This window comes from Artibeus jamaicensis, unplaced genomic scaffold (genome assembly GCF_021234435.1).
Source record: "Artibeus jamaicensis isolate MK-2021 breed Jamaican fruit bat unplaced genomic scaffold, CSHL_Jam_final contig_786, whole genome shotgun sequence".
Lineage (NCBI taxonomy): Eukaryota > Metazoa > Chordata > Mammalia > Chiroptera > Phyllostomidae > Artibeus > Artibeus jamaicensis.
In genome coordinates, this window is record NW_026521971.1 from 4,915,028 (window position 1) to 5,047,453 (window position 132,426).

The 132,426-nt window shown below is 45.9% G+C and overlaps 2 protein-coding genes and 1 non-coding gene across 4 annotated transcripts; 1 reads left to right on the plus strand and 2 right to left on the minus strand.

The window, feature by feature from the left end:
- Positions 1–52,075: 52,075 nt before the first annotated feature.
- Positions 52,076–108,050, plus strand: SMAD5 (SMAD family member 5). Of its 2 annotated transcripts, XM_037138392.2 has the most exons (8): positions 52,076–52,182; positions 77,176–77,343; positions 78,104–78,676; positions 84,949–85,200; positions 86,922–87,041; positions 99,935–100,156; positions 101,468–101,724; positions 103,074–108,050. In XM_037138392.2, the coding sequence occupies exons 3-8, from the start codon at positions 78,274–78,276 to the stop codon at positions 103,215–103,217; spliced, it is 1,398 nt and encodes a 465-aa protein (XP_036994287.1). In that variant the 5' UTR covers positions 52,076–52,182; positions 77,176–77,343; positions 78,104–78,273; the 3' UTR covers positions 103,218–108,050. The 2 variants fall into 2 exon arrangements, with proteins under 2 accessions (XP_036994287.1, XP_053528728.1); XM_053672753.1 differs by lacking the exon at positions 77,176–77,343.
- On the minus strand, positions 64,687–64,793 carry LOC119044175 (U6 spliceosomal RNA). Its single transcript, XR_005081556.2, has one exon. It is a non-coding gene; the product is annotated as a U6 spliceosomal RNA (small nuclear RNA).
- Positions 108,051–117,821: 9,771 nt separating the features above from the next.
- SMIM32 (small integral membrane protein 32) lies at positions 117,822–118,888 on the minus strand. The gene has a single exon (XM_037138391.2). The coding sequence runs from the start codon at positions 118,875–118,877 to the stop codon at positions 118,566–118,568; it is 312 nt and encodes a 103-aa protein (XP_036994286.1). The 5' UTR covers positions 118,878–118,888; the 3' UTR covers positions 117,822–118,565.
- Between the last annotated feature and the right edge of the window lie 13,538 nt (positions 118,889–132,426).

Sequence of the window (132,426 nt, forward strand, 5' to 3'; positions counted from 1 at the left end):
GCCGACACCCGCAGGATGACGAGGCTGGGAAGAGGGTTTGGCTGAAAGAACAGCGTGCAGAGTCTCCGAGGCAAGTGCTACAGAGATTTGTGTGGCTAGAGTGGTGAAAGGAGAGAAAATGCCGTCTGGAAGCTAGACAATGCCAGGCCTCGTAGGCTGTAGTAGGAATTTTAGGCATTTTTCTTCAGACAAGGAGACGCCATTGGAGGGTTTTAGATGGGGAAGGTGTGCTATGATCAGATTCTTGTTATTGTAGTAAAACATAAATGGTATGGATGGTACCATTTTAAGGCCAGAAAGATTGGCAAGAAGTATTCAAAGTGATGAAAAGCAGGGACCTACAGCCAAGATTGCTCTACCCAGCAGCAAACTAAAGGAGTTTGTCATCACCAAACCAGTATTAAATGAAATGTTAAAGGGTCTTCTTTAAGAAGAAAAGAGATAAAAAATGTGAACAATAAAATGGCAATAAGTGCATATCTACCAACCATCGATCGAACCTAAAAGACAAAACAAACAAGCAGAACAGAAACAGACTCATAGATACAGAGGACGTTTTGCTCGTTGCCCAGCAGAACGGGGTTGGGGGGACGGGAAAGGGGGACGGACTAAGAGGCACGGGTTGGTAGTTACGGAGCAGTCATGGGGTGTGAAGCCCAGCGCAGCGAACAGAGTCGATAACCTTCTAGTACCCACGTGTCTACCAGACAAAGAAGCGTGCCGGGGACAGAGGCCTGGCAGAGGGAGAGAAAGCTGCGGGGCGCCTGGGAACCAGTGTGCAAACTCCCAAGAGCCAGGTTAGGAGAGCCTTTCAGCCAGGAAAAAGTGTCACTGTGCAAATTATTGGTGTGCCCATTGGATGTGACCACGTGAATGTCATCAGCAACCCTGACAGGGTCACTCTGGGAGGCAAGAAGACTGCCTCTCGAGAGTGGGGAAAGAAGCATGAGAGGGACAGATTTTGTGGTTTGAGTGCTTAGGGGTGCCATTTTCAGGGACCGAGAACCCTGTCGGGGAACAAAGAACTGGAAATAATCTAGTCGCTCAGTTTTACCCCTCAAGCCTGGATCAGAAGCCCTCGCCCCTGCCCTGTGCGCCCACCACCGCAGCCCAAATAACGCGTGTACAGCGATTTCCCACTTCCGGTGGGGCTCCCTCAGCCAGGGGGTGGGCTGCTTTGAGGTGGGGTCCTGTCCCTCTCCTGGGTGTCTGCACCTAGCACAGGGCCTGGCACGCAGCAAAGATTCAAAAATTGTCTGCCCTGTTACCCCAGGGCCCGGTTTCCAGAGCACAAATGGCCCCTTCATTTAAGAGGGTGGGCCCAGCCCTGGCAGGTGTGTCTCAGCTGGCTGAAGCATCGTTCTGCTGACCAGAGTTTCACGGGTTTGATTCCTGGTCAGGGCACCCACCCAGGTTGCACTCCCCTCGGGTTGCTTGCAGGAAAGCCGATGGTGGCCTGGTGGCATCCCCGTCCCCGGACAGCCCACCAGCTTTGCCTCTGACCGCTTCGTCTGAGAAGAGTCCCCAGCTGAGAGAGGGTGCTGGTGGCCAGCCCACCCAGGGCGAGGAGAACATCTGGGGCCAGAGAACAGACACCTGGCTGTTAATCACACTGCAGGGGGGGTCACCTCATCTGGACCAGGTGACCCGACTCTCCAGCCCCTTTGGAGAGAAGTTTCATGCTTAGAGAGTGCCCCCCAACTCCAAGATCCTCTGCCTCCGGTTCATTAGAAGGAGGAAGTTCTGAGATTGGGGAACAGCAGAGACAGAGGGGAACACCATCTGATTAAATACCCTCATTTGGGCGGAAATGAGTTTCCGAGTGAACAGATGGGAAAGCACTCTCATTCCCACCAGTGAGTCCCCGTGACGTCTCGGCAATAGCTCCTAAATAATTTGTTCAAGGAAGCCGCCTGCCTGCAGGGACCTTCCCCTGCTGATGGCTCTCAGCCAGGCTCCCAGAAGTGCGGTGAGGGGCACAGCCCTGGTGACGGTGGAGAGGCTTAGTCACGCCGCGGGGGCGGCCAGGCTGGAACGCCGGGCACTGGGGGAGCCCCCTTGTCCTCCGTTCTTTAGTCGTGCGGGGGCAGCTCCTCAGAACACCGCCGACGACGGGAAAGGGCAGTCTCCGAAGTGCCGGGACGCAGCCCAGGAGTCGGCCCCCCTTCATTCAGACCCTGCCGACTTCCGGCCTGGAGCGGGGGTTCCTAACAGAACCAGGCGCCCCCGCCTAGGGTCCAGCCCGCCCCCACAGGTGTCTGCAACGCACGCTTTTGGTGACTGGCCACTGCCCCTGGGGCCCTGCTCTCAACACATTTCACGCGGACCTGAAATCTGCAGAGCGGCGGACCTCTTGAGTGCAGCAAGCAAGTCGTCTGCCCCATAGCATCTAGCTTAGACACACAGTAGGTCATCAATAAATAGAGAATGAGTAGGCCATCAAACCGCAGCACAGTTTCTGGGTCTGCAGCAGGGCCTAGAGGCTGCCCCTCAATGGCAGGGCAATAGAGGAGAGAGAAAAACCACAGCCAGGTGTGATGTGGGGAAAGGCCTCTCCCCCTGCCCCCCCCCCGCCCCCAGCCCGCCTCAGCACATGCGCCGTGAGAGGCTCATGGCAGAGCCCATTCGGTGGGAACCCCTGGGCAACCGGGCAACGTGAAAACACCTTTATTTGGGGCTGAAGTACTTGGGAGAACTCAGCCAGGAGAAATACCCTCCAAATGAAGGAAACCTTTGAAGGTATTTCATCAATAGCCTATACCTTTTTTTTTTGAAAATCATAAAATTTATACCAGTGAACAATTTAAAGTTGTTTTGTTGTCTTTCCAATAATGTTTTCAGCTTTAGAAAACTCACATTTGTGAATTTAGTTTTATTTCCTAACCTGTTTATTGTTTTCTTGTTACCCTTCAAATCCAGTTTGAATGTGGTTAACTCTAAAGATGGGTAAATTATTTGTACTGACTAATTTCACCCCCCGATTTTCCTCCCACCACCTGGAGTCCCGCAATCGTTGCGGTCCCCACTGCGCACTCTGCCCTCCTGGGGACAGGTCTCGGCCTCGGACACATCGGCCCCAGTCCTGGGGCCACGTTTTCTCTCCCTTTGATCTGCACAGCTGTGCTGGCACCGGAACCACTCTACTTAAATTGGTGTTAATTTAGTATCTTTCAACGTCAGGTAGAGTTGACTCCTTTGCTCCTTTTCACAAAATCAACACTTTCTCCAGGCAAAAGCTTTACAGAAAATAGAGGAGCAGAAAGTGTTAAGATTTCCTCTACAAGTGAAGACTAAATCTAACAACCGGTGACAACCATCATCAGATTATTGAAGCTGGCCCTTCCAGATGTTTCCGAGGAAAGTGTGAGTGTACATAACATATTGTAGTCTCTCATTGTGCCAAAACAAACTGTTAATAAGTTTCAAAATAAAAACAAGGCAGGCGTCGTCGTGGTGGGTCGAATTCTAACCCAACCCCCGTGACCTTTGCCCCCTAATTTATTCCCCGGATGGAAAACGGGAGATTATCCAGGTGGGTCCAATCTAACCACACAGCCCCTTGAAAGCAGATTGTTTTTCCCCAGCTGGTGGCCGAGGAGGAAATCAAAGAGCTCTGAACACAGAGAAGAGCTGGGTGCAGAGTTGCTGGTTTGAACTTGGAGGGGGCTCCCAGCAGCAGAGAGCAGCCGCTGGCAGCCAGGCAGGAAGCGGGGACCTCAGAGCCACACCTGCAGGGAACGGAATTCTATGACCACCTATGCGAGCTGGGAAAGGCTCCCTTGTCCGGAGCCTGCAGGTAGGAGCCCGCTGACGCCACGATTTTAGCTGGGAGACCCTGAGCCGTCCACTAGCATTCTCATGAAGAAGAGGGTGACATGATTGACGGGTATTGTTTTAAGCCACTAAGTTTGTGGTGACTTGTTACGCAGCAATAGCAAACTAATATAGGCATTTCAACCCGTGAACAGGTTTTAAAGCCCTTTTATTACCTTTCTAATGGTGTTTTCAACACTAGAAAAGTTGTATTTGGGAATAATCCTGTGAACGTAGTTTATTGTCTTCACTCAGCCTCTGCAGAGGCCTCACTCCATGGAAAGCTTTAGTCCTAGTCCGGGGCTGGGATTAGGGGCCAGGGCCTGAGAAGCCCCAGTGTGTTCTGGGAAACGGGGTGATTCCCACCCCTGAAACCGCCGCAGGCCACCACAGACCTGCTGAGGGCTGGGAGTGTGGCAGCATCCCCCCGCCCCGGGCATTCTCCTGGAGGGCCAGCTGTTGACCAGAAGGGCTGCGTGTGACTGAGGGAGAGCGACCCCCACATTCTCATTTATTATCTTATCCTCGTTCCAGTTTGCAGAGGGGGAAACTGAGGCCCAGAGAGACTGTGGAACTTACCCGAGGAGAGTGCACTGAATGGGTGGTGGAGCCGGGATTCAGACCCAGCTTTGACATGTCTCCTGGCCATCGCTTTCACAGCCAAGGGGAAGTGGGTGTTCAGCCCCAGTCCTGCACACAAGGCATCCTGTGGGGCTTTTTAATTCCTGAAGCCTGGACCTCAGTGCCAGAGATTCTGATTGTTTTTTCTTCTTCTCCTCACCCAAGGACATTTTTTCATTGCTTTTACAGAGAGAGAGAGAGAGAGAGAGAGAGAGAGAGAGAGAGAGAGAAAACATCAATGTAAGACAGAAGCATCGATCAATTGCTTCCCCTGTGCTCCAGGACTGGGGATCAAACCCACAACCCAGGCATGTGTCCTGACCAGAAATTGAACCCACAGCCCTTTGCTTATGGAAAAACATTACAACCAACTGAGCTGCACTGGCCAGAGATTCTGCTTTTAACTGTCCTTAAGGGAGTCAGACCTCAGTAGTTTCAAAACCTCCCCAGGTGATGTTAATGTTCTGTAACTCTGACCTGTAAGAACCCGCTAGGGAACTGTGCTGCCTGTGCAGATGCCTACCTGTGAAATTCTGCTTCCGGTTGGGCCGTGGGGGGTGGGGGTGGGGGGAGGGTCATCCCAGGAATTTGCATATTTCCCCCCTCCCTCTGTGCTTTTCAAACTTGTTAAAATGAAGAGTATGATGCAACAGGTCAGATGGAGCCTCAGATTCTGAATTTCAAACAAGTTTCCAGGTAACACCAGTGCTACTTCTGATCTTGGGGACACACTTTGCATGGTAAGTGTCCCAGCAGACTGGGAAGAACTGCCCTAGATCCCTGTTTCCCACAGTATAATCCGGGGACCAGCAGCATTACCTGTAAACTTGTTGGAAACAAAAATTGGGGCACCCAGCCTGAGACCTACTGGATTAGTGACTTGAGGGGAGTGGAGCCAGCAGTTTTAATAAGCCTCCCAGGTGACTCCAGGCAGGGGACAGAATAAGAATGGTTATTAGAGGAAAGGGCCACATCTGCTGGGCCAGAGCCAGCAGAGAAGGGGTGTCTGGCTCCCAGGCTCTGCTCTGGGCTCCACACCCAGGAGGCCAAGGCGGGCTGAGCAGGAAGCAGAGGGCCCTGCCAGCCACATCTGGACCCCAGCAGGCATGCTCCAGTTCCCCACAGAGTCGGGGGCTGCCACATTGGTATCATTATGCAGATATGCAAAAGGCAACATTCTTGGAGGAAAGCCATTGACTTTGGGGTTTTAATGAGATCTGGCTCAGCCTTCCCTCCAGATGTCCATTTATTGGTTCACCAACAGCTGCCAGGGAGATGCAATACAGAGTTTGTTGGGCTGGGTTTTTGTTTTTTCTCAGTTTACTGCATCCGTTTCTGGAGGCTATACACTCATTTTTAGAAAGTGGTGGGATTTCCCTGGTCTGGGGAAATAGGGAAAGCTGGCACCTCCCTCAGTGGAGGGGAGTACGAGTATCATTTTGAACATTTCAGTGTTTCAATAAATATGTGTTGAATGCCTGTGTGTGCCAAACACTGAGCCACAAGCTGGGAAGAGAAATGGTAATACCATTCATTGTATCAGTGAATGGTATGTTAGCTAACATGTATGCGTTAAAAGTTTTAACTTCCACGGCTGCAAGTCTAATGAAAAGAAAGGGTGTATGCCCTGGCTGGTCAGTGGATTGAGTGCAGGCCCCAGAACAGAAAGGTCAGCGGATCAGTTCCCACTCAGGTCACATGTCTGGGTTGCAGGCCAGGTCCCCAGTTGGGGGCATGGAAAAGGCAACTGATCGATGTTTCTCTCACACATCAGTGTTTCTCTTTCTCCCTGCCTTGCTGTCTCTTCAAGGGAGGTAGAGTTCCCCTTTCTCCCTTTCTGTAGAACAGGCCTAGCCCTCCAGTGCCCCACCCCAGGGTGGGGGGAGGTCACAGGAGGCTGGTGGTCAAAGCCCAGCTCCTGTGCTTGGCCCTGCATGGAACGTTTTAAAAACCAGGACATCAGCAAGACCAGCCAAGGCTGCAGCAGGCTGCAGCCCCACCCAACCCAGAGGTCTCTTAACAGCTAAGGGATCTGCTACTCCCAGAAATGAAGAGAACTGATTGCTGTGTTTCAAGTCTGAAACAAAGGCGGGGCCAAAAGACACCACCAATAGCAGGATGGGCAGAGCCGAGGAGCGCCAGTCTCCACTTCATCCTCTGCCGCACAGATGCCTTTCCACTGTGGGTAGTTTCCCGCCCGAGGACTGGGTGTGTCGCCAGCCATGCTCCCCAGATTCAGATGTAGAATCCAAGCGATCTCAGATCACCTTGGGACCAGCTAGCTCCTGTATCCTGATTTGACCCCAGTAGCGTTGAGTGTTTCCTTGCTTTTTTTAATAACAGAAAATTGGAAAGGAAGGTCATTGTGCTGAACAAAGAACAAACTGGAGGGTAGAAGAGAGAGCAGGAAGCCCAGCTGGATGCTGTCAAGGGGTCTAGGTGAAAGGCACAGTGGCCTTGATAAGTGACTGAATTAAGGATGCACTTTAGAAGTAACACCAAAAGAATTTAGTGGATTGAATTTGGAGGAGTGAGGAGAGGAAAATCAAAGCCCGCCAGAGTCGGCTGTCCTGGCACCTTCTGCACTAGAAATGTTAAGGAAGCAGGTGAAGCGCTTAGGGCCCCTGCGCTGGCCGCGGTGCTGGGAAGGCAAAGAAATTCTGTGCTTCTGTGAACTCATGTAAATTACAAGGCAGGGCCACCCACTGGGGAGGAGGTCTGAGGGGAGGAGAACGAAACAGCCTCCCTCAAGTTCTTTACAAATGCAGATTATAGCCACCACCCAAGATCCCCACTTGGCCGGAGGCAAAGCCTGGGAGTCTGAGGTTTTAACCAGATCCCCCAGAGATACCTGTGAGGGGAGGGGTTGTCCTCCAAACTACAGCCAGAAGGGTTTATTGTTTGTCTTGTTTTACATTAAATAATCTGTGTTCTTTATAGAAAAATTGGAACATAAGAGTTGGTCAAAATGTCAAATTTAATCCCCTCCCTCATCTATACTAATATCTGGGCTTCAGAGCTGGGTCTAGCTCAAGTTTCCCCTCTTGTTTAGTTCTGTTTCTCTCTCTTGAAAGGTTCAAGGTCTCTTGGCTGTGGGGTAGGGGGGTCCTCTTTGTGCGCCAGTACTGGTTTCCGCCTAATGGAGGCGCTTGTTCACCGGCGGTTCGCTGCCGCCAGCCCCCTTCTCTAGGTCCTACAGCCGCTCGCCTGGGAGCAGAGGGGTTTGAGAGCCTTGCATGGCCCTCTCTGCTCCCGCTCGCTGGAGTTGCAGCAGGGTGCCCCGGAGGCCCCGTAGCTCCAGCGTCCGAGGGGCGCATGTCCCCAGGGACTCTCTCTGGCTGCCGCATGGGCTCAGGGATTGTGGGGCCCGCAGACTTGAACCCTAGCTGTCAGGCTCAGCAGTGTGTGGTGAGGGGGGTGGGGAGTGGTGGGGAGGAAGCGCTGTTGCCCAGACTCAGAAGCGTGAGAAAACATGGCATGGTCGAAGGTGTGTGTGGCATCTCGAGAGCTAGATGGAGTGGATCGCAAGGCCAGACAGCTGGTCCGAGGTCCTCAAGAGCGTCCCCAGGAAGCCTTCCCACCTTCAGTGACATCCCTTTGTCCCTGGGATGCAGGGTGTCCAACCCTGAGAACCGAGGCCCACATCTGCCCCACTTTTCAGAGAGGAACTTGAGCAGTGTGGAGTGCTGGCCCCAGGGGGGCTCACCAACTGGAGTTCCCCGTGGGGGGCAGGGGGGACCTAGACATGCTAGACAGCCGGGGGGGGGGTCCCTGCCCTCCTGCGGTTTCGATCCTACAGAGGAGCACCTCCCCCCCCCCCAGTAAACAAAATCATATAAAATGTCTGTAAATGTGCCAAAACGTGAAGGAAACAAGAGATGGAGGGAGGTTAGGAGAGATCGCCTTTTGATTGGGAGGGAGGCTTGCTGGGGAACGTTCCACATGAGTAAGCGGCACACCCCCCCCGCCCCACCCCCACCCCTGCTTAGCGCAGGTGAGCCAGGGGTGCTCAAGGACCTGAAAGAAAAATCTGGGGTGGCTGGAGAGTAAGGAGGGGACGGTATCACTAGTTATGTTCGATTGAGTAGGTTCTGTGGACACTGTTGCACGCAAAGTAAATAGTCTCTAAAGATGAAATAGTAAATGACAGTGATTGTTAAGTTCTGGAGTCTGTCTCCTTGTACTAGTTACCTTGGCCTGAGCTCCTGGGTCTCTGACCTTAAATGAGGCTTCTGCTGCATGACTTGTTTTCTTTTCTTTCTTTCTTTCTTCCCCCCCCCCTCTCTTCTCTTTCTTCTTCTTTTTTTTTTTTTTTTGGCCATCTTACATCTAACCTTGACCCAAGAATGCCCAACCAATTAATTAATTGGCCAAAAGTTAGAGCAATGGAGCACATATTTAAAATCCTTGAATCTGGGAACTTTACAGAATCCAGAGCAGAGAGTTTGGAACAAAAGGGTCAGAAAGCACCCATGGGTCTCGAACCCCAGGGCAGGCACTAGTGTCTGACATGACAAAGTAACCGCTTGAGCTTAAGCCAACCCAGGAGGAGAGGTGTGATCTTAGCCTCTAAACTATAGTGGAATGACGTGGAGGGGCTGGGCTGCTTCTGCTCCACGCCTCTGAGCTCTTTGTGTCACTGGTCCCGCCTGTTCCCTGCTTGGTGTCCAGAGAGAGCCTGTCTGAGGAGTGGGGGGAAGCCTCTACGTTCTCTTGCATGCGCAGCAGGGAAAGCTGAGGGTGCAGGTGAGCACCTCACAGGCCGTGGTTTCTGGGCAGGCAACCAGGTGGCACAGGCCTCTCCCAGAAACTTTTCAGGGTGTCCCTGAGCAGATGGGGGTAGCCCAAGGCCTTTCACATTCTGGCCCAGGAATGGCCAGTGAGCTTTTCAAGGGCTGAGGCCAGCTCTTATCATCTCTGGGTCAGGTCCTGAGCTGGGCCCCGGGGACAGGGTTTTGGATCAGCAAATGATTTCAGGGTGGGGAGGTGAGTGAATTAGTGAATGATTATCAGCACCATGGCCCAGGATGGAGCCTGTGGGCTGACGACTTTAAAGCCTCATAGCTCAGGAGAAACTGCTTGTCCAGGATGAGGTGGGGGAATCCTCTCCCTGCCCCACTCCACCCCTTCCCTATGCTCCTCCCTTTGGGAGGATTCAGGAGCCGCATGGAGCTCCTGGTGCAGGGTGCAAGTGACCTACCCATACAATTGCTAACAGGGGGGCTGGCTCCTCAAGGACCATAATGTCCCCGACATTGGGCACACATCACAACACCAAGCTCTGGATTGAGCATTTACCCACTGAATGGCCACAACAACTCAGTTTGGTAATGTTGCCCTATCTTGCAGATGAATAAACTGAGTGAGACTCAGTGTAAACAATGGGAATGTGAGGAATTACCAAGTGACACAATTACTCAGGGACAGAGCCAAAGTCTGAACTCTCAGGAAAAGAGAAGCGTTACCCACAGGGCCTGTCTACCGGCTTTGAAATGTGTCAGTCAGTGAGTAAACTGCATGAGACGGAGTCCTTCCATTTTATTCTTTGCTGTTTGCTGGTACCCAGCCCAGCACCTGGTCCACAGTGGACATTCAAAAAAGCATTTGTTAAGTGAGCGAGTCACTGCCTGGGGACAGTAGGACAGCACTGTACCGGCAACTGTGCTTTCTCATCCCCAGCCTGGGTCGAAGCCCAGCTCTTTCACTTCCTAGCTGTGTGCTTTCAACTTGGAGCTTGTTATAAACAGATTTTTTTATATTCACTTCATGAAGTGGAAACCACTTGAAAAGCTAAAAACCATACAGGTAATGAAAGCCACTCTAATCCCAGCTACATACCCAGACCCCTCCCCAGAGGAAACAGTTATTTTTAAAAGGTTTGCTTTGCCTCCACCCAGTTCTCTTTCTATCAATTTGCATACAAAGGTGAATAAAGCTGTGTAGCTTGTTTGTGGCTGGGTTTTGTTTGCTGTTGTCGTGGGACTGCAGTGCACCAGCTTAGTGGGAAACGGCAGTGTGTCTGGGAGACGTTGCCACGGCGACGTCTGGGCTGCCTCATTATTTACAATAGCTCCCCAAGAGTGCATGAACCCCGATTTGTTTAGCTGTTCCCCTGGTAGGACTGGACGTGGAAGTTATGTTCTTTCGTCTAGTTTACAAATAGTACTCCATGAACATCCACGCGCAAGCCTCTTCATGAATATGAGTAAGTAGAACAAGCATTTCCCAAGGATGAATTCCCAGAAGTGGAATAGCTGGACTCAGCGGCATACACACTAAAAACGGCAATTGCCAAGCCACGATCCAAAAACGGGCCTACTAACAGTGTGTCCCTGACAAAGACCTGGACATTTCGCTGTAATAATGCACCTCATTCAGGCCAGGCACATAGTAGGCTCAGTAAGCAATTGCCGAAGTACCATCATCATTGTCCCTTCCTCTCCATGCCTAGCCCTTGATCTGATCAAGCCCTGGCTTTGGGCCTCAGCCTGGGTGTAGGGAGGAGAACCCGCACCAGCAAGGCAAAGACACAGCGGATGCGTCCCAGGCACTCCCCCTGGTGGGCGAGTGCCCCTGGACAGTAAGGAAACCCTGAAGCAGAGCACCTCTGTTCCCACTCCGGGTGCTGGAAGACCTCGCACTCCCAGACTCTAACCCAGACTCCGCTCTCTGGGTGCTCTGGTGCCCGCCCCCCTTTCTGATGGTGCCCGGTGCTCCTCTCTTCTTCCCTTGTTCTGCTGCAACGACGTTGCCATCTCTGGTTCTCCAAGCGTGCCCTCCGATGATTCTTTAACACACAACTCATATGCTGCCTCTGAGGGGGCCTTTCTCTGAAGACTGTCTAAGGGGCCCCCTCTCTCCTTTCCACATCCCCCTCCTCCTTCTCCGTCACATCAGCCTGTGTTTTTCACTTATTAGCAAGTGTGCACTCAAGTAAACCCAGACATTCCTTTTTCTCCCCTTCACACAGGAAGGGGAAGGAAGGGAGACAAGCATCAGTGTGAGAGAGAAACAGATGGCTGCCTCTTATGTGCCCCCAATGAGGGACCCGGCCTGTAACCCAGGCATGTCCCTGACTGGGAATCAAGCCAGCAGCCTGTGCTTTGTGGCAAGATACCCACCTAACTGGCCACACCAGCCAGGGCTTAACCCAGGCATTTTTCCAGGGGTGGCAGAGTATGGTGTCGTGAGGGCAGGGAGATTGTGTCTGTCTTACAGGGAGACCCTGGTCTCCCGGGACCTGCCGCAGCACCGGGCAAGTCGCAGGCACTCAACGTCTGTTTGTGAATGGATGGATGAATAAATAAAGGACACTGACAAGCAGGAGTAGAATGGACATTGACAGCTAGACTTGAGAGGCAGGACATACCTTCCAGGGTTTTGGTTCTTTTCCCCTCCATGATCACTATGAAAATTTTTTGCTGGGGTAACCTGTAGCCAGAGTTATTATCCTGGGGTGGAGGGAAGGAGACAGAAGGCAGGGGAAGTTTCTACACCTGTGCTTTGGTATTCCTCTCCACGATCCGTGTGGCAGACCCTATTATTTGCTGGATGAGGAAACTGAGGGTCAGAGAGCCAGAGTAGGGTGCCAGGGTGCACAGCTAGCATCAGGCCCCATGAATGGGACTGCCTGCTGATGGGACAGTTAGCCAGCAGTCCCATCCTCTAGTCCAAAGGACACATAGCCCAAAGGAAGTATAACCCCACATTTACGTCTCAGTGGCCCTTCTCAATGGAGAAATCTACACTGGCTGGCATTAGGTGGCGGGCTCACCATTCAACACACTGTTGAAAATCATCTATCATGTGCCAGGCCCTTCAAAGAGGATTGTGGGCTGAATTCAGCCTTCAAAGGCTATACAGCCAAGAGATGTAATCGACCACTGCTCTATAGAATGTCAGGTGGCATGCTTGGAGCATGTCCAAAAAGAAAAGCCCCGTGACCAGGTTGTGCATCACTCCAACCTGGGCATCTCTCATCGGAACAATCTCGATGTGAGTGGTGCACTCTGTGGTCATGCCAGGCACAGCCTGAGCAAGTGCGTGTGGCTGCTGGTGGGGGTGGGGTAAGTCATCTGGAATCAGGTGATCAGTCTGAAGAGTGAGAGGAGAGACCAGGTCTCCCGTGAGCACCAGCACGTAGGTGTCTGGGGAGAAGTAAAGCCAGAGAAGCAGGAGGAAGACTGGGTGTCAGAGGAATCAACGGAAGAAGAAGCAGGATGGAGGAGCAGGCAGCAGCGCCAAAGGCTGGGAATCATCAGAGAAGGGCTCCCAGGGGATGCAGTGCTTGTGGGTGATTTTGGCAGGCGTGGTGAGGATGAGAGGTATGGACAAGACCTCTCCTGTTTGTCGTGGGGTGAGTGAGATGCGGAAACGAAATGAGGGTGCTCAGCCCTGTCTGGAAGTTGGGCTGTGGAAGGACAGGGAAGGCAAGGGTGATGAGGGTCTTAGGACTAGGGAGCGGTTTGCTTTGCTGTTGGTTGTTAAGAGAAGAGCCTTGAGCATGTCTGAATGCTGTTGGGCAGGAGGCAGTCACAGAGAGAAGCCGAAAGCCCACTAGAGAAGGTTTTTACCAGGGTGAGTGGCACAGGGAACCTTCTAGGAGGGAGAGAGGTTGGGCATAGTGGGCAAAGATTCCAGAGGATGGCTAGTCAGGGTTCTAGAAGGCTTTATGGAGGCAGTGTGCCTCAATCCTGGGCAAAACCGGCCCCTGCCCTATGCCCTGGGCCCTGTGCCCTGTGCCCTGGGCTTAAAGCCCCCTGCCTGCTCTGCTCCCCACAGTGCAATGAGGAATTGTCCAGGAGCCAAGGGAAAACACATACTCAGGACTCTGCCAGGTTGTATTCCAGGTGGGTGGAACACTTAAGTCACCTGGCAGAACAGCCCTGAGTGTCTTCCAGGGTCCGAATGCACCTTTTCCTCAGGGATCCCTCCCAAGAACAGACCACACCCAGGGGGAAGCCAGCCACACCCAGGAGGTTCCATTACCCTCACACCACACCAGAAAAACTCATTACCAAAAACAACAGACCATTATCCTCCATGAACACAGATGCCAAAATTCTAAACAAAATTTTAGCTAATAGAATCCAACAATCCATTAAAAACATATCATGACCAAGTGGGTTTTATCCTAGGAAGGCTGATTTAACATTTGAAAATTATTCACTATATTAAACCTTTAAAAAAATCCACTAAACAAACAAAAAAAATAGCATTACAGCAGTAGATGCAGAAAAGGCATTTAGAAATCCAGGATCCATTCCTGATTTTTTTTAAAAACTGTCAGCAACTTAGAGATAGTAGGAAACTTCTTCAACTTGCTAATGGGCACCTACAGAAGGTCTGTATCTGCCATTACACCGAAGTGTGAGGGACCAACTGGCTTTCCCCCTAAAACCAAGAACTGAGCAGAATGTCAGTTCTTCCACTTTTATTTAACATTATACTGAAGGTTCTAGTCAGTACAATAAGTCGGAAAGGAAGAAGGAAGGGAGGGAGGAAGAGAGGGAGGGAGGGAGGGAGGGAGGGAGGGAGGGAGGAAAGGAGGAAGGAAGGAAGGAAGGAAGGAAGGAAGGAAGGAAGGAAGGAAGGAAGGAAGGAAGGAAGGAAGGAAGGAAGGAGAGAAGAAAAAGGAGCCCAGAGCCCTAGCTGGTGCGGCTCAGTGGGTTGAGCCTCACCGGTGGTGCACGGGAGGCAACCACACAGTAATGTTTCTCTCCCTCACTTTCTCCCTCCCTTCCCAAATCTTTTTCCCCCAAATCTCTCTTTTCCTACTAAGATTTTTTTTAAAGATTTTATTTATTTATTTTTAGGGAGAGGGGAAGAGAGGGAGAGAGCATCAACGTGTGAGACATCAGTTGCCTCTTGTACACCGCCAGCTGGAGATCTGGCCCACAGCCCAGGCGTGTGCCCTGACTGGGAATCAAATTGGTGACCTTTCACTTTGCTTTGTGGGATGACACTCAACCCACGGAGCCACCCCAGTCAGGGCCTTTCCCAAATCTTTTAAAGTTGAACTGATTCTAAAATTCATATAAAAATTAAAGGACCTAAATTAGCCAAAACAACTTTAAAAAAAAAAAGAAGAAAATTGGAGGGCTAACACTCTCTGATGTTAAAGCTATAATAATCAAGACAGTGTGACAATGGCATAAAGATGGACAAATAGATCAAAGGACCAGAACGAAGACCCCAGAAATAGAGCCATGTAAGCAGGTAACTGATTCTTGACAAAGTTGCAAAAGCAATTCGGTGGGGAAAGTGTGGTCTTTTCAACAAGTGGAATGAAAACAATTGGTTGTCCTCACACAAAAGAAGTCTGAGCTATAACTTTCACCATATACAACATGGAATTATTTTTTTAAACTATCGACAGATCATAGATCTAAATGTAAAACCCTAAAATCCACAAAACTTTTAGAAGAAATCTTTTCACCTTGATTTAGGCAAAGATTTCTTAGCTAGGCAATAAAAAAATTCATAAAAAATAAAAATGATCAATTGAATTTCCTCAAGATTTAAAACCCTGCTCTTTGAAAGATACTGTTAATGGACTAAAAGAAACACTGAACTGAGAGAAAAATGTTTGCCATTGTATACCTGGTAAAGAGCTTCTATACGGAATATAAAAGAACCCTCCAAACTCAATAGTAAGAAAACAAACAGATCATTTTTTAAAAACAGGCCAAAGTTTTGAACAGACATTTCACCAAACAAGATACATGGACAACAAATAAGCCCACGATTGAAAAATTCTCAGCACCTATAGTCTTTAAGGAAATGCGGATTAGAACCACGGTGATAACCACCACACATTTATCACAGCAGCTAGAAGGCAAAAGACAAACCATCCCAAGTGTTGGCAAAAGTGTGAAAGAACTAGAACGCTCACATGCTGCTGGTGGGAATGTAAACTGGCTGACCACTGTGGGAGAAAAAAAGCACAGTTTCTGAAAAAGCCAAACATAGACATATCATATGATCCAGGCATTCCACCACCAGGTAGTTACCCAAGAGAAAAGAAAGCATAGATGGAAATAAAATCTCGTACATGAGTATTCCTGGGACCCTCATTGACAATAGCCCCGAACAGGAAACAACTTAAATATTCATGAGTAGGTCAGTGGATAAATAATCTGTGTTGTGTCCGTACAATGGAATACTACTCAATAGACGAAGGGAGTGAAATATTTGTACATGGCCCTGGCTCGGTAGCTGATTCAGTTGGAGCATTGTTCTGATACACCAAGGTTGTGGGTTCAATCCCTAATCAGGGCACATACAAGAAGCAACCAACGAATACATATAAGTGGGGGTACCAAATCGATGTTTCTTTCTCCCTTCCCTTCTCTCTTTTTCTAAAATATATTTTATTGATTATGCTATTACCATTGTCCCCTTTTCCACCCTTCATTTCCCTCCACCCTGCACATCCCCTCCTACCCGCATTCCCACTCTTTAGTTCATGTCCATGGGTCATATATATAAGTTCTTTGGCTTATACATTTCCTATATATACTATTCTTAACCTCCCCCTGTCTATTTTCTACCTACCATTTATGCTACTTATTCTCTGTACCTTTTCCCCCTCTCTCCCCACCCACTCCTCTGCTGATAACCCTCCATGTGATCTCCATTTCCGTGATTCTGTTCCTGTTCTAGTTGTTTGCTTAGTTTTTGTTTTAGGTGAGGTTGTTAATAACTGAGTTTATTGTCATTTTACTGTTCATATTTTTATCTTCTTTTTCTTAGATAAGTCCCTTTAATATTTCATATAATAAGGGCTTGGTGATGATGAACTCCCTTAATTTAACCTTATCTGGGAAGCACTTTATCTGCCCTTCCATTCTGAATGAAAGCTTTGCTGGATAGAGTCATCTTGGCTATAGGTCCTTGCCTTTCATAACTTCAGATACTTTTTTCCAACCCCGTCTTGCCTGCAAGGTTTCTTTTGAGAAATCAGCTGACAGTCTTACGGGAAATCCTTTGTAGGTAACTGTCTCCTTTTCTCTTGCTGCCTTTAAGATTCTCTTTTTATCTTTAATCTTGGATAATGTAATTATGATGTGCCTTGGTGTGTTCCTCCTTGGGTCCAACTTCTTTGAGACTCTCTGGGCTTCCTGGACTTCCCGGACTTCCTGGAAGTCTATTCCCTTTGCCAGACTGGGGAAGTTCTCCTTCACTATTTGTTCAAATAAGTTTTCAATTTCTTGCTCTTCATCTTCTCCCTCTGGCACCCCTATGATTTGGATCTTGGAACATTTAAAGATGTCCTAAAGGTTCCTAAGCCTCTTTTCATTTTTTTGAATTCTTGTTTCTTCATTCTGTTCTGGCTGAATGTTTATTTCTTCCTTCTGGACCACACTGTTGATTCGAGTTCTGGTTTCCTTCCCATCACTGTTGGTCCCCTGTACATTTTTCTTCATTTCACTTAGTGTAGCCTTCATTTGTTCATCTAATTTGTGACTGAAATCAACCAGTTCTGTGAGCATCCTGATCACCAATGTTTCAAACTCTGCATCTGATACGTTGGCTATCTCTTCATTGCTTAGTTGTATTTTTTCTGGAGCTTTAAACTGTTCTTTCATTTGGGCTATTTTTTTGTCTCTGCATACCTGTTACTTAGTAAGGGGTGGGGTCTTAGGTGTTCATCAGGGCGGGGCAACTACATCATTGTGTTGTGACATTGATTTGGGGGAGGGGTCTAAGGGGTGTCCATAGCTCCACTCTCTGCCGGTTTTCAGTCACTTCTCCCACTACCCATAAGAAAACTGGGCCCTTCTGGTGCTGATTCCCAGTGGGTGGTTTTGTGTACGTTCTAGGACTCTGTGGGTCTCTCCAGCGAACTCTCCTGTGAGGCTGGGACTCTCTCCGCTGCTGTCTCAACCCCCACAGGTGTTTTCAGTCAGAGGTCTGAGGCGTTATTTCCCTGTGCTGGGACTCTGGGTTGTGTGGTCTGCCTCGCTCCCCAGTTGTTCCTACCAGTTTATCTGCATGTAAATGTGGGACCACCTGCTACACCAGCCTTGCCTTGCCTTGAGTCCTCTCTGCCCAGCTGCCCATCTCTGCCCCTCCTGCTGGTCTGGATGAATGTTTCTTCTTTAACTCCTTGGTTGTCAGACTTCCATACAGTTTGATTTTCTGTCAGTTCTGGTTATTTTGTGTTTTTAAATTTGTTGTCCTTCCTTTGGTTGTGCGAGGAGGCACAGTGTGTCTACCTATCCCTCCACCTTAGCCAGAAATTACATTCTTATTCTCTCTCTCTAATTCAATAAATAAAAATAAAAAAAACATTTATAAATGCATTGTGCATTGACTTGGATGAATCTCAAAATAATTACATAGAAATAGAGAAACCAAACCAAAAGGGTATATCCTATACGGTTCCATTTCTATAAAACTCTAAAAAAAATGTAAATAAATTTTGACAGAAAGCTGAACAGCAGTTGCCTGGGGATAGTGGGGGCAGGGTGGGAGGGTGTAGGAGGGCAGAACTATTAAGGGGGAATCTTTGGGCATATTAGACCTGTTTGCTGTCTGACTGTGCTGGGGGTCTCCTGGGTGTATACCTGTGTCAAAACCTGCCATGTGTACTTGATTATATTGTCAACTCTACCCCAATAAAACCGTTTACTACTTAGGCCCATGGCGTATGGGCCTCCCTATCACTCAGCTTTTTGCCCCACAGTCATTAGGAGCGAGCTTAGTGGTGGGACATCATGGAAGAAGAGGTTCGACATTAGGAAAGAGGAGAAGCAAACAGCCTTTCCGGAGTGTGTACGCGTGAGTGTGCTGCACTCGTGAGAGAGAAAGAAAAGGGACGTTTTTCTCAACCGCCCAAACACCCGAAAAGTCACCAGATGATATGATAAACAGCAAGTATTTTTTTAGCAGCCACTATGACCCAAGCTTTGAGTCAGATTCTTGGCAAATATATGCAGTAATCCCAACAAATTCAGACTATTTTGACAGTGTAGAAAACTGAGGCTCAGAGGCCTCAAGTCAACTACCCAAAACTGCCCGGCAAAGAAATGGCTGAGCAGGGCCAGGATACGTGGGGCCTGAGGGTCTGGACTTGTTCACCCTCGGCCTGTGAGCCCCTCCCTCGGGGCTTCTCCCAGCTGGGGCTGTGGGCCTCCGGCAGAGCCTGTAGGCAGCTGTTGAGACAATAGGCCAAGCCTGTCGGAGCAGTCAGACCTCCAAGGTTAGCTATTGTGCATGGAGCTATATTTAGCTGACCATTGGGAAGAAAGAGAAAGTAAGATTGACTGGGAGGCTTGGATAGTTTAGGCATCTTGAAATGTCCTGAGGCTTTTGCAGACCGGAACTGAAAGATCACTGGCTAAGCCCAGTTAAAATGTGGTTTCTTGGCCAGGGAAGAGGTGTCCTGGCCCCCGGGAGGTGTGACCCGTTCCTCTGCTCAAAATAGAGACTGGCCGCTTCCTGAGTGGGAGTCAGCAAGGGGGGCGGGGCACACCCAGCCCTCCTGCCTCGGGGCCTCGGAGGGCCTGGAAGCCCTGGTAGGGATTGGGAATGCAGCAGACATTCCGGGCCCCTGGGTGTCTCAGGCTGGGGCTGGGGGACGGCAGACAACAGGGGTGGCCGCCTGCTGTGTTGCTGACAGGGGGAGAGGGGCTCTCACCTCTGCCTGGTAAGGCTGGGACACGGGAACATGAGTAAAACTCAAGGACAGGGAAGAGTTTCCAGGGAAAGGCCAGTCCCCGCAAAGTGTGATAGCGGGGGTGTTGCTGAGGCTGCGAGCAGCTGGGCATGGAGGGAGTCGGTGGCTGCTGTGCCAAAGTGACCAAAGAAGTGTCCAGAAGGGGAGGCCGAGGCCTGACGGTGACCCTGGCGGGGTGAGGGAGCACTCACAGGTGGGTTAGAAAACCAGGTGGGGGCCAGCAGTGCGGGAGGGTTTAGATCCCAGGGGATCTAACTCAGTACCGGCTCCAGGGCTCACGGTGAGCTGGTGGGCGGTGGTGCAGCTGCGCCAGCTGTTAGATGTAGAATTCCTTCCACACTGGTGGGTGACCAGCCACTGCCCCAGTCCCCTAGGTGAACCCCACCACCCAGCCATCCCTGCCTCCCCACCACACCTCTGTCCCATGGTACCTGGCTTCTCGCTTCCCACAGATTTAACCACCAAAAGTTTAATGTTTAGCCTCCCTCTGATTGGCTCGTGCCAGGGTTGTTAAATATTTGAATATCACCTTGGCTGGACCCAAAGGAGTAGCAGTAGTCAGCTGATATTTGCCATGTGTCTGACAGCCACCACTCTGGATACTGCGGTGGCTGTCACACTGCATCCACGGTAGCAGTGGCGATAAGATGGCAATACCTAACTAGTGTTGGGCGCTTGTCGGTGCAGGCTCCGTGCTTTGCACAAATTAGGGCATTTTAATGCCCACCCATTCACTAGAACCCTCCATGGTAGGTTCTGACATTATCCACCATTTTCTGGGAGGAAAAATTCCTCCAGGCCCACGGAGGTTAAGCAACTCACTTTGGGTCACACAGTAAGTAGCAGGGTCTGATTCAAGCCCAGGTCTAGCTGACTCCAAAGCCCTTGCTCTGGCATTACTCTATACTGTGAAAAATAATACAAAAATGCTCATAAAAATTTAAAAAAAAAACATGTTTCCAATACTAAAAGCACACTCTTCCCTTCTAATCTGACAGTCCATCACCTTCATCAGGCAGTTCCTACAACTTTGCTCCTTAAGGGATTCTAACACGTCCTCTGGCTTGGACGAGTAACACTCTTGTACTGCGAAAGTAAGTTAGATGGTGCCATGAGTCATGCACTTCACCTGGTTGAACGGTGGCCCGGAAACATTCCATGTAGAAAACAGGTGAACTCTGGCTGAAATCTGCAAGAGATCATGAGAATATGGAGCCTTCCTCAGCTCTATGCTACCCATTTACTTCCCAGACTCCAGAGCTTTCCTCAAAACTCTCCTTCCTGACTCTTTTTTAATTGTTGTGTTTAAGTCAGTGCAAGGGCCATTAATGTGGGTAGTGTCTCAGCGGCCAGCTCGTGAGAGACACCCTGTTCTGAAAGCAGACCTCTCCTGAGTGTGTTCCAGGCACCATCCAGTGTATTGACGGCTGGCCGTGAGCTTGCATTCATCCATTCAATGGCTGCCTAGGGGAGGGCCGACCGTGGGTCAGACACTGTTCTGGGTCCTGGGGTTAGAGCTATGGGGAAAGTAGCGCCTGCCCCTGCCCTCAGAGAGCACGTAGTCTAGGAAAAGAAAGAGATATTAGACACATGATTATGAAAACACTGCTAACTGTGTGATTATATTTTGTGGTAAATGTTATGAGAGAAATGTAAGAACACAATGAAAGTTGATGCTAGATCTTACGTTGGATTCTCAAGGAAGTAGGAAGAAGGAATATTACAAGTAATATTTCAGTGGATAAATGAAGAGGCAGCCACATGAAAAAAAGAAAGGGTCTCAGGAGAAAGTTCCAGGCAGGGGGAACAGCGTGGGCGAAGGCCTCGAGGGAAGGTCAAAGATTGGCATTGTTGAAGTCATGAAAGAAAGAGGTGTGGCCTCCGGAGTTCAGTAAGGAGGGAGGGAGGGAGAGGGCATGAGGCTGGATGCTGGGAGAGATGGACTTTCTGTGAACAAGGGTCTCCATTTAAGAAGTATCAATGAAGCCCTGGCTGGGGTGGCTCAGTGGATTGAGCACCAGCCTGCAAACTAAAGAGCTGCTGGTTCGATACCCAGTCAGGGTTGTGGGCCAGGCCTCCAGTAGTGGGCCTGTGTGAGAGGCAATCACACATTGGTGTTTCTCTTCCTCTCGTTTTCCCCTCCATTCCCCTCGCTCTAAAAATAAATTTTAAAAATATTTTTAAAAAGAAGTACAAATGAGGAACAAAACAAAACAAAAAAAGAAAAAAAGATCAAGCCCGCCTGCCCCTAGAAAAAATGCAGATGAGGATTTGGAGCCTGCAGAGGGTACCCGCCCCCAAAGAACACCAGTGGGTAGAACAGATGAGCCACTTGCTAAGGGTAAGAGGAGGAGCCCCCAAAGCTCTCTTTATTCACATGGGCAGTACAAAGGGCAGTTGCTTTCATAGAAAAAAAGATTTATTTTGGGCTGAACTCATATCATACTGGTGAAGGAAAGCGCTCTTAATTAAACTAAACCCAGACAGTCTGTGTTAGTAAACATGTCCCGCACTTAGAGGAGCTGGGACATTGCCATAGTCACAATTTCAGTTTACAGTGACAGAATCCAACTCTAATTAGCTCGAGCTAAGAGAAATACATTGAGTCAAACAACTGGGGGGCCTACGGGGTAAACGAGCAGGGAGGGGGGCTGAGACTTGTCATCAGTCGTCTGTCCCTTTTGGTCTTTCAGGCTCTCTCTGTTCCTCAGTCTCCTGAGTGATTTTCTCTGATGCACTGCATTCCAGGTCAGGCAAAGATGGCCTCGTGCTAACTCCCGGTACAAGAGCTAGGTCGTTGTGGGAACTCTGAGTCTCAGCTTGCATCACATTCCGTCCCTGAACTGCCTGCCAGGGGCCCCAGGGTCGGGGGGGGGGAGGCGGGGGCAGAACAGCCTGCCCAGATCTCAACCCAACCACGTGCAGGAGAAAGTGGGAGTATGGAACGCCGGAGGGCTCATCCCCCAAAGGAGGCCAAAACAGGCCGCCAGCGCCTCGCGGAGCCAGAACTTGTCCTGCCTCCACGTGTAGAACTTTACTGTCCCATTAGTTTTTCTGAATTAAAGAAGGATTAAGGTACCCGTAAACCTGCCACCTCTTGCTATACTTTGTCGTGTATCCTATTCATCACAGATGCGTTGTGCGTAAACATGTGCATTATTTTGTTGACTTTGTTTTCCTTGGTAGTCATTTGGTAGGAGAATTTAAGTCCCATACTATTAACTTTAAATTTTTCCGAAGAAACTTACACTGTATTCCTCTAACAAGTGACGTCCCACGTGAAGCTTTTGCTGACACTTCTCCGTGTGAACCCCCTTCACAGCTGGTAGTCATTCCCATCTTTCTCGACATTTACACTGACGTCATTGCCTCCAGTCACCTTCTCATCACTGGTGTTAGACCCAACCACAAATGTGACCGTGCTCATGCTCCCACAGTTTTCTGTCCCCTTTAGCTCATCTCAGCTAGCAGTCTTTAGTTTCTGATTCGAACTTCACTCAGCCTCCAGAAAACACAGTTTACTTTCCGAGTCCTGGCGCACACAGAACAGTGGTTTTCCCACGGGAGTCGGTCATACCTTGGCTGGATGTAAGGTTCTTGGGATGTGGTCCTTTTCTTTCAAAATCTGAGGTGAGGTTGCACTGTCTTCTAGTTTCCACTGTTGCAGATGAGAAGTTTAAGACCAATCGGATTTATTTTCCTTTGTAAGTAAGTTTTCTCTGTGCTTAGAAACGTTTTGAACTTTCTCTTTAACTTTGAATTTGAGAAACTTCACTAGGATACGATTATTTTTTAAAAAATCAATTTGTGACAGAGAGAAAGGGAGGGTGGGGTGGGGGCTGGGAGTGGGGGGGTGAGGAGAGAGAGAGAGAAGAAGAAATAGAAGAGAATCATTGATTTTGTTCTTCCACTTCTTGATGCATTCATTGGTTGATTCTTATATGTACCCTGACCAGGGGTAGAACCTACAACCTTGGTGTGTTGGGATGATGCTCTAACCCACTGAGCTACCCAGCCAGGGCTAGTTTTGTGGGTTTTTTTTTAACACAACTTGGAAGTTAATGAGCCCTTTAGTCCTAAAAGATAAGTTTTTCTAGAACTGAGAGTGTTCTCCCATTATTCCTCTAACTGGTATTTTTCCCTTCTATGCCTCTGGCCTTTAGACGCTCCTGTTATTTGCATACGGATCTTCCAGAGCTGTGAAGACTACCTTGTACCCCTGATTTGCATTACTTTGGTTTTTGCCTCTGAGTATTCGTGATGCATCTTCCCTCATTTGGTTTTCCAGCGTACAAATTCCATTCTAAGCAGTAATTGTTCGCCTTTTCTAGTTCCTTGGTTAGTTTTGTAACCAAGGTTTCAGGTCATACTTTAAAGTTTTCCATTTCAGAGACTTCTTGTCCTTTTTTTCATTAGATCTGCCTCCGAAGGTGCACAGCACCTGTTGGGAACTCGGCTCCCCTCCCTAAAATGACTGCGGGCTTTCCTCCCCCACCCTGACGGTTTTGCCCCATTGTCTTCTGCTATGTGGTATTGTTGAGGAAGAGTCTGACACAGCCTGACTTCTGTTCCTTTGTGTGACACCAGTTTCCTTTCTCTTGAGTTCTTTTTCTCTTGAGTCCTTTTCTCTTGAGTTTCCTTGGCTCTCTAGAGAGCCATGCTCATGCTGGGGTTGGTGATGAGGTGGCTCCTTTCTTTAGTTAAAGAAGGCGACATCTAACCAGTGGGGGACCACACTGAGGACAGGCAGAAATCTCCCTCATTTGGTTTTTCTACCGTTGCTTCAGTAATTGACCTCTGGGCTTGTTCCAGGCTATTACTGACAGAGTCCTCCTGAGTCTCGAACCAGTGCCCAGCAGTCTGGTGTCTAAGACTCGAATGAAATATTTACACAGTTCTTTATATTTTGCATGGACATTTCCGTGAGGACGTGGTGTAGGGGAAGAGAGATGATTCCTGACAGTAATTAAGTTTCCTTATCACAAGCAACATAAACTTTCTCTCTGTTGTTTTATTTGAAAGCTATTGGGAAGCTTCAAGGATGGATGGGCACGTGAGAGAAGCAGGCTTGGAGAGCACTACGGTTTTAGTTCACAGATAGTCCAATGAATATTTATTGAGTACTATGTACCAAGCTTTCATTGTTCTGTTTTTTTAAATTTCATCTGTTCTATTACCTTAATTGCATTTTCTTTGAAAAATGGCTTCTCTTCCAAAAGTATTCAAAGAAGATGAGAAAAAAAGGACTCAGGGGGCTTTGGAAAATTATTTAGATTTACTAGTTTGAATACATTATGAAAGCCTTTTCCCCCATTTTAAAATAAGAGATCTCATTTGAAGATAGACACTGTAAATGAATATATGTGCATACAGGGTCTGGCAGAAGTACAGCCTGCTGCTTGACTGTGGTCGGTGTAGTTTTAATTTGAACATTTTACCTAAAATGTCATATGTTGTGCTTGAGTGTGATATTGTTTTGTTACAGAATTACATGCTTATGACTTTGTAATAAAAAAGGGGGTGTTATTTGCGCTAGGCCCTATATATCTGATTTTCTGACAGTTTACGGAACCCAGCTTACCTATTCCCTCTGTACTGTTTGAATTTCTACTCTAAGAATGAATTACTTTTAGAACATAAAAAACCACGAGTTCACAAAAGCTTTACACAGCCACACATGCCCGCATACACACGCATACACATGGTTTTTCTCTCTGACAAGTCTCCCTCGTTAGCGACTCTTCTGCTCTTTGGAGCCTTGCCCTTTGTCCACTGCCAGACACGCCCCTGGGCCCTCCGCACGGTCTGCCCACCAGGTCAGGGGCCCACATTCCGCCATCCCAACGCGCTGCTTTCTTCTCTCTAGTGCCCTGACCCTTGTATCTCTTCCAAAGATGTTACGACAGCGGGAGGAACAATGCAGGGGGCGTTTTAGGACCATTCAGAATTCGTGCCTCGAATACCCTAACACAGGCTTTCAGAAGCGTTTTTCCATAGATGTAAGTTGAAAAACATACCATGTCATATTTTCCCTGAGCCCCACTCTGCCTGACTGGCATAAAGCGTTGCTCATTGTAAAGCATTTGGTTATTCTGACTCCTTCCGCAAATTAATTTACCTCAGGAAGCCACATTCCTCCATCAAGGGGGGCCTAGGGCAAAACAAAGAGGTCTTTTACCTTCTCAGTAATATGGTGCTCGTTAGCTAAATGCTGACTCTGTTGGGCTCTGGAACAGAACGTAATATCCTAAAGCGAGGTCATGGCTGTAGCAAACTGGAAAGAAAGGGGGCCCCACACCTGCGTCTGAGCCCTGGGTGGGGAAGAGCCTGGCTGGGAGTCCAGGGCGGGAGGGACGCTGCCCAGGTGGCCTCCTGCTCCTCCCCTGGGGCCCGGGGCCCAGGGGGAGTGATGGTGGTGCCAGAGTCCCTTACGGACCAGCGGCCTCCACACAGTCTTCTTCCCCACGCCATTTGATCACAGCCACTTTATCGGTAAAAATGTTTGGGCTTATCCTCCCAGTATAAATTATGATATGTTAAAATATCTTATGAACTGAAAAGTCAACATGCTAAAGAATGAAATTTCAAACTAAATGTAAAGAGAAATTGAAGTATGAGACCATTTCTGCAGATGTGGCAGGAGTGGTCCCAGGCTCCCCATGGTTCTCGGAGGAATCATAACATGATTCTTGGAAGTCACAGCTTCAAGTACAAGCTAGCAGAATATCTGTGATGGTACCGAAAAGGTCCAAGGTTCACCTTGCCTGAAGGACAACTAGAAACTGAATTTGGGGAGAATTTCCAACAAGTCTAGGGCTAACGGAGCAGGGTAGAGGGGAAAAATGACAATCCTACTTCACCCATGAAGCGAAGGATCCCCGCTTCCTAAAAGAAGGCAGAGAACGCTCAGCAACCTCTACTGGTCACCCCCCTGGGGTTCTGCACCCGCCTCACAGCCAGGTAGGCCTTTCAGAAACCCCCCAGGCTGCCTTGGAGGAGCTCTGAGGACTACCGGGGCCAACCCCTTGCAAACCTACACGTTCTACATCTGCCCAGAGATGGCAAATCACAGAAAGGGGGAGGGCGGGGAGTTTGGGGGTGGGCGAGACAGGAAGAGGGAGAGAAGTGTGGGGGATTTTGAAGGGCCGAGGCCCCCAGGTCAGTGCTTTGACAATAAAGAAGAGAGAAGAAATCTTCATAACAACAGCCCCTGCTGAGGGTTTGCATTTCTCACTTATGCCATCAATTCCGCCCCTCAGAGGGCCAAGAACTGGGAAGTCACCCTCCGGCAGGAGAGGGCGGGAGTGATATTCTCTGCCTTTATTGCTCACTTTTCAATCAAGCTTTTATGATTTCGTGGATTTTTATGTTGGTGTTCCAAGTAAGGTATTTTTTTTTCTGATAAAGGGTTCTGCTGAAAACCAATATGGTTATTCCTACTGAACGCTGGGAATTAGGTCACCAGATTTTGTGTCCATTTGCTCTACTGGTGAATTTGGGATATGTGGTCAGAGCTGTCGACCCGCTTACCGGCCTCCACAGTTAGTTCTCCCTTTCTTTGTGCAGAACCAAGTGGAGAAGGGGGAACCTGACAAGACACAGTTAAAACCCTCGTGAGGAATGTAGGAGCAAATAACATCGTAAAAATTCAGAGGACAAGTGTAACAATGAAATAATGATTTATGGCAAAGCACAGAAGAACATTTTAGACAACTGGAACCTTCATTAGACACAGCTACTATAAAATAGAAGTAGAAAATCATGAGAAATAAACAAGATGAGATGAAAAGGGACATAAGGAGGACTAGGAAACTCATATATTAACGGTAAGATTAAAATCGTCTGAAGTGGAGGCAATAAAAAACTAAATGCCCAGAAAATTAAATCATTCACATAGAAGATAAACGTTAGCAGTCTTTAGAAGATTCCAAGGAAATGGGAAAAGCAATAAAGATTATGAGAAAGGAAATCATCTACTTGAAGGATAAATAATAAAGACTAATTCCAAGAAGTGTAGGCTATTTTAAATAAGAATCAAAGTCAGTGGGTGAGAACCAGAAAAACATAATTGAAACACTTGCAGAATTTTAAATTATTTACGAGTATGCTAAATCAAAAATAAAAGCATAAAAGTGAAAACATAGGCAAGTCTTTATCTGATATTAGGGGCAAGAAATCTCTAAACAAACAACACCAACAATAATAAATATACTTATCAAAATGTGAATAGAGCCCTGGCCGGCATGGCTCAGCTGGTCGGAGTGTCATCCTGTTCACCAAAAGGTTGGGGGTTTGAGTCCCAGTCAGGACACACTTGGGAAGCAACCAGTCAATGTGTCTCTCTCACAGTGATGTCTGTCTGTCTGTCTCTTCCCCCCTTCCTCTCTCTGTAAAATCAATTCACATATTTTTTAAATTGAAAATATGAATAGACTTGGATATAATACTTTTTCTAGATTTTAAGAGCATTACAAAATTGAGATAAATTACAAATTTGGAAAAATGTCAGAATAATATAACAAAGGGTTAATATATTAAATATATACTGAGCTTTTAAAATAAATAAGAAAAATAAAATACAGACCCCCTTCAAAAAGAAGGTTGGACAAAGACCATAAGTAAAATAATTAAAGACTCAAATGACCAATAAATATGTGAAAACATATTTACCTTATTAATAGTCAAAGGTACACAAATATAGGACAGTGTTGACACATAAATATTTGTTTTTACATTTGCAAATATTTTTAAAAGTTACACTATGTAAGCACTAAAGGGGATTCTGACGTAATTGGCTTTTGCAAAGCACAGTTTGAATATTTTTTTGTCTTCCATCTGAAGGATTCATGTTCTCCTCTTTGGGTTTTAATTTTACCTTCACTTCTACCAAGGAGTTCTCTCTGACCACTCAGGCTAGGCTATGTTCTGCTATTACAATTTTTTATTGCACCTTACAGTTTGTGACATTTATGTCAACCATATTGTGACAAGTGTAATTTATTTATTCAGCATTTGGCACCTCAGTGTGACTGACATTATAGCTAAAGTTTATATTATGAATTTACTTTGTGCTTTTACACATTCTATCTCATTTAATCCCCCCAATAATTTCATGGTATGGAGTCTCTAATCATGGCTGTTTTATAGGGGGGGCTGTTTTATAGGACTGATGGCATTTCCCTGCTCTAAGTGACAGGGCTGGGTCCTGCCTCTGCTGGCTCTCAGTCACTGCTCCTACTGTGGGGGCTCTGGGCCTCCTTTCTAAGCCTTTTCAGTGCAGAGGGACCACGCAGAAGCAAAGTCCCCTTTCTCCAGAAGGAACCCGGTCGTTCATTTTCTGAGCCTCAGGCAGCACCGTAACACCTTCTTCTGAGGCTACACCCACAGATCAAGGTTACTTCTCAAAGATATAACGCAAGTGGCTTACTTAGAAAATACTCAGAATTCACCTTCATTATTTTTTATTTGTCTCAGTAAGAAAAACCTGTCTCCATGACAGTCATCTCCATATTTCAAGATGTCACATTCCCCCATAAAGATACAAAGCGAAACTGGGGTCACTGAGGAATTCATGACTCAAGGGTCCAAATTCTTTCTTGGATTCCAAGGGAAATAGCTTGTCGCTTTCAGGGCTGCTCTGTAAATGCCAAACAGGTAATGAGATAAGCACCACCGGTGAGGATGCATTAGAATCAAGTCCAGTGAAGACGGGGGGGGGGGGGAGCATCCTTTTGTTCACAAGGAGATGGCCCTGAGCAGGGGCTTCAAGTCTTAGGAAGCAGGGAGTGGGCAGCTGGAAATGAAAGGAGGTTTTCTAATTAACATCTGTAACCAACAGGGAACGGGGAAGGAATTGCCCAAGGCAGGCAAGCTGTTTTGTAGATGGAGACACTCCTCTGAGCCACTCATCTGCCCCAGCCCCCTTCATGCAGGATTCGCACAAAAAACAAAGCTGTTTGAGAACTGGAGCTTTGATGTGAGGAAGGCCCGAGTTGAGTCCCACTCTGTAGCTTTCCTGTGGGCCTGGCTGCGAGCTTCCCAACCCTGTGAGCTCAGCTCTTCTGTACGTAAAACCAGGACAGTGAAAGGGGCTGCTCACAGGGCTCTAGTGACCTGTGTCCACAAAGTTCGCAGCTCAGAGCCTGGCATGTCATTGTCCCTCAGTGTATGGTAAGCAGTATCATTTCATAGCAGCAATTTGACCTGCCAGTGAAATGGCCCTTTCCTTTGTATCTTCATTATTTTTCTTTAAACCTTCATTATTTTTATGAAAACACTCTTAACTGAAGGGCATATTTTTCAGGTTTATTAAATAGAACATGTGAAATATAGCGGGTACTTTGGCTTTCGTTGTGCTAAACAGACCTGGCTGCACAAACAGAGACAGTGCAGGGTCTACAAGCTGAGGCCGCACACTTGCCCCACCTGCCCCTACTCTCCAGTTTGTGGCGTGTCCTCTCTGACTTGGAATTTTCTGGAAAGTCCCATCAAATGCTGCGATGCAGGGATGCTCTTGTCTGGAGCGGTGACAGGGTGTGGCATGCTTTCCCAAACAGTAACTGTCCCCAGCCAGCCGACCCCTAGGAGCTGCTGCAGGCGGGCCTACTTCTCACTCAGGCTTTGCTGCGTCTCCCTCAATGTCAGCTGGTGGCTTTTCCCTACTGCTCCTCCCCACAGTCAGGTTTCTAATCCCCTGTGTTTAGAAAACAAAAGACCCAGTTGATTCTATGAATAGGCTCGCCATTCAGATCATCAGACACATAAGAGACCCCATGCATGTCCGAGCTCGTGATATGCCATAGAAAGAGGGAGGTATCCCAGAAAGAGTCCTCCATGCTGAGAAATCCAAAGGCCTGATTTCTAGTCCTGGCTCGACTGCCTAATGCCTTCCTGGCCCTGGAAAATCCCTGAACCTCGCTAAGCCTCCGTCACCCCATGTATTAAATGAGAGTCATTAATGAGTTCATCAGACTCATAGTGATTGCTTCCTGAGGGTCATTAATGAATTCATCAAACATAGTTAGTGATCACCTCCCAAGGGCCAGGCGTACTCTAGATGCTGTGCACATAGCGATGGATGAAACAGACAGGTATGCTTGGGCCAACATTCTAAAAGTGGGAGAAGAGGTAATAAGCAAAATTTGTTCCCCAGTTGGTATCCCGCAGGGCTCTCAGTGAGGAAATCAGCCGTGTTCTAGCTTATCACCCTATCTCCTGGGGTTGGCAGGCCTTCAAATAAGTTTCACCAAAGGAACTGGTAAACTACAAAACATGGTATAAACTATAATCGTTAGAGGATACCCATACACTTGTACTACCAACCACCCCAGATCCTGCAATTCTCAAAGATGTGAGGGGTATGTGGGCACATGCAGTTGAGAAATACTGCTTTACCGGGAGGAAAACACTTGTCTGTACTTACCTCAATCTGCCCTCTGAGTTTTCAAAATGCCTCTCAGGGATTAACATGAGAAAAGAAAGTTTTCTGCTGCATGCAAAGGCCAGCCTTCTACATGTGCTACTTAGCCGGGCCCCTTCCATCGGCCTGGGACGCTTGTGAACCATGAGCTGGAGGGTGAAGTGGGTACTGGGACCCAGGCTCTGCAGCCTCCTCTTGCAACAGTCCACCTCTCCAGTGTTTGTGTACAGATTGTAGAATACCTTCACTGCAGGAGAAACCTAGAGCAAAGTGCTCCAGCCACCACCAAGGACGATCGGTGAGGCACTGTGATGAAGCAAAGTCGGTGATACGGTATGGGCACCTTGCTTATCTTGGGTTGGGATTTCCATTTTCTTGCCCTGCAATTCCATCCTTTTCCCAGTGCTTGTCATCACTCTCCCCACTTTACAGATGAGAAAACTGTGGTTCGCAGGGAAAGCGCCCTCTGAAGCGTGTGGCTAAGTGTGGCTGGTTCACCAGCCACCTGGGAGCTCGGACCGCACGGGTTTTCTTCTTGCGTTTCGAGGCCCAGCACACTCTTGCCCGTCTCAGGGCATTTACCAGTTCCCTGCCTCTGCCCACTGGGCTCTCCCACCTGACCTCCTTCCCCGTCTTGAATACAGGTCCTCCTATTAATTTTTCTGTCCATAGCACTTTCCTTTTCATCTAGACACATATGAAGAGACGTCATTCTATTTTTCAAGCATGTTAATTAGTGTATTGTCCTGAAGTCACAGTTCATGCTTATCACAGCGCCGCTGTGTCCCCAGGACCAGGCTTGGCGCTCAGTAAGTATGTGTTGAATGATGAATGGAAGGAAGGCCAACTCATCATTTTATTTGAGAGTTCAAACAAAATCAAAACTATTTCCCCTCATTTTGTTTTCGAGGTTGTTCTTCCCCCGATATCGTTCTAATGTACAAAAAAATGAAATACTTATGTAATTTTTTTTTGAAGAGGAGAGAAGGGAGGGAGAGAGAGGGGAAGAGAAACATTGATGCGAGAGAGAAACATCGATCAGATGCCTCCCATACTCATCCCGACCAGGGACTAAACCTGCAACCTAGGCACGTGCCCTGACCAGGAATCGAACCTGCAACCCTTCAGTTTACAGCATGATGCTCCAGGCCACTGAGCTACACCAGCCAGGGCTAATCACGTAGTATTAATTCAATAATTATTAACGTAAATTAAGAGCTTAGTGATTGAAGTTTATTTCAAGGAAAATTGAGTTTAAAGTTGTGTCGGCTGGTTGTGACACAAACAGGCACTGGATCAGCAATCGCCACCAAGTGCGTCGGGGCTTCTGTTACAAAGAGCTGGTGCCACAGTCCGTGGCCCAGAAGCAGCAGCTCGGACGGAAAGCTACCGGTACTCACATGTAGTTCCTGGCAATGCAGGTGTGGGAGGGGAAAGCCCGGGTCTGGAGGCCTCATCACTCAGGAGGCCCTGTGAGGTGGGGTGAATTGCAGTCGTCCCTTGAACCCTGTTGTTAGAATCTGCTGGTGCAAAACCAAGGGATAAAGAGGAGGGCCAACTGCAAATCTACTGAAAAACAAATCGACATGTAAGTGGACCCGTGCGGTTCAAACCCACGTTGTTCAATGGTCAAATGTACTTCTCTTTGCTGAGCCTGATTCTTCTTCTGTGAAGTGGGAATTAGCATCCCAGGCCTGACTCACTCATCCCTCACCAGGACGGGACTGTCCTTGGTAAAAGCTCGAAGCACAAATGCGGGTAAAAGGTAAGGTCTTTATTCCAGCCAGGGGCACACACAAGGCACCCGGGTACCTGTTTATGTGCCTTCTCATTAATCTGCACTGTTAATGATGAATTCCAGGTTCACTCCCAGCTTCCATCATCTGGCAGCACTTGGACTCGGGCCCCGCGGCTCCTCCTGAAAACAGGGAGCCGGGCCAAGGGCGAGCCTGTAAGGGCCTCAGATGCTGTTCACTCCCCGGAAGCCGGATTGCTTTGAGTGTGGTGCCAAACCCCCTTCCCATTCTTGGAAGAAGATTTGAGCAGAAAGAATACAGGACCGGTTGTTCTCCCTCCCCCGGCTGCAGGATTTCTGTCTCATACTGACCCTCCGACTCCCTCTCTTCTCCTCCCGCCCAGACCCAAACTTGGAGGAAACCTTTTGCCCTGAATTTCGGCAGGAAGCACAACCAGCAACCAGATGTCTGACTTTTTCACCCCATTGGCAAGGATTAGCCATCTTCCCTGTAAACTTCCGGCCTTTCCTCTCCCTTAGATCTTTCAGCTTCTTCACGCTCCATCTCCTTTGGCTCATGCACACGAACTCCCTCCGGAGGAGAAACAAAAGGCGGCGGGACACGCTGCAGACCTGCCGAGGATTTATGTGCCCCATGCAGTAAGCCCCGTGCTGGTGGCTGTCGGAGAGGGTGTGGGTGGTTCGGGTAGGGGTTCAGCCCTGGGGTTTACTTGGTCTACCAGCAAATTCAGATCCAATGGGGAGAGTAGCTGGCCTTGATCAAAGACACAGATAATTACCTTCACAACTTAAAAATAACATTGTAAAGGAGAGTGAATGGAAAATTCTGTTACTACCGAAGTATTTGGGTGTGGAAAAATAATAGGTGAGGCAGCTTTGGCAGTTTCCAGAGGAACAAGAGACCCGGATTGTCTTCGAGACAAAGCGGAAGACTTTGGAACTGGGAGGAAACGCAGACAGCAGCTCATCCAAGTCCCTCCCTTTTCATGTGAAGAAACTGAGACTCTTCCTGGGGACAGGGGGACTCGCACCCCAGGTCCCTTGTTTGACGTCAGAGGGGGGTATTCCCGCTCGGGGGCCACTCTTGCTTGTACTTATACGTCCCCTGAGATGTTTCTGGAAAGGAGGGTGGCGGTCAAAGACCTGGGCTTGGCCTGCCCACTCTCTGCCTGCTGTTCTGGAAATGGTCGGCTTGGCCGGTTTCTTGGGGTCACTCCGAGCTACAGCACCATCCGTGAAGCAGCAGCCAACGCCAGGGAAGGAGCTTTCCTCATCTGTGTCCGCCAGCCACCCAGTAAACACCTCTAGGGGAAGAGGAAGCAGAAGCCTTTCTTTTTTGTAGAAAAAGAAGAAACACAAGAAGAAAGCCCTGGCCAGTGCGGCTCGGTGGGCTGGAGAGTTGTCCCATAATAAAAGGCTGTGTGTTGATCACCGGTCAGGGTGCGTGCATATCAGAGGCAACTGATGCTTCTCTTTTACATCAATGTTTCTCTCCCTCTCTTTCTCCCTCCCTTCCCCTCTCTCTGAAATCAATGAACATGTCCTCCTCAGGTGAGGATAAACAACCAAACAAATAAGAAAACAAAATCCTAAGAGGAAACATACCCAGACAAGACTCTGGTTTTTAAGTCAGCACTCTTAGGCAATAGGGAACGAGCGTTCCCCAAAGAAATGCATGAAAAATAAGTGGGTCATCACAGGAAACCTTTAACATGGGGTTTTAAGAAATTACCACTCAATTACACAAAGTCCTGTGCCTCTGTCTTCCCCACCCCCTGCTGTCCGAACATACATCTGTATTTACTGGTATAAATCTCCATTCCCCCATTTCTAGATGCATGACTTTGGTCCAGTCACTGTCCCTCTCGGTGCCTCAGTTTCCTCACCTATAAATTGGGGGTAATAGTTCTTACTTGATCTAGATGCCATAGGGACTATGTACATGAGTGCATTGCACTAGGCATGAAGTAGATGTTTAATAAGCTTCAGTTGTCTTCCAATTCTCTTCTGAGGAAGATTATAAACCCATTCCTTTGGGAGTGGGTCCCCACAGGGCAGGAGGTGCCTCCTTCAGCAAGCCCCAGGGGCACTGTGCTTCCTCTCCCACCGGCATCTTTGTTCTACAGCCCCAGCTGCCTCCAAGAAGAAGGGTAGACCTGGGCCTTGCAGGATGGGTTTAGTGTGTCTAGTCGCCGGGGCACCTCAGCCCAGCAGAGTCGCTGTGGGAAATGTGTGCCCTGCCTGTCCTGGACCCACAGTCAGCGGCCCTGTCCCTGATGTTTCTGATTGTTGACTTCACAAAACCTGAATTTTTCTTCTAAAAAAAAGGAAAGAAACCAGGGCCCCCACGTTAATGTGAATGACTCCCAAGGGGGCCTGCTAGCTGGGGCTCAGAACAATGAGTTAATTGAAAGTGGTAATGAGAAAAAGCAGCTGACACTCATAAAGCCACGGACCAATGAGCAACTCAGTTCCTGGGCAGTGGGTGAGAGCCAGGCGTTCTAGGCAGCCAAGACGTCAATGGCTTCTGACAATGATTGCCTGAGGAATACCAGGCCTCGGGCCGGGACCAAGCTTGTCTACAGATCCTGTCACCTGGCTGGGAGCCACCTGTGATGGCTCAGGGCCCAGGGCTGCGAGCCCTGTGCTTGGAGGAAATGCCAGAAACCTAAGGATAGACACTCAATCGGGGTGTCATGTGAAAAACCCCAAAGTCAAGGGGCTGACTTCAGGTTCCAGCCCCACCACTCCTATGGGGATGGGGCTTGTGACCAGGCATGTCTCCAGGCCTCAGTTTCCCTGCCTGTCAAATGAGTACGTTAGTGCCTGTCCTCCCAGCCTCCCAGCATTGCTTCCTTTGAACAGCCAGTGAGAAGCTAGAATTGGAACGCTCTCTACAACGAGACGTGCCATCAGAGGAGAGCTCGGTGGGGTGTGCTGAGGGATCAGACTGCTCGGCTGACTCAGTTACCCTGGGTTAGTCTAAGGCAATCATTCATACCTCATAAGATTGATGATGGAATTAAGCAAAATTATATATAAAACAAAATATATATAAAATGTATTTGATAGCTCAGTGGATTGAGTGCAGGCCTGCGAACCAGACAATCTCGGTTTGATTCCCAGTCAGGGCACATGCCTGGGTTGCAGACCAGTTCCCTGCAGGCCAGTTCCCAGCAGGGGACGCACGAAAGGCAACCATACATTGATGTTTCTCTCCCTCTCTCCTTCCCTTCCCCTCTAAAGATAAATATTAAAAAATAAAAAATAAATTAAAATGTATTTGAAACAGCAGCTGGTACACGGTGAGCACTGATCAAGTGTCAACTGTTGTCTGTGATGTGTCCTATTCAGGGCCTTCTTGCCTTGTAGTGACTAATCCAAACTTATTTCTAGAGGCCCAGAGTTGGCTTGTACTTTGCTTCTTTTTCTGATCATTTCGGGTCACGCGAGTCAAATGCCCAATCTCCCCACAGCAGTCCTGCATCCCGCAAAGAGGTGTGGGCTGAGTAGACAGAGCAATGGAGGGTTTTGAAGACAAAATGATTCACAACACAGCTGAGATCTAACCAATCCCACTGCGAGGTGAGCTCGTCCCATGCTTGTCTACCCGCAGGGCCAGGCAGGGATGTGATGGAAACTTCAGTGAGCGTGGGACCATTTATCTGGACAACCGATGGAGCCCAGGGCACAGGAAGTTGGGAAATGTCATCGTGTGTGTGTGTGTGTGTGTGTGTGTGTGTGTGTTATAGAGGGAGATACAACACTAAGAAAAGCCACTAAGAAAATGATATGCTCCTTGGATAAGAGAGAGGACACAGGGTCTCACCAGCTAGCGACCTGCCCACCTCTGTCTGTTTTTCAGGACTTCTCATAAGGCCCATCTCAGGAGTTTCCTTGGACCATCTCATTGTTCCCTTGCAGCCTCGGGTGGGACTTTAGGGCAGGTGCTGAGTGATGCGGCCCACACTGAGCACAAATCCCACAGCCAGTGTGGGGGTGGAGGCCATGTGCTGTGTCTCAGCACGTCCTCCCAGAAAGCCAAGGACAACATTAAAGCACAACCGGGTGATTCACACACCACCAGTGGGAGCAAAATTGGCACAACCTTTCAGAGCTCAGTCTGGCAGTACGTCTCAAAACGAGAGATGCGCCCACGCTTTAACCCAGCTTTTCCTTGGAGAAAACTGCCCCACGGAAGCACGCATGCGCACTCACAGAGGCCCCAGCGTGGCACGCCAGTAATAGAAAAGAATCGGAAACGACCCACGTTCCCCATACAGATGCAAGGATGCTGCTACTCAGGGTTTGTAATCACAGAAGAGAGACAAGACAGAGAATGAAAATGTTATTCATCAGAGCTGTTTAAATACTGGGTTGGTTTAGTATATAGATTATAGTGGCATGGAAAGGTTTCAAATATATATTAATAAGAAAGGCAGATTGCAAAATATTACATAGAGGAATTCCTTCTATTAGCATATGCACAGAAATAAGATCTGAATGAACAGACATAGAACAGTTAACAATTGTTACCTTGATGGGAAAGAGGGGAGAATACAGGAGGCTCACACTTTCTACAAAGTTTATTTCTTTTTGTTTTTTTTTATTAAGATTTTATTTATTTATTTTTGGAGAGGGGAAGAAAGGGAGAAAGAGAAACATCAATGTGTGGTTGCCTCTTGCGCACCCCCTAGTGGGGACCTGGCCCACAACCCAGGCATGTGCCTTGACTGGGAATTGAACTGACAACCCTTAGGTTTGCAGGCCCACGCTCAATCCGCTGAGCCACACCAGCCAGGGCTACAGAGTTTGTTTCTGTAATACTTGACTTGTTCGAAATAAAGATATATTAAGTTGAAAAATTTAAACCTAGTAAAGATGATTAAGGAAATGTACATAAATAAACCCTGATAATCAGGGCCACATATTAGATAACCCTGCTAGGGTAAATAAATCTAAGGGGCTGAGGTCACCTGCTTGACATTGGGAGCATTTGCTAGGTTGGCGTGCAGTGACCAGAATGCAGAGAGGTAGTTGAATTTGGGCTCTTGTAGAGTCTTTGGTCAGCAGTGGCCAAGTTTTGCCAGAGCCTGGAGCTCGGGCAGCACCAGTGTTGTCCCCCATGAGGGCAGCAGACACCTGCCGACTGGAGCGGCCTGAGCAGCTCCCTGGAGGGGGACTCTGAGCTGCAGGGCAGAGGAGCAGTTGCTCCAGATGCCCGGATGTAGACACACCTTTTTCCTCCCGTGGAGCTGGGGGCCCAGAGAGGCTGTGCTCAGAGTCAGCTTCCCCTTGGGAATACATCTGGGTCCGAGCCAGCTGGGAAGGCAGGGCCTCCTTAGGTCCCAGTCCCTCTCACAGGCGGGCTACTCACATGGCAGGTCTCCTCTTCTTCCCTTCCTCCCAGAGTTCCCAGGAAAACTCTCGTGTTTCCCCTTGTGGGAAACCATATTTCTTAAGGTTCGGTTTCCACATGAGCTAGACAAGAAATATGTGAGCCCACTGGGGACCGTCAGTTCTGGGGGCCAGATGGCGGAGCAGACTCTGCCTGTTGCTTCTCGTGAGCTGCCGGTTCTCACCACGGAGGGGGCCTCCTCCCTGCAAGGCATCATCAACAGCTTCCTGGGTTGAGGAAGAGAGCACACGCCTCTGTTGCTTCAATAAAGTCAGCTGGACCTGTGGAATAGGTGGCGTGGGATGGAAGTCTTCGGTCCCCTCAGTTCTGCGTCTTCTGAGAGCTTGCACCATTTTAACGTTATTTCTGAGAAAAAAAGCCAGAACTCTCATCTGGGGCTTTTTGACCCTGAGAAGATTCATGGTGGGAGGTTGACGGGGTGGTGGGTGGTGTCATGTGAGCTACCCTAAAATATTTAAACAGTCGCCTCACGGATAAATGGAATTAGACCCATTCTGTGAATTTCCAGAGCCTTTACTTCCCTATCAGTAATGGGTATGAGTTACCAGGAAAGGGGGTGCCCGCTGTGGACCGAGCCCAGTGCTAGCCTCCAGGGGCTAGCCTCTAACTCTGTGGCACTTATAGTCTAATGAGGGAGACACCCTTTAATCAAACAGTCCCAGTTCCGAGTATAGAAGAACAAGTGGACATAGGTTCTCGGAAAGATGAACAAGTCCTGGAGCACCTATCACAAAGGAACCACTCTAGACTTGGAAGGGGGCAGGAAGGGCTTTCTTAAGGCAGCAGTGCTGAGATCTGCAAGGCGGGTGGGAATGAACACCCTTGCAGACCCTCCAGACAAGAGAGGGTGGTGCTGTGGGCCAGGGGGCCTGCAGGGAGGATGGAGAGAAGTGGATGGGGGGCGGGCAGGGCAGTGAGGAAGACAAAAGAAATTATTTCCATGGAGACATACGTGACCACTGCCACCGCTACCCCACACACACACAAACACCCTCTGAATAAGTCACCTGGAAACAGATGGAGGGTGAACTTGTTGAGACTAAAGCGTTTCTCACGGGACAGGATCCCTCCTCTCTTTACTAACTACTCAGTCCTTTACTAAGAGAGAAACTCAGGGTTGAAGGGACTGAAGTGCCTGCTAATTAAGAAACAATGAGTAATTAAGGCAAAGAGGATCTGAGGTGAACGTGATAAAAATGTGCACTTCACTGTCTCGTTTCAACCTTTGTTCTTTTTCACTGGACAGGAACCTGACATGCCAGGCCGTCTGGTTCAATGCCGTGCACTCCTTGTCCGGACTCTCGGGCCTTCTTCCTTCCTCAGGAAACGCAGCCCTCGCCCCTGGGCTCCGACTCTCAGGCCCTTTCCTCTGGTTGACTCTGAACGCCCCCTTCCCAATGCCACCCGCACCTGACATTCAGCCTCCTCTCAGACACGCGGAGTCCTCCTCACAGCCATTTCATAAACTGCAGGTCTCCCATCCCGTCCCACTGTCCTTCCATTTAACTTTTCTGTGTCCCAGAAGGACCCTCTGACCTTACTCCCCCAGGCTGGAGGCTGGAGGTCATGAGAGGAGAATAGGAAGAACCTTCTCGAGGCTCCTGGGCTCTCGCCACCTACCACACCCTCCTGCCTTTTGCCACTCATCTTCCTCAGGGGCTGAGCTCCCCTCAGACCCAAGATCCGAGGGGCTGACTGGGGCCAGGAAGGGCGCTGTGGGCATCTGAAGGTGCCCTCTTGGGACCGGAATCTTAGAGCTGTTTGGCCTGAGCAGTGGCACAGGGCACAAGGCCTGACCTGGTAGACAGCCCCACTCACTGTGAGTTCTGCTCGGAAGGGGGCACGTATGGCCCATGGAGAGCCACCTTCTAGCCCCACAGGGAGATTCCCAGTCTGTCACCTTCGTTCATGGGCCAGGGGCCCAGTGTGTGTGGCTCTCCTTGCGGGGGTGCTGAGATGATCCGACAGGAATGAGGCCATGCTCATCTGGGCTTCTGGAAGATGAGAAAAGATGTGAAGAATTCCCTTTACTACGATGAGAGGTTCTTAGGTTCTTGGAGATCAGGGGTGCCCTGCCAGACAAATCCCCCTGTGCAAAAGCACACGAAGCTCTGCCTGCTGCAGCAGGGCCCGGCAGCAAAGGGCCGGGAGAGGCTCGGGGTTCCCGGGTAAGCCGGCAGGTGGTCGGCAGGCAGGATCGCTGAGTCCCTCTCCCCTCACCAGAGAGGGAAAGGGGACCTGGCATCATCCTGGGGCCCGCTCCCAGGTCCTGGCTGCAGAGAATGAGCTACTGAACAAACCACCTCCTTTTCCTTTTGGGGGGCAACCCCACTAAATAGGGGCCCTTCCTCTTTACTGTTGGGACTCCCAGGCAACAATGGTCCTCTAGGTCCACAGGAGACTGAAGTGCTATTTCCAGTGCTTTCATTAGGAAATGTTTATAGAATTCACTCTGTGGCCGTGAACCAATCTGCTGACCCCCTGACTGGCTAGCCAGACCCAGGGGCTGTCCACACACACACACACACACACACACACACACTCACACTTTAAAAGTCCTAGAGACCCCCCTCTCCAGTGAAAATTTGTCTGGGCACCAGCCTTTGCTGGAACAATGACCTGGTCAAAATCAGTGAGGTCTCCACAATTCAAACAAATAAACAAAGTCAATGTCTTTTAAGAGAATGGGAGCAAAGTCTGCAGGAGCCCCAGGTAGTCCAAGTCCTCTCCACCCACTTAACATGTAATACCTGCCCCAACTCAGAGGACAAATGGGATTGTTTTCCCTGTTAAGTTGGGGCATTCCTCCTAGACTTTTTCCTCAAGGTAGTAAGAGAAAAATAAAATTGCCTTTTGTACGTTTTGCATTAGAATTCAATTAACAAACGCTGTGGTCTGCCATGCACCGTGATGTACCAAGCAGTGTGGCAAAGAATTGCACAACCTTGTCCTTATCCCTTCTCTGCATCACAGAAAGAAGTCTGGGTGCGACATCTCTTCCCACAGTGCTCGGAGGTGTCTGTGTCTAGTCATCTGGGGCCCCTGTACCCCACCCCAGAAGGAAGCAACACTTAACACCTGGAAGGGGAAAAGCAGCATTTCCCGGCCCTTTCTGGGGCCTGTTTGTCCCATACGTACCTCCCCAGCCGCTCTGACATTCAGTCTCACCCCTGCCCTTCCCATCAGTTGCTGTGCGTGTGATTGGGGCCCTGATCCCTGCAGTTAAAGCATCACAGCAAAACCAGAAAGTGATACAAGCCTCAGGAGCGCCGCAGGGGGTGGGTCTGGGCTGGCTGGGTGGTCACAGTCTAGCCTTGGTTAGAAGCCACAGGTGAGACAGAGGTGTGCTCCTGAGATGCTGGTGGAGAACTTGTCCTTTGAGTAACCCCGTCTTCCTGTCTCCTTCCCCTCCACACCTGTGCATCTCCGATGCCACCAGCCTTGTCCCTCACTGGGCAGGCACCTGTGGGAGGCCCAGCTGTGTCCTGTGAGGAAAAGTCTGAAGCAGTAGCCCTGGGCTGTCCCACCCACGTCTTCAGGCCACGCCCACTTGCGTTCTCTGTCCAACAATGGTCCTCCCTCAGTTTCTCATTGTCACTGCCACGCCCTCCTGTGCCTGAGGTCTTCACACACACCATTCCTTCTTCTGCCTAGAAGGCTCCCCCCACCCACCTCCCCACCTGACTTCACCCTCTATGAACTCCTGTTCATCCTTCGGATCTGAGCTCCAGCCTCTCTTCGGCAGAGCGGTCCTCCCTGCCCCAGGTTCTGTGCGCTCATTGGCTCCTGTTTCTTTCCATACCACGTGGTTTTTTGATTAATACCTGTCTCTCCTACTAAGTTATATGATGTGTGGGCAGGACCCGGGTCTGTTTTTGCTACCACTGTGTCTGGCATCTGCTACAAAGCCTGTCATGTTGCAAGCTATCAGTAAAAGTACGATGAATGCGCGCATGAATGAGTAAGTCCACGGATGCTTCCGTGGTGAGCACCAGCACCCGAGGCGGGAGAGCCTCCGGGAGTTCGTGCGCTGTGGGTGCTCAGGCTGTCTGGGTGCCTCTAGTTACTCCTATCTGTCTGTGACTCTGTTGGTGTTGTGAAGATAACAAAATTAGGCAGGGCGTGCATATACCTATTTCCCCGAGATTGGTTTTAGACCTCCGGAATAGATTTCAGACGTGCGATGACGAGGTAAGTAGAGGGAGTGCAAAAATGTGCAGTGTAAAAAGTTCAGCTCAGCCAATGCTGGTCCAAAGAATCAAGAGGGCGTTTGGGGACCATCTTATTGGGGCGGACCTGAGATGGAGCCGTTTGTGGCTGTCTTCCCATCCCGACTGCACCCCACATGAGCAGGGACTCAGCCTGTTATTTTTTATATTTTATTTATTTATTTTTAGAGAGAGGGAACAGGAAGGAGAAAGAGTGGGAGAGGAACATCAATGTGTAGCTGCCTCTCATATGTCCCTCACTGGGAACCTGGCCTGCAACCCAGGCATGTGCCCTGACTGGGAATCAAACCAGCGACCTCTTGATTCACAGGCCTGCACTCAATCCACTGAGCTATACCAGCCAGGGCTTCAGCCTGTTCTTTCATTCTAAGCATTCCCAGTGTCTATCTAGTCCAAAGCCTGTCACATTGCAAGCAGTTCAGATTTTTTTTTTAATTTTACTGAATATGTGAGTCAGAAGGGAGGTTTCACTCATGAAACCCGGGGTAGGAACCAGGAACTGACTGAAGGAAGAGATGGCGGGAGGGTCAAAGAGAGAAGTGGGTGTTTTTTTTTCTACAGATAGCTTTGTCTCTGAATAACCTTATTTTTCATGAATAAATAGAGGAATGTATGGGGCCATTTTCCTACCGTTTATAGTGCATAGAATAGAAACTCATCTGGCAATCATAAGCAAGCAAAACGAATATGTTACCCGTAACAGAAGTAGGTTTCTTTCCTGTGGTCCTGAAAACCAGGAGTCCCCGGATGGCTCTTGCTCAGGCCCCAGAGACATCGCAGCCAGGACCACGTTGAAGCTGAGACATCTCTGTTTTGACAGAATGGCCTGGCCGCGGGCTCCCACTGTTCCAGCTGGGACACATTCAGGGCAGGAGGCTCTGTTGCCTTCTTACCTCAAGTGTGAAGCATCTGCACCCTGGTTTTCAGTACGGAGTGCGACAATGCTCTTACAAAAGCGGGTTTGTGGAAGCAACACTGATGAGATCAGCGCGCGCCTGCGCTGCACAATGGACGCAGTGCGCCGCGTGACTTGGGCGGCCAGAGTTGACTGAGAGGAGCTTAACTGATTTGATTCATCGGTTCAAGTCACCTTTAATGTGGCACATTAGCAATGCCACCATATTGTAAGTGATACAGCCACAGAGGCATTAGTCATTACACAAATAGAATTAATAGGTTTCACTACACTTCAAGATAAACATGTTGGAACAGTAACTCCATTCACTCAGGGCCTTTTGAGCTTGCTCAGGGCCCTTACCTGACTGTTAGAATAAATACAAAGTTTTACGGCTTCCTTGCTCTGTGTGACTTCACCATCACCAAACGCCACCTATTCAGTTTAAAAATCACAATTGTGTCCATTGACACGTTTATTTATTTATCTGTGCATTCATTCACTCTTACTCAGTAACCTATTGTTTTTTTTTCCCAGTTCAGTCCACAGAGTATCGTGGTTCCCCAGTTATTATCATAGAATTCAGCAGCATCATTTTGTTGGGGCGCAAAAGATTAGAGTGTTTTGGGGAGACTGAGGTGGGGCGGGGATGGGGGAGCAGGCATCACATGCAGCCGCAGTCCTCAGAACGGGAGCCTGGGTGTCAGTCTCGTGTGCATTTGACTTCCAGTCCATCTCTGGCGATCTGTACTCACTCAGGAGTTTTCTTATCTGTAAAGTGGCTGTGAAATCCCGCACATCGCACCACCCTGTGTCGTGTTGCGTAGCTCCTCCTTCTGCAGCTTCCACAGGAGACCTCATGAAGGAGGGATTCAAGTTGGCCTGGGAAGGACTGAAGACAGGCTGAGGGAGGGAAGGTTTCCTCCAGAGGTTGATGTGAAAGCAAAGGTAGGTTGATGGGGGTGTGATGGGAGCCGCGGGGACAGCAAAGAGACTGGTTTCCGGCCAGGGGAAAGGAGGGCGTAGAGGGCGAGGAGGGAGGAGTTAGAAGGGCCTGGCTGGTGGGAAGCAGAGGATGTAAGACTTTCCAGAGTGCACGCAGTGAGGAATTGGGTACAGAATATTCCACCCAAATTCTGTTAGGTTTTTCAATGACCAGCAAAACACTTTGGAAAACATCGATTCTTAAACAAACTAACTAACTAAAAGGACAAACAAAAATAACTATAAACACCGTCCAAGGCAGAGAGTTAGAAACATTTCTGGGAGCCGTCAGCCCAAGCAGGTTGTGGAAATATTAGTGGCTAGTGCCTTGGTTTCTTCTTTTATAAAAAGGAGGGTGATAATGTTGGCAATAATAACTACATTGTAAGTTTACCATGGTGGTTAATAAAATAAAAAAGCACATTGCTCTGTACTTAGCATAAAGTACCTGTTTGGTCAATATTAGCTATTATACTTTGGAGATGTCTGGCAAGATGTTATATTAACTCATTGTTTATTTCTGTTTGTGCGATTTTAAATAATTTTTACTCTTTTTTGCATTTTCTCTATAGTTTGGATTTTTTCAATAAACATGCAACATTTTTGTAAAGACAATGAAGCTATTTTTTTAAAAATCCATACTCAGCAATGAAACATTTCAGGAAATGTAGTCTAGATGGAGGCAGCCCTGCCTGTACCAACCTTTCAACGGGTGATTCTGAATAGTTTAAGCCTTCAGCATTTCAGAAAAGGGTCTTTGTTTTACATTTTCATGACTGAATGGCCTATTACATGTGGGAGCTTTTTACAAAACAAGGGGCTCCTCCACTGTAAATACCCGGGCTTACAGTTCTGCAGTGACAGATTTTGGTACTCAAATCTCCGACTCTTCCATGTTTAAGTGGTCAAGCATCTTGAAGACAGAACACAAGCAAACACTCCCCAGGGGACTGCGAGACTCCCCAGGGGACTGCGAGTTTCCCCAGGGCAGAGCAATTACCTGTCTCCTTTGAATTACCAGTACGTGGCACAGTGTCAGGCACACAGTAGGTACTACATCAAGATTCTAAGTTGACCGAACGAGTGAATGAATGAATGTTAACTATAAGGGCTGAGTTTCTCTGCGGGAGGTAGAGAGAGGGACACCCTATCACATACTAAAATTTGATGAGGACATTTTAAGAAGTGAAATGGAAACAAACTGATTTTACTAGAAGCAAACGTTAAATGAAAATTGAAGCAGGAAATTGAATGACTCTTTATTGAGGGCATACAGCCCTTTAGAACCCAATCTAAGTGTCGAGGACTCAGCTGGGAGGAAGAGCTTAATTCCAATGGGGAATACAGACTTTGATTGAGTGAAGACATGTGGGAGGTGGGTCCCAAGAGAGAAGGAGCTGGATGCCTTGGAAGCGTCCAACCCCAATGGGGGCCCCACCCAGATGGGGGCCCCAACCCAGAGAGGGTGGGAGGGCAGGCGGAGGAGAGGTGGCCATGGAAGGCTTTTGTAAAAGAGGGACATTTAAGCTGAGACCCAGCTTGATGAGGAGTGAGATAGGTGATGAGCGGTAAGCAGAGCATTTCAGAAGCTACCAAGGTGGGGAGCGAGAGCAAGCAGAGGGAGGCGCGCGTGCAAAGCAGTGAGAAGCTGTACAAAGCAGCATGTGCCCAAGTTGGGGAAGAGCTTGTGGCATGTGTGGGACAGAAAGAAGGCCAGTGTGGGCAAGGCACAGGTGAGGATGTTGGCAAGGGCAGGGACCGTGCCACTCAGGGCAGGGCCACGGTAGTGAGTTTGACTTTACCAAATGGGAAGACCTTGAACCTTAAGACCATAACCTTATTTACATTTTCCACATGTCATAGTTGTCGTGTGATCAAAGGCTTGGAGCAAGGCTGAGTGGAAGGAGAAGATAGTACAGGTGAGCAAAGAGAGTGCGTGACCTGGACGAGGACTTGGACCTGACTGTCTGTGGGTAGTAGACATGGAGAGAGTGGGTAGATGTAACACATGGTTTGAAGGTAGAACTGATGAGATATGTTGCTGGGTTACAAATGGGAGGGCAACCGACGTAAACTTGCCTACTGCAAAGAACCGCAGCCATGGCTCTTCCTCATGTCCATGCTGCCTCCCCACTCCCCCCCTTCATGGGTTTCTTTTTCTACTGAGTACTTATTACCATACATCATACTAAATTGTACTTGTTTTCATATTTAAAAAAAATTCCCCCATACTCTGGTTATGAGAGCTGGGAGTTTTGGTCTGTTTTGTTTAGTATCTTCTTTCTGGTGCCCAAAACAACTTGATGTGCCCTGGCTGGTGTGGCTCAGTAGACTGAGCGCCAGCCTGCGAACCAGTGGGTCGCCTGTTTGACTTTCAGTCAGGTCACTCTCCTGGGTTGTGGGCTGGGTTGCCAGTGGCAGGTGCACAAGAGGCAGCCACACATTGATGTTTCTCTCCCTCTCTCTCTCCTGTCTTCTCTCTCAAAAATAAATAAAATCTTTTTTTAAAACCATGCTTGATGCACAGTAGGCGTTCCCTAAATATCTGTTACATTATTGGAAGAGAGAGTTAATACATGAATAAGTACAGGAGGACGAGAGACAGGAATAAGTGAAGAGTGCTTTCGTTGGCTATTGCTGCAAAACACCCAGCCCCAGAACCTGCCTCAGTGGTGAACCCCAACAAACACTAATTTTTCCCCACTTAGGGGTCTGTGAGTCAGCTTGGGTAGTGGAGTTTGAGGCTGCAGGTCTGTTGAGCTAGGCTCCAGACTCTGGGTTGGGATCGGGTCTGTTCTACATGTATTTTTATCCTCTCTGGACCAATGGCTACCCGGTCCATTCTTCTAAGGGTAGATGACAAAGGCACAATAGACCAAGCCATCCACCAAGCGCAGTTAAAGACTAGGTTCATGTCATGTCCACTGGCTAAATCAACGTGGCCAAAGTCAACATCAGAGGGGTCAGGAAGTACATGCCACCATGCCACCTTCTCTAGGAAAAGGTACTGTAAAGTCACATGACAAAGGGTATAACTGTGTAATTCGGCCACATGGCAGGAGTGAAGATTTAGGACAATAGTCCAATACACCACAGATGACTGCTGGGTATGAGATGCTATGTGGTGGCCTTGCTGTTTGTGGACATGGCGAAGATCGGAGCAGGGCCAGGTTGGGGAGGAAAAATGACAACCATCAGTAGCTCAGATCTGGACCTGGTAAATCCAGTGGGACTGCTACATGCAGATGGTATAAGTGATGGAAGCAAAACTAGGTTAGACAAAATCAGAATGCATAGCATGATGTCATTGGGAAGCGCAAGGAGGATCTGCAGCACTTTGGGCACAGCTGGATTTTGGGCTTCTCTGTGTATCAGCTCTTTGGCTTCATACTCAAGCAAAGTTCCCTACATGGTGGCAGATGGTCCCTGGCAGCCTCGGAGTCACCCTCACCTTAACACCAAGAAGATAGAGGTTTCCGTAGTGTAGTGGTTATCACGTTCGCCTAACAACAAGAAGAAAGGCTTCTTTCTTTTCATATCCACACATCAGTCTAAGGGATGATATGTGTCACCTCGCTTGGTCAATATGCCCATCTACGAGCCAATCACAGTGGCCTGGCTGATGGAGACTATGATAGCCCTGCTGGGCCCCGTGCCCCTCTCTGCAGTGGAGTGTTTGGGGCTGTGGTGGACACAGGAGGGAGATGGCACCATGCGGGGAGCAGGAGAAAGGAAGCAAAAGAGCATGGCATCCAGACGAAACCCCAAATCTGGAGTCCAGTAGAGACATCAAGAGGGTAGTTTAAGGGCTTGAAGTTCAAGTCCAAAATGGAAACAGACATTTGGGGATTATCTGTGATAGATCGCACCAGAGGCCTGAGAATGAATAAGATCACCTATTAAAGTAGGAAGAGAAGAGGGTCTACTCTTAAATACAATGAATACACATTTTGTGTGACAAGTGAATTTGCAAAGAATTTTTAGAAGTTGCTGGCATGTCATTGAAAATACATATTTTTAAAACAAACATCTGTGTGGCACTTACTGCGTGCTAGGCACTGGTCTGAGCGCCTAACAAGTCTACGCTCATTTAATCCTCATAATAATTCTATTCAATCGATACTATTGCTATCCTCATATCCCAGGTGAGGAGGCTGAAGCACACACTGGTTGAAGGCTTCTGCAAGTTCACACATGTAGCAAGACAGTCTGTGTTCACACCAGGAAGTCTGGCTTCCAAGTTCTCATAACTAAGATTTATGCAGTTGAAAGGCATCCTAGAGAATGTGAAGTTTCTGTCTCCTTCGCCTCTCCCCACTTCCACGGCACTCCCTGATTTTCACCTGCTGCTCTGGATTTGTGGCAGAGTGCACATGTGGTTTGGCTCTTCCAAGACTACGAGACTACGTCTCTGAGGATGAAAACTGAGAATGCAGAACTGTGGAGGTCAGTTGAGTTAACTTGGAGAGTGTTTGCCATCAGGAAGAACAGATGCTGCTTAAGTCAGGACGAAATGAGTGTTCACTCCAAGCCCTGCTTTAGAAAGCCTCTTTGTTTTATGACCCTGGGTGCAAGCAACTCTTTTTATTTTGTGTTTTGGATCCCAGCCACGGGAGGCCCTCTTTCATGTAGCAGATGGCTAGAGATAGGCAAGCTGGGTTCCTACCCTCTCCATCAAGCAGCCTTCCTTCCCAAGAGAGGACTCTCCCAAGTATGTTGCTCCAAAAAAGAGAAGATAACTCAAAATGGACACATTAAATTTGCACCACACATAAAGTAATCACTGCTTTAAGCATCTGCAAACATTTGGAGGTCAGGAAACCCTTTGAGACTCAGACTAAAGCAATAGACTTTTTTTTGCAGAAAACTTGTACATAGGTATACACACAAAAATGTGCATATTTATTCCAGGGGATCGTGGAGTCTCGCCTATCCATCTCGGTGGAAGCTTCAAGGGCTCTGTGGCCATGAGATACCCGTGCTTCCAGTGGAGACAGCTGTCATTCTTTTACTTTCCTTTTCCTTTTTTCAACTCGGTCAGATTCTCAACTTCTGAGTTGTGAAAATAAGGTTCTGTGGGTTATGAAAGAAACATTTCACATCAGAACACTCAAATTTCACTGGAAAAAAAATCCATTCAAATACTGGATGAAATCACATTAGCGTATCCTCTGGCTGGCCCAGGACCTTGCTCCTTCTGTTAAGAACTAATGCGAGGTTCTTTTGAAAATTGTGACCTGATGTTTCTCTCTCTCAGATTGAGTTGTGGGTTATGTCTTTGCACTGCGTTCCTTGGGGGGCTCTCTCTTCTCGAAGCATTTCCCAGTTTAGCTTTGGTTCCTACACCGTTTCCGTACTAAGGGCTGGGGGTGGGGTAGTCTGGCAGTTGAAGAATATATAGAATTTTCAGAACTTGCAAAGACAGCTTCATTGTTTCCAGGACACTGTCTGGAGAAGTGGCACAAACTTAGATCTATTTCTTGCTCTGATGTCTGCTTGCAGTGACTGTCTGAGGAAGTGGCTGCTGGCTGAATCTCCCTGATGGCTTGTATTCACTGATTTTTCTATAATGGGTGACCCCTCCGAATGTGATCACGTGCTTCCAGTTCTACCGGGTGTGGACTGGTCATTTGGGAAGTCTTCTGAGCTTCAGCGAAGAGTAGAATTGAGATATTTATTAAGGATATTAAAACCCAAAACAATTTGCCTCAATTACCCTACATTTTAAAATAAGAAATTAAAATATGAAAAAACTGAGTTCATTCTTCCAGTTTTTCATGTCTCATATTTCCTGAAAATTACCTCCTTTTTGGATCTGGAAAATTCAAGGTGGGGCAGATCATGGACTAAACAGTTAGGCTGGTTGTGTCCACCAAATGAGTAATTAAAGCAATTACTGGAAGAATTCAAAGAAAAGGCCCATTTCCCCCCTAAACATTAACCCAATTAAAGAAAAATGATTTGGGACTTAAATCCGGGTTTCTCAGCCTCAGCACTGTTGACATTTGGGGCTGGGTAATTCTTGGTAGAAGGAGGCTATCCTGTGTCTTGTAGAAAGTTTGCAGCATTCGTGGGGTGTACTTAGTAAGTGCCAGGAGCAGCACCCTCCTTGCTGCCACGGCCAAGACTATCTTCCCACCTTGTCACCTACGTGCACAGGGGTCCCGGACTGAGAAGCGCAGGCCTCCGTTACACAGATACAGGTCAGTTTCTTCACAGGCAGAGTAAAATCAAGGATTTATCTTATCTGATCTTTATCGTGTGAATGCCAAACTGAAAAGAGGCGTGTCTTTTGATACCCTACAGATTATCTATCTCTTCAGATCTTCTTGTTTTTCATTTGTTTTTAGATCTCAGTTGATTGCCCAAAACGGGGACTTCCTTACTCCAGTTCTCGTGTGCTGGCAGGCCTGTTCATTTGCTGTGTGATGTCTTTTCAACTATGTAGGTATCTGTAGTGCTCTGTCTGCTGTTCCATATCCTGCAAGGTCTGGATAATTGCTCAGTCCTGGGGGTGGGGCTGAGGGGGCAGCTGGTGTGCTGCTAAAGTTCCCATTCCTCCCTTCTGGGTCATCATCTTCTCCAATGTATGACCTAGGTGGAGCCCACATAGCAACTTGGAGAGGGTAGAGTCTCTGGTTGATTTGATCAGCATGTGGACACATAGTTCAGGAAGCAAAACTGTTGGCTTTGACATTATAAATGTGATTGTTAAGAGACACCCTATAATCACACATTGTTCATCTCATTTGTGCAGGGACTGTAAGACAGCAAGCAATTTGTTTTGGGAAGGATTTTAGTATCTGTTTGAAGTAAGAAGTGACTCTAGTGAACAAAACATTTAAACCAACTTGTTATGTCTTATAAAACTCAACAAAGCACTCTGCAAACATCAGTCCTGGGGAAAAAAAAAAGCATCCTTTAAGGCAGGGTTATAGGCACTTCTGGGAGTTGTAAACCCATGCAGGCTCCAGAAATATATGCCTTCCAAAGGACTGGAAAATTCTGAATTAACAACAAATAATCAGAGAGTGTGACAAAGAGTTAAAGTACACAGACTTTACTTTCACGAAGTTTATGATGTAGTAAAGAGGTTTAAGATGCAGACCTGAGATTGCAAACTGATGGCCAGCAGGCTAAATCGGGACCATGGATTTGTTTTGCTTGGCCTGTACAGGGCTGGACTCCCGAATGTCTGAGAAAGAGAGTGTAACAGAGAGAAAGAATGAAAGGAGTTGCTAAACATATAAAACAAAGTTTTTCATTAAAATGCAGATTTCCAGCTGTTTTTGAAAAATCGGAAGACCTGCCAACACTGGGTCCTTATTCCTGCATTTCCCCCCTGGTGACAGTTGAGGAGAGTGAAAAGCAACTGCCCCCTTTGATCAGAACAAGCACCCCCTCGGGTGCCCACCCTGGCCCAGAGCCCCGCCTTGCCAGGTCTTACCCTGTTCACATTCCACAGGGCCACCCTAATGCGGACTTCTGCAACGTTTCTTCACAGCGGGGGGCGGGGAGGGCGGCGGGGAAGGCTGAAGGCGCCTGAAGCAAAGTAGCAACTGTCCGCTGTGTCAGTTGAGATGACGCTGCCCCTGCCCCCGCAGTGAAGGTGGCACAAATGGTCAGATTGGGGATATATTGTGAAGGTAGAGTTAATAGGAGCTCGTGGTGGATTGGGTTAAGGTATGAGAGGATTAAGAGCGACTTCATTTTTTTTTTTTTTACTTTATTTAAAAAGGAATCCTATAGTAGAATATTGGAAAATCGGTACTGAATTTTTAAAATAAAAACTGTTATTTAAACGTTTTTCAGAAATTTTTTGAAGCTACTTTTTCCACAAAAAGAGGACTCTCTTCAGATTTATGTTACAGGTCAGTAAAAGCAGCAAAGCTGTACCCGACGATGATGTCTTTATTCACACTTTATAGGCCACTGAGGAACTCTCCAACTGTCCGTGTCGAGGACAATTATGTTACTATAAAGTGGGCTGATTTGGTTAATGGAGATGACTCGTGGGTACTGCGGTCGTGGGAGCTAGCCGACCCCCACCCCTGGGCCTAGCCACTGTGGCGAGAAGCCCGGAGCTGATCAGAAACCCAGGTCGGCCGGAGCCGAGCCCAGCGTGAAGGCCCCTCCGGCTGCCCGGGCGAGGCGGCGCTGCCTACCCGCCCGCGGCGATCACCCCAAGGCTTCTGCGCACGCGCATGCCCCGGGGCGGGGGAAGTCCTCCTCTCCTTCCCTCCCTCATCCGGGTCTTGGGCGAGCGGGCGCCGTGCGCGTGTCCCGTAGCCGAGCTGCTAATAAAGTTGCACTGAGGGGAAGCACAGCGACGGTGCCGGGGAGTGCGCTCAGCCGGCCGGAGGGTGAGTGCGAGGCCCGGGGCGGGCCGGTGGGAGCAGGGGCTGCAGGCTCTGTCCCGACGGGGCTCGCCCTCTAGCCCTAGAGGCCGGACTCGGGTCCAGGCGGGGGCGTTCGGCCGCGGACGGAGCGGAAACCACTGGGGCCTGCGGGCGGGAGGTAGGCCGAGTCCGGGCCGCTGGGGTCCGGGCGGGCGGGCGGGGACGGGGCAGCCCGTCGGGTCGCTGAGGCTTTGCCTGCGTCGGGGGCGGCGCGGAGGCTGGTCCGGGTCCTAGGGTCGCCGTAATCCCGGGACAGTGGACCGGGCGTTCGGACGCCCGCGGGGCGGGGTGGGGGGGCGTCCCCGGGCCCGCGTCGGTCCAGAGGACCCGTTTGTTTGGGCTCATCTGAGTACCATTCCTGCACGCCCTCGGTGCGTTGCCGCGCTTGGGCGAGCAGCCTAGTCAGCTGCACTGCAAAGGTGTCCAGCGGCTGGAGGAGTCCTTGCCGCCGTGGCTTTGGATTTCAAAGATAAGGATCCAAGCTTATCGGTGGGAATTACGCTCTGGGCTGTTCCGACCTGCTGCTGCACTCAGCTGGGTGTGAGACCTGGTTTCTGCCACTTGCGGAGCCAGTTTTCACCGCCGCAGAGATTTCTTACACTTCTCGAAAAACTTCTGCATAGCTGCAAGGAGAATGCCAAGCAGTGTGTTCGTCCTCATCGTATTCAGCCCCTGCCCCGGTCCTTCCCTCCGGTCTCAGTACTCAAGATTCATATTCCAGTTTCTCCCCCTCTCCTTTCCCTCTCTTCCCCTTTCAGCTGCTGCTCTTACTACGTGGAGTTTGGAGCCTAAGCTTTGAAAATTCCCCTGTGGCTCCCGTCTTAAGTCGGAGCATGCTCGGTAGCCAAAACAGAATTTGGTTGCAAAAAAGTGGGACGAGGATAGTCGGGTATTTGGACGTTTGCCCGCTTCCTGACAAAATGTCCCAGTTCTGGTTTGGGTGGCATTGGAGAGTGGAGCTGTAGGCCAGCCCGGAGGTGAGGAATGCCCGAACACCCTGGGCCAGATCTCTATCTTGATTGGGGAGGCTTTGTTTCCTGACCAGCTGGAGGTCTAGAGAGGAGGGAAAAAAGCATTCCTGGCCGCTAGTGCCTTGAAATGGGTGTGGTGCTAAGTATATCTTGTTTACCTTATCTTTCTATGGAAAAAGTTTTCCAGCCCGGGTGAGTTTGTCACTACTGCCTGTTGCCCAGCACTACTGAACTGTTCTTATCTAGCAACAAAGATTGTCGAGTGGAGGCTGAGGCTTGGCCTCCTAGAAGTTGAGAGGAAAGGATCCTTGAGTTGCTGTTAAAAAACAAACAAACAAAAAAACCAAACCAAAACAAGAATACATTAATTTCCTTAGAGTACCCAGATTGCTTAGAGTGAATGAGTTTTTAATGTTACTTTGAAAGTGGAAAGGTTGAAAACTTTACTCCCAGTAGTTAACAGTAACATCCAAGTAGTTTAACATTTCTGCTAGATACCAGTGCTAGTGTCCGTTGTGAAGTAAACAATACCTAGACATATGTGATCGCTTCAAAGTTACTGGTTCAAATATTGGTGTGAAGTAAGTGGGTTCCAGATTATTTTTAGATGTGAACCAATTTATATACTTATTTTTACTCCTTGGCTAACTTTTTTTCATCTGAGGGGAACTTGGACATTATAAGAATACAAAACACTCCTAAGAGAGAAGTTAATATGTAATCTTCATAAAAGTTTGTATGTATTTTGTTTCAATTTTTAATTTAATTTTTGTTTATGAGAGTTTGCATGGTTACCTGTAGCATCTTTTCCTTCACGCCTCTCTCCATTGCTGCTCCCTTCTGAGCCTTTCCTTTTCACACAGCTGCTGTTAGGGTTTGTCTTTGCTATAAAAATCCATTCATCATTTACGCTTCTGTTTCTTTCAGAGCATAGTCGAAATAGGCAGTAAAAGTTAGATCAACCTTCTCAACTGACTCTCCTCTTAGAATTTAAATGCACCCATATGATATGATCTGGTTAAAAAGAGGAAGAGCAGGGAACTGGAAAAGAAAAGAAAAAATATTTTTTGTCAGATCTGTGTAGATTTGGTGGTATTATCTGCTTGTCTGGGTGACTGTGGTAGGCGCCACAGAAATGGGTAGATTGATACGTGCTGCATTTTTTTCCCTCTGGCAAAGTCAGCTATTAATTTCAGTGGGAGATAGTGGCAGAATGTTGTTACTAATGAGTTTGAATCAGATGGTTGTTTACTGTTGGTTATGTAACATGTTCCTGGGAGTATTATTAAAAGTTGCCTTCTGTTGCAAGGTAGAGGCATGTAAGATTCTGCTTACCCTCTTCACTGGGCTTTAATTCTTGGCTGAACCTGAAGGCACATTAGACTATAACCATAATTATACCTGGGCAGCCTGTCTGTTTCCTGTTTTCATCATGAACCCAAACATTATGATTTGCAGTGATGGTCTTTTTTGTCCTTTGCATTAAACAGAGGCAATATGTTTTTTTTTCTCTCTACTGAAAACAGATTTGTAACTTGATTAATTGAAAGATACTGGCTTCTTAGTCTTTTCAAGACTAGGCAGTGAAATACCAAAAGTTTTTCATTTCTTACTAACTGAAATTGAAATACTATTTTAGAAAACCTTATTTTACACAAGTTGTTTGATTGTTTTATGTAACTTTTAATGTTACCAATAGTTTGTAGAGTCTTTGAATTAAGAAAGCCCTTTCTGTTTATGACTTATCAGTGTTTATTATTACCAGATGTATGTGTTGGTTTAGGCAGTGAGCCACACACTTGAGTGAATTTCAGAGCTGACTTGAGTACACTTTAGCATATAGCTGCTTTTCTCCCCCTGATTTATCAGGCTTCCCTGTTCTCTTCTAGAGGGGGTATGTGTGTCTGTCTGTCTCTTCCCCCCATACTAAGCACAAAGAAGAAGTCAAATAGTTATTTATTCAAATGTCCTTTGATAAGGGACAGTAGAGGCTGAGGGATGAATCTTATCCCCACCAGCGTGAATATTATGAAGAAGAGAGTATCTGAGAGGTTAGCATTCAAGAAGCCCTCGCAGAGATGGATGCATGGCCCCAGGGAGTCTATTCATGTCTTTTTACACCTTGTTTTCCACTTTCAGGGTTAATAGAATTGCCATTGTCTAGAATTTGGAATCTGAGAGATAGGTTTACCTAGTTGGAGGGATAACATAGAAAAATTTTTGAAGAATAGCTAAAAACTAGATTGTTAAGGCCAGTTAATTTCACAGTCTCACAGGTCACCTTCTATTCTAATAGCTTTTATCATTTGACAGAACTATTATGTTTTACATAATTACAGAACTATTATGTTTTTAATAAGTAATCAGTTAGTTCTGGGTTCATTAGTTTTGATACATTTTTGCCTCTGTCAGCCAGGTGGGAAGATTTTTGGCCTCATTGTAGTAGAGAGGTTGTTTCAGTGATTTTTCTTTTGGTTTTGTTGTATTTCTAATTTGGTTGTGATAGTATTTTAGAAGAGTAAGATAATTTCTTAATCTTTACTGAATTTATTGGGGTGACATTCGTTAATAATACTATATCAGTTTCAGGTACACCGTTCTATAATGCATTATCTGTATATTGTATTGTGTGTTCACTACCCCAAGTCAAGTCTCCTTTCATCACCATTTATCCCCTTTTTACCTTCTCCTACCTTCCCCCTACTCCTTTTCCCTCTGGTAATTACCATGCTGTTTATGATTTTTTTTTTTACACTTAATCCCTTCACCTTTTTCACCCAATTCCCTCCCCTCTGACAGTTGTCAGTCTGTTCTCTGTTTCTGTGACTCTATTTCTATTTTGTTTGTTAGTTTATTTTGTTCATTAGATTTCATTTAGCATAATACTTTCTAGGTCTATCCATGCTGCTGCAAAACGCAAGATTTTTTTTTTTTTTATGGCCAAGTAGTATTTCGTTGTGTAAATATACACAGCTTTTAAAAAATCTACGAATGGGCATTTGAGCTGCTTCCAAATCTTGGCTGCTGCAAAGAACATAGGGTTGCATATATTCTTTTGAACTAGTGTTTTGGGCTTTTTTGGATATATTCCCAGAAGAGAAATCACTAGGTAATAAGCTAGTTCCATTTTAAATTTTTTGAGGTAACTCCGTACTGCTTTCTACCATCGCTGCACCAGTCTGCATTCCCACCAGCAGCGCACGAAGGTTCCCTTTTCTATGCATCCTCTCCAGCACTTGTTCTTCTGGTTTTATTGATGAGAACTCTTCTAACAAGTATGAACTCATACCTCACTGTGGTTTTAATATCTGTTTTTCTGATGATTAGTGACTTTGAGCATCTTTTCATATGTCTATTGGCCATCTGTATGTCCTCTTTGGAGAAGTGTTTACTCATGTCCTTTGTCCATTTTTTAATTGGATTTGGGGGGGTGTTTTTTGATACTGAGTTAAGTTCTTTATAAATTTTGGATATTAACCCTTTATTAATTATTATCATTAGCAAATATTTCTCCCATTCAGTAGGTTGTCTTTCATTTTGTTATGGTTTCCTTTGCTGTGCAAAGCATTTTAGTTTGATGTACTCCCATCTATTTATTTTTTCCTTTTGTTAACTTTCCCAAGGAGATACATAAGAAAAAAATATTTCTGTGAGAAATGTCTGAGATTTTAACTGCCTATGAGATTTTACTTCTAGGAATTTTGTGGTTTTGAGTCTTGTGTATGGTGTAAGATAGTGGTCTAGTTTCATTTTTTTTGCGTGTATTTGTCCAGTTTTCCAAACACTGCTTATTGAATAGACTTTTACCCCATTGTATGTTCTTGCCTTCTTTGTCAAATATTAATTGACAGTAAAGGTATAGGGTTTATTTCTGGGCTCTCTACTCTTTTCCATTGATCTCTGTCTCTGTTTTTATGCTAGTACCAGGCTGTTTCAATTACTATGGCCTTGTAATATAGATTGGTATCAGGTAGCATTATTCCTCCAACTTTGTTCTTTCTCAAGATTGCTGTTGCTCTGTGGGACCTTTTGTGGTTCCACATAAATTTTTGAAATATTTATTCTAGTTCGGTGAAATATGTCATTGATATCTTGATGGGAGTTGTGTTGAATCTCTAGATTGCTTTGGGGAGTGCAGACCCTTCAATGATGTTGATTCTTTCTGTCCATGAACACGGCATGTGTTTCCACTTATTTGTATCTTCTTCAGTGTCTTACAGTTTTCTGAGTACAGGTCTTTTACATCCTTGGTTCAGTTTATTCCAAGGTATTTTACTTTTATTTTTGATGCCATTGTAAATGGGATTGTTTTCTTAATTTATCTTTCTGCTGGTTTGTTACTGGTGTATATAAATGAAACTGATTTCTGGATATTCGTTTTGTATTCTGCTGCTTGACTTTTAATTCATTTATCAGTTATAGTAGTTTTTTTGTGAAATATTTAGGGTTCTCTATATACAGTATCATGTCACCTGCAAATAATGACAGTTTTACTTCTTCCTTTCCAAACTGGATGGATGTCTTTTTTTTTTTTTGTCTGATTGCTGTGGCTGGGGCTCTCAGTACTGTGTTGAATAAAAGTGGTGAAATTCTCAAAGAAAACATTTGTAGTTTTTGCCCATAGAGTATGATGCTGGTTGTGGGTTTGTAGTATCTGGCCTTTATTATGTTGAAGTATGTTCCCTCTATTCCCACTTTGCTGAGAGTTTCTATCATAAATAGGTGGTGGATTTTAGCAAATGCTTTTTCTGCATCTGTCGATATGATCAGGTGATTTTTATTCTTTTTGTTTATGTGCTGTATCACATTTATTGATTTTTGTTCTAACCTTGTATCCACGGGATAAATACCACTTTATCATGGTGTATGATCTTTTTAATGTATTGCTGGATCCAGTTTGCTATTATTTTGTTGAGGATTTTAGCATCTATGTTCATCAAGAGTATTGGTCTATAATTTTTTGTAGTGTCATATCTAGTTTTGGAATTAGGATAATGCTGACTTGTAAAATGAGCTTGGGAGTCTTCCCTCCTCTTGAATTTTTTGGAATAGTTTGAGGATAGGTGTTAGTTCTTATTTGAGTGTTTGGTAAAATTTCCCTGTGAAGCTATCCAGTCCACGGTTTTTGTTTGTTGGGAGGGTTTGTTTTTTTTTGATAACTGCTTCAATTTCATTAGTTGTAATTGGTCCATTGAAATTTTCTGATACTTCCTGATTCAGTTTTGGAAGATTATATGTTTCTAGGAATTTATCTATTTATTCCAGATTGTCCAGTTTGTTGGCATATAGTCGTTCATAATATTCTTTACAATCTTCTGCATTTCTATGGTATCAGTTGTTACTTATCTTTCATTTCTGATTTTATTTATTTGGGTCCTCTGTTTTTCTTGATGAGTCTAGTTAAAGGTTTGTCTATATTGTTTATCTTTTCTTGTTTATTTCCATGCTGATCTTAAGGAATTTTTTATTAGACAGTTCTGTGTGTACACTACTACAATTTAATTCACTTCTGGAAGCTAGTTGTTAAAGTACATTTTGTAAACAAGTTTTTTCTTGAATTCTTTGGTACACCAGTCTCTGCCTATGATGTATATATCATTTACAGACTGGCATATTCTATAGAAATTTGGAAATGGTTTGATCTCTGGTTAGATTTTAACTGGATTTTTCCTTTTGTTTTCCATGTGTATTATTTTGTTATTATGAAAATAACAGTGAGAAAACACTGGTGTCACCTTCCCACCTTTCTCTGGGCATAGCAACTGGAGTCCTGGAAAGTCTCGCACTTTTCACATTTAACTGTGATCTCAGAATGTGGCTGGTGCTTTCAAGGCAAGTTTTGTTTTGTTCCCATGATGTGTTAGGATCTGCCTAGCATCTATCTGGAAGGTGAATAACTGGAGATCTAGTTATTCTGGTTTGCATGTTCCCAGGGAAAGGGGGCACTGCAGAAATATTTCAAAGCTGGCCTTTCATTTTCTTTCCCTTTATTCACATCTTTCTGCCCCTTAGTGAGTGCCTACTTAATTCACTGGCCGTTTCCACTCTTGGAGTTGAAAGTGTAAATTGCATGAACTCTACATAGAGCTCCAAAGGTACCCAGAGCTGTATATGCTCCCTGTTCTTCTAAGTAGGTGACTTGAACTCTGGGGTGCATGTGAGGTATCTGGGGACTGTCTTCATAAAGCATTTGAGTGAACATATGTTGTGTTCACGAGTGTGCACTTTGTGCTCCAGAGACATGTAATGATCTGGTATTTGCCCTTGACGATTTTATAATTTAAAGGAAATCACTATAAAGATTGACCAGCTCTGTGTCTATACCTGCGCCTACAGGCCTTTACAAGTATACTCCAACACATCTGGTAGTAATGGAGGGAATCTTGCAGGCTCTGTGGGGGTGAGTGATACGTCTAGATCAGGCTCTGCTTAATTAGAGGACTTAGAGGAGCAGGTGAAGTTTAAAGAGTGATTAAAAACTGGGAAACAGAAGTCTGGATGTGGGAGATAAAAAAGCATAGACTTGTGTGGGCACAAAGAGAGGCTAGGTAAGAAGATGATGCTGTGCAAAGCGTCAGGGATCTTGAGTTTAGGTCCTGACTTTGAATGGTTCTCATTCACTATGAGAACGGTTTTTAAAGAGATTTTGTTTATTAAATTGAGAGAGGACTTGGCAGGTGGGGGAGGAACATGGACCTTTGCTTCACCCTTTCGTGCATTTACTGGTTGACTCTTGGTGGGGGATGGAACCAGCAGTCTTGGAGCATCAGGGACAACACTAACCAACTGCGCTGCCTGGCCAGGGCTCACTATGAGAAGTTTTAATGTCTTTGGAAATTGGAGTCACTACCGGGAAAAGCGGTGCTTGAAGTGTTCCTCTAAAAAAGTGGTTTTGATGCTCATGTGATTGTATCCTTTCTTATAAATGTTCCCATAAAGAATTGAATTTCTGAATATAGGAGAGCTTGTGGGTAAACTTGCCCTTGGTTTCTTTGTCTTCTCTGTCTGCAGTGTGGTCGTGGCTTACATGTTTTGTAGGAATTGGAGACCTGGGTTCGGTATTGGTGTGACAGTGGGATGGGGGTCAGGGTCTTCTCCTGGTGGTACTTGGCGACTGCTGTTGATATTAGAACCACAAGGGTAAGATATTTTTATAATTTACCCCCATCGACCACAGAAAAGTTACCCTTGGATGTGGAATATAGGCAAGTGAGTTTCTTACATTGCGAGTGACCCTAAGGCCATTGGTTCTCAGACCTGCTGCATAACCTGGGACTCTTGTTAAAATGTGGGAGATAGGGCCCTACTTTCAAACCTGATGAATATGAATTTATGTGGTTATGAGAAATTTGGGGTTTTTTTTTAAGACTCCATTTTGTAATTCTTTTGCTGTACAGGTTTGGCTGTGATTATGGTGGGTTGTGACCCATGTGGGCGTTTATTTGCACGGGTTGATGTGCTCAGGAGATGTTGTTTTGGCTAACAGTGTTGAGTGGGATTTTTGGATTGAGACAGCTGCAGAGTGGTTGGAGCAGAGAGTGCAGTCACTGTTGCTGCGAGCCTGCCTCCGAAGTCTGGGCATGAGCACTGAGTGTCTGCATGACTGCCAGAGATTCGAGGTGGTGTGTTCCTGGGAGTTGGTCGGGAGGTGCTGCTTGTGCTCAGGTGCCTCAAGGTAAGACAGGAAGGAGCTTTGGGTTTTTAATATTAATGGGACTTCATTTAAATTGGAAGCATGGGGAAACTTAACATTTTATTCATACATTTAATGTAAATAAAATGTTACTCCTGATCTTCCTTGTGTTCCCCATTTGCCTTCCCCGAATGCATTGATGACAAATCCCATTCTTTCAGCAGCCTAGGCTGACACCTTAGAATCATTGTTGAGTCCTCTGTTCTTACAGTCAAACTTGTATAGCTTTTCCTGTTCTTACAGGAAAGTTGATAAAATGCCTCCCAAAATATATGTGAAGTTGTCTACTTCACACCACGCCACTGCTATCACCCTGCTGTAAGGCGCCATCATCTCACCTAGATTGCTGCAATGAACCCCCCCCCCCAGTTTATTCTGTACACATCAGCCAGAGTAATTATTTAATGATGTAAGTAAGAAAATGTCATGTCTCTGCTCAGAGCTCTCAAGTAGGGTCTGAATTTCGCTTACAGTGAAAGCCAAAGCCCTTATCCTTTCCAGCATGTCCAGTCTGTGCATTTGACCTATTTGACCCCTTCCTGATGTTCCCTTCCTTGTTCACTTTATTCTCAGGCTACACTGGTCTTGCAGTAACTGAGTGTGCCAGGCATGCTCCCACTTTGGATCTTCATGTTGCCTGTTGCCTTTGCCTTTGCCTTTGCTGTAATGGTTTTCCCTCAGATACCTGCCCACTCACTCTTACTGCCTTAAAGTTTTGACTCAGTCAGCGCCTCCTCTGTGAGGCCAAGTCCAGTGACCCTATTGAATACCATACCTCTCCCATAGCACTCCTCATTTATCTTCCCATGCTTTATTTTTCTTCATAACACTTTTTACCTAACAAGCCAAATCACTTATTTACTGTGTTTTGTCTGTCTCCCTCCACTGGAATGTGAGCTACAGGAAGACAAGGAGTTAGGTCTCCTTTATTTACTCCTGTATTCCCGGCTCCTAGCATGCTACTTTGATAAATGTCTCAAAAATTAAATAAATTTGAATGAATAACTTGAATGAATTTAACAAGTTCTCCGAATATGCTTAATACTGCTTGTTAAAGACTACATTCTAGCCCTGAGTGGCGTGGCCCAGTGGATTGAGTGCCTATCTGTGAACTGAAGGGTCTCTGGCTTGACTCCTGGTTGGGGCACATGCCTGGGTTGCGGGTATGTGAGAGGCAACTGACTGATTGTATCGATGTTTCTCTCCCTCTTTTCTCCCTCCCCCACCTCTCTGAAAACAAATAAATGAATAAATAAATAGACAATTATGTCCTAGTAGGAGAGACAAAAACCAACAAATAATTACAAATTGGTTAATACAGTAAAGGAGGTGAACATAGGGTTTACACAGGGTTTTGGAGTGATCAGGACAGGTCTCTGGGAAGGTCGCTGATGGTGAAGCCAGAATAACGAGAGCACTAGAAATCAGTGGTTGGAGCTTTGAGGAAAGGGTCCAGGCAGAGAATGGCATTTGTAACATCTCTGAGGTACAAAAACATCTCCATGCAGGAAAAGAAATGCTTTGGAAAAATGAATTCGTGTTAATATTTTATTTGGAGCAGAAGGTATTTATCCCTAGTTTCTGAATTGATTTTTCTTAAATTTCACTTTCTAATCTTGTATAACCCTAAATGTAGTGAAGAAAATTCTTTTGACGTATGAATCACTCTCGTAATGTTAAATCTTTTTTAGTAGGTATTTTGATATGGATGAGGTGCTACACTTTGGTTTTAAAGTCTGTTTTTCCCACTGACTATGCAAAGAAAGTACATTTTTAAAGAAGTACAGAATTGTATGAAGCAGAAAGTGAAAAGTATCCCTTATTCTGCCCCCCCCACTAATATTCTCTCAAAAGCTCTTATGCAGATTCACTTTGACTGATTAAACAGTTACTGAGCACATGTATCACTAGGTTTACAGTGATGAGGGAAAACAAACGGCTCCTCTCATTTACATTCTTGCAGGGCTGGACAGATAAATGTAAAAATGTAGGTGTATTCAGTGCTATAACATAGAGGGACGTGATGCAGTGAGAGTGTGTAATAGAGGAATTTCTCTTAGGCAGGGTGCTCTGGGAAGGCTTTTCTGAAGGAGGGATGTTTGAGCTGAAATAGATGTATGTGAGAGTGTATGTGTTGTAATGTCGTATTCTTTAGGAGTGCGTGTTACTTCATAATTTTATAAGGTTTTCACTTACGGCAGCGGTACCACTGCATTACTTTGGATTTCCGAGGCACTGTTCTGTGTTACCGTTCAATCAGTAGTTACAGGTTTTCAGAAGAATTCAGGAAACCTAATATATAAACACTGGAATCACTGTGATTCCAGTTTTCTATCTAGCCAAGTCATTTCTCTCAAAACAACAAAACGTGTCAGTGAAAGGGTCATCTCAGCAGGTCTTGGTAAACCAGAGGTAAAGGACAAGGTAAGAGCACAGAATGGGTTCATAGTTTTTTCTTAAATCCCTCCAAGCTCTGATATAAGAAGTAGCACATTCTCCTACATGTTCAGTTACTGGCCTTCTGGGCTTGCTGGACATACTTTTCTTTGTGTTAGTGCTCTGTCTGTTGGCTCTCACGTGGAAGTAAATATACATCTAACTCTTCATCCCACCTTCCCTTTTCCTGTTACTCTTTAAGATCTCGGAGGTTACGGACAGTGCCCTGTAAGCCTGAGTTCCTAGACACAGTATTCCCTGCTTATTAGGTACCCAGTCAGTTTTGAATCAGTCAAATATTTACTCTCGTAGGTTCAACTTTTACTTCCATTGATATGATCCCCAAAATCTGCATATTCATTTCTCTTCTCCTGAGCTTTAATTTTACATCCGTTCAGAGCTGCACCAGTGTTTGCTTCCTTACACCTGTCCACCCATCACCTTCTGGCCTTATCTTGGCTTTAACTAGAGTTCCCCTTTCTAGGTGAGTGGTGCCTTTATTCTTTCAGCTTTTAAACCATTACCTTCTTTTGCATGCCCCCGTTTCTGTTCTAGGTGGTCACCAAGTCCTATTGATTGTTTATTTGTAATGTCCCTGATATCTTCTTTCTTATCTATCCCTACCTTGGTCTGAGTGCTACTGCCCTTAAATGTCTTCCTTTCACAGATGGGATTACTCTCGAGTGTGTTCCATTTTCCCTCTCTGCCTGCCCCAACCCCCACTCCTCCTTAAGTTTCTTACTCGATCATGTGCTGTTGCCATTGTTGTCTCCTCCAATGCCTCTTTTTTTTTTTTAATGCCTCTTTGAATATATCTTTCTGCTTAGATAGAACTCTGCATTCATGTAGGATTACTTCCAGCAGCCTGACTCTGCAGCCTTCAATTCAGCCTTGCCCTGTTTGGCATTTATTCTGTGGTGGTGCCTTAACCTTTTGCTTCACCAACTGGCTAATTGTCTCCTCCCAGTCTCCCCTGCCTCATTTGGCTTAAAGGGTACTTGGTTTTTCTTTTTCTTTCTTTTTTTAAATAATTTTATTTAGTTATTTTTCAAGTACAGTTTTTTTGTCTATTTCTCCCATCCCAGCCCCCCCCACCCCGTGCTCCCCACCTCCCTCCCATTTCCACCCCCCTTAGTTCTCGTCCCTGTGTCCTTCATATTTGTTCCTCCAAATCTCTCCCCTTTTTCCCCCTTAAATTCCCTTCCCTCTCCCCTCTGGTCACTGTCCCCTTGTTCTCTATTTCAGTGTCTTTGTTTTTATTCTGCTTGCTTGTTTGTTTTGTTGTTTAGCTTCCTGTTAAAGGTGAGATCATATGGTATTTGTCTTTCAACACCTGGCCTATTGCACTCAGCATAATGCTTTCCAGATAAAAATATGGAACACTTCACGAATTTGCGTGTCATCCTTGCGCAGGGGCCATGCTGATCCTCTCTGTATCGTTCCAATTTTAGTATATGTGCTGCTGAAGCGAGCACGGTACTTGGTTTTTATTGTTCTTGTCCTTTATTACCAGCTGGACTGTGAAGTGTAGACTGCCACATTCCTGTTGGGATCTTGTGATAGTTGCTCCCCAAATTTGTACTAATATGATGCACAGTTATCTACGCCTCATCCTTTTATTCACTTTGGTGCAGTGTGTGTGTGTTTTTTGGGGGCGGGCCTGTCAAAACCTGTTTTCCTTTTTGTTTCTGGATACTTGTTAAGCCCTCCACCTTTTGTCTGTCACTAGTCATTTGCAACACAGTTAATACTCCTTAAGCAGTCTTATTCACAAGTATATAAGCTTTTTACCTTTTCCTCCCCCACTCTGTTTTCCACTTATATTGGGATAATTCCTTTTTCTGTTGTTTTGGTGCCCTAAATAGATCTAAATGTGATAGTGTTTGATCACTAGATTTCATTATATTCACTCAAACTATAATACTGGTAATTGACTGGCTCTTCTTACACAGATTGTCTTGTGCATTTCCTAATAGGATTTCAGATTTGGGGGGGATTCTCTGGTTTTTAAGCTAGAAATAGAAATTCAGTGAAAAATATTTTGGACACTGTTCAGTATCATTTGTGTTTTTTGTTTTATTAACTTCTTGCTTAGCCAGCTATGTGTGCATTGTTGAAACAAGACTTGGCTTTTCGGGAAAAGGCTTAATTTGACATTCAGGGTTTTTTGTTTTTTTTTTTTTCTTTTTTTACATTCTCAAAGGTCAGTTAAGTACAGCCTCAGTAAAAACAAAAAAAGGACCAGAGAATCGTGGTTCGATTCCCAGTCAGGACACATGCCTGGGTTGCAGGCTAGTTCCCTATAGGTCAGTTCCCAGCAGGGGATGCACTAGAAGCAACCATACATTGATGTTTCTCTCACCCTCTCCTTCCCCTCTAAGGATAAATAATAAATAAATAAAATAAAAAAAAAGAAACTAGTTTAAAACAAAAACAAAAAAAGGGGAAATAGAATTTCTTTTCTATCCCTAATTGTGCTATTGAAGTAAGGCTTTAATATTTGTGAGCAGTAACTTTTACAGTTGCTTCTTATGAAAGTTGCAAAAGAAAATAATTCTATGATTTAAGTTTCTTGAAATCTGCTGATTTTTTGGTTTTCTTAGGAACTAAACATATCACCTCTCTATGTTATTCTAGGTGGCGCACTTTAGGATAGCTTTCATGTGTTAGTGACCCAGGAGGAGGTGGAATTTGCCTGGAAGCCAGGTTTTCCGTATCTTCCCATACCTACCCTTACAGAGAACTCTGAGGAAGGAAAGTCCTGATTGAAGCGCATGCAAGTGCTAAGGGTACAAATGGGTGCAGCCTGTGCTAATTGGGTCCTTTTGAGAAGAAAAATGCATTTTTATCTGTTAGTTCATACACCATTATTCGGTAGTAGCCAAGTTTCTCCAACACCAGCACTGAGTGATGTTGAAGACAACACTCGTCACTGAGTGATGAGTGGAGAAAGAGGAGGCAAGAGATGAGAGGCGGAAGAATGAGAACATAGAGAAGGGAGAGCAGTAGGTGGTGGCGGGAGGTGATGGGGGTCCTCGGAGAGGTCTTTGGGAGAGGGCAAAGTGAAAGTGGCAGTTTTCTTCACCTCACAACGCCTCTGAGTTAAGTGTTTATGTCATTTAATTCTCAACTGGTATTCACTGTATAAAATAGGAAAAAAGTGGAAATTTAGGTGTAAGTGTTAGATCCAGAATTTGAACCTATATTCGTTAGACTGCAAATCTAGTGTTATGTTTTACAGTACATATATTAATGTTCTTGTTATAGATTAGCCTTATAGATTACTAGCTAGTTCTCTTGTTCTGCCACCTATGTTTCAGCAAACTAAACTGTAGCATTTCCTCGTTCTGGTAGATGAAAGTTCTGATTTTCTGTTTTGACCAACAATAGCTTTTATGCCTAAGGTACAGCTGCCTCATGCTGCTCGTCCACCTCTTCTCCCTTCCTCAGAGGTCTATCCCCTGAGTGTCTTTCAGCACCCTGCATTGTAGATTGGTATGGGCACGTCTTGTTCATTTGCTTGTAATTCTTTAAAGTTAAGGTCTGGACCTGAATCTTTAATCCTTACAGCATCTAGCTTGGTGGTTTGCCATTTTTAGGTACACTCAAGTGAATGTGTTTTGTATAAATAAGACTGTTAGTTTGAGATTAAGTTTAGTACTGGTTATGTGTATGCATAGTTGTATACATGTACATGTTAATATGTATAGTTGTTAATAAAATGCCTCAGTAGGCCCTGAAAGCATTTTAGAAGGGGAGTGCAGAGGACCAAATTTAATTGCCCAGCATTCTGTTGCCTTCAAAGACTGAAATTACAGAGGTAGCCTTTTGAGGATTTTTCTCTATTAATAGGATAAATTGAGAGCTAAATATAGAAACGTATAATGGATGATTATGTACACAATAGCTAATTAATTTGGGGGTGGCTGTTCTCAGTATTTCTAAAGTCATTTTACCCAGTGAAAGACAAAAGGAGCATGAAAAATTGAATCAACTTTTCAATGGGAGATTCAAAGTTAAACCTTTTGGTTACTAGAAAACCTAATCATACTCTTATTTTCAAATATATTGCAAATTCATTTGGGGCTTATATTGTATATGCTAATATATGCAAATAAAAAGCATAGTATCTGTATACTATTTATGCAGCATATTATCATACTATACTGTATTTTTGTATATATAATGAGAAATTCATAACCCAGGACTTTTGAGAGGATAGTAAAATAAATCTATTGTTGTGTTCCAAGTACTTTTATTTCAGCTTGTGGACCAAGGTATTATTTTGAATATGATATATTCTACAGAAAAAACTACAGAACAAAAGTTTATCATATGGGTACTATAAAAAGGTTTTAATCCCAACGTAACAATTTCATTTTGAAACCTGAGTGTTAAATATTAAGAAAGTAGATGAGTGAAATATAGTTGGACCATTAAAAGCATATATGTGGCAATTTCTTTATGTATTAAGTGGAAAATGTAGAATACTAAGCAGTATCACGGCATACCCTCAATCAATGGCCAGAGGTGGGGGAGACGATATATATATATATATATATATATACACACACACACACACACACACAGACAGAGAAAAACACATAAGGAAGTAAGTATACCAAATGTTAATGAAGTAACTGTGGTTGAACATATTTTATAACGAAATTTTATATTTATATTTAGAAAAAACATTTAAAACGAAGTCAAGCATTGTCTCATCATTGTGTTCTAGTGATAAGTGTAAGAAAAATGTGCTAATGATAATTGGAGCTTTGTAAGTACAAAAGAAAAGGCCACCAATAATGAATGTAATTTTTTATACAATAATAGTTAAACATTAGATAGTCTTTCATACCTACTGACTGAATTAGCTAAACTGGGAGAAGCATGGGCTGAAGTAGAGAAAGAAGTTGATGAGACTGTTGTTGAGTGGTATAAAAAGTCAACTTGAAGACGAGCACATTGAACTTGATTATTCTTGGTGTCTACAACCGTATAATCTTATTTCATGACAGCATATAATGATTTGAATGTTTTAGAGAACTCAAAGAGAGAACAATAGGGAAGATCTTTAAGGGAAGAAACTATCTTGGCAGGGGGCTCTCTTTTTAGGCGTCAGTGTGTCTGGTGTCCAGGAACAGTGTAGGTTCTGGAGCCGGGCCCCGTGGGCTCAGTTCCTGGCTTTGTTTCTTCCTATCTGTGTAAGTAAGCAAATTACAGGTAGTGTCCCCGTGTCTGTTTTCTCATCTATAAAGTGGGAATAATGGAATTTACCTCATCTGGCTGTTCTGAGATTTTAATGATTTTTGGACTATAAATATAAGGTCTTTTGGCATAGTGAGTTTTCAACACATCAGTCATATCCTCCGCCTCTGCTTTCCTCCCCCTCCTCATCATCAAAGGAGTAGTACTACTATCTTTGCTTTAGCAATTGATTTTGTAGAAACGATGCTGTTGAAATCCTTGAAACAGCTATATTCTTTTAAGAACTTGTGTCCAAAACAAGTTAACTGTATAAGTGACTTTTCAAAATCAGTCATGCACTTTTCTCTATTCTGTACAGTGTATTGTGTTCCGTGCTTTCTGTGGAGGGCTTCAGCACAGCACAGCAAGAGAAGAGGTTCATGATGGCGATGACTAAGTCATCAAGAAAAGCTCATGTAACATTCAGTTAGGTCCTCGTGAACTAATGATAATTGGTTTAGGAAAAAGTCCATGTGAAATGAAATCGCTTAAAATGCAGATCAGAACTTCGTACTAAATTGTGATTAAAAGGTCTGATGTTGGGACTTTATCTTGAAAAATTTAAATTTTGGAAAACCACTAGGTTATAATTGTAAACATGCATTAATTCTTATAATGAATAAAGAATAAATCAAGTGTGAATGGGTAGGCTTAATTTTTTTCACTAAATAATATAATAGCATGCTATATAACATCCTTCCTGTTTGACATTTGTGGTGCTAATCCATTACAAATACATACTGCTTTTCCCCCTGGTAGTCAGTCAAATTATTCTTTCTGTCCAAGCAGTAGGTCTTACTTATTACCACAGAAGTGATGAGTTCCCGAAGCTCAGTGCTCCTCACCATTGCAAATTCACTGCAGGAGTACCGTCCGGACCATAGTGCATTACTTACATACATAGTGCATAGTGCATTACTTCCATGGGTCTCGGAGGCAAAGGGAGCCACAGAGCTGATGCTGATGCTGCCTGCTGTGCCCTTAGTAGTCAAGTTCTTCATCCTGACCCAGGAGTCTCTCCTGTCCTTTGTCAGTGTCTGTGAAACACTAACTTAACTTGCTTGTAGAGTAGTAGGGTAAACTTAAATTCCAGACCCTGCATTGTTTAATAAACTGTGAAATCCTACAGTTTCTGCAAATTTGCAGTTTCACTCTTGGTTTATGATGAGGAAGATGGTAGTGAATGGGAACTAATTTTATTACAGGTGATCAATTCACTAGGAAATTAAATTTAAAGTGTTTTTTGTATTGAAGAATATCTTATAGTAAAGTATATACATCTTATGTGTATAACTCAGTGAATTTTTATGTACGTGTATACATCTATGTTGTCACCCAAATCAAGGTACAAAAATTTTATAGCTCTCTAGAAGTCTCTCTTGTTCTTTCCTAGTAACAGTTTTGCCTCTGATGACATAGGTTAGTGTTTCCTGTTTTTGAATGGCATATAGATGGAATTATATAATGTTTAATCTTTTGTGTCTGACTTCAGTATTATATCTGTGAAATTCATCAGTGTTTTAGGAATGGTATTGCTTGGTTATAGAAATCTATGTTTAGCATTAGTAGATATTGTCAAACAGTTTTCCAAAGTGCTTGGAGTGATTTATATTCTTACTAGAATTATAATAGTTTTGTTTGTTCTGTATTGTCATGAACACTTACTCTTTTATTTTCTTTTTAAAGTCTAGTTATTTTGGTAGGTATGGAGCTATAATTTAGTGTTACTCTTTTTTTAAAAATTTTTATTTTATTGATTATGCCATTACAGTTGTTCTATTCCTCCCTTCATTTCCCTCCACCCTGTACCCCCCTACCCCTAACATTCCCCCCCTTTAGTTTATGACCATGTGTCTCAAGTTCTTTGGATTCTATATTTCCCATACTATTTTTGCCCTCCCCCTATCTATTTTCTACCTACCATCTATGCTACTTATTTTCTGTACCTTCTCCCCTCTTCTCCTCCCACTCCTCTGTTGCTAACCCTCCATGTGATCTTCATTTCTGTGGTTCTGCTCCTGATCTAGCTGTCCTTTTAGCTTGCTTTTGTTTTAGATGTGGTTGTTAATAACTGCGTTTGCTGTCCTTTCACTGTTCATCTTTTTTTTCTTAGATAAGTCCCTTTAACATTTCATAGAATAAGGGCCTGGTGATGATGAACTCCTTTAATTTGATCTTACCTGAAAAGCACTTTATCTGCCCTTCCATTCTAAATGAAAGTCTTGCTGGATAGAGCAATCTTGGTTGTAGGTCTTTGGATTTCATGACTTGGAATACCTCTCTCCAGCCCCTTCTTGCCTGTAAAGTCTCTTTTGAGAAATTCACTGACAGTCAGATGGGAACTCCTTTGTAGGTGACTGTCCCCTTATCTCTTGCTGCTTCTAGGATTCTCTCTTTCATTTTAATCTTGGCTAATGTAATTATGATGTGCCTTGGTGTGTTCCTTCTTGGGTCTAACTTCTTTGGGACTGTCTGAGCTTCCTGGATTTCCTGGAAGTCTATTTCCTTTGCCAGATTGGGGGAATTCTCCTTCATTATTTGTTCAAATAAGTTTTCCACTGGTGGCTGTGCCTTTCCCCCTTCTGCTACCCCTATAATTTGGATGTTGGAGCGTTTAAAGATGTCCTGGAGGTTCCTAAGCCTCTCCTCATTTTTTTGAATTCTTGTTTCTTCATTCTTTTCTGGTTGGTCATTTTTTTCTTCCTTCTGGTCCACTCCTTTGATTTGAGTCCCAGTTTCCTTTCCATTACTATTGGTTTCCTGTGCATTACCATTCATTTCCATTAGTTTAGCCTTCATATGTTCCTCTAATTTGTGACTAAAATCAACCACTTCTGTGAGCATCCTGATCCCCAGTGTTTTGAACTGTGCATTTGAAAGTTTCACTATTTCTTCGTCACTTAGATTTATGGGTTCTGGGGCTTTGAGATCTTCTTGAGCCATTTTTGGTCTGTTTGTGCCCATTAAGTATGAGGAGCAGAGCCTTAGGGGCGGGGCGGGCCAATAGGGAGGGGTTGCTGGGTTGTGATGCTGTATGTGGTGGCGGGGTCAGAGTGGGGAAATGTCTTCCCCCTCTCCTGCTTCCCGCTGCTGGGTGAGGAGCGAAGCCTGAGGTGTTCACCAGGGCAGGGTCGCTCAGGTCGCTGGGTTGTGATGCTGTATGTGGGGGCGGGGTCAGAGCCGGGATATGGCCGCCATCTCTGCTGCTGCCCGTCTCTGGGACCCGCTGGGTCCTGTCTCACCGCCCATTCCCTCGCTGGTCTATCTGCTGCCCTTCACCCTGCGGGATCCTCTGGTCGCTCACTGGGTCTTGCTCACTAGGTCACTCACTGGGTCGGCCCTCTGCAACCCCACCCCTGGGATCCACATGCCTGAGTCCGTCTGACCAAGTTTTCCTGTGCAACCCCGCTCCGCCAGCTGCTGGTTTTGCCCCTCTTACCGGTCAGACTGAAGAATTCGTTGTTATCGGACTTCCGAAAAGTTCAATTTTCTGTGTTCTGGCTGTGTTTTCTGCTGCTAATATTTTGTTGTCTCTAAACTTGGTTGTGTGAGAAAGCACGGCATCTCTACCTATGCCTCCATTTGGTGGAAGTCCCTAGTGTTACTCTTTTTAAAGATATCTGTTGATAACTTGTGATGTCAAGCCCAGTTTTCCTTCTTATGTGCTTGATCAGGTCTTTGGCTTATTCATGAGTGAATTTTTGTGATGAATTTTGTTCCAGTTTTTAACTCTGTAAGATGAGACTTAGATAATGAGTACTTGGATTACTTTGCATGTACCACTTACAACATAGTTGGGAACATTCTAACACAATTTTGGAAAGAGTTCCATTAAACGTGTTTAAAAATTTTAACCATGCTGTATTTAAACAGTTGATGTAAGGTTTGTCTCTACCCTTTTCCTACACCTAGGTTTAAGAAAACACAAACTGAGCCTTAGGTTTTGAAATCTGACACTCCTTACTCATTCCGAAGCCAGTCTGTTGAAGTCTAATTAATGACACTGCCATTCACCAAAGTCATTGGCCTTTTCTTGGTTCACATTCTTTTAAAACTCTCCCTTGTGTTTAAATTTCTATGATACCATTGTATCTAGTTCTAAGATCTTCAGTTTAGTGATACGTTATCAGTAACTCTTTCTGCTTTTTCATACTCGTGAATGTTCCCTAATATTCACATATTTACTTGCTGCTTTTTTAATTATTTTGAAAACCTACACTGCCTTACTGTTTCAGCTCTTCTTAGTGCAAAATCTTAGATCTGTTTTTCACCTTTTCTTTGCTAAATCTGTATCTCCAATCACGCTCCCTTTTCAGTAGAGTTAACCATCTACTCTGCCAACAAAGCCACTTTTTTAGTGTCCTTAATTCTATTAGTGGAATTGTCATTATCTTAGTCATCCCGGTTTAAAATTTGAAGTTATCTTTAAAGATTTTGTTTATTTATTTATTTTGGGGGGTAGAGAAAAACATCAATGTGTGGTTGCCTCTTGCATGCCATGCCCCCTATTGGGGACCTAGCCCACAACCCAGTCATGTGCCCTAGACTAGGAATCAAACTGGCAACACTTACATTCATAGGCCGACACTCAATCCACTAAGCCATACCAGATAGGTCTGAAGTTAACTTTCATTGCAAGGTACACTTGATAGAAAAATCAATGATAATTCATTAGATGAGGTTTGTCCGAAAGAAGTCCAGCCATTGTATATATAACAAGAATAGTTTGCCATCATTGTAACCTGGCAGCCAAGGAGAGTGGACTGGAATGTGCATGTGTGAATAATGACAATTTCACTGTACTAGTCAGTGGAGGCGGTAGACGTATTGAATGAGTGTGTGTGTTGTGTGGCTGTTGCATTCAAAATGACTGAGTGAGTAGAGCTAGGAATCTTCATCAAATTTTTCAGTAAGCTTGACATTCCTTCATGGAAACTATTTGCATGGTTCAGAAAGCTGCAGCTATGGGCAACTGGTGATTGGTAGCTTCATGTATCGCATCTCATGCCGAGCTTTTTGGCAAAACATCAAATCACCCAGGTGACTCATCACCCGCTACAGCCCAGATGTGGCACCCAGTGACTTCCAGCTTTTCCCAAAACTAAAATTACCTTTATAAGGGAAGAGATTTCAGACTGTCAGTGAGATTCAGGAAAATATGGCAGGGCAGCTGATGGCAGTTGGGAGAACTGTGTGAAGTCCCATGGTGTCTACTTTGAAGGGGACTGTGATGTCATTGCCCTATGTATAATGTTCTTGTGTCGCCTATCTTCAGTAAATATCTGTATTCTTCATATTACATGGCTGGATACCTTCTGGACAGACCTTGTATACTCCCTTAGTATGTGGTATGGAATATGGCATAGTGCCAGGTGCTGAAGACTTCTGCCTGGGGGGATTTTGTTCTCTATTTGGGAAGTGAAGATATGTTTCTGTCATTTAAGATATTAATTATAATAAATATAGTAAATGGCCATAGCCTCTTTAGGGTGGGTTAGTAAGGGATTCTTCACAAAAGGGGATGATTTTGAGCTTATCATGAGGGGTGACTGAGATTTCTTTTGGAAAACACAGATGGGCAGAGGTGCAGGGTTTGGGTTGGATCAGAAGGTGTGTGTGGTGTTACAGAGATGGGTATGTGAGGCTGGGGCTGGATCCAGGCAGTCTTTGGGGTCTTGACTTTTCGTCTTGTATACTAATGATCATGATTCATATTTGAGAAGGACTTTCCAGTTGATAAAGCATCTGTTATATGCCTGTGTATTTTTTCTCATGTATACGCATATACTTTTATTACTCCAACATTTCAGTGACTTAGAAACCATTACATATGCTTTGCAGAAAAGTTCATAGGCTTAGAAAGAGGGAAGCCTGTGAGGGTCAGGGTCATATATATACCTAGTAAAGAACAGCATCTGATCTTCTGTTTTCATAACACTACTTTTAAAAATTAAAAATAGTAATTGTTTTGAATTATAAAACATTTAAACACACAGGAAAGTAGAGAAATTAACATCTTATGATTTGCCATGGTTTCTTCAAATCTAATTTGAAAAGAAACTTGGGTAAGTCTTTTCCATGCTTGCTTTATTTTTCTTTCTTTCATCAGAAGCAACCCAGTTAGGGTTCAGTGTCCTGAGGTCAGTGTGTATCATTCCAGGCTTCCTTTTATTCTGTTCCTGTAGCTGTGTTTACCATAGGTGACATTTTTTTTTTGTTTTAAATTTTACACAGTTCTTATATAGACATGTGTATTTTTGCAAATTGTCTTTTTCCTCACTCATTTCATAAATAGGCACTGTTCCAGGTGCAGGGTACGAGATGGTGGATAAGGAGGATGAGGCCACCTGCCTACTAACATTTCAGGGGGGAGACAATAATAAATAAAATCGATAATGTAATATCAGGTTAGGATTAATGCCATGAAAGGAAATTAAGGAGGATCAAAGGATAGAAAATGTTGTGGGAGTGAGATAGATTTTAAATAAAGTGTTTGGGAAAGTCCTTTTTTAGGAGGTGACATTTGTGCAGTTGAATTTATTGAGAGTGTAAGTCATGTTACTATGTGAGAAAAGAAAATCCCAGAGGAAGGAACACTAAGTGCAAAGGCCTTGAGATAGAAACGACCTTGGAGCACTTGAGAAATGGAAAAGCCAAGCATGTTAAGTACAAAGTTAGGGAGAGAGTGGTAAGAAATGAGTTTGAAGAAGCCAAAGGCCAAATCAGATAGGTCCTAGAAAGTAATGTTAGGGAATTTGGATATTGAGTGTAATGGGAAGTTACTGGATGATTTTGGAGCAGAGGAATGATATGGTTTGATGTACTTTTACACTGGAATTCTGTGAATAATATGGAAGCTCTTTCTATACTTATATGGAAAGATCTTGAAGATACATTGTTTATACATTTTTATGTACCTGGCTTTTTTTCTTTTTAGTATACTGCTAATTATGTAAAAAAAAATTATGTATCTATGTGTGTGTGTATTTGTATTTGCTTGTATTTGTGGAAAGTTTTTTCGGAAGGACATAAAAGACAAATAAAAGGGATTGCTTGTCAGAAGGGGAACTGATGATGGGGGGAAATGGAAGGGAAACTGACCACTGGACGCTTTTTAATAAATCAAGAAAATAATTTTAAGTGTACACATCTTAGCTGCCAGCAATCTGAATTTTCACTAGCTGAACTCACCCACTTAATCACCCAGAGCAAGAGGCAGAACTTTAGCAGGATAGCAGAAACCCTCAGGTTCCCATCTGGGCAGTACCCCACCCCCACCCTTCCCTTCAAAGGGTAATCACCATCCTGGCTTCTGCTCACATGCATTGGTTTCTCCTGCTTTTTGTACCAGTGCTCTTAACTCTATTCTATTCATCATAATTTATTGTAGATTACCTACTGTTTCTGTTTCAGCATTGTGCAAGTAATGCATTAATGATTGATTCCCTTTGTTAGAGGGTCAAAACAATATAGAAGTATATGAAACAGATCACACAGGTCCCCTCTCTATCCCTCCTCCCCATTCCATACCTCTCCCCAGAGGTAACTGCACTGAATAGCTTGGCCTTGTAGTGTTTGTTTTGTGTTTACATATACAGCTAACTTCCTTTTTTTTCTTTTTGGTACATAATATGGTTATTATGATACTAGATTAGTAAATATTTATTAAGCATTTTGTAGTGGTTAACTACTAATCTAGTATCTGGTCTTCAGGCTCCTCTCCTTTTGTCTCCCCCTTCCTCAACATATGTGTCCATTGCTCATCTACACTCTCTCACATACACGTGCCACCCTGTCCAGCCCCCATTTATTCCCATATTACAGAATAAGATCTCAGTCAGCCAGGCGTATCTCCTCTCGGTCCTAGGAAGTGCTCTATTCATGTATGTTCATATACTTTTCTGTTTATATCCTTTTGTCCTTGAAATTTCCCTGCTCGTCTCATACAGCCAAACCATGCCTTTAGTTTCTGACCCAGATGGTGTGTATCCTATGTCCTTGATGTAGCAGCAACTGAGGTCAGCCCTTTTTAAAAGTATTTTTTAGCACATACACTTTATTATCTGATATTTGTTACTAAAAATGTGCTTTCATTCTCGTTACGTATCTTTAGTTTAATGTAGCCAGCTTTACCTACCCGGCAAAAATTTTTCTATGTAGGGTTGGGCATAGTTATTCATACATAAGAAGTATACCTTCACTTCCCTGCACCGTTCTCCCCACGGTTCGAACATAGTGTAGAGAGCCGCTAGTATTTGGTCAGAACCAGGAACAGTGCCTGGCACCTAGTGGGCTCTCAGTAAGCATATGCTGAATGAGTGACTCAGCTCTGAAGATGAAACCTATTTGGTGTGATTTTTTTTTTTAAAGCACCATCATGGCTGTTCATAATATGTGGCATGTAGCGATCAATAATTATTTGTTGGATTTAATTTAGTTCATGTTTACCTGGGTTTTAACCGAGCACATACATTCTTTTCTGGGAAGATGTGCCCCCAGTGCAGAATAGTCCTGATGGTAGAGTTTGTCACAGACCTAGCTGCTGTGGTATTTGGCCGTTTTAGGCACAAGAAAGGAAGCATCTCTTATTACTGACATCTTTTTTCCCAGATATTTCTCCTGCTGCTCACTGGTTGCTCATTGTCTGTAGCCTGCTGTGTGGTCACCACAGGGGACCGCACGCATTCTCATCAGGAGAACACCACTGCACACCACCTCCTCCTGTCATCAGCTCCTCGGGCTTCTTCATGGTGCAGAGCCGTTGTCTGCCTGGAGCAGGTTCGTTAACTAACTGTGTTTAAAATATCCTAGACGGCAGTAGGAGTTTACAAATTATAAACTGTCCTTTTTGGGGGTTAAAGTTTTAAAAACTATTCACCTTTCTTAGTTTTAAAAATAGATACTTTTCATTTTCCTGGCAGTTAATGTGTATTAAGATTCTTTTTGAGGGTTCGGTACATATTATCGTATGACAAGCTTTAATAAAATTTGCATCTAATAATGTGACTTGAATAAGACCATGGCTTTTGTCCAAACCTTGTAAGTTTTGTGAAACATTTTAAAGAGAACAGTGACCTTACAGAAGAGCTAGATTTCTTTTAAGACACTCGTTCAGATCAGGCTGTATAAGGCTCAAAATCGACATAGCATGTAACATGGGTTTCAATGAAGAAAAGTGCTTGGAATCAAACCTTAGAAGGCCATCAGGGGGCTTCCTGGTCTGACCAAAGGAATTAAAAAGTTTAGAGGCTGTTTTCTGTTTGATTGTTTTTAAATAATACATAGAAGGTAGAGAAACCTGTTTTTGCTTTTGGTTATTATTTGGCATTGCCTGTGACTTATTCGCTCATATTAAGAAGATGGAATTGAGTGATCCCAGGACTTTTGAGAAAAAAATTTTTTGTAGACTTAGGGTTTTTTTTGTTTTAGTTTATAATGCTTTTCTCTCTTATTTAAAAATAACATACTTTTTAATTATAATGATTTTAATGTATGTTAATTGCATTCTTTTAAATTAGGGATATTCTTTCTCTTTCAGGACTTGAACCAATCTAAAGAAGCTTATGGCACTTACGAAGATAAATGTCACTCTTGCCTTTTAAATTGGAACTTCCGTTTAGGACCTGTGTATGACTTTACATCTGTGACCTCTTCTTTCAGGAGCCACAGACTTTGAGTTGCAGGAAGGTCTCTGAAGATTTCTATCAAATGACGTCAATGGCCAGCTTGTTTTCTTTTACTAGTCCAGCAGTAAAGCGATTGTTGGGCTGGAAGCAAGGTGATGAAGAGGAGAAATGGGCAGAAAAGGCAGTCGATGCTTTGGTGAAAAAGCTGAAAAAGAAAAAGGGTGCTATGGAGGAGCTGGAGAAAGCCTTGAGTAGTCCAGGACAGCCGAGCAAATGTGTCACTATCCCCAGGTCCTTAGATGGACGTCTGCAAGTTTCTCACCGAAAAGGCTTACCCCATGTTATATATTGTCGTGTCTGGCGCTGGCCTGATTTGCAGAGTCATCATGAGCTAAAACCATTGGATATTTGTGAATTTCCTTTTGGATCTAAGCAAAAAGAAGTTTGTATCAACCCATACCACTATAAGAGAGTGGAGAGTCCAGGTAGGTTTTGCTCCTGTGAGAAGAATTTAGAAAACTTATCTTTTCCTGATTTGCATTTAACTGGATTTAGTGATTAAAAGGTTACATTGTTGTGGTTTCCTTCCTAAAGATTTTTTTTAAAGATTAAAAAAATATTTATTTATCTTTAGAGGGGAAGGGAAGGAGAGAGGGAGAAAAACATCAATGTATGGTTGCCTCTGGTGCTCCCCATGTTGGGAACTGGTCTGCAACCCAGGCATGTGCTCTGACTGGGAATTGAACTGCGATCCTTTGATTTGCTGTCCCGAGCTCAGTCCACTAAGCCACACCATCCAGGGCTTCTTCCTAAAGATTTTAATCTTGGAAGGAATACTGGGTTTTGAATTCAGCTTTTTATATATAGATGATCCAGTTTTCATGGCCTCTCAGCTATTCGTGACAGCACGTAAGCATGGCGTAGTGCTGCCCATCCTAAAGTAACAGTTGAAGAATTCCCGCCTTGCCCTCATTCATACCTCCACACACCCAATCTTCTGCACCGTTTCCTCTAGTTCTTTTGGAAGAGTCTCCATTTTTATCATCTTCACATTACTTTCCTTCCATTCTTTGTTGACTCTCCTCTAGTTAGTCTTCGCTGCCATTTGGCTTGTCAGGATCACTAGTGATCCGGGAGACAGCGGCCATTCTACATCCTCTTGTTCACCCTCCCAGCGCCATTTGATACAGTTGCTCTCCCCCCGCCTCAAGGCTTTTTCTGTATTGGCTTCTGAAACCTTGCAGTTTCCTGGTTGTCCTATCTTCCTGCCTGTTGTTGCTTGGGCTCTTTGTTGGTTCATTTTTCCTGTTTTCATAGGATTCAGTCCCTGGACAGTTTCTGCATCTGTATCTATCTTCTATGTGCTCTCATGCTGTCTCATGTCTTAGAGCCATCTGTAAGCTCAGGCTAACATTTAGAAGCCCAATCAACTTTTCTTTTGAGATTTAGACTTTTGTGTCCAGTTGCGTACTTGATACTTCCACTGGAGTGTGCCCAATACCATATTTAATATCTAAATAGGACTTCCGATTTTTTTCCCACTAAGCCATTTTTTTCTTCCAGTTTTCCTTATTGAAGTAAATGGCACCAATATTTATGTAACTGCTACCTAGAAGTCATCTTCTATTTCCCTTAACACCCGCGTTTGGGCTGCGAGCAGACACCATTCGCGGTGCCTTCAGAACATGTCTTGGTAATGTCAGTGCTCGCCACCTGCGATATGGCTGTTCTGTGCAGCATGTCGTCGTCCTCCACCTCCAGTTGTCTTTTCACTGGTCTCTCTGCTGCTTTTCCTCCCTCTCCAGCCCATTCTGTTTTCTACATAGCAGCCAGAGTGATGTTTAAAAATATGTGTTGAATCATGTCAGTCCCTGCCCAAAATACTTTGAAGGCTCTCAGTCAGAGTTAGAACAGATTTCTACAAGACCCTGCATGACTTCCTCTGTTCTTTGGACTGGCCATACTCCTGCACCGAGGCTTTTTTCTTGCTGTTTCCTCTACTTGAGGAGTATTCTCCTCTTTCTATGGCACATTTTCTCACTCCATTCATTCCTTGCTGAAATACCCACATCATTACGTGATGCTATGTTAGATATTTGTTTATTGACTGGAGTGAGTAGGACCCTCCTCTGTCTCACTCTGTGCTGCATCCCCAGTGCTATAGATGATGCTCGGTAAAGAACATTTTGTTATGAATGAACTGTGTATGCTGAGTGAGATACTAGCTGGGCCCATTAGTTATCTATTGCTGCATAACAAAAAATGGTTTAACACACGTTTATTATTCCACAGTTTCTGTGGGTCAGGAGTCCAGGCCCAGCTGAACTGGGTCCTTTGTAATGCTGTAGCCAAAGTGTTGGTCATGGCTTGCGTCTCCTCTGAGCCCAGCTGGGGAAGGATCTACTTGCCAGCTCAGGTGATTGTTGAGAGGATTCAGTTCCTTGCCGGCTGTTGGATTCTTGGTGGTTGTCAACTGGAGGCTGCCTTCATTTGTTTGCCACATGACCTCTGCGTAGGTAGCTCACATACATGACAGTGTACTTCTTCAAAGCCAGCAAGAAAAATAGGGTCTCCTTGCTGGAAGGGTACTACATTCTTATGGAATGTTACCACGTACATCCTACCACTTTTGCCATGTTCTGTTGGTAGAAGCAAGTCACAGGTACACTCACAGAGAGAGGATTTCACAAGAATGGTACACAGAGGAGGGAACACGGTGGTCACCTTGGAGTCTGTGTGCCACACTGAGTTTCACGTGGGGATAATATAAGCCCAGGATGGTAAAAAGGCTGTGAAAAGGACATTGGATGTGGAGACTGGCAGAAAGAATAGCAGTGAGGTGTTGCCAGGGGAAGTTCAGTTTAAGGGCTTTAGAGCTGCCAATTGGTATTTGAGGTGACTCTCAGTTTCTTATTTAATCCAAGGAGATCTGTGGCCTTTAGGAACTGATGAAAAAAGGAAGATTTGAGGAGTTAATAGAGAAGTATAGTCTGAAAAATTACCTAGCTTGATTTAGGCTGGTCTAGGAATTCAGTGTATTATAATAGCCACTGTATGATTAACAATCTTCCAGTAGAAATCTTATTTTTATTTATTTTTTTAAAAGATTTTATTTATCTTTAGAAGGGAAGGAAAGGAGAGGAGAGAAATATTAATGTACGGTCGCCTCTCATGGGTCCCTTGCTGGGAACTGGCTTGCAACCCAGGCATGTGCCCTGACTGGGAATTGAACTGCGATCCTTTGGTTTGCAGGCCCGTGCTCAATCCACTGAGCTACACCAGCCAGGGGGAAGTGTCTTATTTTTTTAATAATCTATTTTCTCCACCATGATTCATTCTGTAGAAAAAACTGGGGCATAGCCCTGGTATGTTTAAGCAAGTAAAGCATCATTATAAAGGATGGATCACTTTATGGTTGCAGTATTAATGAAGTGGGGGTAGTAGTAACTGTAATAGTAATGAATGTGTATTGAGCATTGTAGACCAGGCACTTTTTTTAATATTATGAGGTTATTTCTTTATAGGGTTAGAAAATGGTACTAACACTGTAAACCTAGTAAGTTTACAGTCTTGGCTGGTATAGCTCAGTGGATTGAGCATGGGCCTGCAAACCGAAGCATCACTGGGTTGTGGGCCAGGTCCCCAGTCAGGGGTGCTTGAGAGGCAACCACACACTGATGTTTCTCTCCCTCTCTTTCTCCTTCCCTTCCCCTTTTTGTAAAAACAGATAAGTAAAATCTTTAAAAAACAAAATTGAACCTAGTAAGTTTACAGATAAGGAAAACCAAGGGAAGTAACTGATACAAGATTATATTGCTAATATATTGTAGAAAGAGAAAGTACTACAAAGGTGGAAGATAGTTGGGAAAGAAAAACAGGGTCAACCCAGGTGGCCCAGTGCCTTAATCTAATAGGCAGTGTTGTCTGGGGATTTAAGTGTTGTTTCTGGAACCAGACTTTCTGGGTTTTAATCCTAATTTTATCAGTATATGAAAGGGACTATGGGCAAGTTATATAACCATTCTGTGGCTTAGTTTCTTCATCTGTGAAACAGGAATAATAATATCTACCCTCTGGTTTTAGTATGAGGATTAGATGAGTTAATGTATGAAAAGTGCTTAGATTCAAACATTAACTGCTTCAGAATGAACTTCAAGTTAAATATCATTCTAATAGTAATAATCCTGGAAATAGAACATGAGGAACATGGCAGAGGAAAATTATCAAAGAAATACTACTAGAATAAGTTCCAGAACTGAAAATTGAAAAGGTCCAGTGACTGAATAACCAGATGAGGGATAAAAAAAAGACCCAAACATGAAATTTTAGTATATTATGGATAAAAAAAAATATTCTGAAAGCTCTTAGAGAGAAAATACAGAACATGTAGAAAGGATTGAAATGAGAATGTTGTATTTCTAATGGAAATTTGGATTTTAGAAGAAAATAAAGTATTGCCCCCAAAATTCAGAGACAAAAAGTTATGTATTCTAGAATCTGTCTGCAGACAAACAAAAGGCAAGATGTATTGTATGTGCAAGGACTCAAAATTTATCTTCCTTATACCCTGCCACTTAGGAAGGTATTTGAAGGAGGTGAGGCTCAGGAAATGAGATCTAGCAGGAGAGAGGAGAATAGAAGGGAAGTCCAAGGACTGCAGATTTGTAGGAGACTTAAGTAGCAACTAGTCTAGATTTTAGCAGAAGGATGGAGGATCCAGGGGGAAACATGGAGTCAACAGAGTTTTGTGTTTATTTGTGGTGTCTGGAAAGTACTGTTGACAGGAATTTGACAAGCCTGTTGGACTTCTGGAAGAGGAACAAGGCAATAATTAACTGCAGTAAAACCACTGTTCAGGAGAAACTATAATCATGGTATATACTTAGCTCAACAAGGAATAATCTTCATATATAATATTAACATGATATTAATTTAACCAAAAATTTTTAATGTAACTTTATTGTGAGAAAGGGGGATGGGATAGAATGATAATAAGAAAGCCACTTCATTTGCTGTCATACCAAATCTATAAATGTCATAAACTCAATAATAATATAAACATATTATTTAGTGGTACATAAAATATTAGAAAATGGTTAAGAATTTATATATATATATATTTAAAGATTTTATTTATCTTTAGAGGGGAAGGGAAGGAGAGAGGGAGAGAAACATCAATGTATGGTTGCCTCTCGTGTGTCTCCTGCTGGGAACTGGCCTGCAACACAGGCATGTGCCTTGTCTGGGAATTGAACCACGATCCTGTGGTTCGCAGGCCCGCACTCAATCCACTGAGCTACACCAGCCAGGGCAGTATATTTTTTGTTTCTGGAAGCAGTATGGATGAGGCTTGGAAGTTGCTGTTTTTGTTATAATCTCTTGTATTATCAATCTTTGTAAACTATCCATGTATTTTTAGGGGGTAAAAATAAAATAATAAAATGTGTATAGATATACAAATAAGGGAGAAGTCTGTGATATTTAGCTTTGCATTAAAAAAAAAAAGTAAAATTCTTACTAGATTGAATTTCTAAGTAGTTATTTTCCTGAGTTTTTCAGATTGCTGGCTAGCTAAACACGGAAGCTCCTGCTGCCCAGCGCCTGCCTGTTCTCTGGTGGCAGCTGTCCCTTGTTCTTTAAGGAGGGCAGCAGTTGGTGATACACAGTAGATAAAAGCCTTGTAGACAGACATTAACCACATAATTACAATAGTAGTTCAGTAAAATAAAAACAGCAAACAATACAAGTCAGAGCCTCTCGATTCCTCAGGTACACCCTGCTTCTGGGAGGGGAGTATGACCTAGTAAACTGAGAAACCTTGATTTTGTTGGTGCTAATGATGTGAAAGAGATTTTCAGAAATGAAATAACATTGACAAATATAAGAAAGTTGTAAAAGATGAGTTGCTTCAGTGAGTTCAAAGAAATTGGTCTGTTCCTGTTTTCTATGGGGAAAGGCAATCAAACACTGTGTGTGGTTGATCTCTTGGGTCTATGGAGAAAGTGAATATTTGGCTTTATTCAAAAAGATTATCTTTTAAAAAATGTATCTCTTAAAATGTTTGGGCTTTGTTGATAAATATTTTTAATATGGTCCTGGTTAGAAAACTGACTTTGAATAAAAGATTCTACATGGGAAAACTTTCAAGTGAGGAAATCTTGACCAAAGAACATAAAATGTGAGATCTCTGAAACTGAGAAACATGAAATGCTCAAAGTTGGAAACCTGGAGGCTTTCAGGACATCTGTATAGCTGACCTCAACTCACCAGTCTCTCCCTCTTGCTTCCTGGTTCAGTGGCTAGACCCGCCGTTTTATCCTTTCTGACCTTCCTCCTGGAGTCTCCCCACCATTGGCACTCCGCTGTGAGATCCTCCTAGTTCTTTGAGGTCCCCTCAGAGACTGTCTTTTCCACAACATTCTGTTTGATTCATTGCCAGCTAGAGGTACTCACCTTTGTTGAACTCTCATTGCATTAAATTTTCTGTATTACTGTTGTTTTAAAATATGCCTTATCTCTTATAGAACAGGAGTCGTATCTTCTCTGGGTTTTCTGTCACTTTATATATGCTAGATGCATGGAGAATCTGGGATTAGTTATTACATAAATAGATTCAAGGTTCTACAAAGTAGGCCTTCCTAAAAGTGAATTGATAGGGTTATAGTTTTACCTGAACCTTTTCTATGTACCCCTTAATATGCATGGAATATTTGCTTTAGTCGTTGCTGACAGATGACTTCTGATTTTTGTCTTTCAGTCTTACCTCCAGTATTAGTGCCTCGTCATAATGAATTCAATCCGCAGCACAGCCTTCTGGTTCAGTTTAGGAACCTGAGCCACAATGAGCCGCACATGCCACAAAATGCAACTTTTCCAGATTCTTTCCACCAGCCCAACAACACTCCTTTCCCCTTATCTCCAAATAGCCCCTACCCTCCCTCACCTGCTAGCAGCACCTACCCCAACTCCCCAGCAAGCTCTGGGCCAGGAAGTCCATTTCAGCTGCCAGGTAAGATTTTATTTTATTGATATGAAGTATGACTCCCTGAGAATCAGCAGTTGTTCCTATACTGCTGGCTCTTTGGGTGAACTGTTATATGCCAAGAGCTAGCTACTTTTGATTCTATATTCTTTGGTAATTGTTTGATTTACAGGGGAGTTTCGGATTTCATTTTGGCAGATACCATGTATTTAAATATTTTTATATAATTTATAATACTAAACCATTTATTGATGGGTGTAAAGGAAACCAGATGCAAAAGAGTATACAATATGTGACTCTGTTTATATGAAATGTTCAAAAAGGCAAATCTATAGAAACGGAAAACAGATTTGAGGGCCTCTGAAGACGGGTTTGGGATGAGGACAGACTCCAAAGTACTCACAAGGGATATTTTGTGAAGCATCTGGAATCCACCATTTTTATATAATTTATAATACTAAACCATTTATTAACTTTTATATAACTGATACTGTGATGAAAAATGTTGCATTAAATTAATCTTTAGAACAGCACATGAAATAGATATTATTCCTGTTCACAGGTGGAAAAATGAATTGATCCTGACTCGAAGAGTTTAGGTACCTTGCCTAAAGTCACACAGCTAATAAATAGGGGTTCAAACCCAACTTTCTTTGACTTTATACTCTCTGCTTTTTCAGCTTTACTACCTTGCTTGTCAGATTATTTTAGACTTTGGAAGGTTAAAATGAATTCCAGTTATCTTGAATAAGATAACTGTGAACCGATTTGCCTGGAGAAAGATAAGTAGATTATAATTTATCAAGTTTTTAATTTTTGTTAATGTTATGTCACATACCGACACATCCTCTGTCACTGTCACAAATACTTGAATGCCTGTTGCAGGCAGAGTCATTATATTCTTTGTGGCTTCTCTGCCACAGAATATCAATTGATGCAGAGGGTTGTTTTTTTTTTAAGAGGAATTAAGTACCAACTGTTTAACTTGCTTTTGGGTGTTTGTTCAAAAGCTAATTTTTATACTTTGTCCTAGATTCAGTTCTGATTATAGTTCTGTCTCTAAATGTATCTTGTACAAACCTTGGGGTGAAAGACAAAGTATATTTAGTATTTATAGTTACTGAGACAAAGAAGTATAGCTGTAGATTTTGCAAAGAATTTCAACCATGAGTGTTGGAACTCAAGAGACTTTCTAGTTAACATTCAGTTTCCTGAGAGAATTATCTAGCCATTTTAGGTTGTTGCAAAAAAATTAGACAAACTGCTCTTAGTGTTGATGGCAGTTTTTAAAGGAACATAACTGTATTTTCCAGTTTTAAATAACAGTGTACAGTATGTGATGAGTTTGCTCATTTAAAAGTGTCTCTGTAGATACATAAGCATACAAGGATAATTGTGTCCTTCAGATTCATTTCCACTATTTGCAGTTTTTCCGAGTAGGTGATTCTAAGCAAATAAAGACAGAATTCTTGACTTTGAATTCTACTTTACTGAGTTTTAGCACTGCTCTTACTGGACTGTCCAAATATATGTGGGCTTACAGGAGGTTTTCAGTAGCAAGTGGTTGTGCTGTCTTTTTTCCTTTTCTCTTACCCTAAGATAGCATCCTGCTTTTTTGTGTGTCCGTGATACTCAGTAATGAACCCTGCTGGTAATCTTAAGAATTTTAAAATTCTTTTACAGTAACTTTAAGCAGAATGAAGACTTTAGTCTTTGGGTCTTTAACTCGTCTGATTTTCTTCTCTTAGCCGATACTCCACCTCCTGCCTATATGCCACCAGATGATCAGATGGGTCAGGATAGTTCCCAGCCCATGGACACAAGCAATAATATGATTCCTCAGATTATGCCCAGTATATCCAGCAGAGGTAAGAGAAATACTCAACATACTAGTTTTTTTTTGTTCTTGCTCTTCTGTTTGCTTCTTTTTAACTTCTTGGCTCCTTTTTAAAAACAGTTTTATTGAGGCATAATGTATAGCCATAACATTTATCCATTTTAAGTATATGATCCTTAAGTGTATTGATTTTGTAAATGTACAGTTTTACACCATCACCATAATGGAGTTTTAGAACATTTCCATAATCCTTTAAAAATTATCCCTTGTGAGTACTTTGTAGTCTGTCCTCATCCCAAACCTGTCTTCAGAGGCCCTCAAATCTGTTCTCTGTTTCTATAGATTTGCCTTTTTGAACATTTCATATAAATAGTCACATATCGTATACTCTTTTGCATTTGGTTTTCTTCACTTGGTGTCATGTTTTCGTGGTTCATCCATGTATCAGTAGTTCCTTTTTATTGTTGAACAAGTATTCTGTTGTATGGACATACCAGATTTTGTTCATCCATTTATCCATGGACATTTTAATTGTTTCCAGTTTTGGGTCAGTATACACAATGGTGTTATGAACATTTCTATACAAGTGTTTGTGTGGACACTGTTTTTCCTGGGTAGATGACCTAAGGGTGGAATTTCTGAGTCAAATGATAGCTATTATGATAACTATTTAAGAAAAACAACCAAATTTCTCCGAAGTGGAAGTACCATTTCCCATTCTTACTCCTAACACTTGTTACTTTCTTTTTTTTAGTTATTTTTATAGCCATCCTACTGTGTGAAGTGCTGTATTATTGTGGTTTTGAACTTGCATTTCCGTAATGAATGATGATGAACATATTTATGTACTTATTAACCATTCCTGTGTCTTCTTTGGTGAAATGTTTATTCAGATCTTTTGCCCATTTTTAAATTGCATTGTTTGTCTTACTGAGTTGTACTTGTTCTTTGTATATTCTGGATAGAAGTCCTTTATCAGATACATGATTTGCAAATATTTTCTCAGTCTGTGAACTGTCTTTTCATTTTCTTAATAGTATCCATTGAAGCACAAAAGTTTTTAATTTTGATGAAGTTTAATTATTTTCTTTTTCTGTTGTTGCGTCTAAGAAATTTGTGTCTATCCTAAGGTCATGAAAAATTTCTTAGTGTGTTTTCTTCTAGAAGTTCTATCTATAGCGTTAGCTCTTAAATTTAGGTATATGATTCCTATCCAGCTAAGCTTTTTGCGTGGTAAGGTCGAAATACATTTTAGTGCTTATGGCCGTGCAGTCAGTTCTAGAACTCAGTGTTTGTTGAAAAAAGTATTATTTCTCCATTGAGTTTGTTGGGAACCTTACACCTGGCTTCTAGCTAAAAACATTGCATTGATTACAGGAACCTGTGCGCTCCACAAAGCCAATCGGCTACAGGCACATGAGGTGTGCATGCGCTCCCCAAGCCAATCGGCTACAGGCACATGAGGTGTCCACGTGTACCAGTTGCACCCAAGTAATCAATAAGCGGGCCCTTCTTTGTCTCAAGCTAGCCAATAGCAAGCAACCTAATCTCCTTCCTCTCCCTCCCCCCTATATATATACCCAGTTCGGAAAAATAAAGTTTGCAACTTGATCAGAATCTTTTGTCTTGCTGCCATTCTTCGCGCCTCTTGTCCCCCAACTCATTTGTTCTAGGTAGGTGGTCGAGCCCCAGTTGATTGCTCCGCGGGCCGGAGCAGAGTTGCTTTGGCATCTTTTTCAGAAATCAGCTAACTATATGAGTTAGCATTTATTTCAGGACTCTCAGTTGTATTCATTGATCCGTGTATCTATACCTCATAGTCTTTTTTTTTAAGATTTTATTTATTTATCTTTAGAGGGGAAGGGAAGGAGAGAGGGAGAGAAATATCAGTGTATGGTTGCCTCTCGTGCATCCCCTGCTTAGGAACTGGCCTGCAACCCAAGCATGTGCCCTGACTGGGAATTCAAACCTTTTGGTTTGCGGGCCAGTACCCAATCCACTAAGCAACACCAGCCAGAGCTGTTCATTGCTGTTTAGAGAGAGGAAAGCAAAAGAAAGAGAGAGGGTGAAAGAAACATCAATTTGTTGTCTCCCATGTGCACCCCAACTGGGGAATCAGACCTACAACCTAGGTATATTCCCTGACTGGGAATCAAAGCTGCAACCTTTTGGTATATGAGATGATGCTCCAACCCACTGAACCGTCAGCCCAGGGCCAACTTTGTTAGCTTTAACATTATTTGGCTATTCTGTTCTTTGTGTTTCCATATTACTTTAGTATCAGTTCCTCAATTTCATTCCTCCAAAAAATTCTCTTTGAATTTTGCTAGAGCTCACACTGAATCTCTAAATAAATTTAGGGCGATATACCATCATTTCCCAGTGCATGAATGTGGGATCTCTTTCCATTCATTTGTATCTTCTCAGTTTTCAGTATAAAAGCCTTTTATATCTGCTTCTTTTTAAAATTGATTCCTGTGTGATTGGAACTTGTTTAGTTTCGTGTTTGGATTATCCTTTAGTATATAGGAATACAGTTGATTTTTATATATTAATCTTGTGATTTGCAAACTTGCTGCATGCAATGATTAGTTCTGATAGTAGGTTTTTTTGTGTGTGATACGTGGATTCCTTGGAGTCATCTAAATACAGGAACATATTGTTTGTGAGTAAACCGCAGTACTTTTTCCTGTCCAACTTGGATGCCTTTTTCTCATTATTTTTAAAGGGTACATATGAAAAACTTACAGCCATCCTCATACTTAATGATAAAAGACTGCATTGCTTTTCCCTAGAATTGGAAACAACACAAGGATGTCTGTCTGCTGTTACTTCTATTCATCACTATTCTGGAGGGTCTGGCCAGTAAATTATTAGTTCTCTCTTATTTCTTGTTCATTGAGAAGTTTTATCATGAATGAACTCTGAATTTTATTCATTGAGCTGTTGAATTTTGTCAAACGACTTTTCTGCATCTATGTGGAGTTTTCTGTTCTTTTCTCTAGTAATAGTGTATTACGTGAGCCGATTTTCTGACGTTAAAGCAGCCTTATGTTCCAGGGGTAAATTCCAACATGGTCAGGGTGTATAGTCCTTTTTCATGTATTGGTGTGTCAGGTTTACTGACGTTTGGTTGCATGTTCCTGCTTGTGCATTCATACGTGAGACTGCTCTGCAGTTTCTAGTGATGCCTTCGTTTGCCGTTGGGGTCAGGGAAATGATGGCTCATGGGAGGAGGTGGGAAGTGTTTCCTCATAGTTTGAGTAGAGTTTGTAAATTGTAAGTATTACTTCTTCTTTAAATATTTGATAGAATTTACCAGTGAAGTCATTTGCGCTTGTACTTTTCTTTGTGGGAAGATTTTTAAAACTGATTTAGCTTTTTTAGTTGTTGCATGGATCTGTTCAGGGTCATTGTTTTTTTCCTGAGTTGGTTTTGGTATTTTCTCTCTGTCTTGAAGTTTGTTCATTTCATCCACATCATCTAATTTGTTGCCATAAATTAGAAATTAGAAATTTTTCATTTCTAATTTCGGGGGGGTGGGGTTGGCAGTTATGCCTGCATTCCTGATTTTGGAAATTTGTGTCTTGTTTTTTCTTGGTACGTTTAGTTAAAGGATTGCCAATTTTGTTGATCTTGTGAAAGAACCAATTTTCTCTTTTTCATTGATTTCCACTCTAACCACTGCTGTTTCCTTTATTCTGCTTACTTTGGGTATAGTTTTCTTCTTTTATAATTTCTTAAGGTAGAATCTTAGGTTATTGATTTGAGATGTTTCCTTTTATTTAACACAGCTGTTCAAAACTATTAATTTCCCTCTAACCACTCCTTTAGTTGTACCCCATGAAGTTTGGATATATTTTGTTTTTATTTGTATTCAGTTCAAAATATTTAAAAATTTCCCTTTGATTTTTTGTTTGACTCTTGGATTATTTAGTAGCATGTTAATCAATTTCCAAATATTTCAGAATTCCCCAAATTTCTCTCATTTGTTAATTCTTAATTCAATATCACTGTGGGCACGTAATATACTTTGTATAATTTCTGTTTTTTTAAATTTATTGTTACATGCATGTTTTTGTACAGCCTGAAACCTAAGAATGGTTTTTAGATTATTAGGAATCGTTACAGAAGACTGTGCGAGAGGGAGAGTGTGTGGGCTGCAGAACCTAAATTGTGCTCGCATTCCACTTGGTCGTGGTGCATGTAATTGTTTTTATATGTTGCTGAATTTGGAGAGCAGAAAATGTTTGCCAGCACCAGGCAGAGCATATGGTGTACTCTGGAGAATATTCCACGTGCATTTGAAAAAATTAATATATTTCATTGTCATAGGGTATCATAGGATCTATGAATTTCAATTAGACCAAGTTGTTTGATAGTATTATTCAAGTCTTTTGTCTAAATTTCTTTCTAATTGTTCTATCAATTTTTGAGAGTGGGAGATTGAAGTTCCCAACTATTACTATTGAATCACTTATTTCTACTTTTGAGTTTTGTTGGTTTTTTGCTTCAGGCACTTTGGGGACTCTTGTGAAAGGCGACAATTCAGTAACACTGAGTACATCCACAGTGTTTTGCAACCATCACTATTATCCATTTCTAGACCTTCATTATGATACCAAATAGAACTCTGTACCATTAAACAACAACTCTCCATTTTCCCTTTCTGTGCCCCTCAGTAAGTACCGTTTTACTTTCTGTCTTTGTGAATTTGCCTATTCTGGTCCTCTAAGTGTAATCATATAATATGTATTTGTCCTTTTGTGTCTGGCTTATTTCACCAATCCATGTTTTCAAGGTTTATTCATGTTGGAGCCTGTATCACAATCCTATTCCTTTTTAAGGCTGAATAATATTCCATTGTATGGACATGCCACATTTTGTTTATTCATGTATTAGTTGATGGGTATTTGGATTGTTTCCACCTTTTTGCTATTCTGAATAACGCTGCTGTAAACATTGGTGCACAGGTGCCTGTGTCAGTCTCTGCTTTTTAACTCATTTGGTATTTGTACACATGGGAGTAGAACTGCTGAAGTTATGGTAATTCTGTTTAACTTACTGAGGAACTGTCAAGCTGTTTTCCATGGGGCTGCACCATTTATGTTTCCACCAGCCTACATTAGGGTTCCAATTTTTTTCACATTCTTGTGAACACTTTTTAAAAAATAAGCCTGGCTGTTGTAGCTCAGTGGATTGAGCTCGGGCTTTAAATCAAAAGGTTGCCAGTTCAATTCCCAGTCAGGGCACATGCCTGGGTTGCGGGCCAGGTCCCCAGTGGGGGCTTGTGAGAGGCCACACACATTGATGTTTTTCTCCCTCTCTTTCTCCATCCTTTTCCCTCTCTTTAAAAATTAAAAAAATAATAATAATAATAGTCATCCTAATGGGTATAAAGTGGTACCTTATTGTGATTTAAAAGCCAGTTTATTTGGAGACCCTAAATTCTTTAGTTTGTCACAAGTTTAGAAGATACTGCTATTTTATATATTTCTTAAAAGAATGGTATTTGTGTGTGTGTGTGTGTGTGTGTGTGTTATACTTATTTGCGATAATACCAAAAGACTGTATGTCTGTCACTTTATGTTTCTCCAGGATCCCCATGTTTCTAAAAACAGTTAAATTTTAGGCTCCCCAATAGTCTTGTTAATGTCTTTGCTTTTTCAAGATTTAGACTGCACCTAGGGATTTTGTTGTACTAATTTGCTTGTAATTCATAGAATCTAACTTCATTTAGAGCAAAATGTCTCAGGACATGAATTTCTGGATTTAAATTCCTGCATCTCTATTTATTTGCTTAGCAACTTAGGATAGCTTTTTGAGCTCTATAAGCCTAAGTTTCTCCATTTGTTAAAATACGTAGAATATTTACATAGGGATTATTAGTATATTGATTGAATTAGACACTATATGTAATAATCTTAGCATACAGCATCGGGTTATACCCAATAACCCGATGCTGTATTATCATCATCTTCCTCTTGAAAATAAGGACTATTGCACCCCAGCAGTCACTTTTCTTTTCTTCTTCTGGTTTTCCAGAGATCAGACCATGCAGTTTAGTAGTGAAGAACGTTAGATGTTCCTCGGAATGTAGTTTGTCTCAGCTAAATAGTGGAGCCCCTAGAGCAACTTGACACTCAAGTCTTCTTGCCCTCAAAGATGTCTTTTTTGACCAAAATTTCTTCTCATTTCAGTCACGTTTTGCTTTTTCTCTGACAGAGAGGTATAAGAGGAAGATCAAGGTTAAACTGCAGTGCCTCAAATCACCAGTTAACAGTATATCCTTAGCCTTGAGCATGAACAAAGCTGTTCTTTCTCTTCCCTTTCACCCAATTTTCTTCTTGGTTGTCCTTAGCAATTTTTCCCTTACAGCCTTCAGCTCATTCTTATCTCTAGCTTTCCTGACACTATTTTTTTAAGTATTTTTTATTGACTATGCCATTACAGTTGTCCCATCCCCCCCCCCCCCCCATTCCCCTCCTGACACTATTCTTATAACTTCCTGCTATTCATTTGTATGTATCTTTGGTTTGGGGCTCCTTCTTGTTCCATTTTTGTATAAATGTCTTTAAAATCTGAGCTGTTAGGATTTCTCCCTGTGGGTCCACATTGATTTGTTTGTTCTCTGTTTCTCCTCTTCTGAATTTTTTATAATTGAAAAATCAGAAGTAAATTTTAGAAGTCAACCAGTTCTTTTACACTGCCTACATAGGCCATGTGACCCCTCTTAAGTTTTTCTCACATGTTTATCCCTGCTTTTTTAAAAAGAGAATTAAGGGTCATTATTCTACCCAAGTCCAGCTCCTGTGAGGACTGGATGAAGGGCTTCCGTGTCCCTCTCACCCACTGTGTTCATTATGAATTGTTGACTTTTACACAACTAAGAATTTGGTCAGTACAGATGCTCCTTAACTTACAGTGGGTCTACATTCCAATAAACTCATCGGAAATTGAAAATAGCTTAAGTCAAAAAAGCATTTAATACACTTCACCTACTAAATATCATAGCTTAGCTTAGCTATCCTTAAACATACCCAGAACACTTACAGTAGGACAAAATCACCCCGCACAACGAACACACTGTAGGTTATCAGTTGTTTACCCTTGTGATCATGTGGCTGACCGGGATCGGTGGTGTACCTCCACTGCCCAGGGTCATGAGTCAGTGTCCTACCATGTATTTATTGCTAGGCTGGAAGGAGAGCAGAATTCAAAGTACAGTTTCTACTGAATGGATATGGCTTTCATACCATGGTAAAGCTGAGAAGTCTTAAGTTGGACCATCATAACATCATAAGTCAGGGACCATCTGTATTTTTTACTATATATAAATCTTTTTCCATAGTCAGTTCTGTCACTTAACATTTTAAATGTATACCACCTTTTACCCAAAGATAATGCTCACTTAGCTTTTTTTTTTTTTTTAACAGACTTTAATTTTTAGGTCAGTTTTAGATTCACAGCAAATTTGAGCAGAACAGAATTCCCATGTACCTCCAGCCTCCACAGATATGCAGCTTCCTCTACAATTAGCATCCTGCACCAGGGAGGAGCATTTACTAACAGTCAGAGAACCTACACTGCTTGGCCCATCATTATCACCTGAAACCTGTAATTTACATTAGGGTTCACTCTTGCTGTTGCACATTCTGTGGGTTGTAACAAATGAATAGTGACATGTATCTACCATTAGTCAGTAGTGCCATACAGAATAGTTTCTCTTCCCTAAACTTCCTCCCTGGTCTGCCTGTTCATCCTTCCCTCCCTTCTACACCCTACAACCATTGTTTTTTTATGGTTTCCATAGTTTTCCCTTTTCCAGAACATTATATCATTGGAAACATACACTATGTAGGCTTTTCTGATTGGCTTCTTTCAGTTAGTAATTTACATTTAAATTATCTCCTTGTCGTTTCATGGCTTGGGAGTTCATTTCTTTTTAGTTCTAAATCATATTCCACTTTCTGGATGTACCATAGTTTATTTATTAATTCATCTACTGAAGGATATGTTGGTTGTTTCCAAGTTTTAGTGATAATCAGTAAAGCTGCTGTACACATTGTGCAGGTTTTTGTGTGAACATAGTTTTCACACAAAACACCAAGGAGCACATTTGCTGCATTGTAAGCTGAAAGTATGTTGAGTTTCATAAGAAACCTTCCAACTATCTTTCAAAGTGGCTATACAGTTATACATTCCCACCAGCAGTGAATAAGTGTACATCCTCACCAGCATTTGGTGTTTTCAGTTTTTTGGATTTGAGCCATTCCGATGACTGGCAGTGGTATCTCATTGTTATTTGAAGTTGCATTTTCTTGATGGCATATAATGTGGGGCATCTTTTTAAAAAAATTATGTTTTATTGACTATGCTATTATAGTTGTCCCAATTTTTCCCCCTTCACCCCCGACTTCTTCGGGCAATCTCCATACCCCACTTCATGTCCATGGGTCATGCGTAGGTTTTTTTTGGCTACTCTGTTTCCTGTACATCTCATAGCTGTTCTGTAACTGCCTATTTGTACTTCTTAAGCCCCTCACCTCTTCACCCATTCCCCATACTCCCCTTCCATCTAGCAACCATCAGAACACTCTCTGTATACATCCATGATTCTGTCTCTGTTCCTCTTGTTTGCTTAGTTTGTTTTTAGATTCAATTGTTGATATGTATTTGTTGGTATTTTATTGTTCTTAGTTTTGATCTTTTTTTCCCCTTAAATTTAAGTCTCTTTAATAATTCATATAATAATGGTTTGGTGATGCTGAACTCCTTCAGTTTTTTCTTGTCCCAGGGAAAGGAAGGGAAGGGAAGGGAGAGAGGGAAAGAGGGAGAGAAATATCAATGTATGGTTGCTTCTCGTACATCCCCTGCTGGGAATTGGCCCCTGCTAGGAACTGGCATGCAAACCTAGGCAAGTGCCCTGACTGGGAATCGAACTGTGATCTTTTGGTTCACAGGCCCGTACCCAATACACTGAGCTGCACCAGCCAGGGCTTAACTAACTGCTCTTCTCTTGCTGCTTTTAAGATTCTTTTTTTAACCTTTAGGATTTTAATTATGTGTCTTGGAATGGACCTCTTTGCATCCATCTTGTTTGGGACTCTGTGCTTCCTAGACTTGCATGTTTATTTCTTTCATCAAATCAGGGAAATTTTCTTCCATTACCATATTTTGCTGTGTATAATATACTCCTGTGTGTAATGCTCACCCATGTTTTTGTGCGCATCATACATGAGATTATTATACCCGTGATTATACTCATGATATGGAATCATTATACCCATGTATAATGTGCATCCTTATTTTTCCTCAAAAATTTGGGCAAGTGGTGTGCATTACACACAGCAGAATAGACTATTTTTTTAATACATTTCCAATATCTTTCTCTTTTCTCTTTTCCTGTGGCATTCCTGTGATTCAAATGTTGGATCACTTGAAGTTCCAGAGGTTGCTTACAGTATCCTCATTTTTTGAATCTTTTTTCTTCTTACTCTAATTGGTTGTTTTTGCTTCCTTACATTTCAAATCATTGATTTGATTCTTAGCTTCATCCACTCTATTCTTGTTGCCCTGTAAATTGTTCTTTGTTTTCATTAGAGTGTCCTTCATTTCTGCCTGGATCTTTTCTGTGCTGTTGACGTCTTAAGTTTCTGGAGCGTCCTTACAACCAGTGTTTTGAGCTCTGCATATGATAGATTGCTTATGTCCATTTTTTTAGTACTTTTTCTGGAATTTTGATCTGTTCTTTAATTTGGGCTATATTTATTTGTGTCCCCATTTTTGGCAGCCTCCCTGTGTTTGTTTCTATGTATTAGGTAGAGCTACTATGACTCTCTGTCTTGGTGGTATGGCCGAATGTAGTAGGTGTTCTGTAGGGTCCAGTGGCACAGCCTCCTCCCCTGTCCCCCGAGGTGTGCCCTTCGTGTGAGCTGAGTACAACCTCTTCTTGTAGTTGAGCCTTGATTACTTTTGGCAGGTCAGTGGGAGGGCTTTACTCAGGCCAGTCAGCTACAAGGACTGGCTGTGACCACTGAGCACCAATCTCCACCCTCTGTGGAGGATCACCTGTGCAGGGGCAGGGTGGTAGTGCTCCAGTGTGGTCAGTAGTTTTTCACTGGGTGGGCAGGCTCTGGGGTTCCCCAGGTGGGAAAGGTCAGCCCCTCTCTGTGTTTTGCCCAGGGCCATCCTCCATGAGCTATAAAGCAATCTGATATGGCTGTTAACTTGTGCTGGGCTTGGAGATGCCCAGGCAAAACCAAGCTGTGAATCTAGGCTGGCTGCTGCTAGTGCCAAGCCTGGGGCCTTTTAGTGAGAGGTTTGGGGATTGCTGTCTCACTGAGGCCAGCTGTTGCTTGTTTGAGAGGATTTAAGAAGTTGCAAAGCATGGGCCAGCACCAGCCATTTATATGGAAAAACAGGTAGGATGGCCTGTAAGATGGGTGGAGTGGAGTCTCATGGGATCTCCAGGGTGGGGTAAACAATGTTAGCCAGGTGATGGACTCTTAGATAGGGCACCAGCCTCCTGGCTTTTTAGAGGGAGGGTTCAGAAAAGGGACAGTGGCCTGCCTTTTTGTCTGAGAGAAAACTCCCCCGCTCCCGCCTTCATACCAGACACTTCACTTTCTCCCTGTATGCCCCTGGTGCCTTTCAAGTGGCTGTCTGGGCTTGGAGCTCAGAGGGACTGAGTGTGATTAAGTCCTTGTATGCATTATATAAGGGGAACTCCTTGGGGCTCCAGAAGTTTCTTCTACCCACTTAATCTCCACTGGTTTTTGTAGCCAGGAGTTATGGGGGCTTATCTTCCTGGCACTGGCACCCTGCTCTGGGGGGGCCTGAGGTAGGCCCGGGACTCCTCCACCCCGAGATACTCCTCCCAAATTTTTATCCACCACATGTGGGTGTGGGACCAGCCCACTTTGAGTCTGGGTCCCTCCTACCAGTCTGGATGGATGTGGTTTCTTTAGTTCTGTAGTTGTGAGACTTCCATTCAACTCAGTTTCTGACGGTTCTGAGTGATGGGGGTTCTATATTTTAGTTGTCATTTTGATGTGGTTGTACTTGGCGAGCAGTGTTTACCTGTGGTGCCATCTTGACTGGAAGTCCTGGAGCATCTTTTGATATACTTATTTGCCATGTATATAACTTCTTTGGTGAGGTGTCTGTTTTGTGTCCTTGACCCACTTTTTAATTGGGGTGATCATTTTCTTGTTGAGTTTTAAGAGTTCTTTGTGTATTTTGAATGACAGTTCTTTATCAGATATGTCTTTTGCAAATATTTTCTCCCAGTCTGTGACTTGTCTTATTCCCTTGACCGTGTCTTTTGCATAGCAAAGGTTTTTCGTTTTCAGTGAAGTCCAGCTTATTGATTATTTCTTTCATAGGTCATGTCTTGGTGTTATATCTAAAAATTCACCACTTTGTTCAAGGTCATCTAGATTTTGTCCTGTTTCATCTTCTAGAGTCTTAACAGTTTGCATTTTACATTTAGGTCTGTGAACCATTTTGAGGTAATTTTGGTGATGGGTGTAAGGTTTGTGTCTAGATTAATTTTTTGTGTGTGTGAATGTCAGTTCTTAAATTATTTGATGAAAAAACTATCTTTTCTCCACTATTGCTCTTGCTCTTTCATCAGAGATCAGTTAATTATATTTATGTAAGTTTGTTTCTGGATTTTCTCCTCTGTTTTTAGATCAGGTTGTTTATTCTTTTGTCAGTACCACCCAGTCTTGATTGCTGTAGCTTTACAGTGGTCTTTGAGTTGGGTATTGTCAGTTTTCTGTTTGTGTTATTCAGTATTGTGTTGGCCATTCTGGGTCTTTTGCCTCTTCATATAAACTTTAGGATCACTTTCTTGATGTCCACAAAATGATTTGCTGGGATTTTGGTTGGGACTGCATTGAATCAATAGATCATCTTAGGAAGAACTGACATCTTGATAATATTGAAGCTTCAGGAATATGGAATAGCCATTTACAGTTGTTTGTTTTCTTTCATTAGAGTATTACAGTTTTTTCAAAGATATTTTACCTATTTTTGTTTGATTTTTCCCTGAGTATTTCATTTTTGAATGCCAGTGTAAATTAGTAATGAGTTTTCAATGTCAAAGTTCACTTGTTCATTGCTGGTGTATAGGAAAGTGATTTGACTTTTGTATACTAACCTTGCTGTAATTGCTTATTAATTCCAGGAGGATTATTTTTTGGGGGGGGGGTCAGTCCTTTCAGATTTTCTGTATAGGCAGTCATATCATTTGTTGGGGGGGGAGACAGTTTTATTTCTTATTTCCCAGTCTGTATACCATTTATTCATTCATTCATTCATTCATTTATTTTTTTTTTTTTTGTCTCAGTGCATTAGCTAGGACTTCCAGTACAGTGTTGAAGTGGAGTAGCAGGTACATCCGTACCTTGTTACTCCTGGTGTCTTAGCATGGAATCTAGTTTTTCACCATTAAGTATGATGTTAGCTATAGGCTTTTTTGTAAATGTTCTTTATCAAGTTGAAAAAGTTCCCCTCTATTCTGGAGGGTCTGTTGCTGAGAATCTCACTTAGTTTTTATTTTAGTTCATAATTTTGTTTAGTATGATTTTATGGGTACTTGGTATAATTAAGTCTTTTAGGATGCTGAAATAGGTTTGTCATCTCAAACATTAAACCTGGATTAGATTCTGCTGGAAAAACCATTTAGAATGTGATGTTGCCTATCCTTGTATTATATACTTACAAAAATCATCAGATTCACAGCATTTTGGAGTATGTATTTTGGATACAGACTCAAAGCCAGGAAGGACAGTAAGACTAAGTGAAATATCTGAATATTTTCTTTTTTATATAGTTGGGTTTAAGGGAAACACATAGAGAATCTGGAGTTCCTGATAATTATGCTTTAAACTCTTTTTCTCTTTGGTTTGTTCACAGATGTTCAGCCTGTTGCCTATGAAGAGCCCAAACATTGGTGTTCAATTGTTTACTATGAATTGAACAATCGTGTTGGGGAGGCTTTTCATGCGTCTTCTACCAGTGTGTTAGTAGATGGATTCACAGACCCTTCAAATAACAAGAGTAGATTCTGCTTGGGGTTGTTGTCAAATGTTAACCGTAATTCGACGATTGAAAACACTAGGCGGCATATTGGGAAAGGTAATTTTGCCATTTCTCTACGTTCACTTGAATTCTGTGTGTGCTGTGCTTGTCCCGGACCAGCCCTGTGTGCAGTGCTGGAGCATACAACGCCTTGGGCGTGGTCTCTGCCCTCCAGCTCAGGCCTTGAAGTAAAGACATAATCAGCCCCCTTTCCCTACCTGCTCGCTTACTGTTCATAGTGCTTGGGGTCTGAAAGCCAATTACCTACTTTATTGTTTTAATATCTTTCTGACTGGAATACGAACTTTACAGAAATTGGCTGTGTTTAGAACATTTTCAGCAGCTAAAACTGCTTGATTCATAATAAATACACAGCAAATACTTGTGAAATAGTTGAATGCTGTTGGAAGGGTTAGCGTTTTATAACTATGGTATTTATGGAGTATTTGGGGTTAAGATGACATGTAGGAATTTCCATTATGTTGAAGAGTTACAGGTAGGAAATCCAGTTTGAGTGAAGTGCCTCACTTCTATGCATTGATTCTCTTACTGCAGTAGAATATTTCAGAAGGAATTTACTTGGTGAATTCTTGGCTTCCAGAATCAGTGTGTACAGTGTTAGGACCCTTTCTTCTATGGGTCATTTTTATTTGTTCAGAAACAAAAAAGATGTTAATGTCACAGCTGCACACCAGTCTGACTCACGTGTGCAGAGGTGTGTGTGGACAAGGACAGTCTTTTAGCAGTGTTGGCAGTAGTAAAAAGTTGGGAACAACTCAGCTTCAGATATGTAATTTGAATTTTTAATATTTAACTGTATTCATATTTATTTATATATGTATATTTTAAATACCAAAAACTTTTTTTAAAGGAAAGTAAAATAAACCTGTCATTTAAAGGCTCCTTTTGTGACCTAAATTTACACATGTGCCTTAGGATGTTTTTAGTGTTCTTCCCTCCATTAGCAAAAGGAGCACAAAACTCAGTGCCAAACGACTTCGTGTGTTAGTTGATAACCAAGCAGTCCTTTGAAAGGGCTCATCATAAGGCACTTGTTTTTTGCCATTGCTTTCTCTCATGGAGATGATAAATGATGGTTGTTGTAAAAGGGGAAAACCCTAAGAACTTGTAGCCTAATAAGCTACCAACTTGAGTCTTAAGTCCTAGTTACTTGAGGACAGTTTTGGATTTAGGCAGACATTAATTTCTTTATTGTCTTTGGCCATGTAAGGCCACCTTGGTGGTATCTTCTGTCGAAAGACTAGGGCATTGGCTCTAGGTTTGTGGTTGTTCTTGGTTGCCCCTCATGCAGCCCCTGTGGCTTTATTAGACTGCTTTGTTGACTCTGGTGATGCCTGTCTTTCTCAGGGGTTCACCTGTACTACGTTGGCGGTGAGGTGTATGCAGAGTGTCTGAGCGACAGCAGCATATTTGTGCAGAGCAGGAACTGCAACTTCCATCACGGCTTTCATCCTACCACCGTCTGTAAGATTCCCAGCAGCTGCAGTCTCAAAATTTTCAACAATCAAGAGTTTGCACAGCTCCTGGCTCAGTCTGTCAACCACGGGTTTGAAGCAGTGTACGAACTCACTAAAATGTGCACGATTCGAATGAGTTTTGTCAAGGTCAGTAGGTCGGGCCTGTAGCTCAATTTGAGTCACCATGAATGTGTATATTATATGTCTGTAGTATATAATTTTATAAATCCATTATTAAATGAAAGGTGGTGATTACATTTAACCTGATTTAACAAGTTTTTAAATGAAATTCTTCACTCTATAACTTTAACCACATGGTAGGTCTGAAAGGGGCTGGGCTTACAGAGAATTTAAGGCGAAGACTAAATTGCTAGAGAGTGCTCACTGTTAAACCCCCTCTAGTCCCTTAGCTTCAGCAGCATCTGTCGCTGTCAGACCCCATTGTTAGAGTGACTCGAAGGGTTCTTTAGGACGCTGGAATTGTTTGCGGAGTTTAAAGAACTTTTCAGAATTATCATTTACTGTTGGCCAGATTTTATTGGTGTTCCAAAGATGATAGTTCATGAGCAAAATGTGGAAAGAATTTTAGTGATACATTCAAGCAACCTGAACTGGACGTGCTGGGCCCTTAGGGCCCAGCCCAGGAAGAGCAGCTGTCAGGTGCCCTGTGCGGGTCCCTCCTTTTGCATCCAGGCCCGCAGCCCAGTGCCTCCGTGCTGCCCAGTGTAGTGCAGGCTCGTCACCAGCATCGGTTTGTCACAGTAATCTCCTGTAGAAACATCACTTTTGCGTATTTAATCTTTTCTCCCCTATCGCCCCCCCCCGCCATCCCCTCCCAGCTCCCCAGCCTGATTTTTCTGGCCCAGGACTACTATAAGCAGTAAAGCAGAGAGTTGATAACTCCAGCCAAATAAGAATGAAAAAAGCTTTAACTTTTTCTGGAGTTCAGGGTAAAGTGTTCAGGCTCAATTGATCCCTGTAATTTCCTGTTTTAAAGGATGATTGATATGTATTGCACTTGCATGCACTGATCAAATCTAGTGCCCGATCTTTTATTTAAAGAGAAAATACCCAAAACTTGGAAACAAAAAGAATTTGGTACAAAAAAATCTGATATGAACTTACATGAGGCTATTTATAGGTTTTATTTATCTAATTAAGAATGTATCTCACTGCAGAAATATTAATTTTTAAATTATGAGATTTAGAATGTATTAACTTGTGTGAAATTGAGAAAGAAATCTGAAGCAGCTTGCTCCAACAGTTTCTGTTAAGGGAATTCTATGTTATTAAAAAATCATCTGTCTTTCAATGATGCAGCTGTGGTGTTACTTTTAACTCCATGGCGAATGCTAAGGTTGGTTTTGTGATCTTTGTTTGAGTACATGCTGCATATGTCTGCTGTGATGTATCTATGTGTCAGTGTGTGAGAGTCGGTTTTGGCTGGTTGACACTTTTAAGGAGGTGTTCACTGTGATGTCTGTTCATTTTCCCAGGGCTGGGGAGCGGAGTACCACCGGCAGGACGTCACCAGCACCCCGTGCTGGATTGAGATTCACCTGCACGGGCCTCTGCAGTGGCTGGATAAAGTCCTCACTCAGATGGGCTCCCCTCTGAACCCCATCTCTTCTGTTTCATAGTGCAGAAGTGTTCTTTTCAATGATATCATTAGTGGACTTGTTTTAATTTTAGGGAAACTTTCAATACAGATACTGTGAGCTTACATGGAAAACATCTTATTTTTTTCTACATAATTGTGACCAATACATTTGTATTTTGTGATGAATCTACATTTGTTTGTATTAGTGTTCACGTGATTAATTCTCAAAAAGTGTTGTGAAAGATGCAGAGAAAATCTTGTGCCCCAGTTCTGAGGTTTGGCATTAATCTTAAACTGGAACATACATTTGCCTTATTGTCCCAACAGTTTTTTTAAATTTGTTCAATTTTTTTAAAAAAATGTAGAACAATACATGAAAAATGATGATAGTGTAAGAGAGGGTACACAGTGAAAAGTCTTCCCTTTGACTCTTGATACTCAAGAAGCTGTACATTTTCCAGTTTCTTTGTCCCACCAACTTTTAAAAAGTCTAGTTTATTGTTCTATAGAAGCATATGGTAGGGACCTAAAAGAAACTATAAAAAACCTTCTGTGTGAGGAACACTGTGCGCTGCTCTAACAGGTGGTGTTCAGTAAAAGCAAAGGGATAGTTGTATAGATGATGTCATAAAATTTCCATTTAATACAGCTAAATGTTCGTCTGTGTGTTGTGACTTCACTCAGTATATCTTTTGTGTAACATCTCCTTTAAAAAAAAAGATCACCGCCAACCACAGCTCTCTGGTATGTGTCATTCACTCAGAACCCGGCCGAAGTACTGCTTTACCGCCGGCGGCAGCGACACGTGGTCCTGCTTGGGTGGATTTGCGGCTTTCGGCTCGCGTTGCCAGAACTCCAATTTTGACATGCATTAGCCTTTTACTTTGCACTTTGATGGGCGACAGTCTTTAGTGTAACCTTCTGCGAAACACACTGAAGTGATTTGGACTTCAGTGTGTTTTAGTTGCTCATCCTTACTTCCCTGGTTCCCCTTTTGTATGGACAAACACTGCAGTTTATAGATGACAGTTGTAGAAGTTACGCTTTTTCTAGCCTTTGTTGTATTTTCAGCCTAGATTATAATACTGTTACTCTTTAGCTCCAGCTTAAGGTGCCTTTTTAATTCCAGTTTTATGGACATTATTAATGTTGGAATATCCTGTACTGAATCCATTGCTCTTACTGCACCAGTCTCCCCACGCGGGGACCTGTGCACTGGAGCCCTAGGAGGAGCCTTTCCTGTCTGGCCCCAAGGAGGAGGCGCCTGGTCTCAGACCTGAAGGAACTGGCAGTGGTCGCCGACAGTGGTTTCAGAACACTCGTGGGTCAAAGACTGCGGATGGTTCTGTCAGTTACCTTGCATGCTCTTTTTTCTTTTCTTCCTTCCTCCTTTTAAAGCTCCTGTGTGAGTGCTAGTCACCCAGAGCACTGCCCTCAGAGAGGAATGGCGTGGGAACTCTAAAATGCCCTTTTCATCGGTCGTGCTTCAAAGCTTTGGGGAGAGGCTCTTAGCCCCTTCTTCCAGGGAGCGGTCAGTTCAACTCCCAGTTAGGGCATGAGAACACAGGCCTTATGTTGAGAAAAGCGACCGAACTTAGCTGTCAGAAGCAGCTTACTTTCCGGTGCCTTTTGTAAGTGTCTGGAGCCGTGTCAGTCTTGTGTTTAAAACGTTCTTTGGTTGGACTGCCTTGCCCTTCCTGCTTTTATGAGGAAGTAAGTGCATTTTTTCAGGAAAGGAGAATGTGGTTCTTTTTTTCCTCTCTCTGTGACATCACTTACTGCTTTTACAAAGTGCAGCCAGTGGATGGTTTTACTCTTTAAGATGAAGTGCCTGCCATGTGGGCCTCCGCTCACTGGCCTTTGCCGGGTGACAGGGCACTTTATGAGTCACCTGAGCCTTAGCCGTAGTTTCACACGACACACATTCTCAGTCTTCCAGAGCTGTGTCAGCCACGTGGAAAAGTATGTTTGCTCTGTGATAGAACAGTTTCTATTTACTTTTTGTAACAATTTGGAACAATTTGTAGCACAAAACCACCCAGGCTGAATAACAGATACATGTAACCAACTTCAGTGGGCTTGAAGTGAGGGAAACTTGTTTTATTGACACTGTCAGTTGAGTTAATTAAAAATTGTTTTTGTTCATTTCATAGCTTTTGGAATTCAGAGGCTTTTATGTGATCTGCCTTTTCTACATTTTTCCTAGGGGGCTGTGTCTTGTGAGCAGCAGTACTTCCGCCACTCACTGTTCAGAGTTTTGTGGAGAAGTGTAAGCCTGTTGTGTTGCCAGAAGTTCTCAATTGCACACCCTGGGTTTTAAATGGAAGCTTACTCGGCTGCTTCTCTGACTCCCGAGGATGTCCAATGGCTATGGATAGGGCATAAAAATTGCTGGGAGGGTTTTTAAGAACTAAGTAAAATTCTGACCAATGAAAAGGAAATGCCTCTGAAAGAAACCACTTCAGAAAATTACAGTTTCAAGTTTGTATTTAATCTCTAGAATGTTTATTAAACATGAACACCATTAAAATGATCACATTTTACAGCATGTACGACATATTAACACGCCTGCTGAATGGACAGTGTGGGAATCCTAAAATTACCACCAGTTTGGCAAATGCAAAGAGAATAGAATCAAAATTAATCTCAGTAATGAATTAATACAACAAAAAGATGTTAGCTGTGGGGGGGGGTACGATGTAAGAGGTGCCTTTGACTCGCATGGCTGCATAATAGGTATTATGGTCTGGGTGGAATTGCCTGACTTAGGTTGTGAAATGGAAACTAGTAGGTATGTTACTGGTCTGTTGAGGCCAACATTTCTTCTTTAGAGAAAGTTTAAGGAAGACATCAATGAAAATGTCAAATATGCAGATCAGAATGTGAATAATTTTTCCCATTTCACAATTGTTATGTAAGAAGCCTGTGATAACAGAGTTGGCTGGTCTCCAAGGTGAAATCCACTGTGCAATCACTGGGCAGCTCAACACAGCACACCTAGCAAAGTAGAAAGGCTTAGCCGCATACTTTCTATACATCTGATGTAAGGCATTCTTTTAGGGTGTAAAATGATTGGTCTTCAGGTCCGAAATGCATTTTGTCAAGACAAGAACTGGGGCTCACATTATAAAGCCCTCTGGATCTGAGGGTGCCTGTGAGAAACGTTCTCCTTCAACAGAAGGAGAACTGTTGTTCTGTTGAAGGAGAATGTTTATACAGGGAGTCAGATCCTCACAACAGCAGAGAGATTCTGAACAGTTTGAGAGAGAACCTGCTTCTGTGCTGTACTTCCGTTACAGAGCATCCGATACACCAGTTTAGGTCCATTTCTTCATACTTTTCCTAGTCCTGTACTTAATGTTACTTTGGATTATTATCACTCTCCCACTTAAAATATATTAATACCTTTTACGCTCCCTGAAGAAGGAAGAATCTTTTAATAGTTACCAATGACACTGTTTATACCTGTTAACTCCTGAGAGAGTCAGAGCCCTTCTTCGTCTTTTTAGTCAAAGCCTCATTCACCTGCCGGGTGCGAACAGAAATGGGTTTCCTCCGTGAGCTCGTCAGCTACATAACACAGGTCTTTTAAACCGGTCAATAGCCCCGTGGTATAGAGTGTTCAGTGATTTTTATGGGAGCGACTTTTCCTAAGCATTGGTTTGTGGGTGGTCTCCTCAGATACGAACTTGGGTACCTTTTGCAGGTAATCTCAGGTTTGATGCCTGTTTTTCCCCAGAACGGCAACATTTTCCTCCTTGTTACAGGTAGGATTTGGGGGAGGCTTCCTGGAAAGTGAGTGTTCAAGGCATTACCTCCGCCTGAACAGTCTTACCTGCTGCACAGAAACGTGGAGAGTTCCGTGGGATTCACTGGGTTGCAGTTCAGATTTGGCAGGTCCTGGTGACAGGAGGTAACAGGATTTATCAAGCTTTTGTTCTGTTGGATTATTCACAATAGAAACTTACCTTCTAACATACAACTGTGTTAGGATTAAAGTGCCACTTGAAAATTGGATGGTTCATAAAAACCCACAAGAGGGATTTTACATACTAAATTTTTTAAAGGTAAGAGCTTACGTTGTAACATTTCTGATTGCAATTACTGTAACACCAGCGATGGGTCATTGTGTGGAGAAGACCCCATCAGGGAAGGATTTTTTTCTTTCGTTCATGGCAGAATGGAGAAGGTGTGCATGGCTCTTGTCTAAATCACTCTGTTCTTTAAGTTCTTAAAATCATATTATTGCCCTGTAAGGTTTTATTTGAAGATACTATTTTTTTAAAGTTCAGAATTTTGTGTACAGGTTGATTTTTCCCCATTATTAGGTAGCACCTTCTTAATACTAGCTGGTATTAGTGATAACCAAACTCCAGTGAGGCCCAACAAGCTCACGTTTTTCATAAAAGAAGAAATCTTTTAGAGTCAGATTTTCCATCACAAGTGATGTGGCTTGGATTCATTCATAAACTGCAGGGACTCTCAGAGATAGTAGTTGGGCAAGTGGTTTTCTTCTTGACCTTGTTACGTTGCATTTTGAAAACCACATACTTTAAAATTGGATGAGATTGTGATGAAAACTGGTTTATGTGTACCTACCCATGTTGTCTTGGAGAGGTATTTCATGTGCAGAGGATAAATACCAAACCAGTGGCTGCACTGTAGGCCTGCTTCTTATTTGTACTTGTTCTGCTTCTGTTTATGTTGTAGAAAGTAAAACTCTAGCAACATGCTTGCATTCTGTTATCTTTTTGATACTTATAAAAATGTATTAGGTTTTACTATATTGTGCTTTTCAAAGCCATAACTCTTAAGAACTTCGTTTTTGGATATTGTTTGCTAATACTTCATTTTAATAAACCTCAAAACCTGCTTAATGTGTGTGTGGGTTTCTTTTCTCTTTTTTGCTTTGTTTTGACTCGACTTGCCTCACTGAGTGGAGTTACAAAAAGGAGAAGCAATTGACGCTCTGACCAGCCGCGGTGCCTGTGTTTGTGTGTTTGTGTGTTTGTGTACTAGCAACAGCAGATGGAAGCAGCCTGCCTTTCCGATCAGCATGAGGCTTGTTGGGAATGATTAATATTTTTCTCTTCTGTTTGTCAGAGAACCTGTTGATGTGCTTTTCATTGCTCGTTTTGTTTTGTTTTGAAAAATGGTTTGGATCTAGAGTGTGGGTGTTTTGGTTTTTTTTTTTAGTTTAAATACTAATTTCCCTTCTCTAGATTCATCTGTAAGTGAGAGGCCTTGACCGTGATTGGGAGACAGAACAGCTCTTAGCAGAGCTGCCCTGGAGGCAGCCTGCCTGCCTGCATTTGAATCCTGGGCTTCGCAGCTTTCCGAGCTCTGTGCCCTTAGCTTCGTGCCTCGCCCCTCTGCGCCTCAGTTTCCTGATCTGCAAGGTAGACCTTTACTACTTCTTAGGATTTGGGGAAGATTAAGTCAAATAATCCAGAGAAAGTATTAAGACCAGTGCCTGCCATGTAAGAACTCATACTCTTATTATTATTTTACTTCTTGATTCAGAGGAATTATTTCTGATGCTGCTTGACTTGAGTAGATCAACCCTTGATTATTCACTTTGTGAATTAGCTTTGTTTTTATTTTTCCTTTAAAATTTTACAATAAGATTAGTTTTACCATGCCCCCCAAGTGCACTTTTACCACATCTGTGTTATATATACTAGAGATACAGACTCATTCTACTTAGGAAGGGACGGTGAAAAAAAGTAGGAAAACCCAAACCAAATATTTTAAACCAAAATAATAAATACAAAAGCTCTTATTATTCTCCTTGGAGAAGAACTTCGTCAAAGGGATCCATTTCTTCAGGTCCATTCCTTCCTGTGCCCTTTTATTTTAAGAATAAGGCATTTATTTGTTGAGGTAATTAGTAGCGACTTCACTTGCTGTTTTAGAAGCATATTTTAAAAAACATTTCTTCTGGCAACAGATTTTAGTGAACAGTGGGAGGTGTTTTGGTTCTTCTCAGACTTAACATAATTTTCAAAGTTGCTGTAGCCAAATCACTCGGCGAGGAGGGGACCAATTGTGACCTCTGCTCCAGTTTTACACACGAGGCTCGAAGCCGAAGCTGTTCCACGACAGCAGGTTCCATGCAGCGCAGGCTGTATAAACGTCAGCAGGCTGGGGCGAGCTTATAGAAGTACTTTTTCAGAGCTCCGGAGTACGTATGGTTCGAAGAAGGAAGAATTTTTCAAACTTCCCCTATTTAACATTGCGCTGTGTTTTTGTGGTTGTTGCTGAGTGTGTCAGCCTATCTTCAATAAGCTGACTGGGGGGGGAGGGAAATCTGGTGTTCTTTTGATCTAAATCACTTTTCATGGTTGTGAGTTAAAGGGGGGTTGTAGGTGAAAGGGGAATGACGCTATAGGGCAGGGGCGTCAAACTCATTTTCACCAGGGGCCACATCAGCCTTGCAGTTGCCTTCAACAGGCCAAATGTAATGTTTAGGGCAGTATAAATGTAACCACTCCTTAACTAGGGGCAAGGAGCTCGGCACTGCCACTGGGTAGAACCAAGGTGCTGGGCCGGATTAAGAAACATGGAGGGCCAGATTCAGCTGGTGGTCCTTGTGTTTGCCACCTGTGCTCTAGGGAATCTACAAAGGAGAGTTGGTGGCAGCCTGCTTGACTGTCTCCACCTTCAAGTGTTGGGGTGGGAGAGGGACTCAGCCGGTGGTCAGCACTCTTCGATTGTCTGTGCTCTGTCAGGTGGGCATGTGTAAGTCCTGAGAGGTGTTGCCCAGGCAAGTTTTCTGAAGTTTGGGGACGGCTTTGAAAGCTTTATGTTTCGTCTTACTCTCTACCTCTTTCCCCACCCAATAAAAACCTCATCTGTTATTTCATTTTAAATACTTTCACCTGAGATACACACAGACACTTTAACAGTACAGACAACTACAAACTAGCTCACCACCATACTTGTGTGTGTGTCTTTCTTGTCTATTCTGGAAACCACTCTACACTGGTCCTTCCCTTTCTTTGGCAAAGAAAGGTGTAGCTGATGATGTGCAGAGATGTACCTCCTCTTTCGAAAGGGTTCTCTGAGAAATTTGTGTGGTTCTAAAGTGTTTTTTCTACAATAGATACCCCCCAAAGTATCGTTCTCTCCTTGCTCTCTCTCTGGTTGAATGGCAGACCATTTTAAATGTATGGCATCAAGCCTGTCTATCCAAATCTTTTAATGAGATTGCTGAATTGACCAGCAAAAGGCATTTGGGACCAGCCTAGGAAGGCTTTCAAAAAGAAAGGAGGAAAAACCTTGGACATTAAGGAGAAAGAAAAAAGTTTTCCATTCTTTATAACCTTTATTGCCATCTAATCTTGTATGTATTGTGTTTCTTCTCTGTTTATATATATAGACTGGCCTATCTCAGGGGAATTTGAGCTTTATGGGCCCAGGCATGTGTTCTGCTGCTGGAACAGCTCTTGGTGTTTTGTAAGTGCTCCAGTACTTGTTGGAGGAATGAGAATCCTTGTTGAATGGCTTGGAGCTCAGCACCTTAACCATTAGACCTCTGTTACGCTCACTCCTCAGAAGAGAAGACGGGAAACTCAAGAAATTAGAACATTCGTATCACACTCTTGGAACTTTTGGACGTTTGCCCCAAAGTTATCCAGTTCCTGGAATGATTGCTTAGAGACCCTAACAAAATAAGTGACTGGTATTTTACCAGAGAAAGGACACAGTTTCTTTGATGTATTTGACAAAAGAAAATGACCAAAAAAGTGTACTTTTTATTATCTAGTTCACAGGGACGGCAGTGTTAAGAGTTCGGTTGACTTCAGTGCTCTGGTTTAGACCCCACACTGCCCTCCCCGACTGCTGTGAGTGAAGGGCAGGCATTCGGGGGCAGGCAGGGGCACCGCACATAGGGGCTTTGGGGTGCAACAGAGTGACCTGTATTTGTACTTCAACCTAGAAGATGAATTTGCTGAAAAGCACAGGGGTTTGGGCTGTCCCACCATTAGTTAAGATTAATGAATAATAAAGATCTCCTTTCTGGCCAAGATGGAGGCATAGGTTAGATGTGCTTTGCTTCCTCCCACAAGGAAAAAGAAGGATAACAACAAACTTAAAAAGAAACACAACCAGAATTGCCAGAAAATTGACCTGTATGGAGGTCTTTCAACCAAGGAGCTAAAGAAGAAACATTCGTTCAGCCTGGTAGGAGCGGCTGAGATGGGCAGCCAGGGTGGAGAGGATGTGCAATGAGGTAGCAGCTGGCCGGCCAGGTGGTCCCACATTCACATTTCGATAAGCGGGGAGGGACAACGTGGGAGTGGGACAAACCATGCAACCCGGGGTTCCAGCTCAGGAAACTGAAGCCTCAAAACCTCTGACTGTAAAAACCTGTGGGGGTTGCGGCAGGAGAAACTTCCAGCCTCACAGCAGAGTCCATTGGGGAGACCCATGGGTTCCTAGAACATACGCAAGCCCACCCACCTGGGAAACAAGCACCTGAAAGGGCACAGTCTGCTTGTGGGAAGTGAGGGAAGTGATGGGAAGTGGGGCAAGAGTTGACTGAGTGGCATTGTTCCCTCTCGGACCCCTCCCCCACATATAGCATCAGAAGCAGTGAAGTGGGCTGCTCTACCCTGGCGAATACCTAAGGCTCTGCCTCTCACTACGTAATAGGTGTGCCAAAACAAAGAAATATAGCCCAAGTGAAAGAACAGATCAAAGCTCCAGAAAAAGAGCTAAGTGATGAGATACCCAACCTATCAGATGCAGAGTTCAAAAATGGTTGAGTATGGTCACAAAATGAAGGAAAAAATGAAGGCTATACAAAGCAAAATGAAGGAAAATAAACGGAACCAACAGTGAAGGGAAGGAAAGTGGTACTCAGATCAACGATTTGGAACAAAAGGAACAAATAAACATTCAACCAGAACAGAATGAAGAAACAAGAATTCAAAAAAATTAGGAGAGGCTGAGGAACCTCTGGGACAATTTTTAAACATTCCAACATCCAAATCATAGGGGTGCCAGAGGGAGAAGAGGAAGAGCAAGGAACTGAAAATTTATTTAGAATGGAAGGGCAGATAAAGTGCTTCCCAGACAAGGTCACATTGAAGGAGTTCATCATTACCAAGCCCTTATCATATGAAATGTTAAAAGGACTTATCTAAGGAAAATAAGAGAAGAAAACTGAACAGTAAAATGACAACAAACACAACTATCAACAACTGGACCTAAAAACAAAACTAAGCAAACAACTAGAACAGGAACAGAATCACAGAAATGGAGATCACATGGAGGGTTATTAGCAGAGGGGGAGGGGGAATGTGGGGAGGGGAGCTATGGGGATTACGCATAAATGGTAGGTATAAAATAGGGAGGTTATGAATAATATAGGAAATGGAGAAGCCAAAGAACTTATATGTACGACCCATGGACGTGAACTAAGGAGCGTGGATGCTGGTGGGAGAGGGGGGTGAAGGCTGGAAGGGAATAAAGGAAAGAAAAAAAATGGGACAACTGTAATAGCATAATCAGTAAAACACTTTAAAAATATAAAAAGCTGTTAAAAATAATAAGCATCTTGGTTATTATCTTTACATAAAGATAATGGTTGCCCATTATCTAAAAATATAAAGAGCTGTTAAAAATAATAAGCATCTTGGTTATTATCTTTACATAAAGATAATGGTTGCCCAACCATCTTGGTTGCCCATCTTTACATAAAGTTCTGCGAACTGGATTTGTGTGGACTTGGTCATGACGGCCCTGGAGATGAAGGTGACTGACTGCAGGCGCGGGGTGCTTCTCCCTAGTGAGACTGCGAAGGTGGCCATCTGGATAGAACGGTGCTTTCCCTTTCTCCTCTGTTGAATGTGCTGCTGCGAATTTACTGACACCCGTCCCCCCCGTCTTGATTACTGAACCCCTCTGTCCAACTGCCTCCCACATGTCTAGCCTCTCTCTCAGCTTAGAACGGTCGTGTCACTGAGTTCTGACCAGGAGAATGTGAGTGGGAGTGCTACATGCTGTTTTGGCCTAGTGCACCGAAGAATGATGTTCTTGCTCCTTTTCCCATTCTAATGGCTGGAATGCAGATGTGATGGCAGGAACTAGAGCAGCCACCTTGAAGGAGATGTGGAAGCCAGTGGGGAGAATGATAGCTGTGCTACTCCTAGAAGGTTGTGTGAACAAGAAACTTGAAGGTGAGGAGTGTTCTTTGTTTTCACGGTTCAAACTGTAACCTAATTGATACTTAACTCACTGCTTCATAGTCTCACCAAACGTTAACTGGGTGTTTGTACAAGTCAAGCTTTCTGCTGGGCAGCAGAGCCGTAGCGAGGAGTCAGTCACCTCCCAACCTCGGGGAAAGTGGCGCTGACACCGTTCAGTCCCATCCAGTTAGGAGGACCCAGTCAGTGTTGGAGTGTGGAGGGGGAGCAGGGACAGAGAGTCAAGGAGACTAGAAATAGGCCGTTCCCCTGCATGTCTATTTTTCTGGTCCCGAGTGGGTGGTTTGTGTGCTCATTCAGTTAACCTGTGAAGGCCTGTTAGGTGTCAGGCTGAGGAGACACTGAAAAAAACAAAAATTCTTTCCCTCAAGGAGCTTTGTTCTGGTTATAGAGACATAAACCAAGTGAAATATGGTTGAGGGCAGCAGTGTGTTCTAAGGAGAACAAACAGGAAAGGGAGATTTGAATTTGGGGGCGGGTCGGGGAGAGGAAGGCAGTTGAAGCTTTAGATCAAAAACCAGGGGAGGGCTGGCTGAGGAGGGAGCCTTTGATGTCGGGCCAGGAGGAGGTGAGGAGTCTGTGTGAAGCAGTGACTTGGCCGATTCTTCGATTCTTCGCCCAAGGCCGTTCCGAAGGCCTGGGAACGACACTATTAAGATCTCAGAAGAAAAACAAAAAGATCTCAGCATTCCTGCAGGAAAAGAGGTAATTCAAGCAGAAATAGCTGAAGGGACAAACTTTTAAATTGTGTGCGCTTCCAGTCTCTGTGGGAGATACCACAGGAACCGAGGTGTGGCATAGATGCAGACAAGGCATGTCGGTTGCTGACAACTGCGGTTCCCACCTGCAGGGAGCCGAGCTCCACTCTGTTCCATCTGGTGCAAGTTGTGCTTCAGGCACAGTGTTCTGAGGAAGAGCCCACAGTCAAATTCGCCTCGACCTCTAGCTCTGTCTTTTCACTGGAGTCCATTCAGCACATGCTTCTGTGTTGCCTGTTCTGTGTTTAACGCGATGCTAGGCATTGGGAAGGCAGTGGTGAACAGGATGGATGCTGTCCCTGACCTTGTGCAGCTCACATGTGAGTGAGGGTGCAGGGGGGGACATTAGGCTATGAGTTATTTAATAGCCGGGATAATGGAGCTGGTTCGGGGCTCTGAATGACTACTGATCTGAGAACTCGGGCAAGTCCTTTTTGAGGAAGAGATACTCAAGTCGAGACGGGAAGGGTAAGAAGGCATTAGCCAGATGGAGGGCGGAAGATGAACCGGCTGAGGCACAGGGACCTGAGGGAGGGGAGGCCATTGCGAGTACGAGGGGAGCATGAAGCTGGAGAGGTTGCTGGGGGCCACGGGGGGGCTGGGGCTTGTAGGCCCAGATTAGGGCTTGGTTTTAATTTCTGAGAGTGAGGAGGAGCCCATGCCGTGGAAACGGGCTGGAGGCAGGTATCGGGACAGGCGAAGTAGATGTTGGGCTTTGAATTCGGTGGTGCTGGTAGAGGTGGAGGGGCGTGGGTGGAGCAGAGTGGTATCCAGGGGCAGTGGATCGCCTGTGGGAAGGACGACCACCATGGATTGTTTATTTGGGCGCCTGGATGCAGTTTGCTGAGATGGAGAAGACGGGAGGGGGGCCTAATTTATGTGGAAGGGTGAGTTTCAGAGGTGTTGAGTTTGGGGTTCCCTGTGAGATGCCCAATGGAGGTGTCAGATGGGCTCAGACAATGTGTGAAGAAAGTCCTTCGAAAAGCTCCAGAAGCCATGTGAGTGGATGCACTAGTTCCAGGGAAAGTGCAGGGAGGAAGGCCCCAGGACGGCAGCCGCCTACTCCGCGCACTTGCTAACGAAGCGGCAGCCCTCCCGGCTGTTCTGGGACAGCACGTGGCTTTCATAAAGGGCTGCAAGTCGCTGAGGGACAGCAGTTGCTGTGTGTGTCCTGGCAGACATTTCTGGAGTGGTCGTCCTGTCAGTACAAATGATAGCTCACGTTCAGAGCACTAACCACCTGTGGAACGTCAGCTGAACACTGCCTGCAATGCCTCATGCAATGCTGAAAACCCCGTGAAGTGGATTCTGGTGTCTCCATTTTACAGAGGAGGAGACGGGCTCTCACACATGCAGCCACATGATCGAGGCATAGAACGATGGTCAAGGTCAGATTACCTCGCTGCAGGACTGAGGCTCTTGGTCACCATGAAACTCTGCCTCCCCTGCTTCCTGGTCTGCAGCCACCTTCTCTCTTTTCTTCGCTGACCCCCCCCGCCCATCAGAAATACACTCTCACCCTTCTGGCCTGCTCCCAGGGGCGTCGCAGCCCAGACCCTATGTCACGGGCCCTCTCCTGTTTTCAGCCTGCCATGCCCAGCTCTCCAGAGGTGGTTCCGAGGCATCTCGGGACAGTGTGGGAGCAGGAGGAGGTGTGGAGACACCCACCGCCCTGATGTCCACCTAGTGTCTGATGACCGTGTTGCAGTCCACTTAGCAGGAGAGGGCAGGCATGAGTGCAGCCACACCCCGGCTTGCCACGCTCCAGCGTGAGAGAGAGCCCCCTTAGCGCCCCCTAGTCCAAGACTAGCCTAGAAAAGGGGGTGGAATTATTCAGGGTCACAGTGCTGACAAAAAGCAGAACCTCAGACACCTAGTTCCTCTCACTGACCCCACTGGTTTCTAGATTCTGGTTCTGCAGGCCCAGTTACCTAGGAGTTTCTTCCAGAAACATCTCTTTGTCTGAAGTGGTCAAGCCTTTGGTTTCAGTGGCCGAAGCCATCGTAGCCCTGCAGAGACATCAGAAGGATGCTCTCCAGGCTGCCTCTGTCTTCGCACATTAGAGCCGCGGCCTCCATGCTCTGGGCCAGTACAGCATTAAGGGGCCCCGGTAGCCTGCTGGGTCACTCTGACTAAGCGGCTCCTGCCCAGGAATGCCAGGGGGCCTCCAGGCCTGTCATCCACTCATATTTTTCCCCTTGCATTTGTGGGCACAGTAGACAGGGAGGCCACATCCTGGTTGTGGGCCAGCTTCTCTCTTTAGCGTGTGGGGTGCTAGCACATTACATTGGCTGTGTTGTTGACTACTGTGGCGTAGAGCTAGATGATACAAGACTCCTCCCACAGATGAGGAGACAGGCTAAGGCAGATTAAGTAATTCGGGCAGGGTCACTCTGCCTGTGAGCAGCGAAGCTGGGGTTTGAAGTTGGACAGAGAGACTCCAGAGGGTGCGCGTCCCAGCACTCTGCACACTGCCCGCGGGTCTGGCCACGGGGAGACGCGGAGGAGGAGTACCGCCCCTACCCCTCATAGTCCCCCACATCAGCACTGTGCGACTTCACTCTGCCAGCCTGGGTCCTCCTGTCTCCTTACACTTATCCATTCAGTGCCTCTGCAATGGGTCTCATGGATTAGCTGGGTTATCCTTACTATAGGCTGGAGAGGTCTGGCTACGTTTCCAAAGACAAAGCTAAACTGTTCTGTGAGGTCATCATAGAATGAGCACCATTAGGGCTCGGCTGGTGCCAGCTCTCCAATACATGGTAATTAAGCCCAGGGGGCAAATGCCTCTGCCCCCTCTGTGGTTTCTTGGGACAGGAGCTGGGAGGGTCTTGGGCACCGGCTGGGAAGTGGTGGTGAGGAGCCCTGGCTGAGACTCCAGACCTCGCACACATTTCCCCAGCCTCGGCCTGGGTCCCTAGGCTGGGTTCCCTGCCTGACAGCCCTCTCCAAAGGTCTGCAGACTCCTATGCCCGTGTGCATTCTTCCAGAGGCAGGTCCCAGCATCCTTCAGATTCTCAGCACCCGAGTGACCCCCAACTGGTTCAGAACACTGGAGTCAATAATCTACAAATCATTTTTGGAGCCCAACATTCTTTTAGCTCTAGTGCCCCACTGAGCCGGGCAACTCCTGAAACTATTTGAATCGTCTATAAAGAAGCATCCCTAGAATTAGTTTCATTTTGAAAGTGGTCAGGGTTGTTGCAAGTATTTCTTTCCCCTCTCTGGTTCTTTAAGGTAGTCTCCTGGTGGGGTTTACTCCTCCATTGCTTCAGGCTGTGTTCTCTGGAGCTGACCCCCTGCCTAGTGTGGGAGGAGTGCTTGAGGGGCTGCCCCCGTCCTCATCTCCTTCCTCCACCAGCCGGTTCTGGCCCAGAAATGGCTTTTGGAAGGTCCAGGCCCAGCAGGGCTCTGAGAGCAAAGAAGAGGGCAGGGAAGAGAAGGAAAGGTCTCCATGGAGCCCTGTTTCGGGGAATTTTTTTCAGCAGAGGAGGCAGTGATTCCTCCTTGAGACCAACTCTAAAAACACTTTCCAGAGCAAGTACCTGGCTGACCGTCGGGAAGAGCTGGAGAAGAGGGAGTATCATGAAGACTGGCCCAGCCCACGGGGAATAGGGCTGGGCTGGCCCTCATCCCCCTTTCCAAAGTGGCGCAACAAATGAGCAGAGTGATCTCAGCACTGGGTCTAATTCGGTGAGGTTTTATTGCTGAAATGCATCCCCTGGAGATGTGGGACATGGACCCCCACCCCAGGGTGCTGCTGGTGGGCCCCTGTGCCTCTACACCGGCTTCCCCTCTGCCTGTGTCTGCAGAGAAAGCGGGGGACCAGGGAGGCCCAGTGAAACTCCACAGCCCCTCACTTCCCTTGGGGCATGCGGTCCTGGAGCACCATCACTATCATTCAACAAAGAGTGGCTAAGTTCAGGCTCGGGTCCTAGGGGGTTCTCGGTGCCAAAGAGTGGGGGAGGTGGGGTAGCTTCAGGAATACAGCCACAGGGCCAGCGCGTAGGACAGGCAGGTCCCGGCTAGCTGTGTGCTCGCCGTGCTGGCCGGCTCGGTGTGCAAAGTGAGGAAATCAGCAGGCAGCGAGGAAGGCTCCTATGTCCCCACAGCGCTCGGTTTTCGGAAGGTCCAGCTGGACCCGCTGCACCGGGGAAGAAAGATTCTGGCAGGGCGGGAGGAGGGATCAGGACCTTGGTACCCGAGGCTACTAGGAGTGGGGCCCTGGGCAGCCCTGACGCTTCCGACTCCCTTTGCGCCCAGGTGCCACTCGCAGTCCGGGAGGGTCTCTGGGTCAGGGCGCAGGGCGCCCAAGGGCTGGCGACCCTCTGAGGTCAGGCCCTCCCTGTCCGCTCACACCTACTGCTCATGGCGAAACCCAGACCCGGCGCCTGCCCGCCCTGGCTCTCTGGGCGGTTACACCGGCCGAGTCTTCCAGGGCGCTCGGGTGTCGCGCAGCGAGCGGTCGTGGGGCGGCGCGGCGAAGGCCGAGTGGCGCAGCTGGCAGCCGATGAAGAGGACGACGAGCGCCACGGAGAGCAGCAGCAGGAAGAAGAGCAGCAGGTAGGTGGGCAGGTCCGGCTTCGCGGCCGCTCCGTCCCGCACACCGTGCGCGGTGGCCAGCTCCAGCGGCAGAGCGCCCTCCGCCTTGACCGTGGCTGCCAAGGCCAGCGTGCCGCCTACTGCCGCCTCGGGGCCACCAGTGGCGTTGAACACGTCGCCGTACATGGCTCGCGGGACCCCAGACGACCCGCTTACTGCGCCTCGCGTGGACCGGCGCTGCCGGGCGCCTCCATGGCGCGCCTTCCTGCCCTGCTGCGCACTACTGACCGGCAGTCAGTGCCTTCCGGGCCGTTGGAGCCGCAGGGGCCGCGGCGCTCCCTCGCGTGTGCTTACCCCTCCTCCCGGCTGGCGAAGGGCTGCGGCTCGCCACAGCTGGACGGCTCCGAGCCCGCGTCCTCGGGCTTTCCCAGGGACTCGCCTCGCCACCCGCGGTACCGAATCCCCTATCTCGAAGTTTACCGCCGCCCTCTCGCCTCAGACCTCCAGCTCAAACGAGCTCCACGCTCCGCGGCGCCTGTGGGCTGCAGCGGCGGCGAGAGGTGCTTGGTGAGCAGGACCGCAGCTCGGGGCGCTGCTCCGCACCCTCGGGACGTCCAGGGCACCCAGGTGAAGGCAAGCAGTCCTCGTCTTCCGGCGCCACCGCGTATCGGAGCGGCGCTGCAGCCTCGCGCCCCTGCCCAGACGCTCAGTGTGCGGCTCAGTGTGCGGCGAGCCTGCCCTGGTGCCGGTGCCGCGGGCGCTGAGCTCCGGTCTTGGGCCAGTGACTGAGCTCCAGGCGGCTCGGAGCGAGCGCAGGTTCGGGGGGCGGGACTGGCGGGGGCTGTTCCCCCGGGAGCGGCTGGGAGCCAATGAGCACGAGAGAGGACAGGGCTGCGACCGCCCGCCCAGCTTCACCTCACTCACAGACTGAGGGACCCGCGGAGGGAAGGAGGAAGAGAAAACGCAGGGTCACAGACTGACGGACAAAGAAATGTGGACAGACAGCAGAGACGCCAAACAGACAGTTGTGGGCAGCCGACCCACTCGGAGACAAGGTTCAGCCAGGCATGGGCTCCTGCCTTCGTTCCTCCCGACCTTCTCCGTCCCAACCAAGCCCGGTGGGCCCAGAGCCCCACCGGCTGCTGGGTCTCGGGTGCGTGGCCTGGAGGGGAAGCCCGGGGGGCAGCCCTGGGCAAGCTGCGACTGTTTAGTGGGCTCTGGCAGCTCTCTAGCTGTGGCTGGAGTGTACACGTGCTCTTGCCCCCTCATGAGCCCACTCACTCAGCCCCCTGGCCTGGCGCAGGGGCCGGAGGAGTGAGGCTGGCGGTGCCCCACCGGCCTCTGCCGCCCTGGTAAAGGCTTGGGGGGCAGCACAGAGGGGAACAGTTAGCAGGACTGAGAGAGGAAGAAAGGAGGGCAGCTTCTTTTCCCAGGAGTCCAAACTCCTCACTTCCTCAGAGAAACCTTCTAGGCTCCTCAGACCACAATGGTAGAACAGGAACCAGTGCCCTGGCCCCCGCAGCCCCGGCACTTCCCCAGAAGCACAGCTGCCCTGGACTGGCTGCCCTGGACTGCCCCTGTCTGGCAGGGCCGGACTCAGGGGAGGCAGGCGAGAAGCTGAATGCATGATGCAGAAGGAGATGCTTGCCTTCCGGGTCCTGCAAGTGCAGTGGGGAGCGAGTGCGCCCCCTCCCTGTGGCGCCCTAGGCACCCCGACCCCATCCCAGCTCTGCTGCCTGCAGGGTCAGCCAAGTTCACCGCTGTCCTCCTTCCCCTTCAAGGGGTGCCGTGCACAGGAGAGCTCGGGGCCCTGGCTGAAGGAAGTGGTGGGCAGCTGAGTCATTTATTCCCCTCCCCCTCCCTGCACCTTCCCCTCGGCCACCTGGTGACAGTGACCTGAACAGCCAAGCTGTGCAGGGCCAGTTTTGGCCACGGCTCATGCCCACAAACCCCAGCTTGGCCCAGGACAAACACCTCCGCGGGCTCTTTGTCGGTGCTGGTGTCTCAGTTCTGCGTCCTGGTCCTGCCAGTGTCCGACTGCTGGCGAGCGAGGTGCCCTCCGCCCCAGAGGCTGTCTGTCTTCAGTGGTTTCCTCGTTGTCCCATGGACGGGCTCCTGGGGCCGCCATGGGCTGGGAGGGGGCTGTGTGTTGTGTATGCAGGTGGGGGACAGAGCTGGGGACAGCAGGACCTGGCAGGACTCAGCAAGGTCACTCTGCCCACCTTGGTCCGGGGGACTGCCCAGGGTGCTCCACGGGCGTCAGACCTCAGGCCGGCCCCTCCTTTCCCAGATGGGAAAGCTGGCTCGCAGCAGGGCGAGGCCCCTGCCTGGTAGCCCAGGACAGCCACCATGGAGCGGTGATGCAGGCCACCGCTCCACGCTGGACGGGGGCCACCTGGATGAGGGGCTTGTGTCCCTGTCTCTGAAGGCCTGACCTCTTTTGGACAGAACGTTATACAGCCAGCGGGATCCTAGGTCACATGACATGAAACCAGAGCAGGTCTCCTGACCGACACTGTCAGCCACAGGAGGGTCTGCATGGGGGGTGGGTGGAGGGGATGTATCCAGGTGAAGCCCCCACTGTCCCTGCGTCCTGGTGGGGCTTGACTGCAGGGCTTGTGTGTGGGGGAGGGTCTGGCCTGGAATTCCCTCCGGTGTCTGCCCAGGGAGTCACATGGCCCTGCTGCCCCACTGTCTCTGCACTGCACCCCCGAGGTCAGGTGAGGCGCTAGGCAGTGGCAGGAAGCCGGGGCAGCTCAACAGGGAGGTCCCAAGTGGGATCTGGGACCATGAAATGGGCTTCAGGGTGCGAGGTCCCTGGCCCTGCTTGGGAAACATGCTGTGAGCGCTCAGGGAGTGGGTGTGCAGCAGCGGCAGCCTGCAGAGGGCACGGTATGAACGGCGGTGGGGAGGCCTGCCTTGCAGCTCATGCTGGGGTTTAGGAGGGGAACTCTCTGAACCTGGGGTGACTGGAGTGGCTCATTTTTTTTCTCCTGCAGCTGCTGCTTCAGCATCATATTGAATTTTGCTGAAGTAACACGCGCCAGGTCTTGCAGCCTGTGAATGGTAGAGCTGAAACTTGAACCTGGGCAGACCCGCTCGGGCAGGCACTGGCTTGGGCCTCGCTGTGACCGCTCCCCTTGCAGCCACCTGTGAGAGGGGCACTGCTGTCCCCTGCATCTTCCCACGGAGGAAGCTGGGACCCTGAGAAGTGAGGTCTCTCGAGAGGTCACACAGCCAGGTCGTGGTGCAGGGGAGCCTCCGATTCTGTCACCTGTACTTGTCCACTCATCTTAAGTTGCTTCTTTTAAAGGGAAACTTGGCAAAGAACACGGGGTTAAACTGCCTTGCATTTGGTCAAGTCGGGGGAGGTATCTTGCCCTTTTCTGGGGGAGTGGTTTTGTTCTGAGGTGGGGAGGGCACTGTTTCTTTTCCGAAAGATGTTCAGAGCCCTGGGAGGCGGTCGTGTTCCCTGAGTGTCCCTGGGCAGGAAATGAAACGAAGCCGGATTTGAATAAATGCAGAGGGGGGTTTACACAGCTTTCTACGTGGAAGCCAGAGCGACCTTCCACGAAGGGCACTTTGTGTGCCCGCACATTTGCGCCTCAGAAGAGATTATAAAGGGGCTCAGAGGTTGGCTCTGACAGGCAGAGGTCACAGGCTGGGGCCCCAGAGCCACCTCTTCCCCATCACGCGCTCCCTGAGTGACCCCCGGGCCTCCCGCTCCGGCCTCCTGCGGAGAGATCGGGCGAGGGGTGGCAGAGGTGCCTTCCCTGCCACCGCAGGGCCATTTGGCTTCTGTCTAATGGAAACTTGGGAGACCGGGAGCATCGGCGCCTCTCGATTTCCTAGACTGCTGTGCTGGCCTGTGGTGCTTGGTGAAGCTATTTCTGTTTGTTCTGCACTCCAGGGGAGTTATTATTCAGCCACTCAGCGTCACCCTGAAGCTGGGGCGGAGACCTGCGGTGAAATGCTGCTGCGTGAAGGCTGGACTGTGCCGCTGCTGCCCCGTCCCCCTCTGTGTTGGGGGAGGCTGCAGGCGGGGGCTGAGGAGTGGCTTCTTCTGGCCCCGAGGACGCCAAGGGTGCCCAGGGTCGCAGGCCTTTCCTTTAACCGTCACTCCTGGCCATGTTCTTCCTCGTTTTTGTTTTTGATTTTGTTTTTACAGATGGCTTTGGCAGCCGTAGCGGTTGGAGATTTGAGGTTGCACGACAGAATGACCATTTGAGAACTCAGCAGCCAGGAGGCCAGCCCCAGGCTCTGAAATGAAGAGATTTTCCCAGCGGCGATGGGCTGGCGTAGGCTCGGGGAAGGGGCAGCCAGAGCCCACGGGCGCTGTGGTCAGTTCTCGGAGAGGGGTGGCTGAGAAACAGTGGGTATGAGGGGGAAGTGGTTCTGCAAGGGGACGACTCGCAACAGGGCTCCCCTCCCAGAAACAGTGCCTCGATTTCTGATCCTGATCCACGCCAGGGCCTGTGGCGTCTCACAGGATCGGGTGGCAGGGTGGAGAGGCAGCGAGGTGGCTCACTGGGCTGCCTGGGGCTGGGGCTGGGAGTCTCAGGAAGACAGGCATAGAGGGTGGTCGCGGCCACTGGTCACCCACCCATGTCTAAGGACAGCACCAGCTGGAAAGACCTACAGTGCTGGGACTGGGAACCTGCAGGACAGGGTGTCACCAGCTCCTGTCATCAGTATATCCGTCTCATGGCCGCCTCCAGAGTGAGCTCTCTGGCCAGCCTGGGGCCGAGGGGCTGGGCTGGGGAGCTGCAGCAGGCTTGGGCTGGTCTCCAGACTCTGCCCTGTGCTGGGCTCCTGGATGGGCAGGTGGGGCCCGACTTCCCAGAATTGCAGCGAAGCGGTTTTGGGTCTGTGTGGACTGGCATCCCTCCCTAGTGAGCACCCCCCCCCCCACAGAGGCCAGGTCCAGCCTGCAAACAGGTCCTTCAGAGAGGTCTCTGCCTTCTGGACGGGGCCTCTGGCAGCTGGTCTGGGCCTCCCGCAGAACCGAAGTCCCTTTCGGCATTAACAGGGTCAGGGAGGAGAGGTCTGCTTCTGACAACATCCGCCCTTCGCTGGGAGTGTGCAGGTGGGTTTCCTTGGAGTTACCATGGAACTTATCCGCACGACCCAGGGACGCGAACAATGGCAGGGGACCACCTGGGGGCAGGGGGGTGCTGGAGGGAGGGGGGCAGAGGGGGAAATTAGGACAATTGCGATAGCGTAATCAATAAAATATAATTAAATAAAAAATAGAGAGGCGGATTTCCATCTTTGACCAGGAAGAGGATGGAAATTTAAGTTTACAAAAATTGGGAGCATATTCTGTTAGGAATAATTAGAAGATTATTCCTAAAGTATTATTCCTAATCCATACAAGAAAATTGTTTTCTTTTTCTCCCCAAATTTAAACACAACAAAACCAACAACAACAGCAACAAACCAACATGGTTTCTCTCCCATAAAGCTCCTGGGACCCCAATAATCTTCACTCAGGGCAAGTCCTGCCCCAGAGTCAGCCACCCCGGCTGCAAACCATCCCTTGGCCAGGGTCTGGGGCCAGCTCTCGCATCTGTCCCGGTCCTTCCTGAACCCTCTGCATGAGGCGGCGTCTTTGGGGTGGGGACGTCCTGGGCAGAGGGCCTGCCAATGGGCCGTTGGGGCGGAGAGAGGCCCCTGCACCTAAGCGGCAGCATGTTGGTTATGAAAAGTTCTGAGAATGTCCTTTTCGCTCTGTCACTCCTTGACAGGGCCTGATTCTTGAGGAAATGTGATTTTTAAAAAAAAAGTGTTCGGCGAGAGAACTGAAGCTGGCCTTTCAGTGGCATTTTCAAACCTAAATTGGAAACTCCGTCAGCTTTGCCATTTCATGCCTAGGCAATGGGAGCCCCACCGCTCCCCACCCTGGGGCTCCGCTCCCAGGTCCGAGGCCAGGGTGTCTCCACCCTGGAAGGTTCCCCGGGGAGACACAGGTGGTCCCTGCACCCCAGTACTGCTGCAGACGGGCCTCCCCCCTCCCCGCCCCCCACAGGAGGCTGCCCATGAGCTCTCCGCGGGTGGGCGAAGTGGGCTCAGTGACTCAGAGTCATCAGACCCTCCCCTGAGGACTTGGAGATGACACTCACCCAGAAATGGCACCGAGTGGGTTTTCTCAGCGTCTCAACTGGAACCGGATAGGGAAAATGAGAAACTTGGGGGTGTGAAGGGCATCTTGTGATCCAACAGCCTGCCATCTAGCACGCCATCTAGCGCAGCGGGGCGAGAAGGCCGCTTGGGCCCCGCCCTCCAAGGGGGGCTGGGCCGGGGGTTGGGGGGGCAGCGTCTGTGGGAACAGGGCCGTGGTTCCTGCTCCTGGTACCTCCTCTCTGCAGCTCCTTGAGTCATGTGCGGAGCGCTACAAATGCAGGTTCTGGCCCAACCTCCAAGATTACAGCCAAGGATTTGGAGCTGGGAGTGTGCATGTGTGTGTGTGAGTGTGTGCGTGGGTGTGTGTGACCACTGACCGAGGTCTCCCCCCCGTGTTTCCCCGCACCCGAGACCTTTCCTATTGGCAGATGACAGTCAGATTGCCTCCAGGAAGGAACCACAAGTCTAACAAAGGAGTCAAGTGATGAATTTTCTTGTTTCAAAATCTAGGCCTAGATAGAAGGTTTGGAACAAGATGTGAGTGGGGGCAGGGCTGTGGCTGGCACATTTGGCACCTTGGGTGGGTTATAAAAAGGCAGCTTCTCCTTGGCAGGACTTGGGCAGATGTGAGCCTCCCATCCTACCCCCACCCAGCAGCAGGGCCCACCTGTGCGGGGCAGGCACCACTTGGCTGCATGGGGCAGCCCCAGGGAGGGGCCAGTGTTCCCGTCTGTGCCTGAGGGGAGAGCAACGGGGTCCTGGGGCAGGACCGGTGGGAGGTGAGGAGACCTGCATTGGTGGGGAGATAAGAACACCTTGGATGTTGGTGCATCCCTGAGAGGGGCTCTGTCTGTCTTGGGAAGGAGAACACAACCGAGATAGTCTCCAGGATGAAGGTGCAGAGAGAGATGATAAACACCTTCCTTGGCGTCATTCTTGAGGCAGAAGCCCCCCGAGTGTGGAAGGCTTCCCCAGCCTTAGCAGTGTGAAGTGGAAGAATAATTCCCACAAGCTCACCTAAGTGCGTTCGGAGGGGCCCAAGCGGGCGCAGCTGGCTTTCTCTGGCTCCCAAGACTCCAGAGTGTTTCGAGAGGGGTGGGAGCCATGGCCGGGGATCTCAGCTGGTTGGAGCACGGTCTCTGGACGCCGTGGTTGTGGGTTCTGTCTCCAGTCAGGGCACATATGAGAAGCAGCCACTAAATGCATCAGGAAGTGAAACAAGGAGTGGATGTCTCTCTCTCTCAAATCAATCAAATGGGAATGAGGCTCTCTGCGGCAGCGACCTGCAGGACTGATCTTTAGGAAGCACAGAGAACAGCAGGCGCCTGGTGGATGCCCACACGGAGGCCTATGGACGGGACGTCCCTCACCCACCTTCACATCTTACTAGCACAGCGCCGGGGGTGGAGGAGTGCGGGCCCAGGGCTGAGACCGGAACCAGTCCTGGGGAATAGTTGGGGGTGGGGACGTGGGGAGCTCCTCGCAGAGACTAGGGGAAAAATCTTGTAACCCATTTCGTACCCACCTGGATTTGTAGATACGACTGATCCCAGTAGGTACCGAAAACCACCAGTAAATAACGATCTCTGTGTGATGGGATTAAGGGAAATTTTCATTTTCTTTCTGAGTGCTGAGGTTTGTTGCAGAAACAAAAGAGATTTTCATTTTTTTTCTGAGTGCTGTTATTGGAGAAAATTTCTCCAGTAACCATGGTTTACTTTTGTAATGAGAATAATCATTTTTTAAAAAAAACCACAGAAGTAATTTGCTTTTTCATTTCCCCTCTCTGGGGTCCTTGGTCCTTAAGTGCTTCCTCCATCAGGCCTCCTTCAGACCCTGGGGCCCCGGCCTGCCCTGCCGGCCCACAGGCCCTGATTCACCATGGTGACGATGACCCTGCTGACGAGACAACCGCATCGCCGGGACACTTTAATCCTCTCCTCACCCACTTGTGAGGACAGCCAGGGTGGAAGAGATAGTCTCATCATTTCTGGCTCCATGGAGATAGATGGTCTCCTCTCCACCCTCAGCAGGAGGGTCTGCTCTGGCATCGGCTGAGCCGAGTCTGGGCCTTTCCACCGCCCAGGCTGCTGAGGCTGTGCCCTTGCTCGGAATCTGCTCCTCTGGCCCCTAGAGCCTTGCAGGAAGCCTCACCCTGAATCACGAGGAGGAAGAGGCCCACCCTTGGCTGATGGGGCTGTTTGGAAGGAAACGGAGAGCATGACAAACCTGCTGGGCCCCTTTAAAGAATCCCCACCTGGGAGCCACCAGATGAAAACAGAACGGGAGGAAGGAAGGGGAAGCTTGGTGAGCTGGAGGGAGAAACATGTTGATTATTAAACAGTGAATTACCTGCATCTAATTATGAGCACACTTACATAGCACATTTCCTCTGATACAGATCGGAAGTGGCTCCGACTCTCACGAAGAGTAGGAAAGGGTGATTAAAAAACGAAAGGGCGGATCTCAAACCTGAGAAGGCAGTCCTGTGTCTTTCTCTCCCCTTTCTGCCAGCTGACAGCTTCTCTGCCTGCACCTCAGGGCAGAGCCTGAGGGGTGGGAGGGGTCCCCCTCCCCTTTGGGATCAACACCAGGACATCCAGGAAGCTTGCTGTCCTCCTTGGGATGGGTTGTCTGCCTCAGGGTCTGCTCTCTGACTCCAGGCGAGCCCCGAGGTCCCAGGACAGAGGTGCGGTGGGGGGACCCTGCCCATGCTCCAGTGCAAGAGGGACATTTCCTCACCTCCAAGAAGCAGGAGGCCAGCTCCAAACTAGGCCTGGAGAAGGTTATTACTTAAACCCTTGTTAGTGTTTCCTGTCCGTTTACTGAGTTTTCACTCCGTAATAATGCTGTTTAACGATGGATGTGCAGCACAGATAAAGTAGGAGTGAGCTAGTCACTCCCACCTTTTTCTTGGGTCCTCCCATGCTTTATCCCCCATCTTGTCTACCCGTCCGCATCTTACACATCCTTCCGAAATGAAAGTAGTCCCACCTCCCTGATGGAGTTACCTAGTTAGAGTGCTGGACCGTCAGTCCCCAGTCCCATTTCCACCACCCACTAGGCAGGCGACTTGAAAACCGCCCCACCCAGCAAGTTGGCTTCTGGGGCAGTGGCGTTCAAATATGGTCGACCATCGCAGTTACTGGGGAGCTTCACAAATGCAGATTCCTAGGCCCCCCGTTCCCCGTCTGTAGGTCCACATCACTAAGTAGTGTCTCAGGGGGTGCCCAGGCAGGAGGTCTGGGACCTCAGTGAGAAACCCCGGGCAAGGACCATCCCTCCGCCCCCGGGCTGCCTCCTGGGTCAGTGCTTCCACACTTGTTGTCCAGCCTAAGGGGCATCCTTCCCACTCAGCAGCCTTCATCGGCACCCACTCCGCACCTAGTCCAGTTCACCGGGCTCGGGGCCCCCAGGGGCTGAACTTCCGGCTCATGGAGGTCCCACTCAGTGGGGCCCTTGCACCACCTGAGCTCCCTGCATGCAAAGGAGGTAATTCATCCCGCCCTGCCCACCGCACGGGGCGGTGTGGTTCTACTTAAATGAGGTGAGGGACGCGAAATTGAAGGCAGTGTTATCATTGCCCACTGGGAGTGACTCGCTGACTGGTGACAGCCCCTCTGTATTGTCTACGGCTCATTAAAAACCCCACAAGCTGCCTGGCTGTTCCCGGGCTCCCTCCCTTCCCTCCAGGGAGCCCGTGGGCTCCTTCGCAGGCGAGTGAGGCACCGTAAGTGGCCTTGATGGGCCGCATTCGCTGGTTCAACCCTGTTGTTGAACGGGTGCACCTTTCTGCAAGATGAGCAGACCTTTTTTTGGGGAGGGGGCGGAGCTATTGGTGGAAAGAAACAGAGTTTCTTTCTAGGCGGAGCGAAGCTGACCTGGGCATTTGGGGCCCCTGACACCAGCAGCCCACAGCTCACAACTGTGCTCGGAGCAAGTCCTTCTCTCGGGGTGCGTGGGTGCGACTCCTCCGCTATGGTTGGTCTGAGGATGGTGTGGAAAGTTCCCGAACCATCCTCCGGTCCCTTTGAGTTATCTGCTGTGTGGGCAACACAGCGCTTGGAAAATGAGTGGCTTAAAACACTTAATTATTTCTTTTGGTGCCGTGGCCGACAGTTTTCTGTTTCGTGGTGTGGACTCACGCCTGTGGCTGGGCTCAGCGGGGAGCTGGGCTGGATGGAAAGAACGAGAGGTCTGCCCTGCTCCCGCGCACCCCCTCTCCCCGTTTCCGCAGGCTGTACCCGGCTTCCCTGCAGGGGCACGAGCCAGGGCACGTGCTGGTTGGGCCTTCGCTGCGCTGTGCTCGCCGACATCCCGTTGGCTCACGGAAGTCATGTGACCACGCCCAGCGTCCGCGAGGGCGGGGCGAGGGCAGGTGAACTTGGCCGCAGGTCTCACTGGGCCACTGAGGTTGTGAGTCAACAGGTTTTCTGGGGGCCTGGACAGCTGCCGCGCGGGGGGGGGGGGGCTTGTTTCCCTTGCGCTCCTTCCACCGGCACCCGGGGCTGAGGCTCCGCCACGCCCTGGCCTTGGGCGCGGGCGCTCTGCGGGCAGCGGTCCTGCCCCGGGGCAGCCACAGCCTGGCCGGAGTTGACTCAGAGGCCAGGCAGGTAAGCGCTTGGTCGGCTGTTCTCACTCTGGGCACCGCTGCTGCCTCTTCCGCGTTGGTTTTGGCACATGGTTCCCGGGCACCCCGGAGATGGACCCCAAGCCCATCACCGCCTGGCCCGCATCCGTGGGGCCGCCTGCAGGCCTCTGCCGCCAGGTGGAGCCCTGCGAGGGCGTGCGTGGGGCTGCATCTCCTCGTCCCTTTTATCGGAGCGCTGGGGACGTGGGACCCTCCTCGTCCTGACCCCCTGGAGGGCGCCGGAGTGGCCCGCCGCACCCTGTGGGCTTGGCACACCTTGGCCGTCCTCAGTTACCCAGGCACCGGCCTGTGGCTGCGGCGGCGTCACCTAGGCCCTGGCGGGGCATGACAGTCCTCCTGGCTTCCTCACACGGCCGTGCTCTTGTCTCAGCCTGCGGGCTCCGTTTTCTAGAAGAGGTCCCTGTCGTTTCACCTCCGGCGGCGTCTGCCGCGCCCTGCGTGTGCAGCTGGAGGAGACACTGGAAGGGCTTTAGGAGCCAGGAAGGTGGTGTTTCTGCCAGCTGGGAGAAAAACCGAAAATCCGTCCAGAGTGACCACAGTGCTGATCCACCTGCGCTGTTCTCTCCTGCCACCTCGGAGCCATGGGAATCATTCCCCTCTGAGCTGGCACTCGGGGACACGCAGGCTTAGATGATCCAGGACAAAGTGAACAGATCTTTGCATGTTTGGAGGGGAAGAGCCGCCCCCCCCCTCCACCACGTGGCCTTTGCTGAAATGCGAAGCCACACTCTGCTCCCCCTGTGGGTGACAGACAGTGATGAAGCTGTGAGCTTCTTTGCTTGGGGACGTGTCTAAGAGAACAGATTGGCACTCGGATGGAACAGTCACGTTCAACCAGGCCCCCCGGGCTTTGGGGGCTTCTGATTCTGGGAGGCACCAGTGGCCCTCTTGATGGGGTGTCTGTCTGTGATTGACCTGGCCGAGCACAAAACTGGGCTCTCTTCTCTCCCGTTGATGACACAGTCCAAGAGTTACTTCCTCTGTCTCTGGGACTGACCCTGCTCAGGTGGGGGCAGCCACTACTCCCCTGGCCACCACTAGTCAGAAAACTCTGTGAGTCAGTGGTACAGATGCTGGTATTCGTGTGACACCAGTGATCTGTGCTCATGGAAAGTGACAAAAGTCTCCTTAATCCAATGCTGAGTTTTATGTATGTAGCACCAATAGTTCCCTACCCTGTGCCTGCAAACTAAGGCTCTGTGTTTCCTGTTCACAGCAGGAGCCTCGCTGGTCAGAACTGGTCGCCCTCAGAGGGTCTCCTGGTGGTTTCTGCAGTCTCCGAGTAGTGACCCCGCAAAGGAGGGTGATAACTGTAGTCGCCATGCCGACCACCTTGTCCGTTTGTCTGCTTTGCCACCCTGTGGCTTGCTGCTGGGACAGTGGTGAAGAGGTGCCTCACGGGGGCTCACAGGAGCCCTGGGTGGCCATTCTGGATCTTTCCAGAGCTGGAGCCTTGGTAGAGCTGTGAGAGGGCCTGCTGTGCACACGCCACCGGGGCCCAGAGCGGCCCGTGTCCAGCAGCCGCTATAGGTGCTCTCTGGCATCGTCTCACCAGCCCTGGGCCGGCCCCATTGTCCAGGACCAGGCCGAGTCTCAGGAGAGACAGCCAGGGCAGCTCCTGGCCCTCAGCCGCAAACCACAGGAGCAGCACAGGCAGCCCCAGGGGGAGGGCGGGGCAGGGAAGTCCAGTGTCCTTTCTGTTTGTCAGGACTCTGGCAACCCAGACACCTAGTGCAGACATAGCCTCTACAAAAATGGGTTTTACATGGCGGGAGGCTGAGGATGCTTCTGGACTGGGTCCCCAGGCATGGGTGTCAGCGGTGAGTGTCACTCAGTTCCCCTCCCCCACTCTCCCCTCTTTGCCTGCCCTCTCTTTTCTCCTGTGCACTCCTCTCCCTCCCCCTTCACGTCTCCCTTCTCCTCCGTCTCTCAGCTGTGACTTTACTGGCAGACAGTCCCTGTCCGTGTGGCAGGGAGGGATCTACCCGTGTTCCAGCGTCACACACTCCTGTTCAGGGACCGGACTGGAGAAAGGACATCTCTTTTCTGTGTCTCCGAATATATTCATATCTCAAGGCAGGAAGACACTTGCTCTGTTTGGGGTCATGTCCATTTCAGGGGCACTGGATACTCTGGTCAGCGTGGTGGGGTCAGGTGACAGCCTGTGTTGGGGGTGGCGAGACCAGTTTCCAGCCAAGGAGGGGTCACAGCCGGCACAAGCCGGTTCCCTGCCTGCCCCACTCTGCTCGCCTTCCACTGCTTTCCCTGTGTTCACCCATCCGGATGTGGGTGGGGGAAGCGGCAGCTACAATTGTAGACATTCCCAGACACTCCCGGGAGTGTCTGCATCTGCACTTGGACACCTGACAGCGTCCCGTGAACTTGTATTTGGATGTGCATTGCCTTCCTTGGCCTTCTCTTTCCCAGCATGCAGCTGGGCAGGTGGGTCGTTGGCCCCAGTGTGAGTGCCATCTGCGCCACTGGACTTGGGGGCTTCCCTCTCTGTCACTGGCACAGCTGACACAGCACACAGTGGGCGGTTTGACCCAGTTACCTCAATCTCGGACACTCCGAGGAGACGGGTGGGACCCACGCTTTTCAAATGTCCTGCAATGAAAGGGCGCTTGGCCCTGGCCCGGGGGACGCCCCTCCCTCCCTCTGTCCCGGCTTCCCTGTGAGCCAGTGGAAACATGGGTGGCCTTGCAGCTGCGGTCCCGCGTCCTGCACAGGCCGGGCCAGGCTGCCGTCCCCTGTCACCCCCACTCCCGCCTGCTCAGTCTGAGGAGAGTGTTCCTGGCTGGGATGAGTCCAGTGCTCCTCAGATACACTTTCTCTGAAACTTTGGGATTCTTCCCTCAATTGTCTGCCTTCAAAGGCTCAGGCCTTTGGGAACCCCAGCCCGGGTCCACTGCATTTTTCCGTTTGTGTCATTCCTTCCCTGAGGCAAAGGGCACAGGACAT

Excerpts from the sequence above, each read along its gene's own strand:
- SMAD5 (XM_037138392.2), top strand. The coding sequence starts at position 78,274 with ATGACGTCAATGGCCAGCTTGTTTTCTTTTACTAGTCCAGCAGTAAAG. Across the intron at positions 87,042-99,934 it reads GCCCAGTATATCCAGCAGAG|ATGTTCAGCCTGTTGCCTAT; the intron begins GTAAGAGAAATA and ends GTTTGTTCACAG. Across the intron at positions 100,157-101,467 it reads TAGGCGGCATATTGGGAAAG|GGGTTCACCTGTACTACGTT; the intron begins GTAATTTTGCCA and ends TGTCTTTCTCAG.
- SMIM32 (XM_037138391.2), bottom strand. The coding sequence starts at position 118,877 with ATGTACGGCGACGTGTTCAACGCCACTGGTGGCCCCGAGGCGGCAGTA.